We start from the raw sequence: 119239 nt of genomic DNA, 5'->3' as shown, positions 1-119239 counted from the left end.
CAGACACACCTGCACACAGGATCACACACAGAGGCTGTGATGGACACATGGAAAGTGGCCCCCAAGGACACAGACACCCATGGCCCAGAGACAATCCCATCCCCACACAGGTGATCCTGAGCTCTGTAGGCACAGATGCCAACTCAGAGAGACACAAGCTGTCCCCAGGCACATGTGACAGACAGCCACAACAGTGTCCCCGTCTCCCTTCCACACCCCACGTTCAGTGAGGGTCAGCTGCAAACATTCCTGTGGCTGCAGCTCCAGTGACCCCTCCACGCTGCTGCACGCTGCCCAGCTGACACAGCGACCTCTGACCCGGACCTGCCATCTCCTTCTTACCCAGGATTGGGCCTGGGGCACCCTTGGGACTGAGGACTCTTTAGGCCATGCCCACCCACTGCGTCCTGCAGGAAGTGGGAGGTATTTTTAGTTACAATTAACCTTCGCCCAATCTCCCGCCTCCTTAATGGCACATCCAATTGGATTAATTGGAGAGAATTAAGTGGGAGCCACTTCCAGTCACCAGGAGAAGGAGGGAGGTGCCCCTCCCAGCTCACCTGTGTCCCAGTTTCCCCTCTGCCAGCCAGGGGACCCTTCTCCGTGCCAGGCGAGGGCTGTACGGGTGCAACTTTCTCTCTTGCAGCAGACCTCTCCCCCATAACCCTTCCACCTCCTGCCCTCAAAGGTGGGAGTGTTGGAAGTTCTTCCTGCTGTCTATCTATCCCTCATCCATCCCACTGTGGTCCTGGGGAGCTTGGGGAGAAGTAAACAGTTATCACAGTCACAAAAACAATATCGCACCCACAAAATAGTTCAGGTTAGAGTTAGAAAGTCACAGGCTCTTAAACGGGGCGTGGTGGCGCACACCTGTAATCCTGGAGGCCGAGGCAGGAGGATGGCAAATCCAAGGCCAGCCTGGGCAACTCAGTGAGACCCTATTTCAAAATAAGATCCACAGGGCTGGGACGTGGCTCAGTGTCAGTATGCCTGGGTTCAATCCCAGCCCCTGAGTACCAGGGTTTCAGAGATTCTGTTTAAACGCCATCCTGTAATCAGAGAGCCTGGAGCACAAGCCGCAGACAGGGTCGGGCCTCTCGGGTCCCAGCGGGCTCTCCACACCCCAGCCATGTGACCCTGGGCCACCAACCTCACCCCTCTGGGCTTCAGAGTCCTTGCCTGGGAGTGGAAACCTGGTGGCACCCCTCCTGGGGCTGCCCTGGGGTTTAGCAGGCTGATAGGGTCAGGGCTCCTGCAGCCCAGCACTTGCGACGAAGGGTCAATGAATTCACAGAGTGACAGCCCACAAGCCCATCCATACCCTGCTCTGCTTTTTGTGACACATTTGTCACCTTCCAAGAGACTAAATGAGGTACAGCAGGTTCTCCACCCATGGATTCTGCCAATGACGATGGAAAATAATGGAAAAATTGTAATGGCGCTTGTACTGAGCATGTGGACGTTTTTCTTGTCGTTTCCCCCTAGACGATGCAGCGTCACAACTACCTGCCCAGCACCGCAGGCTTCGGGAAGTATGAGGCACGCGGGGTGATTTAAAGTATGGGGGTGAATGTGCCAGGTACAATTGGGAGGCTGAGGCAGGCAGGAGGATTGCGAGTTCGAAGCCAGCCTCAGCCCTTTAGCAAGGTCCTTGGCGACTCATCAAGACCCTGATTCTAAATAAAAAACAGAAAGGGGCTGGGGATGTGGCTCAGTGGTTCAGTGCCTCTGAGTTCCATCCCCGGTATCAAAACAAAACAAAACAAAACAACTGTTTTGGAGAATGTGCTGGAGTCCTATCAAATCTTGAACACCTGGAAGCTTGGTTCCCTGGTCTGGAACCAGTTCCCTGCAGACTGAGGGCTACTTTTTTTTTTTTTTTTTTTTTTTTGGTTCATTGTCAATCAGCTCCTGGGGGCAGGGTTTTGCCCAAAGTATGTGGACTTTTGTCCACTGGTGTTGCAGGGTGGGGATAGACAGGGACCGGACCTCAGGAGACACTTTGTGCAAGAATAGTGAATGGCGAGAAGACCTTCTGAGCGGATGAGCGGCTGGACAGCATCTCAGGACTCTAGAAAGTGGGTCTCCCAGGCAGGTGGAAATGGGTTCTAGCCTCAGGGCCCCTGTGTGCGCCTCGGGGCTTTCAGGGTGCAACTTCTTGAAGGACAGCTGTGTCAATGGTGCTTCCATGCCTGAGAGCAGGTGAGGTCGCAGCTTGTGAGGCCCAGCAAGGATCTGGCCCTGTCCCCTGTCCTGCTGCACACAACATCCGTGAGTGGCCCTCTTGGGTGCAAGCATGAATGTGTGAGAGATCCAAAGACAGAGCTGAGGAAGAGACAGAGGCCCTGAGTGGCCCAAGTGAGGTGAGACAGGCAGGAGGGAGACAGCTCACCTGAGACTCCGAGATGAGGGTGGATGGGGACGGGGAGACAGAGACTGGAAAAGATGGAGCAGAGGGAGATGGAGGGAAAGAAATGGAGCCTAGAGAGAAATAGACTCCACACTGAGCCTGGCCGGTGTCTCGCTGAGCAGGTAGAGGACTGGTGAGCTCAGAGCCCAGTGGATGGTCAGCCCAACCTCTGAGCCTCAGAGTCGAACCCAGGACCTCACACCTGCTAGGCAAGCACCCTGCACTGAGCCCCAACCCCAGCACCAACCCTTGCCTTGGACCCAGTCTTACCCCGCGCCAGGCCCAGCCTGCACAGTTTCTCTGCAACATCTTCATTAATCCGCACGACAATCCTGTGAGGCAGACAGTCTGCAGCCCCATCTCCCAGATACGGAGATGGAGGCCCATGGGAGCGAAGCCGCTTGCTCCAGATCCATAGCAAATGCATCGCAGGGGAAGGATCAGCACCCACGTCCACGCACAGGTGGGCACCCTTCTCAAGCCCCTGGCAAGGACAGGCTGCCCGGGGCCCCCATCAGGACGAGTCCGTGAGCCCCCATGGGAAAGGCTGATGGAAAAGTGGCCACGATTCTTTATCCTTCCGGTGTCCACGTCTCGTGATGTGAATTTGGGGCACCCTGTCACCCACAAGAGGTGAGTCCGTTTCTCTTCCCTGGGTTCTGGGTGGGTGGCCTTGAAACTTTAAAGTGGCCAAGAGGATGCAGTTTGCAGAACAAACTAATCGTGGGGCCCCTTGGAGCCCGGCCACCTCTGTGGGAACAAACCAGACAGCCTCCTGCTTGACGAGAGCCGTGGTCCCTCACTCCTGCGGCCCCTGCAGCCAGCCAGCCCCCAGGAGCAGAGCCCCGACTGGTCCCTACTGACAGTAGATGAGCACGTGGGCCCTGGAAGCCACCAGAACTTCTGTGTCTAGTGTAATCCACCAACCACCGCATGATGGGCACAAGTTCCAGGCAGTTTGACACCCGCGGTAGCTAACGGAGGTACGTTAGGCGCCCCCACAGAGAGCAGGATAAAGACCGCCTGTCATTGCATCATCAGGATTCTGGAACCTCAGAGTTCTGAGGTTTGGAATCTCGAAGAGACACAAGGATTCGAATTGGTGGCTTTGTTTTTAAGACTTTATCTTTAAAAAAAAAAAAAAAGTAGAAGACATCAGAGAAGGGGGAGGGGGAGGCGGAGGGGGGATGGGGTGGGAGGGTGAAGGAATCGCCCCCAAATGTCGGATCCGGGTGACCCCCTTCCCCGATGGCCCCAGCCCACTCCCAGTCCCTTCTCTGTCCTGGAGGTGGGCCCTGGCCACCATCTTCTGCGGACCATGCCCAGGCTCTCAGGTCCCAGGCAAAAGTGAAGGCAGAAGCAGGTGCAGGGCCTGGAGGTCTTGTCTGTGTCCTTGAGAGACCCTCAAGTGGACGCTCAGGTCCCCCATGTCCCGGTGGGGCCCCAGGGAGGTAGGCATTAAGTGGAGGGGCCTTTGGAGCTGGAGTCCTGAAGCAGAGGGCCTGGCAGGGACCAAGTGGGCACAGGCTGTGGTCGCCTCTGGAGGCTGGAGTCTGTGGGAGGTGAGGAAAGGCCATTCAGGAGGCCGGGAGGGCTGGTCACGTCCGTCCCTCTGTGCACAGCCCTGAAGTGAGGCAGGGAGATGCAGGGAGAGGGACCGAGGGACAAGGGTGAGGAGGGGACCCCAGAGCAGGGGGTTGCGGGAGATGGAGGGGAGTGTGGGAACAGAGGGGACGGACAGAGGCAGCTGAGGAGAGGCGGAGAAGGACACCCAGAGAGAGTGGGACAGGGGGAGGGACGTGGGAGGGACTGGGCGAGTGTAGGGGTGTGTCCAGGGACAGAGAGGACTGAAGAGGGGGCAGAGAGGGACGAGGGCGAGAAAGTGGCTGGGGAGCTGGGGACACAGGACGAGGACCCCCATCACCAAGCTGCCACTCAGCCAGGGCCACCCCTGCCATGCAGAGCTGAGCCCTTCAGCCCACCAGGCCTGGGCAAACCCACCCACCTCTCCTTCCCAGCTCAGGCCCCAGGACCCTGGGACCCCATGCCCCAGGCCCCCATGGTCCTTACCCACCTGCCTGCGCCCCCACCCGAGCCTCCCTCCGTGTTGTGTGGGGTGGGCGCCATCTCAACGCCCAGAGACCTCTAGGGCTCCGGTACTTCACATAGGGGTTCTCTGCTGGAAATCCACCCTTGGGTCAGCAAGAGTCGTCTCCTCCAGGGAGCCCTCCATGAATGCTCTGGTCTGGGTCAAACACCACCCCCAACCCCTACCTCCTGGGACTGATGGCCCCTCCTGGCTCCTCCCACTCCTAGGGCTCCACATCAAGTGGCCCATCCTGGGTCATCGCCCTCTGGGGTGGGCCTGTCTCCCCACTGGGACTATGTGTCCTGGAGGGCAGGGCTGCGTTTTCATGGCCACTGTTGTGTCCCTAGCACCTCCCAGCACAGGATGGGCACAGAGGGGCACAGGGCATGTGCACTGGATGGACGGATGGATACTTAAGAGTTCCGACTGTCCAGTGACCCCCGAGAGCCACAGAGGGATTTAACCCTGGAGAGTCGGGGTGGTTTAGAAGGCCACGTGGAAGCCCTTCTACACCCTGGGCCTTTGCACAGGCTGTTCTGCGTTTCTGTGGCGGGTGGCAGGTGAGTGGATGGACAATTGGTGAGACAGTGGGCGGGTCTTGTGGCGGCCACTGGGTGGCTGGGTAGGTGGTAGACGGTGAGTGGGTGTGTGAGGGCAGTTAGCGGGATTGAGAGTGGGCAGGGAGTGGGGGCGGGGTGGATGGGTGGTGGGTGGATGACTGACGGATGATATATGGCAGGGTGAGTGGCCGGGTGGATGGGGGCAGGTGTTGACTGAGGAGTCATCTTTCCACTGAGCCCTGGAGGAGCCTCAGTTCAGGCACCCAGGCAGACCCTGCCATGGAGGGATGGACCCACTGCTGGAGCCGGGAGTTCTCATGAAGATTTGAGAGCTGTGCACCCCAGAAATAGGTCACTCACACTCCTGAACTCCGTCTCTATAGGTAATGCCACTCTCCTTCCAAGTTCAGACTCATGCCCACTGAGCCTGGAAGGGGAAAGGGGAAAGTTAGTGGGTCTTCCCACCCCTGATGCCCCTCTGTGCCTCCCACCCTTCCTTCACCCCTGGCTGCTCTACCAGGACAGGCTGAGTCATGTTTTAAGAGGGTGCTGGCCCTTTAAGAAAAAGTGACTCCTTTCCCTGTGACAGCTGAGCCTGGAGAAGGTGGGACCAGGACATCTGCACTGGCGTCTGCTGTTCCCCTCTGCAAACAAGAAGGAGTGGGGTCCAGGTGGGGTTGGCCTTACCGGGCGGCCTGACAGTCAGATGCGGCTGAGTCTCAGCGTAGCCTGCCACGGGCTGGCCCTCGGGGCTGAAGACGGCGCCTGGCCCTAGGAAGGGGTCGGGTGAGGGGGGGCCAGGGGGGTTCCCTCCTTAACGTGCTCAGAGCCGTGTCCCCCGCCCCGACCCGTACCTGTGCGGTTGGATTGGTCGATCATGGGTTGCACGATGCGTTCCGGGCGTTAATGAACCTGGAGCCAGTCACGGGACCCAAGGGCGTCAGGAGGGGCAGGCGGGGGCGGACGGGGCGGGGAGAGGGGACAGCGGGTGCAGGGGCTGCGGCCCAGGCCTCCTTCAGCACCGCGGACAGTGCCGGCCTCCCACCCGCTGCCCAGCGACCTGGCGCTACTCACCAGTTGTTGACTTGCAGGATGGTGAGCCCCGTGTCCTGTGCCAGCTGTTTCTTCTGCTCCTCTGAGGGGTACGGGTGCTGCAGCCACGGGCAAGAGTCACTCTGCCTGCCCAGGCGCCCCCTGGCCCCCAGTGCCTGGCCTGGCCCTCAGGGACAAGGGATGGTGGCACAAGTTGGGCAGGACAGCCACCCGGGAAGGCGAAGCCCAGCGGGCACCCAGCGATCACCCCACAGCCGGGCCCTTTCCAGCAACTCGAGGCTGGTTGGCCAACTTGCTTTAGGGGGCTCCACCACAAGGGGGGCTCTGTGGGGCAGGGGCTGGCCCTGCTCCCCCTCTCCGTCAGGGTCCCAGCGTGTGCCTCTCCCTACCCCTGTTCCCACCCCACATGGCCCTGGCTTGGGACTCCCTACATCGCGACTCAGTCCCCTGCCTCTGTCCCTCTGTCCCTCAGTCCCTCCCTGACTATTCTTCTGCCTGTCTCCATGAGGGTGCGGGGTGGGTGGTGAAGGCCAGATCACCTGCATTTGAAACCACTTCCCGCTGTGCCACCTGGAGCAAGCCCTAACCCTCTGGGTCTCAGTCTCCTCATCTGTACAGCCCAGGGCTGTGTCTGATGGAGGGGGGTGACTGAGGGATGGTGATGGGCTGTCGCACACACCTGAGAACTGCTCCTGTCCTCCCCATCTGAGTGAGTCTCCTCCGTGGCCCCCTCCCCTGTTGAGTCTCATCTCCAGGTTCCTCTAGGGGCTTGGTCACCCGCATCTTTCTCCAGGCCCACCCCGCACCTGGGCAGCAGGGCTCTCACCGAGAGGTGCTGGAACAACCAGGCTCGCATGATGTTGGTGGCCACCTTGGGGAAGATCCCTCTCTTCTTATTCCGCCGCCGCTCCTGGTCCAGCTCCTCGTCCTCTCCCCCAGAGCTGGGAGAGGCCACGCTTGTGTCCAGCCCATCTCCTGAGGGGACACAGGCAGGCTGCACTGGTGAACAGTGAAGAGCAGGGGACTGAGGACCCCAGAACCCTCGCCCTAGACACCAGACCTCAGTTCTCTGGGCCCCTCTGAAAGTCCTCCATGTGGTCTAGTCAATCCTTGGACCAACCCCCATGCTTCTTCTCCACCTCCCAAGTTCCTCACCTTGGTCGCTGGAGTTGTCCCCACTGTGAGAGGCCAGGCCCCCGCTGGATGGACCCGGAGTCCCCAAATGGACAGACCCACTGTCCTCATGGTCTCTGATCCATGTGTTATTCTAGAAAACAGGAGTTGGGCGTCAATGCCAAGACTCGGGGCACCGAAAAGCACAGGGAGCACGTGCTCCGTAGCTGGGACTTCTTGAGGGGAAGTTTGTTTCTGCCTCTTCCCTTTCCTGGCTGTGTGATCTTGGGCAAGTCACTTCACCTCTCTGTGCCTCAGTTTCTCTACTGGGAAATGGGGGACAGTAACAGTTCTCACTTCAGGGTGTGTTCGGTGAGCTGATCTATGTAAAGGCACACAGCAATTACCCGGGAAAGATGAGCAGACACAGGTCTACAGCACCATATCTGGAATCCTTGGGACAAGGGGCAATTCAGTTCAGAACTCCTCACACTTCAAACAGGAAATCAGCGCATTCACGGTGTATTTCCTTAATCGCCCCCAGCAGGGTCTGGGACATAACCTCATCATCAAACTCATTAACATTTCTGTAGCAAAACGGATGGATATTTAACTAAGTGGAATAAATAAAGGCTATAAATAGTCTCCCATTAGTTCAGGTCAGATTTTTGCTGCCAAATGAGTTGGCGCTGGACTTATGGGGCAGGGGAGCCCAAATCGGAGATTTCAGATACTTTAAGGTCTTAAAATTGCAGATCAGGGATTTGGGGATTGTGTTTTATTTTTTCTTCCTCCCTCACCCCCAGCAGTAGGGACTGAATCCAGGGCCTTCCATATGCTAGGAGTGAGCTCTAGCACGGAACATTTTTTTTGAGCCAGGGTCTTCCTAAGTTGTTGAGGCTGGCCTCCTATGATCCTCCTGCCTCAGGGGTTACAGGTGTGAGTCACTGTGTCTGCCAGGGCTGTATTTTCTTTACCCAAACTCTGACACACTTTGAGGAACTTGGCAATGTGTTCGATTCACCCTATGCCCCAGCTGTGACCCAGGAGGCCGGCCCACCTATAGGCACCATGTGAGGATTTCTTTTGTCATTTGGTTTAAGATTGGGTTGGTTTCTGCCAGACTCGCTGTGTCCTTCCACCAAAGTCTCAGCAACATCCTGTTCATCTCTCTAGTCCTGGCAACCACTGGAAACAGCTGCCTGCAGCTGCCAAACTGGGGTACCCCCCTGCACTCAAGCCCGCCCACCATGTGTACAGCCCCTCCCACCTCCCACACCCTGCTGGATGTGCTCTGCTTCCCACTGGGGCTCAGGGATTTTCCCAGACTCCATATGTCTATATGGAATCATGCAACTGGGCGTGCTATAGGGTGAGTTGTGTTCAATTTCAGAATCGCTCAGGTCCGGGAGCTTGTGACCATGTCGGTGGCTGTGACTTGAAGCTCTTCTGTTTCCAGATCTGACTGGGTGCTGCCCGTGAGTATATCCAAGCCGATGAGTTTGAAGCTTCCTGAGACCTTCATGTGGCCTGTAAGTGAACATGCCCTGTCTGAATGTGAGTGTGTACCTGAGGACCCCAAGAGGCCCTGGCTGACCCCAGACAGGCTGTGGCTGCGGCATGTGCCAGCACTGGTGGTTGTGCCTTGCCCGTGTGGCTGGATCTGACTTGGATGATTCTAAGTTCTGTTTTTCTCTGTTTTTCTCCCAGTGCTGAGGCTGGAACCTGGGCCTTCCTGACGCTAGGCCTGTGCTCTAGCGCTGAGCTCCATCCCCAGCCTGTTTCTCTTTGGTGTGAGACAGGGTCTTGCTAAGTTGTCCAGGCTGACCTGCAACTTGTGATCCTCCTGCCTCAGCCTCCCGAGTCCCTGGCATTGCAGATGCCGTTGAGATCACAGGTGGGTACCATCCTGTCCCCTGAGGCTGTGTACGTGGCAGCTGTGATTTCTGCACAAGTGGGTACACACCTGTGAGAACATCTGGGCGGGTGTGACTATGGCTGAGTGTCCTTCAAGAGCATCCAGGCTGTGTGAGGTCTGAATAAGAGCCTCCCGAAGAGCCGAGTCCCATCTTCACCCGCAGGGCTGCTCCCTGGGTGTATGTACTACAGGGCAAGGTCAGGTCTTGAGGCTGTTTGGTGGCAGCTGTGAGCCCCAGGCCCAAAGCTGTGTCGTGTGCCATCATGTGACTGTGTGTCAGTGGTGTAGATGTCTGGGCGTGGTCCTTTCGTGACTTTACTCCACAAAGTTTCACTGTTCTCTGTCAGAGCTGCTACGCGGTTCATGAACTGTGCCACCACTGTAACGGAGCCAGTGCTACTTTATCTTGTTGCTTCGCTGGGTCTGACCCTGTGCAGCTATATCCAAGTCTGGGAGCTATTTTCAAATCCGGGTGGAAGAGTCTGGCTGGAGTCTTGTAGCTATTGAGGGGGTCAGCGCGTGTGCACATGCGCATCCGTGGGACAGGGCTGGAGTTGTGTGCATGCACAGGCACCATGGTTAGTCCGACTCCCAGAGTGTCTGGACCTGAGCGCGTGTGGCATCACAGGGGACTGTTTGGCTCTCGCTCCACCCAGGAGCCTGTTGTGACCAAGTGTGGTGTGCACGCTGCATCCACACTTGCTCTAGAAGGCGGTGCTGGAGCGGCCCTAGGGCCCATGCTGCTGCGTGGACAGGGTGCTTCAGGGCGTGATTTCACTGTGGCCTGCAGAGTGGGCGCCACTTCACCTGTTTGGGTATCTGTGTGGGAACCTGCATGGGTGCAGCGGAGCCAGTAGGTGGTGTCCACAGCTGTTAACGTGTGTGGTGTGTGTGTGTCCGTGTGCACAGGCGCGCCTATCTGTGGTCCAGCTGTTTCCGAGTCTGTGCAGCTGCTGTGTAGACGGCGGGTGGCCATGTGCAATGCTGCCCCGTAACCAACACCCCATGTCTGGGGTGTGGTGGTGTGGTATGCCCTCCCGCTGTGTTTAAGCCTGCCTGGCTGTGGTTGCTGGGTGACACCTGGCACTGCGTCCTGGGCCTACCTGGTCTGGGAGGCTGGGGCAGGAGGCTGGATAGTCCTCGAGATCCTCCCTGCAGCCGCCATCCCGATCCTCGATGACCAGGTCGATGGGCATCTTTCCCTTGAGGCAGGTGATGTAGCGGTGACAGAAGTTGTCGCACAGGTCGTGGACCTGGGGGGGCACCGGGGTACTGGGGGCGCCACCCGGGGGCCAGGACTGGGGTGCACAGGGGTGGGGGCATCTTGTGCTTCAACTCCAGTGGGGCAGAGACTGCTGGGGGCAAGTGAGGGCGTGGCAGGTGGGGAGCACTCACCTTCTCCAGCTCCAGCAGGTGGAACCGGAGCACCTGAATGGCCTGGATCATCTGAGGGCGGGGTGGGGAACACAGACAGAAAGAGTGACAGAGGATGATCAAGACAATGTCAGAGCGAGAGGAAGGCAGTGGGAAGAAGAGAGTGAGGCAGAGATGGAGACCCCGGGAGTTGGGTGGAGAGGACACAGAAGCAGGGGCACCAGGCGGGCACGCCCATCCCCTGCCGTTTGCCCTTGACTTTCCCACCCTTCTGGGCAAACCACATTTCCCAGAGCCCTTTGCCAAAGGGTTTGGCCAGTAGAAAGCCCTGGCTGGAGCTCAGGGCGTTTCTCTCTTCTCCCCCTTCTCTCTCCCTTCCTCCTCTCCTCTCTCCCCTCCTTTACCCACCAGGACATGAGGCCCAGAGAGCTGGCACCACTTGCCCTGGCTCACAGAGCTGGGCTCCAAACTCAGGCCACCAGTCTGTTCTCAAACTCTAGGCTCTGCACTGTTGCAAACGGGTGACACTGATCCTGTTGCCAAACAGGGTGGGGGTTTGCAGGCCCCTCAAGCCAGGGATATGAAGGGCGGGGGAGCCCATGGAGGGGGCCACAGGGTGGGTACCAGCTGTCCGCTTGGCTCACCAGGTTGTCCAGCTCTGGGTTGGAGGAGAAGAGAGGTCTCTCGGAGCGGATCTTGGAGGGAAAAGAGAGGCCGTAAGGGACAGCGGTCCCACCCTGCTGGCCCTCTGGGTGCTCCCTGGCTGGGGCTGCCCACCTGTTTGGCAAAGGCCGCAATGTCCTCGTTGAAGGAGTCAGAGGAGCAGACGTCGCTGCTGGGGGGTGTGCCCAGCCCAGCGCTGGCCCCATCTCTGGGTGAGCAGGTGGCCAGTTCACATTTCTCAAAGACCAAGGCCAGCAGTGGGAAGAGCGGGTGTCTGAGGGAGGCAGGAGGGCGGAGCTCATGAGGGGGGTGTGGAGCCACTAGACGGGGACAGGAACCCACACAGTGACCCGCAGAGAGATACCAGCGTGAGACAGAGATGAGCCCGGAGCCCCCCCACTCACCCGTAGATCTCATCCTTCTCCCTCTTCAGGCCGTCGCTGTCCAAGCCTGGGGCCGGGGGCTGGGGAGGCCGGTGGGGGCCGTAGGGCCCAGGGCCCCGGGGTGCAGAGGGCACTGTCTCAGAGAAGCCTGCCAGGGCTGCTGTTCCGTCCACGATGCCTGAGTAGTGGGGTAGCTCATCGTACTGGGGGAAGTTGAAAGAGAGCCCCAGGAGTTGTCAGAGGCCCCAAGACTCAGTTACCAGCCAGACAGCCTCCCTACCCTAGGACCCAGGAGGTGTGCCCTCTGTCCCCAGGTGTCCCCTGCTCGCTTAACACCCCCTCCAATGTCCTATGGAGCTGTCTGTGGAACTGAGAGCCAGGCCTCCTCTTGTGCCCTGGACTGTAAAAAATGTCCCATCAGGGGTCCTGGTGTGTGGGCAAGAGGACCTGGAGGAAGAGCTGGAGCAGTTGGGTGGGGGTCCCAGGTGGTCTGGCAGGTGACTGCCAAGGGAAGGAAGAGGGCAGGGAGGTTCAGAGACACAGAGAGAGCAGGAGAGATAGGGGGAGAATGAATGCAGGAAGGGGAGGGTGCGGACAGGAGAGGCTCTGGTGGGGACACCTCCCATAGAACCAGGGCACTGTGTGTACACAAGCAGGTAGACACGCTCAGCCTTCTGCCACTTCCATTTCGTTTCAGTTGTCAAATGTGCATGTCTGAATGTGTTAACCACTTGTCACAGCCCACCCCATCACGTGACACACACATAGCCATGCACACCAACCCACGTGCACTCTTGTGTGTCAGTCACACCCAAACGACCTCCCTCCAGATACACTTTAGTGCACATCCCCTATAACCTGCAGGTTTCGAGTGCCATCCCCCCAAATACCCAAGAGGCCCCTACAAACGCACAGAGAGGCACAGGAACCAGGCCCAGGAACGAATAAATGGGTGACACATGAAGGAGGCGCTCAGGACAGCCCCAGCCTCCCACCAACACACACTGCAAACAGCCCCAAAGAGAGTCCCGAGCATTCAGGGCACACTTCTGAGTTGGGTCATCAAGGAATCAAGCGCCCGCCCACGGCCTGGGAAGTGGAGGGATCTTTCTATCACCGGGTCAAGCCCTGTCCTTGGCGATGAAGACACTGAGGCTCCAAGATGCAAAAGGACAGGCAAGGGCGGAGCACAGGAGTGTTCCAATCCGGCTCCGCCTCCCACCCTGGACACACTTAGTGGCCCAGGCTCTGCGTCTGTCTCATCCCTGACGCTCTTTGACTTCCTCTTCAAACTTCTCCAGAGCCCTTAAGTTGGATCCAACTGCTCCTGCTGTTCATCACCCTCTATTAAGAGGGTCCTCACCTCCTGCCATGTTCCTGTCCCCACCCTCCCAAGCCGGTGCTCAGCTCCTCTCCTGTCTCATTCTATCTCTCAAAAAGACAATCGCTTGTCCAGCAGCCTGGAGAGCCCGACCTCTCCCAGCACGGTCTCCAGCACGGTCCCCACCCCTAGCCTGGGAATAGAGGGCTCCAACAAAAGTAGATCGGAGTCGGGGAGAGGAGAGGGGAGAGCAGAAAAGGAAGAGGACGGGGCTCGGGGTAGGGATAAAGGGCCCGAGATAGAGAGGACCCAGAAGCAGAAAGAGGGACGCCGAGGGCCAGGGGGAGGGTGAGACGCTGTGGCAAAGGAGGGGGGCAGAGGGGCACTGAGAAGGAAAGACACAGGGGCAGAGGGTGAGGGGAGGAGCCGGTGGAGAGGGCGAGGTGGGCCCAGAACCGGAGCCCCGGAGACGGGGGCTGCAGGGCTGGGGACGCGAAGAGCGGCTGGGGCGCGGGGGTCCCCGCCCCCGTTCCTACCCTCCGGGCCATGGGCTGATGCCGGCGGCAGCTCCAGGGTCCTTCCAGGGCCTGGCGGGTGGGGAGGGCGCAGCCCCGGGGCGGCGGGAGGTGGGTGCCGGGCCCCCCACCCGCCGCCGTCAGCGGCAGGCGCCGGGCGGGGCGGCGGCGCGGAGCATGGACCCGGCCCGCCCCCGCGGGGTCACAGCCGGGGACTCATCGCGGCTTGGGCAGCAGCCGCTAGGGTCGCCCGAGGCCTCCGCCCGGGGCCCGGGGCCGCGCTGGTGGCGGAGGGAGGACTCGGCCGAGCCGAGCTGCCCGGGGCCGGGCGGCGGCGGGGGCGGCTCCCAGCGGCGGGTCCGGCGCGTTGCGGGCGCTCGCTCCCCGCTCCCCGCGCCCGCGCCCCGCTCCGGGTCTCTCCCTCTCTGTGGTCACATCCGGAAGTTCCACCGCGGAGATGCTTAACCCACTGTCCGCCGGTGGCTGGGGCGCGGGCGGGGCGGGCGCCGGAGCCCCCTCCCCCTCCCCTCCACTATCCCCCTCCCCTCTCCTCCCCTCGTCCCCTCCCCTCCCTCCTCGCCCCTCCCCTCGCCCCGCCCTCCCGCGGCCTTTGTATCCGAGGCTCGGGGGTCCGCGTCGGGTCCGCGGGTCCCACCCTCCCACCCTCTCCCGGGGTCGCCCTTCCCCCTCGACCGCCAGGGTCTCCGACGGGTTCTCTCCTCTGGTCTTCTGGCCACCCTTCCTTCCTCTCGCCGTGACTTCCCTAGTCTCTCTAGTCTGGCAACTGAGACCCGAGCAGATCAGGAGGCGGGGAGGCACCAAACTCCGATATGATATTTTAGTTTCTTTTCTGGCCCCCTCCCGCCCTCCCCTGGGAGACTGGGACGCGCTGGGCCTGCGTGCCTGGCCGGGTGCGTGTGTGCGTGTGTGCGCCTGTGTCCCAGCGGTGTCTGGGCGCATGTCTGCTTGTTGGCCCATTCCTGGGGGCAAGTGTGTGTGTGTGTGTGTGTGTGTCTCGCGCGCCCCTCCGTGCTTCTGCCCGGCTCTGACTCCTGCCTTTTCCAAGGTCCTTAGCCTCAAGTCCCCTCGGCTCTCAGCCAGGCTGTGAATCTCCAGAATGGAGGCCACCCAGCGCCTCTGGTGACATGCATGTCGGCGAGAAGGGCCACGGCTCCTATCTGATTCCTAAGACAAGCTTCGAAATGGATGTTCTAGTGAGATAAAGAAAGATTTGTACCTGGTGTGTGCCGGGGTGGGGGGGTGCCCTGGGGATGGGGTAGGGACAAAAGACAGACAAACTTATCCTGCCCACAGTCACTTGGATGGGAGGAGGAGGAGAGAGAAGGCAGTGAATAAATGTGTCGTGGAAAGGGTGCCTGAAGCGCTGGAACTCCGGAACAAAGCAGAGTGTGTATAGGGCGATTTACAGGGGGAGCCCTCAGCAGAGGTGGCCTGTGAGCAGAGACCCAAGGAGATGAGGGAGGGAGCCTAGAGGAGGAGGAGCTCCCCAGGGGCGGCAGGTGCCTCTGAGTCAGGGCAGAAGGGTTGGTCCCTAGTCTCTGCAGTAGCTGGCTTCTTTCTTTCTTTCTTTCTTTCATCTTTATTTTCTGTTGTTGCTTGGTGGGGTTTTTGTTTGGGTTTGGGTTTGGGGTTTTTTTGGGGGGTACTGGGCATAGAACCCAGGGGTGCTCTACCTCTGAGCCACATCCCCAGCCCTTTTATTTTCATTTTGCGACAGGGTCTTGCTGAGTTGCCTAGGCTGGCCTGGAACTCGTGGTTCTCAGGCGAGTGACACACATCTGCTGTGCAGGCTTTCCCTACATGAGGGGATCCTGAGACTCCTGCAGGGGAGTACAGTCAGGTGTCAGGAGACCTGAGAACCCCTGAAATGGCGTGGAAATCCTGTTTTCCCTGGAGGTGCCCGTGGCCCATACTCCTTCCAGTAAGAGAGACCTGACCCCCACGAGTCACAGACCATTCCTTCAGAGGAACAGCAGCAGAGCAAGGAGATGAGATCAGGAGTGCCCCCCTCCGAGATGGGCAGATGGAGACCCAGAGAAAGGGGCAAAGACCTGAAGCGGGGACAGGGACCCAGAGAAGGGGCAGAGTCCCATAGAGAGCAGAAACAGAGGCTCAGGAAAAGGAAACAGGAGGCAGAGCTAGGAGGCAGCTGGAGGCTGTGGCACCCCTGCCAGGCTCTGGCAGGTGCCTTTTATGAGTGTCATAAACAGCCCACCCTGCGCCATCATCATGGAAACGACCCCCCATCCCCACCGCCACCCCCGGGCCCAGGGCAGGGGTGAGGCCAGGGGAGTGGAGCCAGTGGAGCCTAGCAACCTGGGGTTAGGCACAGCAGCACTTCCTGATGGAGAAGGTGAACAGGGCTGGGGGGGGGGTGATGACCATGACCTCTGGAGGAAGGACAAGGAGAGACGGTGGCCTGATCCTCCTCAGGCCCCTGAAAGCCCCTTTCCCCCACCAGGGGCTCAGCTCTGTCTGTCCGTCTCCCCCCACCTGCCTCTCTCTGTCTTCCTCTCTCTCCTGTACTTTCTCTCCCCATTCTCTGTCACCTGACACCCTGTCACATCTGCTCCCATAGCCATCTCCAGGGGTCTCCCTGGGAACTGGAGTCTGGACCCACCTCAGCCCGGTCCTCCTTTCCTGAGCCTGTCTCCCCACCCTGCAACAGGCTTGGGGCTGATAGTGGAGAAAATGTTAAGCCAGTGTGGGCCAAGCCTCCAGGGGCCTTGGCTGAGTCCCAGGTACCCGCAAGGTAGCCCTTCCAGCCCCCAGCTCTTGATCACCACTGACTGTCCTGCTGGTGACACTGGCCCTTTAAGGCAGGCAGAGAAGGGGTCTGGAGAGCCCTTAATCACTGCTGTGCACACCGCCCCCCAGATTGGGGTTTTGGAGCAGAAAATTAATTTAAATCACTTTTTAATTAAAGATGCAAAGCTTCTGTCGGCCCCACCCCCTCCGCACCCTCTGCTGAGACTCAGGGTGAGGGATGGGGGTCCCAGTCTTGATTAGTGCCCTGGGGTGGGGGGAGGGGAATGTCACCTTTGCCCTTCAGCCGGTGCTGAAGGAAGTGTCCAGTGTCCTCGCTGGACAGTCCTGGGGGCGAGTGGGGGAGGGCGAGAGCGCAGACAGGCAGGTTCGTAGAGGGCTGGGTGGATGGGGACCCTGCACCCCCAGGAGGCCCCCCAAGGAGGAGCTGGGGCTCCTGGTGAATCTTTCTAGTTGATGAAACAGGGACAGGGAGGAGGACGACAGGGACAGGGAGGAGGGAGAGGAGAGAGCGTCTGCGGAGAAACTGATGCGGGAGGCTTCGGGATGGGGGGGTCCGTCCCGCTTTCCCAGGTCCCCCCAGTTTCTCACGCACAGCCACACACACGTGCTCAGGGCACACTCACATGCGCACGCAGGCCTCATCCCCTGAGCTCAGGCCTCCTCTCCGACCCACCATGTCCCTCGCCCTCCCTGGACCCTTCTCTTCCGAGAGGCGCCAGCTCACCCCCCCGAGGCCTGCTTGGGCCTCCACGCGGATGCCTGGGGGTGACCCCATCGGAGCTGCTCCCTTGCCCCTGGCTGGAGAGGTGGGGCCCTGGGCCGGTGTCACAGCCCGAAGACCCCAGGCCACGCCCACCCGGGAGCCGCTGGGGGCCTGCCCGGCATCCCCAGCACAGGTCCCCCTCGGCCTACCACTGCTCAGACCCCCGCCAGGATCTGCACTCAGAGGCTGTGGGAACAGATGGAGAGAGCAGGACAGGCCCAGGCCCCTCCTGTCTCTCTGTCCTGCCAGCTCAGCCTCAGTGTCCCCTCTCTGTCATCAGCTGTTTGTCTCTCTCCCTTTGGGGCCAAGTCTCTGTCCCAGTCCCTTCCTCCTGGACTCTGGGGCCTGTGTCTGCTCAGGGCGTGGGAAGAGGAGGCCCCTCTCTCTCCCTGCCAGGGTGTGTGACCTGCTGTCTGTCTGTCTGTCTGTCCTTCTCCTCCTCTGGTCTCTTTGTCTAGACAGTTTCTCTCTCTCTCTCTCTCTCTCTCTCTCTCTCTCTCTCTCTCTCTCTCTCTCTCTCTCTCTCTCTCTCTCGGCCACCACTCCCCCCATATCCTCCCGGCTTCAGCCTCCCCTTCCTCCCCACCCGGCTCTTGGTGAGGACACGGCCCTGCGGCCCCTCCCCCTCCGGCTGCAGGAGAAGGAAACATTTATCTTGGAGGGTCCCCTGCCCCAGCACCCCTTGCCCGCCAGGCCATCCATCACTGCAGCAGTGACTCCAGCGGCTCATTTGTCACCGCCGCCAGCCGCCCCTTCCCTCCCGCCCCACCAAGCAATCATACCATTAGCCATGGCTCAGCAGAGGCCACCAGGGGACCCGCCTGGCCCAGGGCGGGGTAGGCTGAACTCAGGCCACAGGGTCCCCCTCAAGGCGCGCCCCCAGCTCTTCCTCTCCCCCGACCCCGTGTCGTGTCTCTCTTCTCTCCCAGTCTTTCTGTCCGTATTGTCTGAGTCTACTTTTTTTGTCCCCAGTTGCTCTCTGGGCCTCCTCTCCTGGTCTCCTCCTCCTCCTCTTCCCTGAGCCCCTCCTTTCTCTGTGCCTCCCTGTCTCTGTCGTATCTGCCTCACCCGGCAGGTGAGTCCCCCTCTCCCTCCTATCCACCCTCTGTGGTCCCTGGTGTCCCTGTGCTGAGGCCTCAGGCCCTGGCCAAGGATGAGAGCTGGGCTTGTACCTGGACCTCCACCTCTGCCTCTCTCCTGCTGCCCCATGGGTTGCAGTCGGTGGGCTTCCAGGCTTACACTCTCTTGTGTCCTTTTGTCCCTGTCCCTGCAGCCTCCCCGGCCCCCCTGTCCCCTTCTGTGGCTCTGCTCCCCCCTCCCCTTGCCTCTTCCCCTCCAGTCCTGCAGCCTCCTCTGCTGACCCCAGCTGCCCTTTTCAATCCATCATCCTCCACCTCCCCAGCAGGGGACTGCAGTGAGACAGCCCGGGACAGGGAGGACAGGGGACAGGGAGGGCGGGGGACAGGGAGAGGAGACAGCCAAGGTGTCTTGGGAGGCACTGAAGACCAAGCTCCGATCAGGCTGGGAACCCTTCCCTCCTCTCCCCAGCTCTGCATGTCCCAAGTCCTCCCTTGAGTCTGACTTTAGTCCTTCAGGCAATCCTGAGGGGACACAGGCGGGCCATGGAGGAGGAGCCAGGAACCAGTCCTTCCTGGTGCCAGGACAGGAGGCGGCCCTGGGGGTCGCTGGTGTCCACACATCCTCCCCCTGGAAGAGGAGGCAGGGGCAAGTTCTGCACAGTCCCCTGGAGGTCCCAGGGGGAAGCTGCCATCCACAGGACCTTTAATGTTTCCACCCTTGCCCGGCCCACTCCAGTGCCCCTGGGTCACCTCCCAGGTCGGTCACTGGCCTGCCATCCTTACTTCTGTGGAGCTCAGGAGACAGTGACTGGGCAGTGACTGCTGGGTGGTCAGAGCGGGGAAGGGGAGAGAGACCTCAGGGGTGGCTAGTTGTGTTCACTTTGCGAGGCTACGATGCCCGGATACTTGATCAAACACGAGACTCCATGATGCTGTGAAAAGTATTTTTAAACGAGATTAACATTTAAATCAGCTGAATTGGAGAAAAGCAGATTTTTCTGGGTGGCTGTAGCCAATCAGTTGAAGGCCTTAAGAGAAAGACACTGGGGTCCTGGTGGAAGAGGGAATTCCGCTTCCAGATGGTCTTTGGACTTGACCTGCAGCACCAGTTTCTTCTGGGTCTCCAGCCTGCCGGGTGGACTGACAGGATTGAACTTGGCCCCCATGATTGCACAGAGCACCAGCTCCCCCACCCCATGCTCACACACTGACCCTCTTTCTCTGGGGACCTGCGACCAGTGCACCTCCAACCACCATCCTGAGAGCCTGTGAGCCCTGGCAAAGAAACTCCAGGAACTTGGAGTCCGGGACTGGAGAACCGGGAAACCAAGTGCTCCAGCCACACAGCGGGGACCATCTGTCCACCCCACGCTGCTCTGTGGACAAAGCCAGGCACCAAAGGCCACCTAAGCCAGATGTCCCCAAGGGCGAGACCCTGGGGCAGAAGGCAGTGACGGCCACCAGGCTGGGGCAGGGAGGACAGGAGTGACCGCTGAGGAGTGTGGGGTGTCCTTCTGGAGTGATGACCAAGTTCTAGAGGAAGGAGGTGGCGGTGGCTGCAGAGGCCTCGGGCCACACGTTAGCATAGCTCCAGGGGCTGCTATGGTGGGTTTCATCACGACTTAAGAACAGATGTGGAGGTACAGAGGGGCCAGGAGGCCAGAGCCCCTGCAGCAAATTAGCATGGACTTCAGGGTCAAAGCAAGACGCAGTCAGTCCCGCCCCTCAGACACCAGAACGCCCAACAGTCCCGCCTGGCCCAAACTGAGCTGGGGACAGGCCACCTTTCTTCTACTGGCTCTGGGAAGATCAGTCCTAGGCCTCTTCCAGCTCCCGGAAACTTCTGGAAGTTGGCACTGCTTGGCTCCCGTTGCTTCTCACCAGTCTTCAAGGCCAGCCTCGGCCAGCCTCCTGGGCTCCACCTGCAGATCCCCTTCTCTGTGCACAGCAGAACCTCCCTCTGCCGCCTTCTCAGGATGCAGCACAGAGGAACAGCCTGGACACTTCAGGACAAGTGTCTGCCCCACGACCCTTAGTGACACCCGCAAAATCCTTCCAGTCACATAAGGCAACACCCTCGTCCTGGTGGCCAGGAGTGGATGCCTCCTGGGGAGCTCTATTTGGCTGACCACAAACAGCCACCAACTCCCTCCTTCCCCTGCCCCCCCCCCCCCCGCACATGCTCCTCGTCACCAGGGGACGTCTGTCTTCCCTCCCCTGGAATCTGTGACTTGTTTTGACCATCAGGAATGACATGAGCCTGAGCCTGGCGCAGTGGCACACGTGACTTAGGAGGCTGAGGCAGGAGGACCTCAAGTTCAAAGCCAGCCTCAGCAATTTAGTGAGGCCCTAAACAACTTAGCGAGACCCTGTCTCTAAATAAAAAATATAAAGGGCTGGGGGAGGCTCAGTGATTCAGTGCCGCTGCTTTCAATTCCAGTACCAAAAAAAAAAAAAAGAAGAAGAAGTGATGAACTTTGAAGGTGGCACGGTGGCACGGTGGCACCTCACCCTGTGCCAGATGGAAGTCAGCACAACCTAAAGGAGGAAGGGGCTGTGCGGGGGACAGACAGCTCCAGCTGCCACCCAGGGGAGTATGTCTTGTACCTTCTAGCCCCAGCCCAGCTCCAGAATGCACAGGAGTGACCTCAGGGGCACCGCATGGCACGGGAGAACCAATGGCCAACACCAAGACTCCTGAGAGACCATATGCAGCTGCCTCCAGCCTCCAAGCCCCAGGGGAGGGGCTGTTTGTTACTCAACAGCAGATAACGGATACACACAGGCCGGAAGACTTTGGGAACACAGAGGGAGGAAGGGAAGGTCCCGATGGAGAAGGCAAAGGAGGGAGGGGGAGAGAGACCCACTGTGGGCCGAGGGGAGACTGTTCCCAGGACCTAGGAGAGGAGCATCCTGGGGAAGTTGCCTGACCACTGTCACTACAGGCCTTGATCATCTGGAGCCATCGAGAATCTGCAGTTTATCTGCCACCACAGATGACGTTGGATAATGCAGATGAGGACCAGCGGAGGAGAGGATGGGGTGGAGGCCCTGTGGGTGCTGGTGCTGGTGCCCTCACCGGGCTCCGGGGCAGGTGTGCAGATGGCTCACCTCCCTGATCATCTCAGTACACCAGCATGGTGGGTTCTGTCTACAGATGAAGTCAAGGAGGTTAACTTCCCCAAGTTGGCACAGAGAGGTTAAGGAACTTGCCCACAGCAGCACAGCTGGTGAATGGTGAAGCTGGGATTTGAACCCAGACAGTCTGACTCCAGAATCAACATCCTGGGATATTTTAAGTCACTGATCAATTTGAAGTACAGTGAATGTTACAGACTCTCTCCTCGGGGAGTTCCTGGGACTTGTCCACGGACCTTTTTGGTGCTGTGGGCTCTGGCTCGGACTCCTCATTAGTCTATTCCCTTGGCATCTGTGCAGGTTCTTGAGTTCGCACAGAGGAGCTGACTGACAGATTGCACGGAAGTAGATGTGTCAGTCAGCATAGGCTGTGCTGCGCTACAGTAACAAACAGCCCCAACATCTCAGTTAAAGGGAAGAAAGGTGCATATCTTGATTGCCTTACGAGGTTGTTACCATCACTGTGGGGCCTCTGGCTATTAGAGCATGTGACTATGGACCCATCATGGATCCTCATGGCCAAGGGGGAAGAGACACAGACCACGTTCTGACTTTAAAGCTTCCACCCAGGTCACACCTCACTTCTGCCCTCTTACCTGGGCTGAGGCAAGCTGCATGGCCACTCCTGAATGGAGGGCAGGCATGGGGAAGGGAAGTAGAATTTAGGACCAGTAACAAAACTTGTGGTGTGGAGTGTAGCAGAGGCTCAGAAGGCACTGAGTGGCCCAGGGGATCGGTGAGAGGCTGGCTCAGAAGGAGGGCCCCTGTCTCGCTCAGAGCAACAGACAGAGACTGCCCCCTGGGATGACAGTTGCAGGGGGGTGTGAGACACAGAGAGGGAGAGACAGACAAGGGAACACGCATGTGGGACCACTGGAAAGGATCACTGTTCCTGTTTATTGGGTGCAGAAACTTCTCTATTATCCGCTCATTTAATCCTGTGAAGCAGTGACCATCGGCAGCAGGATCACCCTATTTCCCAGGTTCAGGAACCAAGGCACAGAGAAGTCAAGTCATTATGCTGTGCTGCCTCCCAGGGCTGTTTAAGTCATTCCTGAGCTGACCCCTGCATTCTGCATCCGAGTGGGAGTTGTAACGTCTGGGCTGGGACAAGACGTTCCTGGTATTGCCAAGTTCCAGGCTCGCCACTCTTTGAAGCCAAGACCTTGCTCGCATTCCCACCCTAGACTGGAACTTTCCTGGTCTCTAGGTCCACCCCCCTTGTTAAGGTGGAAGTGTCCCTGTCCCTCTGCACCCCAGGCCTCTCGTCTCCCACCTCTGACCTTCCTTGCTGTGACACCCTGGTCAGGCTGCTCCACCTCTCTGAGCCCCTGGGGAGTGGGGTGGTTCACGCCACCGAGGTGGATTTCATGACATTCAACTGTGCCCAGGCGGAGCCCGCACAGGGCTTGGCACTGGCCGTCACTGCCAGCTCTGGCACTGTTCCCACAACCTCCATTCCTCCATTTCTCTTCTGCCCCTGGAGCCAATGCCTCCTGCTGGATGGCCCCTCCCACCCTGGGGACAAGCCCCCTCCCACCCCGAATCTTCCTCTGTCCTCCACATCAAGATTCCTCAAAGAGCTGTCCACGGCCTCAATGTCCCCAACTCTCTGTCCCCACACCCTCCAACAAACTGTCCTAATCAAGGCAGAAATCCAAAGGTCCTTCCTAGTTCTCATGTCCCTGAATCCTTCACCAAGTTCCACCAGTCTCGACTTGGTCCCCCCGGCCACGTCCCCATCCTGGGCACGTGCCTTGGGGGTCCCTGTCACCTGGTTTATTTCTTCCCTCTCTGCTCTCTCCTCTGCCTACAGCTCTCTGGTCTGGCATGGGCCCCTTACAGGTGGGGCGTCTCAAGGTCCCGCTGATGTCACAGATCTCCTAGGCAGCCCGCCCCAGGGCTTGCTGACAAATCCCCAAACTCAAATCCCCCTCTCCTGAACTGCAGGTGTCCCTGCTCTGTCCCCTCCTGTTCCCTCTGCATGAACCACCTGTTCCCCAAGCCTGTTCACCTGCGCTGGGGATTCTCCTGCAGGCCACCCCTCCCACTTCGACCCGCTTCCACTCTCTGGCTCCATGCAGCGCCCCAGCCTGGCGCCTGCATGCCCCACACCTGGGGGGCCCTCCACCTGGGCGGGGGCTGGGCTCACCAGAGGGAGGCGGCAGCAGGGGACCCGTGGGAGGGGGCAAGGTAAGGCCCGGGTGCTGCCTGTCCCGGGCCCTCCCCGCTGGGCGTGGGCTGGCGACGCCTGCGCTCCTGTCCTTGGCCAAAGCCACAGCCACGCGTCTCCTCAGCCGCGAGGACAGCTCCCTGCGCCCCACGCCCGGGCGGCAGCGGCGCCCCCTGCTGGCGGCCCTGGGTACGGCGCCGCCCCGCCCCGTCCCCTGCCAGCAGGTCCTTCTCCCAGCGGCTTTCCGGCCACCTGCCTTGGAAGTGCCACCTTTCCCCGTCGGGATGCTCTGTCCGAATCCCTTCGCCGGCCTGGTCCCTTTTCCCGCTTCTCACCTCGCACTCCCGCCACCCAACCCAGCCTCCCCGCTTCCAGCGCCAACCTGGTTTCCAACTTGGGCCTCGCGGGAAGCAGGAGGAGCGTCCAACTGCCACGGCCCGCCTCTCCCCCTTGGCGTCCCCCTCGCCCTTCGATTGCAAGACCTGCTGGAACGTCACCTAGGACGCGTCCTCTTCACGGGCCCGCCCACCCGGTTTATTTCCTACTGTCCCGAATGTGCAGGACTCTGGAGGAGCCACCACCCGCAGCTCTGCACACCTTTGCACCGGCGGGGCCTCTGCCCGCGCGCACCCTCCTGACCCCAGGACGCTGAGAGCTGCTTTAATCAGGAAGCCCCCACCCGGCCCTCGGCTCAAGTCGGGATCCCTCTCCCAACGGTTCCCAGGACTGAAGAGTTTGGGGCTGATGAACAGGGCGTGGCTAATGAGGCCGCGGGTTGGCGGACGGGGCGTGGCCAGTGGGAGCCCCAGCCGAGGGCGTGGCTAGGGGACGCAGCCCTCCTGCGTGGCGGGTAGTGTCTCCCCCAGAGGACTGGGGACCCTAAAGGCCCAGATTACCGGGTCTGCATCAGAATGGCCCACATCTCAAACACCTCATCCGCCCCCTCCTCTTGAATCCCAACCTCAAGACGTTTTCAGGCAGAATTTCAAAATTTTATGGCAACTTTTACGGAATCACAGAGAACGGTGAGGGGTGCTGATGAGCTGAGGGCGAGGAGGGGTGGGTGAGTCTGGGTGTGGAGACCAGCACAAGTGGACGACAGAAGGCGAAGAACTCGTGGGGAGCACGAGGTTATGGGGTGGCAGGGTCATCCTAGGGGCGTAAGGAGTGGGCCACACTCCCCATATCCCAGGTCTGCCCTTTAGGCCGGAAACAGGGACAGTAAGAAAATGCAGGAGGCTACCAACAGATGGGTGACCTCCAAAGTTAAAAATGCCCACCCAGACCCTGGGCCCCACCCTCCCACCCACACCAACCCCCGCCCCCCAACAGGCAGAGATGTGGCAGCATTTGCTGGCTTGTAGCATTGGTCCTCTGGGACCCTTGGTCCTCTTCGAGGGTCCTGCCCAAATTGGCTGGCACTGAGGGCAAAATGAACCTTCTAGATTGTCAGGGGAGATGGGCTGGAACCCCTTTGACCCCCAGTCTCCTCCCCAAAGCCGGATCTCAAGGCTGAGGGAGTCTGCTGCCCTCTCAAACGGAAAGCCTGTCACCCCCTTTCCCAAGACATGCACCCTCCCGAGTCCCCCCTCCCCCAAACACACTATATACACACACAGGCCCCTCCCTCCAAGGCGTGGCTGGGCTCCCAGAGGTAGTGGAGGCAAGTAGGGCGCTGGAATGTGAGAAGTTGCGGGTTCGAGACGTGCCTCCTCCAGCCGGAGCCTTGGGAGGAAACCAGGCTTCTCCCTCCCTCCCGGGCTCGGGGTCAGGGTCCTCCCACAGCCCCGGGAGAAGTGCGTGAGGAGCCCCCTGGCACACCCACCCACCTGCCCGCCCTGGGCCGGCTGGGCTCCCTGAGGGCTGGGAAGGGCTGCGCTCTGGCCTCCTGGGATGGACCCGCACCGCCGAGGCTTCCCGGGAAGGGCAAGTTCTGGGCACAGAAGGGGGGTGTCGTCGGGGGAAGGGAGACTATGGGACAGTTAGGCTGGGCGTCTGGGAGAAAGAGACGCTGGGCTCTCTGGAGGAATGGTCACTGGGGTGGTTCTATGGGAGGGGCCTCGAGGTGGACGTTTCCCCGGGACGTATGTAACCAGGGGGGCTGGAGTCAGGGTAACCACAGAGGTTTTCCTCAGAGGAGGCAGGGGAACTCGGGGGGTGGGGGGCCTGAGTCACTGGGGACAAAGGACAGGGGGCAATGGGATCCCAGGAAAAGGGAGGCTGAATCCCTGGAGGCGGCGGCCCTGTCTTTGCGGAGGAAGGAGCCGAGTCCCAGCTTTCAAGGCTGAGTCTGGAGAACGAGACCGAGGGTCCGAGAGCAGGTGCAGCCGAGTCCCGCGGAGGCAGGGCCCTAGAAACCCCGGATGTGGCAGTAAGCCTCGAGGCTGGCGAAGAGGATGTAGAGGAACCAGAGGCCCAGGAAGAGCGCGGTGGTGGCGAGCTTGGGTCCGCGCGGGCCGCCCAGCTCGCCGCCGATGTGCGGCCGGCGCCGGTAGAGCAGCACGGCGATGCCCACGAAGGCGAAAACGGTGAAGAGCGTGACGGAGAAGGCCAGCGTGCCCGTGCGCACCTCGAAGGGGCGGCCCTGCACCGCCCAGTACACGGCGGCCACCGACCAGGCCACGCCCAGGCCCAGGAAGACGTTCACGGCGTTGGAGCCCGTCACGTTGCCGATGGACGCGTCCGCACACTGGTCCTGCAGCGCCGCCACCTTGCTGGCGAAGGTGTCTGCGGGGCAGAGACCGCGGTCGGAGGGGCCCAGCGCGCTGCCCCCCCCCCCCCCCGCCGCCTGCTTTCCAGCAGACCCCCCTACCCTGGGCCCTCGGCGGGCGCAGCTGGAAGCCGACCAGGACCCGGAGGCAAAGTCCCTGGAGGCTCCCTCCCCAGGGCGCAGCCGCCTCGCCAGGGCGCCCCTGCCTGCTCTCATCATCCAGCTGCCCTGGGGACTGAACCCGGGCCCTGGACCCCCGGCCACAGCCCAGCCCGCGTTATTTTACGTCTAACTTGCTGAGGCTGGCCTTGAACTTGAGATCCTCCTGCCTCAGCCTCCCAAGTGGCTGGGATTGCAGGGTGCGGTGACCAGCTTCCCTGCTTACTTTGAATGGAACCCCTGGTCATTCCCTGGGAACTGTTTGCATTCAGTGGGCTCCTCTTCCTGTCTCGCAGGGCCGCGGGCTGCCTTCCCTGGCCTCCCATCAGTGGGTGCCCTGCGCACCTTCCACTGGATCACTGCCCGCTCCGTGGGGCCTGTCTGCACTCATTAGGCACCGCTGCCAGCTTCGGGGACACAGCGCCTCCCATATGACTTGCTACATTCAGTGTGCTCCGCAAGTCCCACAGAAAGAGGCCATGATTCTCTTACCAGCAGGCCGCGGAGCCTACTAAGTGCAGACAAACCGAGGGGGAGGCAGGAGTCTGAAGGCTGCAGGGACTCCGCTGAACCTGACGCAGCCGGTCCCGGGGAAAGCGGGCTGGGCAGGCCGCGCATGCTCCCCACAGCCCGCTGGCATGGCGGTTGTGAGGTCCTGGGTCCCCTCCTCTCCCCCGGATTTAAAACAAGGCGTGGCATGGAGCCCGCCAAACACGAGCCTCGTATGAAGAGCAGTGAGGCCCCTCGGGGGGCAGGGAGCCCGCTGCCACCATCCTTTACCATAAAAGGAGGCAGCGAGTCCCCAGGACAGATGCTCATGGAGGCCACTGAATGAGCCCCATGGAAGACACGTGGCCCAGAGACCTGCAGAGTCCACGAGAGGAGGCAGAGACTCCACTGGAAGTGGGCCTCCTGCTGCGGTTTCTGTGTGTCGCCTGCACTTGGAGACAGAGCCGTCTATGTGGCCTGTCTGCATTCAGTGGGCACCACTGCACACTTGCATGGCATTTTGTGGGGATGATGAGCACTGGCAGACATGCCCTGCTTGTGGGGACTCACGGGTCCCACTACCTCCACTCCACGAGGCTCACTACTTCTTTTTTTGGGGACGTGTCTGCATTCAGTGGCCTCCACTGCATACATCTCTGGGATTGTTTACATTTAGTGGGAGTCAATGCATACTTTATGTAATGTCCATTCCCTTTCTCTCTAGGACTCATCTGCATTCAATTGGCTCCACTGTATATTCTGATACTTACTGCCTATTCCCCTGGGACTACCTGCTTCTATGAGACTTGTCTTTATTGAGTGGGCTCCACTGCAAACTTCCTATCAAATTTGTTGTCTGCTTCTGTGGGAGTAGGCTGCACTGAGTGGGCTCCACTGCATACTCTATGGGAATCCCTCCATCTTCCTGTGGAGTTGCTGCCCGGTGTGCGGCATGCCTGGTTTCTAGGGCTCCCGGCCCCTTTCTCTGGGGCTGCCTGGCTCAAGGGGCTCCAGGGCCTGCTTCCTAGGAGACCCACTGCCTGCTCTCTCTGGCACCCGCTGGTCACTCGCTGGGCCTTCAGGGACATGGACGACAAAGGCATGAGGTCCCTGCCCCCGGTGTTCCTGCTCTCAGGAGAGTTTCAGTCTTGTCACCTTGTTTCTGAGGGGAAGGGGATGTGGCTCCTGCGGGGACCTCGCCCCCTGGTCTCTGGCCCTCGCCCCTCCGGCCCTCTGCTCCTCTGCTCTGATCCACCCTGGGCCGGCTGGTTGCCTTCAGGCCCACAGCCCCCAGGCCACCTTCTGCCTGGCTCCCTGAAGGAGGGGACACTGAACTGCTTCCAGGGAGCCTCTGTGGAGACCAGGGACCCCTCAGCCCCCAGCTCCGCCTCCTTTCTGTGGAATCCACGCCAGCTCCTGCCCTTGCCCATGCCCAGCTCTGCGGGACGTCCTGCCGGCTTGCTTTGGGGAGGACGCCATTCCCACATCACCAGGGAGCCTGCCTGGCTGCCATCATTCCCGAATCCGTTTCTCAGGGACTGAGGGTGGGCTCTCCTCCTCATCTCTGCAGGGCCCCTCTGGGTGGCCCTGCCCCAGGGGCTCTTTTGGGAGTTACCAGGGATGGAGGTGCCCAGGGCCACGAATACCACGGCGTTGACAGAGTCCTTGAGGCCCACAGTGCAGCCAAAGTGTGAGGCCAGGTCGCCGATGAGCGCGGTGAGCAGGCCGATGACCAGGATGCAGACGCCGAAGCAGGCCCAGCCGTGGCAGTACTCGGTGGGGGGCACGCAGGCGAAGAGCACCTTCCAGAACACCGTCAGGAAGTGCATGACGTAGTCGAAGCAGGACGGCAGCCGCTCCTCCCGGGACCCGTCCTCCTCCTCCTCCTCGTCCCCTGTGAGCACAGACCCCGCTGGGCACACTCGCCTCCCCCGGCCTCGCCCCTCCACACAGTGAGCCTCACCAAACTCACTGCTTCCCCGGGCCCCGCGGCCAGGGCGGCCAGGTCAGTAGCTGAAAAGCTACTTTCCCAGAATCCCTTGCCCTCAGAGAGCACATGAGCCTGGGCAAAAACATTCACTTCTCAGGATCCCACATGGACCCTGCCCCAAATACCCAGCTTCCCAGGACCCCTGCTCTAGGGTGGCCCTATCTCTAGCTAAAAATATCCACTCCTCAGAATCACTGCAGCTAAGTGACCACATTCTCAGCTACAGGTACTCACTTTCCCAGAATCTCCTGCAGCAGAAGAGACACACACCAGCTAAAATTAGTCACCTTCCCAGAATCCCCTGAGGCTAGCAAAAACCGTGACCTCGGACAAAAATATTCTGTTTCCCAGAATTCCTTGCAGCTAGCAATGTAAAGACATGCTTTCCCAGAATCCCTTGCAACAGTTGCCATCTTGCCTTGCCTGGCAGTGAGACATGAACAGGGTTTCCAGAAAGCTTTTCCGATGTGAGCGCAGTGCGTGGCTGTATTTTTAGCTTTGTAAAGGAAGCCTCGTTTTTATAGTATGTCACCTAGCGTGACCTAATTTGAACTGCTTGTGGCCTGCAGTGACTTGCGTGATGTAAAAGTACAAAGGAAATGTCTGGGTGACCTCATCCTAAGATGAGAAGCAATGGTGACGCGCCTGTGCATCCCAGGAGGGACACCTGGAAGACACAGACACTATCGCAAGCCCGGAGTGGACACTCAGAGCGGGCCAGCCAAGAGGGAGCTGGGTCAGCTGTGACAGAGCCCCTCCCAGGTTCAGGCTGCGGGCTCCTCTACATCTGCTTCCAAGAAATGTCAAAGTGTAGTGAGCAGACGCCTGGTGAGAGGGGCAGAGAGAAGCTGACCGTGCTGGGGTCCCAGGTCCTTTCCCTACTGTCCTGTCTTCTCAGCTGCTTGGCCTGTCAAAGAAACCAACGATTGAATTCGTAAGAGCTTGACTAAGTGCTCTGTGCAGTCTTCCTGCACACTGTCTCGGGGAGTGAGGTTTTGCTGCAACCTCAAGTAAAATGGAAACCCAGACTCCCTGCCCCTTCCTGCTTCCTCTCTCTTCCTGCTTGGAATAGGAACTTGACATCTGGTGGCACAGCAGCCATTTTACAACCACAAGGAAAATCTGAAAACGGGAAGGAAAGCAAAGAAGCCAGATGTTCAGCAACGCCACTGAGCTGCTACACCAATTCATTGCCTGCTACAGGTTTTTTCATGAGAAAAGTAATCTTCAGTGGCCTTACACCACCTGTGGTTGAGTTTTCGGTTTGCTGCTGAATTTATCTGTAAACAAACCACAGGGAGACACAGCTGAGGCCAGAGCAGGGGGCCACGCTCTGGGAACAGGGTGTTGCCTCACTTTGGGCTTTTCCCTGCCCTGTTCCAAAATCTGCCATGGCTCCCTAGTGCCCTCCAACCCAGACTCAACCACCTCTAGCTGCATCCCCTATCTGCCTTATGCCCTGCACCAGGTACTCTCCCCACCCGCCATCGCCTGCCACGTCTAGGCCTCTGCACGTGGCTGTGCCTTGCCTGGGGAGCTGCGCTGTGGGCTCTCTCCCATCTGAACACAGCCTGGTGCCGCCTCCTCTGGGAGGGATTCTCCGACCTCCAGGGGCAGGGCCCCCTGTGTCTCACGTCCGTCTCCTTCACTGGACTGTGAGTTCCATGAGGACAGGGCCAAGGCTGCCTTGGTCCCTTCTGTGTCCCCAGCAATGTCCCAGAGGACCCTCGGAAACATGTTGAAAGAAGCCTACTCCAGAGGGAGAGGCCATGGTCTTGCAGGTCTGCAGCCTGCGGCGTCTCTAGGCCTGGGTGGGGGCCTTCCCCTTCCCAAAGCCTGGCTCCTCTGCATCAGGCCCCACCAGCTGGGGTCTCCCTGAAGGAAACCTGAAGCTGTGTAAAGGACAGAGCCCTGAGCTCTGGCCCTGGCCCCTGTCTGGACACCCTGTGGGACTCAGGCCAGTTCTTCTTCCAGCTGCCAGACTCTGCATGGCAGAGTGGACCTCTCTGTGGACCCACATGCTGTTCTGTCCACGGCCACACGGGGGCGCTGCAGGTCCATGTGAGGCTTGAGGAGGGTGGGCGGGTGCAGGTGGGAGAGATGGGAGCCTAGTGACTGTCTCCATAGCAACGGGGAGCCCAGGCTCTGTCTGGGGGGGGCCACACCATTTCTCCTGTCCCTACCACCCGGCTGCCTGATGCTCACCACCAGGAGAAAGCGCAGGCCGTCATGAGTCCCCTAGGCCCAAAGCCAAACCCTGACCAGCCAGCCTCTGCCACAGCCTTCTCCACCTCTGTCCTGTTTGTGTCTCCCCCTGGGACTCCAGGGCCCTCTGTCTCACGCTTCCGTCTCCCACCTTCTCTGGCTTCCGGTGAGCGTCTGTGTCTGTCTCTCCTACCTGTTTCTGTTCTGTCTCTCTGTACCTCTCTGATTTTCTCTCTGTCTGCCTCTCTGGGGCCAATTCCTGTCATGTCCCTCTGTCCCTGTCCCTCTCTCCATCGGCTATTTCTCCCCCCCCCCGTCTCTGCACCCCCTTCCTCCCTTCCTCTCCACTTACCTGCGCTCACTGTGACCGCCTCCAAAAACTGCTCCCTCCAGGAGTGGGTCCCAATCACCAAGGCCAGGTTTGTCTTCTTGATGAGTTTATCCACTGTGTTCTGGGGACGAGAAGGCGGAGAGCCATCACTGCCCAGGAGCACTGGGTGGCTCTGGGAGGGCAGAGGGACTGGCGACTCCCCCATGCTCCCAGTCCTGTCCTCCACGGCCCCCCACAGCCCCACTGGACTAGCAAGCGGGGTGCTGTCCATGGTGCTGACACTGCCCTGGAGCACGGCTGTGGCTCCTCCCTCTCTGGACCTTCCCCAAGGAAGTGACCCAGGCCAGACTCCAGGAAGGTGAGGCCCCAGCAGTCACCTTGAAGTCGTAGGACTCCTCGATGATGACCTCCAGCCGGCAGTTCTCCCCCAGCACTGGCTTGCCCATCTCTGCTATCCTCCGGGCCTCCTCCTCCTCGGCTGTCAGCTTCCTGTCCCCATCCCCTGCAGCATGAGGGACTGGGATAAGACTCCCAGGAGGCCTGCCTAAGTGGCCTTCGATGCTTTGACTACCTGTTCCCTTCAGTAGAGAAAAGCTCTCTGCTCTCTGGGAAGCCTCTTTGGCGATCCCTCCCAGTTCCCTCCATGAATTCCCTTGGTGCTAAAACCCATGAGGTTCAGCTGCTAGGCTCTGGGGTTCATAGCATAGAGGCTGTGTGAGGTTGGGCAGTGCCTCAGCCTCTCTGTGCCTCAGTTTTCATATCTGTAAAATAGATATGAATACCTACCTGATAGGATGGTTGTGAGAATTAAGCGATTTAATTCATGTGTAGGGCTTGCACAGTGCCTGACGTGCAAAAGCTACTCAATAAGTGGCATTTTCTTTCCTATCATCACCAACATCGCCGTCCTCACCACCCCTGGGGAGGCAACCTGGTCTCTGCAGCCAGGCTCTGAGGACACCCTAGAGAGTGTCTTAGGTGGGAGGAAACAGGAAGATGCCTGATTCTGGTAAAATCTTGGGTCCAAACTCACCCTAAGCCCTGGGTCTGAGGCCCTTTACCACAAGCCCACACCAAGCCAACCCCAGCTCTGGTCCCCAACTGCAAGTCTGATTCTAACTGTGGTCCCACATGTGAGTCTTTTGTCCCAACCCTGACTTTAAACCCCAACCCACAACCCCAGATCTGACCTCAACCCAACCCTCTCCCTAACCCCATCCCAACTCCAACATTGCCCGTCACCTGGCCCATTGGTACCCCCCAGCAAAATCCCAAATCCAACCCCTGACCTCACTCCAGCACCACATGTGACCCCAAACCACTAATAAAGAATGTGACCACGTGGCAGAGACAGTTCTCCACTGAAGAAAGAGCTGAACTACATTTCCCAGCCTTCCTTGCAGCTAGGTATAGTCATGTGGCTGAGGGGCAGCCAATAGGATGAGGGCATAAGCAATGGACAGTTGGCCCTTGAAAACCTCCCAGTTAGGCCTCCAAACTCTCCTGCCCTGTCCTCCAGCAGGAAGCAGAGGGCCCCAGTGTGGCAAAGCCACAGGATGGAAGGAGATGGTCACCCGTCAATCAGGCACACTCACAAAACTGCCTGGGCAAGACACAGTGACGTGGGGTCGAGTTCTGGGATGAGCGTTCCCTTACAGAGACTCCTGTTACCCACTCTGCCGTCTACCCACGGGCCCAACTCTGGTCCTCACTCCAAGGCGACTACTGCTATTCCAGGCCACTGACCCTAGCCCAACTCTCAGCCCGTCTCTGACGCTGACCCGTGTGTAACCCCAACCCCTCAACCTTGAGGACTCACGTGGGACTTGGGCTGCAGCTTGGTGGAAGTTGGACCCAGCTCTAATCTAACCCCAACACGGGCCCTGGGAGCCGCCTCTGGCTGGCCTCTCACCTTGACCCAGCTGGACACTGCTCTCAGGTCTCCACTCCACCCGGTCCTGGCCATCCCAAACCTGACTCCCCCTACCCCAGCAGGGCCAGATCGGGTTCTATGCCTTCTGCCCAACCTGACCACGAATACAAATCTGACCTCCACACCCCGCCGCTAACCCCAGCTGAGGGGGGCCCAGTGTGTGGCCCCAGCCCTCACCCAGCCCCACTCCAACCCCAGCTCACCTGCAGCCACCCTGGACCCCACCTTGGGTCCCCACCCCTCCCGCAGGCCCCCCAGCGGCCCCTCCCCGCTCAGGCCCGGGGCGCCCGACTCACCTTGGTTGAGTAGCAGAGCTGGGGAGAGACAGAGACAGGGAGACAGTGAGACCACGTCCCCACGGAGCTTGGGTTCACAGCTGAAGGGCGCCCGCAGGTGAGCCCAAGGACCCCCCAGCCCTGGACCCTGCTTCTCCCACGGCCCGCGCATTCCTCTCACCTGAAATCCCTCGCTTAAGCCACTGGGGCTGGCCCAGCTCGATGAAGAAGTTGTCCTTCTTCTCATACTCTTCGTCGTCCACGATCTTCACCTGCAGGGTCTTCCTGGCAGCACGAGGCAGGACACCAGCGTCAAGCCCTCCCAGGCCCCGCAGCCTCCTCCCAGCCCACCGCTTGCCTGGGCAGCTCCTGCATCCCAGGCCACCGCCTCCTTTAGCCCTCACCCGCCCAGGAGGGGACTTGCTGTTGTGCCCATTTGCTGGAGTCACACCCAGGCACCGAGGGGGAAGTCAAGCCAGACAATCTCAGACAATCTGAGTTGCTGAGGAGACCAACTTGAGCTTTTCTCCCTCAAAACCTTGAGTCCCAGCCCCTCCCTGAGGCTTGGGTGGCCCTCTCCTCCACTGCTGCCCAGCCGCCATCGCTGCCCACCTGGACGCTGCGCTCCCCCCCTTACACAAGCCTGTGCCTCGGCGCCACCGCCCACAGACCAAGTGCTCAACACAGCCACAGGGATCCCAGCAAAACCCTGGTCAGATGGGGTCCCTCCTCTGCTCAAACGTGTGCCTGGCCCCCGACTCACTCAGAATAAAACCAAAGTCTCGAATATCCACTCGACTCCATGAGTCCGACTGCCTCCTCTCCGCCTCCTCTCCCACTCCACCTCCATGGCAGGCTGCTCCTGGCCTGGCTCTGGCTCCCCAGCCAGAACGAGCTTCCCAGGTCACGCCTCCTCCCTGCAGCGTTCTGCTCAGACTTCACCCTCTCCATGAAGCCCCCTCCCACCACCCTAGTGCTGACATCCCTCGCTGTCCCTGCCCAGGGCCCCAGCCCCTCACAGAGCTCTGCCCTGGTCTCCATGTCACTTCCTAAGACACCCTGCAACACACTGATTTTGTTTGCTTGCTGTCTGTCTCATTGCTTTAAAATGGAAGCTCCACCAGGTGACCTGCCTCGGTCTCTGCTGCACCCGGCACCTGCACGGGCACGTCCTCCATGGATACCTGCTAACTCAGTCCCTCCGTGCAGACCAGCCTCAGCTTCCTGCTCCCCACCTGGCCACCCCCGAGGGTCAGCCAAGGGCTACTCGGTTGGCTCTGCCTCTGCTCCCATGGGAACCAGGTGAGGCTGGGGACAGCCAGACGTTACCGTTCCCTTCAGGGTACACAACTCACCTCTTCCCCCCACAATCACAAGGACCCCCAATCCCAGAATTCCGCAGCTTGGCCATTACAACTCTCTCAGCTGTGGAACCTGTAGCCCCACAAGGCCTGGCCCAGCACCCAGCAACACAAACACCCAGCCCCCGCCGTCCCCAGAGAGGAAGCACAGCCAGTCACACCGCCCACGCCCCGCCAGCACCCCCTGCCATTCCCTATGTGTGGCGAGATCCACAGGCCAGCTGCCTGTTAGTTAGCAGGACACCCCCGCGGCCGGGTGACAGCGCCAACCTGAGGCCTCGCTGTGATACCACCGAGGCTCCCGAGGTCCCGTGTCTCTGCACTCTGGTCTCCACCCCCTTCCTGCTCCAATCCTGTCGGCTCCCCCCCATCTTCCCATCTTCCCTTCTCTGCATCTGCTTGTGTGGAGTGCTGGGGATGAACCTGGGGGTGCCCCACCACGGGGCTACTCCCCAGCCCTCTCTGAGATAGGCTCTTGTTATGTAACCCATGCTGGCCTCGAACCTGGGATCCTCCTTCCTCAGTCTCCCAAGTTGCTGGGGTTACAGTCACAGGGGACACATGCCAGGGTCCACCTTCCTGGTTTGGGGAGATATAAATTTTCCTATGGGTCAGAAGAAAGGGCAACCCTGGGACCTTGGGAGTGGGCCAGGTGCTGTCCGTGGTGCTGAAACACGGATCTCCCAGGAAAACGTCCTCACTCTTAACAGGTTGTCACCCGTGACAATCACTGACATGGTGACACACACACATATCTCCATCACGCACTCTCACAGACACACTGTGATCCACTGACACACAATGACTGACGCCCAGTGACATGCACATCAACTGGTGCTCTAGCAGGCACGCCATAAGGGGACTCAGAAGCTGTTAAAGGACAGCAAGAGAGACTCTAGCTAAGCAAGGGAATGACTTCCTGAGATCCAAGGAGGCAGCCTTCCTCCCCACCCTGACCCCTTTGCTTCCCAGAAATCCCCCCCTCACTGGTCCCCCTCATCCTGGCCCCTCCCCTCTTGTTGACTCCAGTGCTCTCTTTTCTCTAGAACATGGGCATCTCTCCCTCCCTGGATCACAGTCTCCATGTTGTCTTTATCTCCCTGCATCTCTCCGTTTGCTCTGCCTCAGTGTCTGCCTGCCTCCTCACTCCCCAGCCTTTGCCATCACTTAGTTCCTCCTCCCTGGTCTCTGACTCTCCCCGGCATGCGGCATGCTGCCTCTGTCCTCCCTGTTTCCTCCTCAGGGTCTCCTCTGTCTGCCTCAGTCTCTTCCTGCCTCCCGCTCTGTTGATCCTGCCTGGGCCTCCCCTCCAGCCTGCTGCTTCAAAGTGCTTCTAATTAGCGCCTGCCCATCAGAGGGAGCATGTGTTTCCCTAAACGCTAATTAGCCTCCTGTTCTCTGTTTCTTGAAGCCACAGCTGGAAACTTGGGCGGGGGTGGGGGACACAGGGTGTCCCAGCCTGGGGAAGCCTGTAGGGGAGGAAAGGGCCCATAGAGGAGGAAAGCAGGTTAGACTTCAGGAAGGACCAGAACAGCAGAAACAACTCCCCCCATTTCCTTTCCCACTGGGATGTGAGATGGGGCTGAAACGACGCTCCCAGAAACCCGCAACCCAAGTTCCCAGCAAGACAGAAACGAGCCAGAGACAGCGAAGAGGTATGGAGAGTCTGTGTCGGAGACAGGGAACCAGATACTCCCGACAAAGCCAGGGATTAACTAAGCCCAGAGAACCAGAGAGGGCGAGCGCTCCTGGGAAGCCCGATATGCAGAGATGCAAAGGGAGAGACGAGAGACCAGCGCAGTCCGAGGCGGAGGCACGGAGGCCGGGAGGAGGAGGGAGAGGCGCGGTGGGGGCTCCGCGGGGCGGAGGCGCGTGGGCGGCGTGCAGGAGGGAGACAGCCGGGCGTGCGGGGGCGGACGCGCGGCTGCTCCCGGCAGGCGGGTGGGGGAGGTAAGGCTGCAGGACCTCAGGGGAGACCCCTCAATGTGAGGGGGCGTGGCCAGGGGCCTGGGCACGACAAGGCAGCCGCTGCTCTCTGGCGTGCGTCTGTCTGTCTACAGGGCTCTGCATCAATGCGTGTCCTGCTTCTACCGCGGTCCGTCTCCGCCCCCAGCCGCCTCCCAGACCCAGCCTCCCGGCCCTTCCTCCAGGGCCCCCACTCCTGCCCGTAGGCCTCTCACTTCCCCAGGTTCCTTCTCACGCCCAGGAGCCCCGCCTCCCCGGGCCTCGGGTCTCTTGGGGCCACCTTTTCCGCAGCCCACAACTATTTCCTCTAGTCCCCACGGGGTCCTCACATCCTCCTCAGCCCCCGCTCCGTCTCCACCGACAGCGACCCGGCTCCACAGGGCCCTGCCTTCATCCCCTGGATGGCCACACTGCGTCTCCTCCAGCTACCACCACCTTCGCCACACCCTCTCCGGCTCTCCAGTTTCTCCTCACCTGTCCACCCTTGTCACTCTACCACCCCTGGTCCCTGTTGTCGCTGGTGGGCCAAACGCTGTCCTGCATCTCAGTCACGCCCCGCCGGTCAGGCAGACCCCACCTCATCTCCGCAGCCCCGCCCCTTCCCCAGGCCCCACCCCTCCCGAGGTCCTGCCCAAGCCCAAGGTCCCCTCCTGCCTCCACAACCAGGCCCGCCCCTTCCCCAAGTCCATCTCCCAGGCCCCGCCCACCCAAGCCCCGCCCTGCCATCACAGCCACGCCCCTCTCCCAAGTTCATCTCCCAGGCCCCGCCCCACCCCGGCCCCGCCCCCACAGCCACGCCCTTCCCCCAGCCAAGTCATTTCTCCCGCCATTTCCCCACCCACCCCCGCCTGGCCTGGGGTACCTGCCAGGAGCCAACACACTCACATGGTCTCGTCGTCGCCGAACTCCAGTTCGCCGCAGGCGTCCTCATAGTGCACGCCGCCGCCACGCGCCGTGCCGTCCACCGTGCGGTAGGGGAGGCGCACAGTGCCACGCGCGCCAGAGCTGCGCACAACGCGCACGTCCACGGTGCCCATGCACTCGCTCACGTGCAGCAGGCGGTCCTGGAAGGAGAAGATGCCCGCGTGGTCGTCGTCCAGGATGGTGACGGTGGCCAGCAGCGGCGACACTAGTCGCCCCTTGGGCCGCCCCCCACCGTCAGGCTCGAACATGCCCTGCGCGTCGCCCACGCGCAGGTTCAGCAGCCGCACGAAGAAGTGTTCGTCCTCCTCGAAGATGTCGTCGTCGATGATGCCGATGCGCAGCTCCTTCTGCGTCTCGCCTGGCTTGAACACCAGCGTGCCCTCGCTGCGGCCGGGAGGGGCGAGAGGGAAGAGCTCGGTCAACAGCGTGTTGTAGGGGGTTTCGGGTGGGCTTCCTGCAGGAAGGACTGCGGAGCAGGGGAGCAAGACCGAGTGCGTCTCTCCCACCTGGAGGTCTTGAGGGACAGATCAGGGCAGGCTTCCGGGGAGACGACCTAACCCAGAAGGAGGTGTTCTGGGCAAGCTGCGGGCAACATGGGAAATCCCAGAGCTGAGACAGGGGGTGCTCTCCAGCTGCTTCCTGAACCTCGGGGTGCATGTGGGTGCCCTGGTCTCCTAAACTGTAATTCTGGTTCAGAAGCTCCTGCCTGGGCTTTTGGGTTCTGAATCTCTCAGGAGCTTCAGGGGGTGTGGATGGTCTGGTACTGGGGCCACACTCTGAGAAGCAGGGATTTAGGGACCGTGGGACCGCCTTGTCACTCCTCTGACATAAACAAAACAAAATCTTATTGTGTTTCCAGGTGTCCCCAAGAGAAAGTCTACATTCCTTAACTCAGCACCATCAATTTGTCCCACAGATACTCCCCAAGCTGCTGTGCCCTGTGCTGAGTGGCACTGGGGACACAGCCATGACCAGGTCCTGTCCTCACGGGGCTCCCAGCCCCACAGGAGAGTTGCACCGCAGCGACAAGTACACACTCAGTGGCAATTACACACTTGTTCTTTTACTCACCACACACTAACTGAGCACCTGCTGTGTGCCAGGCCCTGGTCTCAGCGTGGGCAAGAGCAGCTAAAGCAGATCAGACACCCTGCCTGGCTTAGCTGCCTCAGGGCAGCCTGGAGAGTGAGGCCTGGGGGACAGGGTGCCGCTGAGCAGAGGGTGAGTAGCGGGAGGGGAGAGGGAGGTGTCCTGGGGGTGGGGGGGGGCCTTCTGAGAAGCCCCTGTGAGCAGAGCTGGAGGCGATGGGGGAGCTGTGGGGGATTCAGGCCAGGACTCCTGGGAAGGCGAGCAGGGGGCCGCGTGTCCTGAGGCAGGAGCTGAGCTGGGTTTCAAGGAACAGCGAGAGGGGCTGCAGCAGAGAGGGGACGGGATGGATTCGTGGGGCCTTGGTGAGGACGCCAGGTTTGAGTGAGGCAAAGCCATGGGAGTCTTCTGACTGGGGAGGGACGGGAGCTGGCCTGGGTTCTGGTGGTGGGCAGGCAGTGATAGCCTGAGGATTGGGCTCCTCCTGGTGGAACTGCAGACATGGACATGACTCTGAGACGGTAATGAACCTCAAAACCTGTCATTTCCCCGGAGTCCCTTCCAGCCTGCCACTAGGGGCTCCGTGTCACACTGGAAGGCGCTGTGAGCCTGGTGAGGGGTCTTGTTGCATCACCACCTTAGTGATAAAGGGCCTCTGGGCTCCAGTTCTTCAAGAGAAGCTCAGTTCTGTGGGAAGGACCAAGGGACCTCAAGGTCCTGGCAAAGAGACGGGGGTGCAGAAGCAGGTGGGAAGACCTGCGTTGGAGGGACAGGAGCTTCCTGCTGTGGAAGCAGCAGGCTTCGCTGTCCACGGTGGCTCCATGCTGGGTGGGCTGACCTGCTGCCAGCTGCCCACTGTGTGATGGTCACAGCCACTGATCTGCAGCCCTCAGCCTCAGTTTTCTCATCTATAAAATGGAGCTAATCACAGTGTCTACTTGCTGGCCTTGTGCCGAAGACAGAGTTAACCCCAGGGAGGCCCCTGCAGGCCCTGTGGAAGCACTCGAAGAAGTTAGCAAGTGACAGATGCATATTAATTAATGCTTGAATCTTAAGACTCTAAATCCCCAGAATGTTAGAAATTTAAATAGCAGAATGTGGCGAATTTAGCATCAGCTTTGCCAAACAGTTAAACTGGAGAACCCCAGTGAAGGACAAGCAGGTGACATGTGCCTCCTGAGACAGTGTACCGGGGAGGACACGGCACCCTTCTATGCACTTCCGCCAGGGGTGCCCAGCTGAGTCTAACCGTGAGCAGACATGGGATAGACTCAACCAAGGGCTGTTCTAGCAACTGCCGATCATCTTCAGAAGGGCCAGGGACACAAAAGTCACAGAAGCCCATCCAGACTGGAGGAGACCAGCCAGACGTGACGGCCGAATGCCACGGTGGTTATGGACAGAGTGGGAAGACGGAAGAACACAGCCGTGGGATGGCATGGGGACGCTGGTAAATGCAGTCACGGGCTGGAGGCTGGACCACGTCCATTCAGCAGTTAAGTTTCCCGAGTGTGATCATCAGGAGGCGCTCACGCAGGGGAACGCGTTCATTCTTCATCTCTCTCAGCGCTGGGGATCGAACCCAGGCGAGCACTCTACTAGCAGCCACACCTCCTGGCCTGCCTTATTCTGAGGCTGTAGGATTCAGGGGTAAAGGGTCTGCAGCTCGCTCTCGTAGAGTGCCACATCATTATTTCACGTCAAGGCTGGCGTGGTGGTGCACACCTGTGATCCCAGTGACCCAGGAGGCTGCAGCAGAAGGATCATGAGTTCTAGGCCAGCCTCAGCCACTTAGTGAGGCCCTAAGCAATTTTAGTGAGATCCTGGCTCAAATAAAAATAAAAAGGGCTGGGGATGTGGCTCAGCGGTAAAAAGAAGGAAAATAACACAGAAGCCAGGTATCAGAATCACAGAAAGCTAGATGTATAGGGATCCTATCCCGCCACTGGTCCCAGAACCCAAGAAGGCAAAAACCCTAGAGCTGCCAAACCAGACAGTTGGGGTGTGGTTTAGAATGCCAAAATGTCAGAATCCTAGAATCTCAGAGCTTTGGACATTTCGTGTCTTAGGGTCATAGAGCCTTAAATCTGTTATAATAGTCATGTTATCTGGGGGTTTCAGAGATCAGGTTTCATTTGGAGAAACTGAGGCCCATAGGCCACCCCTTCCCCATGTGGTACCTGTGTGAAAGTTGGAAAAAGGCTCTCTTTTTGATGACACTTATTTCTATGACTCAGGAAATTGTTCAAGTAGACATACACATCTACAATGTCCACCACAAATACAGCATCCTCAGATACAGTGTCCTTGCACAGGGTACAACCTCAACAACTGAATTCAGTAGCCCTATTTCCCCAAACGGAGGCAGAGCTTTGCCCAAGGAACTTCACTCTGTGCAGTGCTGGAGATGGAACCCAGGCCTCGAGCACTCTACTCGTACTCTGTCACTGAGCCACATCCTCAACCCTTTGCTCTCTTACAACATGTTGGAGATAAAATCCTTTGCAGGTGAGAAGGTGGCCTCTGCTTCCTGCAAGGAACACCTGGACTCACTTCCTTCCACCAAGACTCAGGGCTTTACCTGGGGGCAGTGCAGACCCGGGTGTGGACAGCAGCAGAAGAGTGGAGGGAGAGACCAAAGCAAGTCCCATCGCAGTGAATGCAGTTTCCCCAACTGGGGGTCAGTGGGGAGGCTGGAGGAGGAGGTCACAGGTGGCAAAGGGATCCCCTGCCACGGATGTTGGAACAAAGGCCTGTGAGGAGTCGGCCTGCTCAGGCAGGGGCTGGGGGAGGGAAATGGGTGGACGTGGGACCCTGGCTGGCTGAGCAGAGGGCAAGACCTACAAGTGTTCACAGCACCGTGAAGGTGGGACGTGACAGCCAGAAGGGGACTGGGTGGCTGAAGGTCCTGCTGAGGCCCAGTGGTGGACCTAGAAACCCGTCGAGAAGAGAACCCAGCATCGGGGAGAGGAGGGCAGAGGGGTCGGGAGTGCAGCCCAGGGAGGCCCCCGCACCGTGACGGACAGGTGCATCCCCTGTGGGAAGCCCTGAGCCAGCCCCTGTGCACCCTGCGGACTGGCACCGCTCTTTCCACTCCTGGCACTTTTACATCAGCAGTGCTGGCCTCCCAGGGTCTCCCAGGAGCGCCGGGCTCCACCTGGACGGGGCGTCCTGGGTTTTTCACTGTGATGGTGACCACCAGTGGCAGAGTAGACACACGGCAAAGGCTCGACCTGGACCAACAAAGCCCTTCGCGAAGCCCTGAGTCTCGAGAGGGCACAGCCGCGGGAGAACCAGACACAGGAAGGATCTGCCGCCGCGTGAGGGAGCTGGGACCTTGGCACCTGATGTGGGGTCCCCACAAATGCACCAAGCACACAGCAGGTGCTCAGCAGGAGCTCTTGGATGAGGGGCTGTCCCAGGCCCACAGGAAGAGGGCTAAGGAGAGGGACCGAGGCAGTGACTATGGAGACCAAGGACGGGTCGTGCCAGCCATCTCCCTCGGCTCCCCCTAGTCACCCTGCAGCGCAACATTTACTACAGGGCACCTTCTGACGTGTGGGGTCACGGACGTCATTTTTGCAACTGGAGTGCAAGGACTCTACCGCCCTGTTCACAGTGGTGTGCCCACTGGTACACAGTAGGTGCTCGGTGAGCACCTGCATTCAGGCGGGTGCCATGGGCTGCTCGCTCTACCTGTGCTGGAGCCACAGGGTTAAAATGGAGCCACATGAATGCCATACCAGAGAGCTGCAGAACAGGGGCAGAGCGAGGCCCAAGCCTGTCCCTCCAAGCTACCATGCGAGCTGAAAGCCTGGGGCGGTGCCTGGCACATGGCAAGTGCCCACTAAAAGGTAATCCTGTCAGACTGTGGGGACAGCCGAGCACCAGGCTGTGATAAGACTGAAGGCTGTGGATGAGTTACGACCGTGGGAGGGGGGCTGGGGTGAGAGATTCCCCACCACGTTCAAGCACCGTGACAGGTGCACCGAGGATTGCCTCTGCCGCAGACCAGCTGAGGGTCACTGTACATGGCAGGGCCGGGGGGACTAGATCAGCCAAGTTGTGAAACAGATACCAAAGCCACAACAGCTGAAATCGCACAGTTCTGACACAGGAAGCAGTGAACGACACAGGGGACCCGTGAGAGGAGAGGGCTGCTCCGCATGTGCACAGGCACTTACCCTCCTAGATACAAGACAGACAGTGAAACTACAGAAATTCAAACAGCCGGGCCCTCACACAGGAGGTGCAGGTGTCGGGAGCCTTGCCCTGTGCACTGTTCTGTATAAATGCCTGGAACAGGTCTGGCACACAGTAGGCTCCCTATAAATGTGACTTATTACTAGAATACGGGAGGAGGTCTCCCCATAGGAGACAGAGCAGGTGACAGAGCTGCCATGGTTCAAAGGTCAAGGCCTACAGCAAGAGCCTTGCACAACTCTTGTGTGTGGGAGTGACAGCCGGGCATGGCCCCGTCGGCTGGGGCACTGCCTTCAGCATGGCATCCAGAACAGTGGCTGGCACAGGGGGTTACCCCACTCGCAAATCAGTTACTCCAAGCAACTGGGAGGGTTGGCTCCTCTGACAGAACATTCATCAGCGCTGCAACAACGACACAGCAGGTGTCAGGCCCAGAGCCCACAGGGGCAGAGCGAGGCCCAAGCCTGTCCCTCCAAGCTACCATGCGAGCTGAAAGCCTGGGGCGGTGTGTCTGCCCACACAGTCCAGCGCTGTGTGCCACGTGCCTGGCCCAGTATCTGACACAAGGAATGTTCTCAAGGACCAGTGGGTGAGAGCCGGAAGCCACGGCATACGCCTGTAACCCCAGCAACTTGGGAGGTTGAGACAGGACTGCAAGTCTCAGGCCAGCCTGGGCAACCGGGGCCTATCCCAAAATTAAAAAAAAAAAAAAAAAAGAGTAAATGAGCCAGGCACGGTGGCACATGCCTGCACTCCCAGCAGCTCAGGAGGATTGCAAAGCCAGCCTCAGAACCTTAGCAAGACCCTGAGCAACAGAGCAAGACTCAGTCTCTAAAAAATAAAGGATGTGGCTCAGTGGTTATGTGCCCCTGGGTTCAGTCCCTGGTACCAAAAAAAAAAAAAAAAAAGAAACAAATGAACCAACACCACAGGTCACCCATAGCAAGGGATGGGTCCTGAGGCCAGAGCTGGGGCAGAGATCGGCCCTGTGGACAGCTGCCCGTGCGGCAGCAAGGGGTGGCGGCCTGGCCGGGGACCCACCTGTACTCGTAGTCGGAGCCCGCCTTGGCCGAGCCGTCCTCCGTGCGGTAGTCCACGTAGAAGGTGCTGTTGCCCTCACCGCCCTGGCAGGTGACCGACAGCAGCACGGAGCCGCAATTCTCCAGGCAGTGGTACAGGCTGGGCTCGAAGAAGATGCGGCTGGCGCCGTCGTCCTCATCCTCTCCGGGGCCGTCAGCGGGGGTGGCTCTGCGAGAGGCGTCGGCCGCGTGTCGCCGCAGCACGTTGCCCGCGCCGGTCATCAGTCGTGTGGCCTGGATGCGGTAGAAGGCGCGGCTCTTCTGCTGGTGCAGTAGCGCATAGTAGTTGGCGATGCCCACCAGCTGCTCCAGGTCCTTGTCCGGGTGCTTCTGCTTGAGGTCCTTGAGGATCTGGATGACCTCGCGGCGGCTGGCGTCCAGCTCGCGGGCCTCGGCAGGGCCCGGGCCCAGGCCGCCCAGCTCACCTGGTGCCTCGCCGCCCACAAACGTGCCATCTAGCTCGATGCTCTTGGGCGGGTCGCCCTCAGCGCCAATGATGATGCCGCTGCGCGGGTCGGTGCGGTAGCGCTTGTACACGTACTTGTAGAACAGCAGCCGCTTGTCGGCCATCCAGGCGAACACCACGCACACCGGGAAGAAGATCAGGGTCAGCAGTGCCTCCCACACCTGCGGGCAGCCGGGTGTCAGGACGCGCGACCTCCGCACTGGCAGGGGGACGCACTGCACGGGAGCCCATGAGTCTCCAAGCTGCAGCTCACGTCGCTGTGCGCCCCACCTCTCCGCCCCTCCCCTCCCATCCACCCAGCCACCCATCCATCCACCCATCCACCACCCACCCATCCATCTACCTACTCAGCCACCTAGCCACTCATCCATCTACCCACTCAGCCATTCACCCACCCATCCATCCACCTACTTACTCATCCGCCACCATCCATCCACCCACCCATCCATCCACCCATCCACCATCCATCTACCCCCCCATCCATCAATCCACCCACCCACCCATCTACCCATCTATCCACCCATCCACCATCTATCCACCCATTCACCCATCCAACCACCTACCCATCTACCCACCAACCCACCCATCCACCCATCCATCTACCCATCCACCATTCCACCCACTCATCCATCTACCCACTCAGCCAGCCATCCACCCATCCATCCACCTACCTACTCATCCATCCACCCACCCACCATCCACCCACCCACTATCCATCCATCCACCCCATCTACCCACCCATCCATCAATCCATCCACCCATCCACCCACCCATCCATCCATCCATCCATCCATCCCCTGTTACCCACTGGTGACCATGCCTGGCTGCTCAGGTGCCAGAAACCCACACATTCTCATCCACCACCAAGAGACACACATCCCCACCCTGTGGTTGGTTCCAGCCCCTGTGAAGGGGCAGAGTAGTCTCCTCCTGTCCCTCTCACCCTCCACCAGCGCTGGCTCCACTGTTCCAGACCCTGCCCACCCTTGGGGCCTGCTCCCTGCTCAGTGAGTTCCCTCTGGGCCTGCTCCACCAGCAACTCGCCCTTGCAGGCCTCCTCCTGGGAAGCTCGCAGCCCTCAGGCAGGACCCTGACTCCAGGAGACGCCCAAGGCTGGACCACCATCCCGAAGCCGCCTCAGATGAGTTTCCAGTACAGACAAGGATGACCGGAGCTGAGAGCTGGGATCTAAGGAGGAGGGTGGCCCAGCCTGTCTGTCAGTAAAATGGGGACATTCCAAGATGGAATGAGCACATGCATGAGCAGCACTTGGCATGACCAGTTCCCAGCACCTGGAGACGCTCAATAAAGGCAGTCACACTGTCACCATTGCCTCTAGTCTGGTTATCCCAGGCCCAGCTGGCCGAAGCCCGGGCACATTCCGAAAACACCAGCTGGGGCTTGCTAGTTTGCCCCTTGTGTCTGTAATCCCAGGGACTTGGGAGGCTGAAGCGGGAGGATCACAGGTTTGAGACCAGCCTTGGCAATTTAGCAAGGTTCTAAGCAACTTAGCTACAGCCTGTCTCAAAATAAAAAATAAAAAAGGCTTGGGGGTAGCTCAGTGGTAGAGCACTTGCCTAGCATGATGAAGCCTGGGTTGCTACCCAGCACGGAGGTCTGTAATCACAGTTACGCAGGAGGCTGAGGTAGGAGGATCACAGACTGCAATTTAGTAGGATCCTGAATACTAAAAAATAATTTAAAAGAAGTAGCTTGGTGGTAAAGTGCCTCATTTTTAATTAATTAAAAATTAAATTTAAAAATGCCCAACTCAAATGCTGCCTTTCTTATTGAAGATAAAGGAAAGATGGAGGGTGGTTCCCTCCAAGGGCCCAGAGGCCAGGCCCCCCTCCCACATTCTGACTGTTTACCGAGGGCTAGAGGAAGGGCAAGGCTTGAAGGAACACAAGCCTGCCCGCTCTGTGCACAGAAGCCGCGCGACCCTCTCCCGCGGCCCAACTGAGCCACCTGCAGCTGCGGAGTATGTTCCCCCCCCCCCAAGGAAGCCCCGCCTCCAGGGCCCGCCCCGCAGGTGAGTGACTGACAGGTGATTCTACGGGGTTCACTGGAGTTTCGGGGTTCTCGTGCTGCCTGACGCACATCCCGTAAAGCATTTTTACACCGCTAGCTTTAGATCCTTCCTGGAAGAAACTATTAACTGGCGAAGTGTGACAGGCGGGAACAATCACCCACAAGTGTGAAGGAGCCTGGGCCACCGCGGATAAATTATGCATGTGCGTGAGCGAATCAGGCCAGGCCATAAATAAATTATGCAAATGGGGTGGCAGCCAGGGAGCTGTGGGAGGTGCGTTAAGCAAACGTTGTCAGGGAGACTGGGGGGGCCAGGTTATCACACAAATGTGAGGCAAATAGCCACGATCGCAGGTGTCCGTTATGCAGCCCAGGTCGAACCGGTCATCGGTCATCGTAGGAAGGAATCATGCCAAGGGGCGACGGGCTAGTATCTAGGGTGCACTGGACGGGTACACACGACACTGAAGCCGCATAAATTATCTCGACATCAGAAACCAATTATGAATAATGAATGGATTATGCAAACGAGGGCTGCGCAGCAAGCATGGCGCTGGGCTAGCAGATGAGGCCGGCCTCTACGCAAGCCCCGGGTACACCCTGTAAATCCGGGCAAGTCACCCAAACCAATTAGCGCTGTCAGAAAACAAGGGGCTGGCGACGCAACCAAGTGCGGCATGAATTATGCAAACGTAGGACGTCTTATTGCAGCGGCAGGAATAAATTACGCCACCAGCAGCGAGTCAGGGTGAAGTGGCGGACAGAGCTGGGCGCACCACACAGACCACAGGGGCTCGTGAAGACTGAAAGGAACCCTCTGGTGGGTGCAGTGCAAATGGCCCTCCCTGGCTCCCATTGCGGTGCCGGTGCCTCTGCAGACTCAGCTTGGCAGCTGCGGAGGACTCCAGCCCGGTCTCCCCTCTTCGGCTCGAGCTCCTTGTGCAGTGTATGTACCTGAGTATGCACAACTGTACCGGCGCCCGCTCCCAGCGAGCACAAGTCAACCCGCCAGGCCAAGAGTCACCCCTCGGGCTCTGCCCCACAGGAGCACCAGGGGGTGTCCCTGCTCACCTGGACCACACCCGGGGAGAAGACGGCGAGGATGAGGTAGAGCCAGACGTAAGCGAAGATGCTCCAGGAGGCGGTGACGAAGAAGACCCGCAGGTGCTTGATCCTGCGGCTCTCCCCGGCCGGGATGACGTAGACGCACACGGCGATGACCACGAACATGTTGAAGGCTGCGCTGCCCACGATGGTGCCCGGGCCCAGCTCGCCGGCCTGGAAGTTGTGGCCACAGACCTCGATGACGGACAGCAGGATCTCGGGCGCCGAGGAGCCCAGGGCCATGAGCGTCAGGTTGGACACCGTCTCGTTCCAGATGCGCACGGTGCCCACGCTGGTCTCCCCGTTGGCCTTGGTGATGGTGATCTCCTTCTCCTTGGATGTGATGACCTCGATGGATGCCATGAAGCGGTCAGCGATGATGGACACGCCCAGGAACATGTAGACCATGGCCACGAAATAGACCACCGCCCGCGCGGCCTTGTCACCCAGCGAGGGGTCATCTGGCTCCCACACCGGCAGCAGCACCCCCGGCTGGCAGCGGTTGGAGCCCTGGCAGCCCGCGGGGCTGGGGTCGCTGTCATTGGCCGGGGGAGGCGGCAGGGAGGGGGTCGGGGTGGCCGCCCCTGAGCACGGGGGAGCCCCCAGGAGGAGCGCGACCCCCACCAAGGCCAGGGGAGCCATGGGGGGCCGCGGGGCCCTAGGGAAGGAGGAGTCTGGTGAGGGGAGCAGCCCCTCCTGTCATGGCACAGCCAAAGCCCACGGGGTCACCTGGGGAGCTGAGGACGACATGGGAGCCAAAGGAGACACAGGGGACACAGAGACCCGAGGGGGAGGCCCGGAAGACCCCTGAGCGAGCGTGGGCAGGAAGCTGGCCTGAGCCCTGGGGCCTGCACCATGCACCCTGAGCCTCAGCGACTCCATTCCTGGGAACCTACCCAAGAGAGAGAGGCCCGTGTGTCCACCAAGAGGCACCTGCGGGAGTCTTCATGGCAGCTCGTCTACAGCAGCACAGTCCTGAAACAGCCCAGGCGCCAGTCAGCAGCTGACAGAAGCCCCTCGAGAAGGCCCGTGGAATAGTATACAGCACCAGAAAGGAGGGGACGTGGGTAGGGGTGACAACACCACAAAGCCCTTGAGGAAGCGACAGATGGCGGGAGCTGGGCACGGAAGGAGCCCTGTGGGCCTGTTGGTCTCAGGTGGGGCTGGGCAGGGGCTGTGGAGCCTCCCTCCTGTGACACGGTCCCTGGGTGTCGGTGCTGCGCCTCTCCCCAAGCTCTGTAGGCCGCCCAGCTCCTCAGCAGTGGAGGCACCGGGACCTGAGCTGGTTTGTGCCATTCGTGGGCACGGGGTCCTTCTGACCGCCTCCCTGGCCTGGTCTGTGCTTTGGGAAGCCATTTCTTTTTTTTTTTTTTTTTTTTTTAGAATTTTTTTAATATTTATTTTTTATTTTCAGCAGACACAACATCTTTGTTTGTATGTGGTGCTGAGGATCGAACCCGGGCCGCACGCATGCCAGGCGAGCAGGCTACCGCTTGAGCCACATCCCCAGCCCCATTGGGAAGCCATTTCTGCGTCATGTGCGGGTCTCCTAGAGACACCTGTTAGATTAGGTCCTCTGCTCAGGACCCTCCGGGGCTTCCTCTGGCCTCTCAGGTCCTGCACGTCCTGCCTCCCCTGGCCTCGCCCTCTTGCCCAGAGTGCACCAGCCACACTGCCCCTCCCCACTGTTCCTGGGATACACCAGACCAGTCTGCTCCCCAGGGCCTTTGCACCTGCTCTCCCCTTTCCCGGGACACTCTTCTCCACTCATCACAAGCCTTGCACCCTCTTCCTTCAGGTATCCACTCTGACGTCACCTAACTGGACACTCAATCCAGAATGACACCACCCCCTTGGGGGACTCCCCATCCATTTCACAGATGAGAAGCTCAAGGCTCAGAGGTTAAATAACCTGCCCAAAGTCACCCAGCACCAACTCTGTGGCTCCCAGGCTCTCTCTCCAAGAGGGGCTCCGAGCCTGAGTGCCTCTGCCCCACCCTCATGTTGCCATGGTAACCCAGTGCCTATAAATGGAGGAGGGAGGGAGGGAGGGAGGGAGAGAGGGAGGGAGGGAGAGAGGGAGGGAGGGAGGGAGGGAGGTGTCATCTGAGCCTCCACCCTCTCAGACCCCTCTCTCTGCCATCAGCCTTAAGTCTCCCAGTAACTTCCAATTCTGTCTAAAAAGTTCCTCTGGGAGTCTAACCCACAGCCTGCCCCCAACTCACACCCACATACCATGGGCTGGGAGCTGGCTCCTGTGGGGGAGGGAGGCAGAATGTTGGCAGAACTTCTCCAAAGGAGGGGGGGTTTAGGCAGGGGCGGGGAGAGGGGTGATCCTTAAAGGGCCACCACACAATTAGTCCCCTCAACAAGGCCCCTAATGATACATCTAATTAGCAGCCCCCTAATTAGCAACGACTTAGGCATAATTACAGGCCCACCAGGATCCAGAGCAAACACTTAAGCTTGTTCCTTCCTCCCTCCACTTTGCCTTCCAGGAGAAACGGGCCACCTGAGAGTGAGAATCCTCTAACACATTAACTCCCTTTCTCTGGGAGGGAGCTGCGGCCTGGGAAGTCTTCCCCCAAGTCTAACCACCAGTCTCTGTTGCTGCAGCCCTCAAGGGAGACCAGGGTCAGAGCAGGATGCCAGGATGCGTGCTCAAGCCCCCTCCTTTCAGGGCTGGCAAGGCAGCCTCCCCAAGGCTTTCCTGCTGCCCGGTTCCCTCTCACTGGGGCCTGGGGAGGAGACTGGAAGAGAAAGCACTAGATAAATATTTGTGAAATGATGACCCCTGCAGCTGGGGCTCCCGCCTCCTCCAGCAGCGGCCCTGGAACCTGATCTGCTGCGACGGGCGCAGGGCAACAGGATCGCCTGGGCCAGAGGGGGTGGGGCAGGTAGCAGGCACCTTCTCTGGGCCCCAGGGAGGGGGCAGCATCTCCCGGTCACCTCTTCCTGGCCTCGGCCTCCTGGGCCTGTGGCCAGCTGGGTCAGTGGTGAGCGCCCCAGTTCCTGCTCATCCGCCTGGAGGGGTGCTGGGTGAGTGCAGGCCTAGGGGCAGGTGGGCCTGGTGACCGGTGGGACCTCTGGGGTCCCTCACCTGCCCAGAGAGTGGGCGGGGCCAGGCAGGGTTCCTCCAGCTGGCCCTGGGAGGACTGTGCGGATTCTACCTGAGCTCCTCACTGCCCCCAGGGCCCAGGCTCTCCTGCACACCGCATCCCAGCTGGGGACCACACACACCAGCTCCACACACCAAGGGCTCGGCCAAGCCGGGGGCAGAGCAGAGATGGAGAGTCCTAGCCCGGTGACCTCTCAAGCCATCTGGAGTCCCCACACGGCACTGTCACGATGGCCGGGGACTTCACTTGCAGCCAGGAAGGAGGTGGACACACGGGCACATATGGTTCCATGCCAGCTCCAGCCATGGGCTCAGACCTCCCCGTGGTCACCCACTCTCGCCCACCTTCACCAGAGTCCCGTCCCTCCAAGAAGGAAGAGGACGTCTGGGCCTCTGGACTCAGAGGGATCCTCTCAAAGTCCCCAGGAGGTGTCCGGAAAGCCCTTGCAATCCAGCCTACTGACCAGTCTGAGACAGGCATGCCACAAGAGGGATGGGGTGAGACTATAGGAAGGACTGGCATGACCTGAGCCAACACGGAGTGCTATGCCTGGAATAAGAAAGTCACTCAGCAGTTGGCAAAAGAATGAATAAGTCCAGAACTGGACAAACAGCAAGAGGCATGGAAGTTAGACTGGAAGGACTGGTCCAGTTTATTCGAAGAGGAAAGGAAAGGTTTGAAAAAGAAAGAACTACTCCGTCCAATCTCTACTACAAAGGTTGCAGGTTAGACTGCAGGAAGGACCAGCCTCTGAGTGCCAGCAACAAGGCAGGGGAGGGGCTTTGCTTGGGGAGAGATGGGGCGGATGCCGCTAGGAGGATGGGAAGGAGCTCCGCTGGAGAAGGGCGTGGAGTTGGGGGGCTCCAGGCCTGCTGGGGGCCACTCTGCGGGGGACCGTCTTCCCCCAGGTCCCCTGCCAGGGGCGGAGGCAAAGGTGTGTAGGAGGAGTAACCGGCTCCCAGGGCGAGAAGGAACAGAGACAGGGAGACAGGGAGACAGGGAGACAGAGCGGCAGGCAGGCGGGAGACAGATGACGAACAGACCTACAGACAGACGGACAGAGCCCGGGACCGCCGGACCCGAGAGGCTGAGGCAGAGATGGCGCAAGAGGTGGCGGCGAACCCGAGGACTTGAAGTCGTCGCGGGGAGCCCGCGGACCCGCCGGGGGACGGAGTGCGCGGCAGACGGGGACGCCGGGAGAGGCGCGGGGACCCCGGGGGCGCGCCAGGCACGGGAAGGCGGCGACTGCGGCCGGGGGCCCCGGGGCCCCTGCCCACCCCCGTCCCCGCCCGGCGCGCAGCCCGGCCCCGGGAGCCCCAGGGAACTCCCCCGCGTCCCCACCGCGCACCTGGGGGCCGCGTCTGCTCCCACGCCCCGCGCTCGGTCGCTTACCTGCGCCCACGGCCTGGGCAGGTGCCCCGGGCTGGGCTGGCCGCGGTGGGCGACTCCGCCAGCGGGAGAGGAGCGAGAGGCGCCGCGACTGGCGAGGGACCGAGCAGGCAGCAGGGGAGGGGGCGGGGGCGGGGAGGGGGCCGGAGGGAGGAGCCGGCGAGGGCGGGGCGGGGCGGGGCCGGGCGGGGAGGGGGGAGGCCGGGAGCGGAGGCAGCCCGAGCCTCCGACCCAGACTCCGGGTTCAGCACCAGAGGCCAGGGACAGCAGCGGAGGGCGCTGTCTGCGCGTCTGAGAGGCGACCCGTCCTCTCCAGCGCGCGCAGTCTCCGGCCCATACATGGGCCCAGATGCAAAGCAGCTACAAATAGTCACGGGCCTCGAGGGGGGGCAAGAATGTTGGGCCAGTCGGTCTAAATTTGCACAGGGCGCCTGCGCAGTAACCCCAACAAAGAAGGCCAGAAACAACCACAAAGGCACTCATTAATAATAATAACAGGGCGGCAATTCACACAGCCCTACCACGTGCCGGGCACTGCGAGGACATGTTTATGAGGCCTGCCACTCGTCCACACTGCCGCCGCCGCCGCCGAGTCTGGAGCAGATGCTACCATCGGCTCCATCTCCCAGGCAGGGAAACTGAGGCGGGGGGCGGTGAAATGCAGCTCTGGGCTCCGTGTCCTCAAGCCACGCGCTGCACCGCTGAGGCTGGGGCAAGAGATCAGGAAACTATTTGTTTAAAAAATGAAAAAGAAATCAGGAAGCAAACCGCCAAGGCCCAGGAGGTGGCCCTGGCTCCTGGGATGTCAGTGCTCCGGCCCTGGAGTGGACACACAGGCACACGCCCTGCCGCACGTGCACAGACCCAGCCACCACTGCTCACGGCTGCCTCTCCCCACGGCCCTCTCCGAACCTCCCAGAGCAGGAGGTGATGGCTGTGCACCAGGCCCCGGTGCTGGGTCTCTGCAGGTGGCGGCAGGGGAGGAAGCCGCTCATGCCAGTGCCCGTGTCCACTGCCTGTCCTGGCGAGCCAGCCTTGGGCCTTCTGCCAGGAGGAGAGAATCCAGCTCCCTGCAACTCCCCACGCTGGGCCTGGCTTCTGGGAGACCCGTCAGGGGATGGAGTTTGCCGGGATGAAGGCAGGGAGGCTCCTATCTCCCACAATGTAGAGACTGGAGGCTGGGCCTGGTCCCTCCGGCTGGTGGTCAGATTTATGGGAGGATTTCCATGGCCAGAGGCAGAGACAGATGGTTTACATGACCATGATGCTGCACCCCCACCACACACAGGAGCAGGCGTCCCACCCAAGTCCAAGTCCAAGTCCCAGTCTGGAGCCTGCTCAGGAACCACCCCACCCCCACCCCGCTGACCCGGATTCTATTCCTGGCCTGTGGTGGGGGAGGGCAGGCCTGCTTCCTCACTCATCTCCTGCCTTCTGCCTTCCATGGTCCTTGGGAGGCAGACTCTGGTTCCTTCTCCTGGGTGCCTGTGCGCACCTCCAAGTCCTGGGCTTCTCATACTAGGTCTGACCTCAGCCTCTACAGTACGGTGCACCCTGGGTTCTGTCTGTTTTTCACCTCAGTATTCTCCACTGGGATCTAAACTCTATTACTGCCAGCCACAGTGATGCACAACTGCAAACCCAGGGGCTGGGGAGGCTGGGGCAGGAGGACTCAGTTTGAGTCCAGCCTCAGAAACTTAGCAAGACCATGTCTCAAAAGAAAAAATAAAAAGGGCTGGGATGTAGCTCAGTGGTAGTGCCACAAACAAAACGAAAACCAAACCGCAGTTTCGTTCTGCTGGGCCCTAACCCAGGCCCTTTGCACATTTTTTTGAGGGGTCCAACCCCAGTATGATTCACAGGGGCCTAGTCTCACACCCTCTGCGGCAACTTGACAACGTTCTCCCCCAAGAATTCCTCCCACCACAGTCTCTCCATGGAGTCTCACCCCAGATCTAGACCCTACCACTGGGGTCCTCAGTCATCCTGACTGAGAGCTAAACTGTTCAACCTCAGACCAGTCCACAAGGGCAAACCTCCGCCACTTGCAGGGTCTAACCTCAGACCCCTCATCTTACCCAGTGCTCCACAGTGGCTTGGTTCCCACTTTCTTGCTGGGGTCTAGCCTCAGTTTTCTCCTTTATGGTCTACACTGGGATCTAATCTCTGTCCTGTTTCTGAGTCTAAACTTGGATTCTCTTGTCCTTAAAACCTCCTCCCTTGATTTTTCTAGGTGACTCCAGCATCCACAGAGCCTGGCATACAGTAGGTGCTTAAAAAATGCTTGCCATACAAAAGAATGAAGTCGACTGTGAAAGCTTTGTTTCTCTGGACACATGACCAGTGCTCAGTGCAGTGGAGATGGCGGGTGGGATCGCCCATTTCCCGCTGGGGATGCCGAGGCACAGACAGAGGGGCTAGCCTGGGTCACAGGGCTCGTGGGGAAAAGCCAGAGCAGAGACTCAGGGCTGTCCCACCAGGGGACCTGGGGAGACCACACTCTTCTTGGGACACCTCCTCCCATCAATGGCTGGAGATGTGTCTCATGAACTGCTCCAGGTGTAAGAAGAATGAACCGACAGGTAGGTGCTCAGGAGGCCGGGGGCTCTGCAGGCCCTGGGCCCGACCTGTCCCCAAGCCCCCGTGGCCGCTGTCTCCTCTGTTCTACTTGACGCCGAAGCCGGGTCAGGACCAGCTCAGAGGCCTGGATGAGGCTGTGCTGTGGGGAGAGGAGGAGGAGGAGGGCCAGCTGAGACAAAGCAGGGAATGCACCTAGACCACCGCTGGGCAGTGTGGACTGGACACCCAAGAGCCAGCAGGGCACAGAGCGCAGACTTCAGGGTGTGGGGAAGAAGGAATTTCTGAGACAGGATGAAGGCTAGACCCAGAGAGAAGGCCTCAAGTGCATTCCAGTGGGAAGGACAGGCCGAGACCCAAAAGTAGGGGAGCAGGCCAGAAATCAGTGGAAGGGTCAGAGATGGGTCAAAATAAAAGCAGACAACACTACAAAGGGAGTGAGTCCGATTACTAGAGGCTCAATGACCCTGGAGAGGCGAAGGTGAAACCCTAACAGCAAAAGACAGGTCAACAAGGCAAAGCAGCCACAGATCCAAGGGGAAGAGAGAGGCTCTATTAACACACGAGGGCCAGGGTTAGACCTCAGCAGCTGGGAGAGAGGAGCAGACAGCTGGAGTCAAATGCTTAAGTAGACTGTGATGAGGGTGACTGGCAGCGAGGTCACAGTAAAAGGATGTCCTTTCACCCACAATCAGACCACAGTCTTTTCCACTGGGGTCTAACCTCAGACCTCTCTAGTGGGGTTTATGTCCTTGGCATTCGGGTCTAACCGCAGCCTCTCTCCTGGCTCTGAGTCTCCATGGTGGTCTAACCTCAGGACCCATCTGCTAATATCAAGCATCTCCACTGGAGCCTAACCATCTAAACCCCATTTTCCTGAGACCTCACTTTGTCCTGCCCAAGGTGGTCCAACCTCAGATTTCCCACCGGAAGCTCACTCTATCTTCTCCTGGGGCTTAATCTAGAACATTCTGGAAGGATTAGCCTGTGGGAAAAGGCCCAAGGAAGACTCCAGCAGCAGAGGGGAGAGCCAGAGGAGAACCCAGGCTAGACCTGGGTCAGACGGGAGGGAAGGAGAGAGCACGGGTAAGGTGGGCAAGGTAGGGCACAGCCTCAAAGGTGGGGTGATGGTCAGCAGAAGGTCAAGGCTAGACCAGAGCAGGGGAAGCTACATTGCAATGGAGGGTCCAAGGCTGGACCACGGGCCTTTTCCATGGGTGGATGGTGGACCAGGACAGGTGGAAAGGCACTAGGCTGCTGTGCGAGGGTCAGAGATCAGAGGTCAGTGGGAGGTCAGAGCACAGTGGCTGCGTGCCCGGAGCTGCTGCAGCAGGCAGATGGAGGTCACGCTGCAGGGCAGGGTAAGAAGTCGGACGTGGAAGTCGATGCCACCAGCAATTGGCAGTTAGCCACAGCCAGTGCCGCGGGGACCAGTGGAGGAGAAAGGGCTGCCTAGGTGAGGCAGGTGAGTCCCGCAGACACAGGGGCAGAGGCTCTGGTGCAGGGGAAGACTCAGGTTGGCCCACGGTGGGCAGCGCTGAGGCTCACCACAGAGAAGGGCAGCGAGGCAGAGCTCAAGGAGGGACTGTGGGGGTGGGGAGGCCCCTGGAGGCTGAGGGGAGCTGGGGCGGGCGGGTAACCTCCTCCCCCAGGAGGGGCCCACCCAGCTGCTGTGAGTGTCCTCCTGGCCAACAGGGACGCCTCTCCCCGGAGGTGGCCTCAGCAGTGAACCCCACGGGAAGGGGAGAAACCAGCACTCATGCTCCCCCCGGGCCAGGCTGAGGCCTGACCCCTCCCCAGCGTCCCGTCCTGCCTCCCTGATGCCTGCGAGGACCCTGTGGGAACAGGCCTGGTCCCACAGGTGTGCGGACCCTCCGTGGGCCCCGTGCCCAGCCCTGGCCTGCGAGTTACCTGCAGGATGTGCATGCCTTTCAAGGAGACCACGGCCAGCTCCTGCAGCCCGTCGCCTGTCAGGTCCACGTGAGCCATGGCCAGCAGGGGGCTCGAGAAGCTCCGCCGCCATAGCAGCTGGAAGCCAGGGGTGGCCCCCGGCAGCCCCGACTCAGGGCCGCGGTACTTATAGCAGAGCAGCTCCTGTGGCGGGAGGCAAGGTCACAGGCTGAGGGGGGCGCAGGGACATGGGGGCACAGCAGTCCCAGTCCGCATGTCCCACCTGTCCATAGGTGGCCACCAGGACTTCCGGTTGTCCATCTAGATCCACATCAGTGACCAGGCCACAGAGGACGCTGTCAAACTGGTCACTGCCAGGCAGGAGAAGCTGGTCTTCAAGGCCCCGGTTCAGCAGGTCCCTGAGGACCAGCCCAGCATCAGCTGGTCACTGACCTGTGCCCCTCAGGGTGTCTGCCTCCCAACTCTGCAGGCCAGGCCACCTCACACCCAAGAGGAGGCCCCGTGCTCCTCCTGGGGATTCACACGCCCCGTCCCCAGTCTGGACACCCACGCTCTCCCCACAGAGCCTGGATGGCTTGGCCCTGGCTCGGGTACTTCCCATCCATCGTGGTGTGCCAGAGCTGGCTGTGTTGGCCCATGGGGGTGGACGGGGCTTTCAGATGCTCTGGTCTCCTGCTGGGGTGCCTGCCCCACTCCACGGTGGGGGCACTGACCCCATGGAAACTGGCAGGTGTCACAGATGCAGCCTGCCCAGGTGTGTGGGAAAACACTTGCTGGAACACTCCCTGGCCCACCCTCTCCAGGGCTGGGCATCTCTGCCCACCCGAGGCCTCTGTCACTCTCTACAGGACGTACACACTCACAGTGCCCTTCCTGGGTCACCAACAGCTTCACCTGCCCAGCCCTGACCAGCCTCACCCAGAGGGTCCTCCTGCTGAGGAAGACAAAGGTGGGTCGCGGGGTCAGGCCACCCCTGCCCAGGCCCTCACCGGTACACCACTGCCGGCTCCAGCATGCTGACCACGAGCACGCTGCACGCCTCCTGCCGCGGCTGGTCCGGGGCCTCTGCAGAAGGAACGGGAGTGGTGGGGGGTCTGTGGGGACAGGTTCCTCCCCACACCCCGTCCCCCTCGGTGAGAGGAACACCAGTTAGGTCTCAAAGAAGACAGGAGGTTAGAGGCTGGACCATAAGAGAAATGACGGAGGTCGGTACTACAGGGAAGAGCGGGTGTTAGATGGCCACGTGAGGGGCCTGAGGTTCGACCCAGCAGAGAGACCGGTCCCTGAGGGTCGTGGAGAACACCAGGTGGCGGGGGGCGAGTAAGGGCCAACCCCAAACGGCACAGGGGCCAAAGAAACGCCATCAAGGCCAGATGGGTCAAGGAACAGGAAGAGACCAACGCACGGGGGTTGACGGTTCCATCCTGAGTGGTGGGACAGCAGTCGGTTCGCAGACGTAGAAAGGACAGAACGGGGGATGCGAGTACGTCACCAAGGGAAGAGTGAGGGTCAGACCACAGAGGGAATGGTGCAGCTCAACCCCAGGGCAAAAGTCTAGGTCAGACCAAAGCACGGAGAGCAGAGGTGCCCAGCGGAGAAGACCTGCGCTAGGCTACGTGGGCAGGAGGGGAGGGGAGGGGCACGCCATTGGGAGGGCTGGACAGGGTGCGGAGGGAGGGATGGGGTCTGACACCCCGGATGGGGGAACCAACTCGGGTGGGGGAGCTGAACCTGCGGAGTTGCCTCCCCTGGTCCCTGTGCCCTGAGCTCACCCTCGGGGGCCGTGAGGCTGAACACGATCACTCGGGAGATGGGGCCGTCCTGCAGGACTGTCCACATGTGCAGCACCTCTGCATGGAGAGCAAGGACTCAGGGCTCTGCCCCAGTTCCCAGCCCTGGCGCACGGCCTGGCCCTCACCTTGACTCCGCTGGTCCACGTGGGCGACACGGACATAGCCACTCTGACAGCCGAGAGCTGAGAGGCGCCGGGATGTGCCAGGGAGGTTGTGGACATCAAGCCAGAGGACACTGGTTGGCGGGTGGATGGACAGACAGATGGACAGCACAGAGGGACCATCAGTGGCTCCCAGCACCCACCCCTCCCTGCAGCACCCGGATAGCAATCTAATTTGCAAGTCGTGATCCCCACTGCCCAATGCTCCGGGGCCAATCCCCATCATCTGATTACAGGGTCCACCTCCTGTTCTCTCTGGGGTCACCACTGTTGGTCAGTTTCCCTGGGGGCCACACCTTGCCTTTTCTGAGCTTTGCCTGCTGCTCAGTTTCTCTAGGATCCCCTGTTGTCCTTAAAGGCAATTCCCACCACTGTCTTCTCTGAGGTTCCAGCCGAGGTCCCTACTGGCTTTTCTGGGGCCCATCCTACCTACTGGTCAGGTTCGTGAGCTCTGGGAAGAGGTTCTCCACGGGCTGTTCTTCAAACTGATGCAGACCTTCATTCTGGGGGAACACGATCCACCCAGGTTCCTGGAGTCAGCCACCAGCCTCCGGCATCCCCCACCCAGAGCCAGCCCACGGGGAACCCTGGCAGGGTGTGTTGGTGCCTCACCTCCTTGTAGAGATGGATGGCTGGGTCATTCCCGCTCAGGAGAAACACAGTCTCCAGCTGATCCCCAACCTGGACCCTGCAAGCAGACAAATCGAGAAAATAGAAGGACCTGAGTGTGGCTGAGTCCAGACGTTTTGGATCCTCTTGGCAGAAATCCTTGCTTGTAAGAACCCTCACATTCAGATGGCAGACCCAGACTAGAATCTCAGACTTCAGCTCTTAGTACCTGTCTCTGTGAAGTGCAGACCTGCAGGAGCCAGCCCTCTCAGAAGCTCAGAGCCACCCAACTGTGGTGCTGCCCCATCTCAGCACCACAGAAACTCACGCCAGCACCTCCCATTCCTGGGGCCCTCCCCGGCTGGAATTTTCTCTCTGGAATGGAACTGCAGAACCTTAAAACACTGAGGTTCTTCAATCTGGAAGCCCAGGATTCCAGAAGTTGTTTATTGTTTTCTCTGAAAGACTAGGGCTTTTAGAAATTGTCATGGTGGGTATCTAGTCTCGTGGAACGTGTGGATCATCCAAACCCTAGCATCTAGAACATGGCTGAGTTTGAATCTTCAGTTTTAGAACTTTTATCTGCTAGACACAGGTTTGCAAACCAGGACCTGCAGACCAAAACCAACCCACTTCCTGTTTTTGCAAATAAAGTTTTATTGGAACACAGTCGTGCTCATTCATTTGCACAGTTATCAACAGCTACTCTCCTGCAACAATGGCAGAACTGAGTAGTTGTGACAGGAACTTGTCCGCAAAACCTAATATTTTACTATATGGGTCTTCACAGAAGTTTGCAAAAATACAGTTTTCCAACCCTTATGTTAGAACACCGGTATTCTACAAGCCCCAGAGTGGAATCCACATAGTTGCGAACACTAGAACTTTGAGATTCTACATGGTCTATGTTTCATCTGCTTGTAACATGAGAATGTTAGAAACCTTATACAGAATCTCAGAAGATGCTGGCATCCATAAAACTGTAGAACTTTCACACCTTGGAATCTTTGAGCTTACAACTCTATAAAACTTAGCATCTTTGATCCTGGGGATGTCAGAATCTAGAACCTCAGAACCTGCTAATTCCTGATGTTTACAGCATAGGTGCTCAATGAGCTCTCTCAGGTAATCTTCTTCAGGGTTGAGAAAGTGGTGGCCCCTGGCTGTCTGGTCCACATTCACCTTAGAAGCATACTGTCCATGGGCAGGTGTGTGGTCTCCAGCTGGCTACTGCCCCTACCACACCCCATGCCCTCCCTCCCCGCTGTGCTGAACCTCTCTGGCCTCAATGGCACTTTGGTTTCCAGTCCTTGATTGACTATAACCCTTTTGTTTTCCAGATGGGGAAACAGACTCCCACTGACACGGGTCTGAGACCCCAAGTGCCCAGGGACACTCACTCTGTGTGACACAGCTGGAAAGGTGTGAACTGAAGCTCCAGGTTCAGGCAGCTCTCTGTAGGAAGACACAGGCAGATGGGCACCCCACACTTGCCAGGCCCCCCTCCCACCCTCCAGTTCCCAGCCTCACTCACGCGCAATGGAGTCGAGGTTGAATTCAGAGCCAGGCTCATAGTCGCAATAAATGTTAAGAAAGGGGCAGCCCTTGTCCCCTGAATCCTGGGGAAGGAAACTGGCTTCAGGGGTAGCAGGAGGGATTTTGGGAAGGCACGATGGCTGGTGTGTAAGGAGGGTGTGGGTAGGTGGAGGGTGCTCTGGGTACCTTGATGAAAGTGATTCCTACAACCAGGCCCTGTTTCGGGGGTGACTTGTTGAAGGTGTCGATGGAGACAATCTCTGCATCCACTGGAAGGGGACAGTGAAAATGTCACTGTTGGACAGACTTGAGACTCCTGGTACCACCAATCACAGCGACTTCTGACCACCGCAATTATAGGTCTGAGAGAGTCCTGACCATCACTATCTGACTACTAGGTACCAGTATCTTGACCTTTGCTTTAGGAATCCTGAACCCTACCCACTTTCAAGCCCCTATTATCCCTGCCCCTGACCCCAGTGATAATCAACCTCGACTCCGTTCAGTCACCCAGTCTCCCATCGTGGTGACCCGGCTCCAACAGAGCCTCAGAAGCCTCAACACCACGTTCCACGCCCCCAAGCTCCATGGCGCCACGCACCGGGGATGTAGTTGAACTGCAGCTCCTTGGCCACCGGCCGGATTTTCTGTCGGAGGTCTTGGTAGCGGAAGCCGAGCACCTTGCCTTTAAGGGTGGCGGCGAGGAGCTCCCCGCGTCCACCCGCGCCGCCGGCCAGCCCGTACACATTGCTCTGCGACGAGAAACGCGTGAAGCTGTCCTCGCGCAGCGGGCAGGGTCCCGCGGCCACGGCCGCCTCCCCCATCACGCCCCTCCGCAGCCTCTGCCGCGGACCACTGTTCTCTACCTAATCCATCGGACGCCTGCCAGTCGCGCAGACGGATGACGTAAACAAACTGCGGACGTTGCCCTGTATCAAGATGGCGCCCACACCACTTTGTCCTATTGCGCTTGCGCGCTCTTCCTTTCCATTTCACCTGCAGGAAAGGGGCTGCAGGAGTGTAACCAAAGATGGTAGGTGGTGACCCTCGGCCCTTCCTTGTAGGCTGTGTGGAAGGTAGAATGAGAATCATCATAAAACTTAACATTGCCCTTCTGTGCCAGGAACAGTTACTCTGAGGGCATTCAACCTAACAATCTATTCAAAACTCACCAGCAGGCCGAGGTAGATACATCCACTCATATCTATTTTACAGATGGAGTTGAGGTACAGAGAGGTCAAGTAACTTGCTTATGACCACATAGCTATAAAGAACCAGTTAGGCCGAATGCAGTGGTGAGCGCCTGTAATCCCAGGGACTCAGGAGAATCGCAAGGCAAGAAGTTCAAGGTCAGCCTGGGCAATTTATTGAGGCCCTGTCTCAAAGTAGAAACTGAAAAGGGTTAGGGAAACAACTCAGTGGTAAAGCGCCCCTGGGTTGAATCCCCAGTATATATATCCCCCAAAAGCAGCAGCAGCACTGGAGCCCAAACAAGTTGGTGCTTTAATTCATTATTTTAACTATCATGTTCTTACCCTAAAACAGATCTATCAGGGTGGCACATAACCACCTCCTTTCTTGAATGCCACCCCGCTGACAGTCCGGTTGGCCATTCTTATGGGTGCCACACAACTATTCAGTGGGGCCAGTGGGTACCTTCCCCCTTTCATTCACTAAGCTTTCCCCCTGTGCCAGAATACCCTTTACAGATTTTACCCAGAAATTCCTTGCAAGAACCCTACGAAGAGATTTACATCCCAATTTACAAATAATGAAATTGAGGCTTGGGGACAGTACGTCGTTGGCTGATGGCCAGGGAATGGTGGTGACAGGATGTAAAATAGGTGTTTGAGGCCTCCAGGGGTTCTTGTTCACACTTTCTTGTCCCTAGGACAAGGTTTGGGGACCCTGTGTGCATCCATGTGTCATTTCCAGGAGACATGAGTTGGTCAGCTGTCCTGGCCACTTTGAGTGGCCTGTCATTCTCCCTGCAGAAAAGCTCCAGGAAGGTGGAGACTGCGTTTCCCTAGGCTCAGCCAAATTGCCAGCACCTGGAACACTAGGCCTGACTGAACAGGCAGCAGTACCTGTTCAGAACCACAGAGTGCATGCCAGGCCCTTCACCAAGTCCTGGGCGATTAGTACCTGAAGGACAGCACGTGGAAGTCCTCAAGGCAGGTGGACATGGAAATGGGGAAAAGAAAGCGGGTGGGCAACTCCAGACATTGGTAAGAGGTCCTAGGCGCAGCCCTGGGTGTGCACAGAGTGTGCCTTCTGCCTGGTACAGAGATGAGAAGCCTGAGTGAATGGGACACAGGGGCCAGTGTCCCCTTCCCATATGGCAGCCTGTGAACCTAGTTGTTGAGTGAATGAAAAACACATGAAGTTATGATGGCAAGTCAAAAACTGCCCCCTTCAAGTTTCCCCCCTGCTGCTCATTTGAACCACCCGTGGGGCTTCCCTAAGACCAACCCAGAGCAGGAGCCTCACTCAAACCCCGACTTAGTGTAGGCTGTGGCCCGAGGTGGAAGACGTTCAATGGCTTGAGAGTTAGACCTAGGTCATGGGTGCAGAAACAGCTTCCCACCCTTCCCTGTCAGCAGCGCCTGGAGCAGACCCGGCCACCTTCCCAGGTCCACTGTAGAGCTGTGTGGAGCTGCAGGGTGGCGGGCAGGGCTGGTGTGGGCCTGGCCACTCCTTCAACTCCGGAGCCTCACCAGAACTTCCTGCGGGGTCAGTGCTGGAGCCTCTCCCAGGCAGCCCTTCCTCATCACTGTCCCTGCTGCTTTGTGACCATCCCACATGCTGTGACACTCTGCCTCCCTGCAGTCTCCAGCCAGTGCCCCACCACAGGGAGGGGCCACCCTGGGGAAGCATAGGCAGACCAGGTAATCTGTCTGGCTCACAGGGGACCCAACTCTGGAGTGTGGCAAAGCTGGCCAGTTCCCACCCACCTCTGTCAGGCAAAGGGACCTGTCACCTGTCCCACCCCCAGACCCACACAGGACTCACACTCTGCCCACCAAAGTCTGTTCTTCTCCATCCTGTGACAGATGGAACAACTGTCACTGGGCATCCAGCCTGCCTCCCAGGGGAACCTGGACGTGGGTGAGGGTGGGATAGTTCAGGTTCCCTTCCTCTCCGCCCTCCAGCCAGCTCTGAGGCTCCCCAGTGGGTGAAACCAAGGCCCAGAGACCCCAAAGCCCAGGAAGGTGGGACCAAGCCCTGCAGCTCCTCTGACCCCACATCCCTGGCCTCCACCCAGGTCCTGCCCAGCCCAAGTCCCTGTCAAGCTGCTTGGGGGAGCATGTCCCACTACCCACAGGACACACCATGGCCAGGCGGGGACGATGTGGGCTGAGGAGGGCAGCAGAGGTGAGGAGGAAGAGACTCATGCAAAAGTGGCAATTTTTATTTTCCTTCTTGGGCAGCCGCAGCTTCCAACCAACCGACAAAACCTTGAAGCACTGGGGAAGGAGCAGGCGCAAGGGTAGGTCTGGGGGACACCCTCTGGGCTCCAGGGCCCAGAGCTGACCTGAGAGGTAGGGGCTGCAGAATGCTGGGGCAAAGCGCACCCCGAGCAGTGAGAGCAAATCTCAGTGGCCGTGTGTACTCAGGGCTCATCTGGGGACAAGGTGGGTGAGAAGCCGCCGGCCTTGCGGCTCAGCTGCTCAGGATCCAGGACCAGACGCTGATCCCAGACTCTGGCAGGACCCAGAGCAAACAGGTCTCTATTAAGGATTCTGTACACCTGGTTTCTTGGGTGGAGGACACCTTTAAGGGCTTAAATAAATGGGCAGGGGTGAGGGATGTAGCGAGAACAGAGGGTGACTGTCCAGCCAGCAGGCCCTGGCCTCTGGCGCCCTGAAGTGGTGCTGAGCCCACACTGCCACCCATGTGGCCTGCAAGACTCCCCAGGTGGGGAAGGGGAGGGAAGGTCTCAAGGCCAGCTAGTCTCAGGCCCCGCCTCTCTGAGCAGACAGACAGAAGACAGGTGGGAGACAGGGCCTAGCGCAGGTCCTCCTCGTCGCCCTGGATGGTCTTCTTGATGCGCAGCAGCATCGTGGTGAGCCACTGGTCCAGCCGTGAGATGGAGTCGTACTCCTTCACCTGCAGGGGCCGCAGGTGAGACAACCACTGCCCCCACTCCAGCAGGGCAGCCGAGCTCCAGGCCCAAGCTTTTCAAGATGTGCTCCTGTCACTTTGGTCCCGAGAAAGAGCACAGGGGACTAGCCCTGTCTGCCCTCCCACTTCCCTGGGGCAGATGGGATCGGCTGGGGTTGGCTTAAATTCCTGGGAGCACCAGGGAAAAGTTGGGTGGCAACACCACCCGGAAACCAAAGCAGGCCAAGTCTGGGGTGGATACAACTGAGTTCCAGAATATCCAGGGCAGAGTGAGGAAAAGGCAGGAGACCCCCAGTGGGCAGGTCCACTGGGGAGGGGGGAGCTGGCCCTCTCGGGTCCCTTCCCACTCTCCTCTTCCCTCCCTAGAGGCTCCTCCTCCTGGGTCACCTAAAGTGCCTGATGTGAGACAGCTTCCACTGCTCATCCTGGGGGACTCCCAGTGGTGCAAAGACCTTGGCCTTTGTGAGCAGACAGATGGGGGTCTGCACCCTAAGGGTCCAAGGCCAAGTCCCTTCCTTCCTCAGCCTCAGGGCTGCCCCTTACAAAGCTACCCACACCCTGGGAGTTACTTGTAAGGATTTTGGGGCGACTGACTTGGAGGAAAGGAAATTCTAGTCAGGGCCTAGGGACCAGAGACCAAAAAAGCTGAGATTTTGTGGGACAGCGTGTTGGAGAAGGCAGTCTGCTCTGGGGGTCACCCCCTTGGAGGGATCTGGCCACCCACACTGATCACTTACCGACTCTGTGTAGCTGTCCACATTCTGTTCCTCATGAGCTTCTAACAACTTCTGCAAACAAATGGCAAGCCGGGGTCAGGGAGGAGGCTAGCTGGGGCCTGGCCTGGGCCAGATCCAAGCACAGGCTGGGAAGGGGTCTGAAAGCGAGGTGGTGGTGTCCCGCGCCACCAAGAGGGAGAAAGGAACGTGTCTCAATCCTGCCCACCTACTCATCAGAAATGACTCCCTCCCAGGGCAGCTCCTGGCAGAATACCACAGGGTATGTAAGTGTGCCTGTGTCAACGTCCAGCACCCAGCCCTGCCCCTGGCCTGTCCCTGGCTCTTCTCATCTAGAGACTGGAGAGCCAACTGGTAGAAGGAAGAAAACAAAACAAACCCTTTGAAAAGCACTGGGCATAGAAAAGCATTGGTAGTTATCCTACCTGGAGCCCAAACAGCCAGGTCCTGTCCTCAGGAGCCCCTCGCCCTGACAACCCAACCACCTTGCTCCACTGTGGGCCGGGGATGGGTCCTGAGCCCAGCACTCACCTTCATCAGCTTGCACTCCCGGGAATCCGAGAAGGCCGGGAACAGCTCCTCGTACCTCTGGACAGCGAGCTGGGCAGTGGGGGAGGGAGGGAGAGGGAAGAACAGGGCAAGCCAATGAAGGGAGGGTCCGCTGGACACTGGCCTGGTGGGAGAGGGACCTGGCTGCTGCTCTCTGCCCTTCTCTCCCAGCCTCCAGTGTCACCTGGCTCAGTGCCAGCCTGGTTGCAGAGACGGTAGCAGGGAGTGGTTGGGCTTCCTGGACAGGTGCCCAGGACCCTCCTTTCTGTGCCTGGGAAGGGGCAAATGACCTGTATGGTAGACCTATGTGGTTAGACCTATGTGGTATGCCTGGGGCTGGCTGCTCCCCACGCTGACCTTCATGAGGACCCCAGGAAGGCCAAATGATGGCGAGCCCATTTTAAAAATGGGAAAACACCCAGAGATGGCACAGGGGAGTGGGGCAGGGCTGTGACCACAGGCCAACAGGACCCCAGCTCACAGGCTGGAGTGCGCTCAGTGGTGGAATGCCTGCTGCACAGGCTCAAGGCCCTGGGTTCCAACCCCAGCACCACAAAAGAATCCTGAGCTGACAGCCACCTTGCTGGGCCCACAGAGGAGCAGGGCTCACAGGGAGGAGGCCAAACACAAACAACACAGCCAGAGACAGCAGGACGCCCCAGACCTGGCAGAGGCCCCAGGATCTGCCTGGGCTCCAGCTGACCAGAACCGAGTGCCCACTCCTAGCTCCTTCCCATGGCCAGCCCCTCTCCCCCAGCACTGACTCCTCTTGCCAAGAAGCCTTGCAAACAGCAAGGAGGACAGGGGCTGTGGCTACAGTCACGCCATCGGGAAGTGCGTGCTCGGCAGAGCAGGGCCGCAGCTCACTAGCCTCGAGGTCTCGATGAGGAACTCTCAGCCCAGCTCCTTCCTCAGCAAAAGGAGGTGACAGCACGGCCTTAAATGGGTGCAGTGAGGATCTGGGAAGTACATCCACAAAAGAAAGGACCTAGTACTGGGTGAACCAGAAGGTAGGAGCTCAAAGCCTCTAGGGCCAGGCAGGTTACAGCAGGATGGGTTGGCCTCAGTACAGCTAGTGTCTCCCGTGCAAAGGCCAACAGGCAGGGACAGATAGAATAAGAGCGCACTCCTCTCCCTCTGGCAGCAAGGGGCGACCTGGTGACGACACTGGGGTCCTGCGGCCACGGCCTGGCTGGAAGGAGGAACTCCCAGCAGGCCCAGGTCTGGCTCACCTTGGCATTCAGCATGTCGATGCAGAAGTGGCAGAGAGCCGCCTTGAAGAAATAGTCCTTGGCGCTGTACTTGAGAAGGGGGCTATCCATAGCGTTGGTTCCTACCTGTGGTCATGTGGAGGAGCCCAGTGAGCTCAGGATGGGCAACTGGAGGGCAGACTCACGGCTAGGCACTGGGGCTGGCTGAGAGCCAGGTCCAGTCCTGAGTGAGGTCCTGTGACCTGAGGACCCCAAGGCTAGTGATCCAAGGACGGCCCAAGGTAGTCAGGAACTGGAACTGAGTGACCAGGACCTCCTGATGTGATAGGGCAGGGCTTGGGACAGGCAGAAATCAGGTGTCTGTGGCCTCCCAGGGGCCCAGGACAGCGCGGAGGCGACACCCTTCCGTTAGGCCCACAGAAGACTGGCACTCAGTAGGCAGAGGGGTGGCAGCTGCTCAAACACAAGAGGCAGTGCCTGCCCCTCTCCCCAGAGGCCAGCTGCTTGCCTTTCTCTTGGCCACAGCCCAGCCCTCCCCATACAGCAGAGGGGAACCATGTGACATTCCCTGCCTCCCACTACAGAGAGGGACCCTGATCTGCCACCCATGGCCATTCCCCTCCCGCCTCACTGGTTGTGTGGAGGCTGCCTTTCTCTGGAGCCTGCAGGCAGCTCCTGGGTGGGGGTGGCAGAGCACACTCCAGGGAGGGTGGTGACACCACATGAGGGCCCGTGTGGGTGGGGAAAGCCATTAGCTGGGGTGAGCGCTAGGTGAAGGCCACAGAGGCAGGCAGATGGAGACGGGGAGAAGCAGGGAAGAGAACAGATGAGAGCAGGACGCGGCTTTGGCACTTCTGAGCAGACGGTAAGGCCCGTCCCGTCCCTACCTGTTCATAGATGTCAATTGCCTTCTGATATTGCTCCAGCTGGGCGGCGTAGCCAGCCACCTTTAGCAGACACTTGTTGGCTGAGCTATGGGGAGGAGAGGGATGAGCAAAGGTGGTGGCGAGTCCCCCATCACCGAGACATGGGCAGGTGGGAGGACTACCTGTTAGACTCCTCGCCTTTGTAGTAGTCTGCAGACTGCTCGTAGTGGGCGATGGCCTGGGGAGACACGAGTGGGCATGGGCTGAAGGGAGGGCAGGCCTGGGGTCGCACCCTTTACCCAAGCTCTGGCAGCACTAGGATTCTCCTGGGTGGAGGGAGAAGCTGTGGTCCTGGCAGGTGGCCCAGCAAGGCCTTGGCACCCACTCACCTTCTCAATGTCCACTAGCTCTGTCTCATAGATCTCAGCAATGGAAATGTGGTGCTTGGCTGCGATTGTGAATCGGCCCTGCAAGGACAAGGGAAAGGGCCACTGTGACCGAGACTTCGTATGTGACCTACCCCACCGTCAGCCATGGTCCCTCAGCTCCTGTCCCTTGGCCATGCCATCATGAAGCACGTAAGAGGGCAGAGAAGGCCGACGTCTAGTGGCCCAGGGGAAATGCTGTGCTGCCAGTGGCCTGGGCCTGGGCAAGTGCCCCCGTGTCCTGGCCTGTATCCATCCTGTCTGCAAGGCACAGGTGGATGGCAATGCCCCAAAGGTGATGTGAGTGGGCAGAACCTGGTCCAGAGGGGAAGAAAGATAAAGAATCACCAGGTGGAATGCTTTGGAGAAACCAGCACCAACGGCTATAGAGTCCTGCTGCCCAGGGGCCCTTCCCCGTGTGGCCATGGAGCCAGCCCTTCCCACAGGCAGGTACCTTGCCCTTCCGCCTCCTCTGGGCATGCTCAGAGCTCCTCAAAGTACCCCCATGTCCCTGGGCAAGGTGCCACTCTTGCCTTCCCACATTCCTCGACTATCAAATGGAAATCAGGGACAGCCAACCTCCAGGGCTGCTGCTGACCACCTGCAGTGTCTATGTCAACAAATGGCCACTGCTGTGACCCTTTAACTACAAGGATTGCTGCAGCCTTGCCCAGCAACTGTGTTCTTGCCTGGGGGAGAGTCTGATCAGACAGGGGTGGCCTGTGACGGACGGGGTAAGCAGCTGACAGGAGCCAGGGCAAATCTGTGTTCATCACCTGGCTCCTTGCCATGGCCTGCCAGCTACCTCTCTGGCTGCATCCCTGGGGTAGGGCAGGGGCTAAGTCTTCTCTGGGCTCTGCCTCTCCCTCTGGGATGCCAGGAGTTGCTCCTCACATGGGACCCTGGGCAACACCAGGCAAGGGGAAGGTGCTGGATCCACAGATGCCAATAACCAGAATTCCTGACACCAAACCCAGACCACCCAGAGGGTGGAGGCAGGAAATAGGAGGGGCTGCCGGGCTCCTGGCAAGCTGGGCGAGGATCCCGTCAGTCCAGTCCAGCTCAGGTGACCAGATTCTCCAGGGCTCCTGCTTCCCCGCTGGTCTTGGCAGTGGAGCAAGAAACACTGCTGGGTGCTAAGGCAGGGGAGGCGAGGCTGGGAGGCTGGGAGGGAGCGTGACAACCAGTGGCCTTACCATGTCTGTGTAGATCTCGATGGCTCTCATCAAACAGTTAATGGCCTCTGGGGAAGAAAGAGGAAGTGGAGAGAAGAAATGAGAGCTGAAGTCAGGGCAGCATATCCCAAGGAAAGCGGGATGGCTGGTGAGAGCAGCAGGCGCTCAGGGCTGGGAGGAAAGGGGAAGGAGCTGATGGTCTCTGCACACTGTGGCAGCTGGGCATCTTTACAGGGAGACCTTCTCCCTTGGGCTGCTAAGAGTCTACCAGCTTCCTGGCAGCTCTAGGACAGGGCACAGCTGGAAAAGACAACCAGACTCCCAGGGGTGTGCTGAGCTAGACATGCCAAGGCCCTGCTCTCAGAGACAGAGCTGCTGGCGGCAGGCGGGGCAGGGCTGGAGGCGCTGAGCCCAACATCTGAGGTCAACTAGAAGTAGCAGGGAAACCTGGATCCCACCTGGGTTCTGCTAGCCCTGGGTTTTGCAGGAGCCTAAGCAGAATTTGTCCCCTATACCAGTCTCGCCTGGATCTCTGGCACAGGAGGCCAGATGCTGGGAATATCAGGACCCCTCAACATGGACTTGCCAACACCCTTCTTCCCCACACCTTGGGAAGCAGTCGGCACAGCCCTCTAATCCTGGCCCATCACCACAGGCTCCTCAAGCTGCAGGTTTCACCAAAAAAAAAAACAAAAACAAGCACAGCAAAGTGGCACTGAGGAGGAACTCAGCCACCTTTGTTGTACTATCTCTTGCAAGATTTTAAATTTGGGAAAGGCTTTTTCTTCTTCTTTTTGAAAAGTTATTTGGAGAAGAGAGAAGCATGAGTAGGAGGCATCTTCTAGCAGATAGAAATGAGCTCTCGGTGGGTATTTTTTTAAACATCAGTTTAAAGTATCTCAGGAGCGGATGCTGGGGGAGGGAGGTCAGGGGAGGCAGAGGGCCTGGGCAGACCACAGGCCAATCACAGGTCCTGGTCCCCACCCAGTTGGCTGGGCAAGTGGCCTGAGCTCACCTGGGATGAGGATGCTACAGGAACGCAGCAGACCTGATGCCTGCTTCTGTGGGGCTCCTGGCCTGGCCAAGGCACCAACTTCCTCAGGGAACCACCTGAACAGAGCTGAGCTCTCAGAGGTTTACACACTCTCAGGGTGTCTGTGTACTACTCTGGGAGTCTGCAAGTTCTGTCCAACTCTGAAAGGCCTCAGGGGACCCAAAAAAGATTCAGAGAATGTGCACCATTCAGTAAGGTTTGGAGACTGACGCTGGAAGAGGGAGGCAGTAGGGAGAGGAGAGAAAGGGGGCAGAGGAGATGGAAACGAGAACTGACAACAAATCAGTGGCTTGAAAAGTGTTAATTCACATCCACTCACAATTTTGTAACACAGCAGGTCTGGAAGCAATAGCTGAGCTAGCAGCTGGCAGAGTGGCCTCCACCCTGGCCCGGCTACGAGCTGGCTCCCTCTGCTGGTCAAAGGCCAGGAGCTCTACCTGGCCTCCTGCAGGCAAAGGATGCTCCTCAGTGAGAACAGCAGCTGTCCCCCCCAGCCTGCTGGCATGGGCTCTAGTCAGCAGACAGTGGCCCCTGCAGTAGCAGCAGGGGAAGAACATGGACTCATGGAGCTAAGTCCCCTTTGTGCCAACTCCTTGATCTGGGAACAGCTATCCTGGAAAGTGGCAGGCTGCCAGATGACACCTGCCTCCTCCTGGAGGAGCTTCTGACGTGCCTTCCAACACTGGGCTTATCTCAGGTCATTAGGCCTCTTCATGTTCCTGGACAGACAGAGCAGGCCCGGTTCCCTGGCCAGCCCCACCCCTCTGCCCACTCGCAGGGACTGGCATGGGCTCTAGGAGATTCAGCCTAATAGGGAGAGCGAGGCCCAGGCCACCCCACCCCACTCCTGTTGCAGCTGCTCCCCCAGGACTAGAGCCAGCACACTCTGCCTCTCCTCGAAGCCCTCCCTGATCACATCCAGGCCTCAGCCCACCTCCCCTCCTCAACAGCACAGGCACAAGTTCCAAAGCGAACAAGGAAGTGGATGGGTTAAAAGATGCCAGGGTTCTAGTATACAGTAGGCACTCACTAAATGGCAGGAGATGTGGGGGAAGGGGAAGACAAATGAGGGCTGGGGCACTTCCCTGCCCCGGGGACACATGCACTGTGTACACTCTGCTCGGCATTGAGCAGGCCAAGGAAGGGGACTTCCCGGCCCTAGTCCACACAAAGCAGCAGCCAGTGGTCTGGAGGCTCTGAGGAACCATGGACAGCATGCGAGGCCTCTCTGGCGCCACCAAGGGGCAACTGCCCCCCTCTGCGGAGGGAAAGCACAAATCCCAAGTGCGGCCTCAGGCTCAGGGATCCTCCGGCAGAGACACTGGCCAGGCAGGGGAGGCCTTGGGGTGAGGGAAGGCCCTTGCTAGGGGAACCTAGGCAGGCAGGACCCCAAATGCACCCTCCAGCTGTTTCACAAAGAACTAGCCGAACTCAGAGCGCAGCCCAGGCAGGAATACCAGGCTGATGGGCACCAAGGGCTGCCCTTTTGGGGTCGTGTGTGGTTCAGGGCCCGGGGCCATGCCAGCACATCATCTCACAGGAGACCTGTGCTTTAACACAGGAGCAAATGGAGCAAACGGAGGCTCCGAAGAGTCAGTGACTTGCCTGAGGTCACCGGATCCTCCCAGAGATCATGTATCTCTTCCCCTGCAGAGCCACATACAGCTGCCGAACCTGTGTCCCTATGGGCCGACTGCCCAGACGCAAAGCAGCCGTCACCCCCATGCAAATGTGCCCCTTTCCCCTCGCTTCCGGCTGGCCACAGCCCCAACTGGAGCTGTGACTAGGGAGGGCATCTGGAGGTGGGGGCTGCTGCCGCCATCCCTGCCAGCACAAACCCTCTTGCAGCAGTGCCCTCCTTCCTCCGTGAAGGGTCCCCTCCAAGCCTGTGTCCCCACCCCGCTCTCCAGCTGCACCCTCAGCATGTTTTCCCACTGGTCTGGCCTCCTCAGCGGCCACCTTCTGTGCTTTCTGTGGCCAAGGATGCGCCACATCTGGGCAAGGCCCACAGCTTGCATGCTCAGATCAGAAACAGGGAAGGCTGTGACCACACTCCAGCCAGCCCAGGCTGTGGGAACAGCACGAGGCACATGCACACATCAGGCAGCCTGGCAGCGGCCACCCCAGAAACAAGTCCTTCCAGTCACTCCGGATGGGGCAGCAGCTGAGCGTCACAGATGCTAAGGCAGCATCTCCAGGCCAACCAGTTCCCCAGGGAGCAGGAGGGCCAGATGGAGGAGTGCTCTGCAGAGGATGCTGAGACTCCCAGGCTGATTCAAGCTGAAAACAAACCCAGGGTCACCCTGGGTCACTGAGTCACCCACAAGTTCTGCTGTGGCCCGGTGCTCCCAGCCAGGAACCCCTCTCCTGTCCTTGTCAAGCTGAAACCCCATATGTAACCACTTGGGCCAACCTCTGCGAGACACCAGCTAGACAGGAGTGACTGGTCAGTATGGGAACAGAAATGCTTCCTGCCTGCACGACCAAGGAGAGAGTGTGCCCAGGAACTGTGCCCCACAATGCTGCCAGGTGCGGCAGCAACCCCCAGCGGTGGTGTGTAAGGCAGCATTTGAGGAGCCCTGGTGACACCAACGAGCCCTGCTGAGCACCAACCTCTCCTGCTAAGGGCAGGCCTTCATGCCAAAATTACATGTTCACCTATTTTCCATTCTCCTGAGAAGATCCTGACACTAGATGGTCACTTTTTAAAAAAATTTCTTTGCTTGCTAAAATTAGTCAGCAACCTCTGTCTGGCACAAAGGTTAAGAGGAAAACAAAACTCCTGGGAGTGGGGAGACAGGGCTCTGTGGTGGAGCACACGCTCACCACGTGCGAGCTCTGGCTGAATCCTGTACACATACACACACCCCCCAAAACAGCAGTATCCCAGCCCCACAAAACCCCAAAGCCTGGGACCCATGGGCTGTGCCTAGGCTTCACCACAAACCCAAACCCAGTGGGACAATAACTGTTCTCTCCAAGTCAGCCCCACGGAGGCTTCGTCCCCACTCGCTCTCCTGTGGAGGAGCCTGTTCTCTGGCAACTGGATGAGAGGCTCTGTTCTCTCAGACTTTCCCCAGGTGCAGGGAAGCCAGGTAGGAGAATTTCCGCTCCTTTTTCGGCAGCGACTCCTACCTGGCTGGTCTTGGCGCCCCGGCTCCCTTCTGCATGTTAATTCTGACAACAGAACAGCTTTGCTTCTCTCCCTGGCAGGCGGAGGGTCTGAAATCTAACTCCCACTCCCAAATGCTCGCAGGCTAGGGGAGGGGAGTGACAGGCGGCACATCACAGGGTAGGGGGAGGCGGGGACCTGGAGCAGGACGCCGTGCCAGTGGAAGCACGGCCAATTCTGAAGTTAAGGCTGGCTTCGCCTCAGCCTATCACATGTCAGTCACTGGAAAAAAGAGCGGCTGGGACACCTGAGGACATGGAGGAGGGTGGCCGGCCGTGTGGCCCACAGAGGCCCTCACCTTGGGGGTCGGCTTTCTTGAAGGCGTTGCCAGCGTCCACAAAGCAGGTGGCCGCGTCGTGCTTGCTCTGGAGCTGCAGGTGCAGCCGGGCGGCCTGGCAGAAGGCGCTCCCAGCAGCTGCAACAGACAGGAAGGGTACCGGCCTCAGTGGCCGCACAGACACTACCCTAGAAGTTCGGGGACGCTAGAAGGCACAGAGAGTCCCACGTGGGCCAGGGCTGGCTGGAGCAAGCCCAGCTGAGGCCCAGGCTGCAGGTCTCCTGAGCTCTGGGCTGAGGCTCCTGGTGGTCCCTCTGTAGTCTCTGAGGGAGACAGGAAGCTGCCTCAAGGTACAACACTGAGCCCCAGACACTTTGCAAGAGGACCAGGGTTAGCTCAGCTCAAATCCCATGTTCCTTATCCTAGTCTCTGTGACATCTCCAGGGCCACCACTTCTAAAGTTCCAAGCCGCAACAGGCCCTGGAAGGCACGGTGGAGCTGAGTGGCAGAGCGGCCTGGAGGGGCAGTTCGGGGAACAGGAGGCAAGTGCAACTAGGATGAGTGACCCTCCCACTTGCTCCCCTTTCCCATCCTGCTCCTTGCCCCCCAGCTCCCTGAAGCTCCTTCTAGTTCCCGTGCCCTGGGTCTCTGCCCACACTCTCTGGCCTCATGCAGAGGCTGCAAGCTCCTGTGGACAAGGTACCACACTCGTTGCAAGGCAAGTGGCAGGGGACCCAGGGTCCACCCACTCCAGGGGCTCCACATACAGAAAGGGAGATGGGACATGGGTGGCAAGGGCTCAAATAGAAATAGAAAAGTGCCCATCCCAAGACCTCGTCCTCCAGGGCTTGAGCCACGGTTCACATGGCTCCTGACTGACTTTTGGGAGGCATCATGGTCTCTCCCACTGCTCGAGGGCTCCTGGCTCAGTGCCAAGGCTTCTCCAGTGGGCTCCAGACTCTCAGAATTCCTGAGGCCGAGGTGGCCAGGCCCAGCCTCCAAATGGGACACACAGCCTTCGTGAGCTTCACTCTGTGGTTTTGTTTACTGTTATCACTGTTCTTTTTCCCAGTTGAACCCAGGGGCACTTCACCGCTGAGCCACGTCTCTAGCCCTTTTCATACTTTATTTGGACAGGGTCTCTCTAAGTTGCTTAGGGCCTCGCTAAGTTGCTGAGGCTAGCCTTTAACTTGTAATCCTCCTGCTTTGACCTCCTGATGACTGGGATTATAGGTGTGTCCTACTGTGCCCCGCTCGTTTATTATTTTCATTTTGGGTAACTGAGATGGAACTTGGGGGTAATTAACCACTAAGCCATTATCCCGGCCCTTTTTGTTTTTTTTATTTTTAGACAGAGTCTCATTGAGTTGCTTAGGTCCCTTGCTAAGTTGCTAAGGCTGGCTCTGAACTTGCGATGCTCCTGCCTCAGCCTCCCCAAGGTGCTGGGATTACAGGAATATGCCACCATGTCTTTCTTCATTATTATCATCATTATTATTTTTGTTTTTTAAATTTTCTTAGTTGTAGTTGGACACAATATCTTGGTGCTGAGGATCGAACCCAGAGCCACGCATGTGCTAGGTGAGCGCTCTACTGCTGGCCCAGCCCCAGCCCCTTCATTATTATTTTTAAGAGCTCTAAATCTGAGTCCTAAATTTCAATATAAAAGGGCTAACAGCAGGGAGAAGGGACTGGGACTTCTGTTTGAATCACTGGGGAGGTGGTAACCAATTTTAGGAGAAAAGTAACATGTATGTGAGTAAAAAATAGGCCTTCCTTCTCTTAGGGCCCTTTATGAGTCTGGGAGGATAAACACACGCAGCACCAGCTTCATAAACAAGGCATCTTGTGAAAGTTCAGAAAAAAACTCTTCCAATTTTTGGGAAACCAGGGAATGGCACTCTCAGGACCTAGTGACAATCAACTCCGCCCTGCACCCTGGCAACCTACCTCCATAGCTCATCCATGGGTTGACTTCCTCCTTGTCTAGAAAATTCCTCTCTGGGTTCCAAAACTATCTCTGGCTTGATCTCCTTGATCTGATCTAACACTAGAAGTACCAAGGCCTCTGGGCCTCTCCTCCAGGGACACGCAACCCCCAAATACACCCTCACCTCAGTGCCCTCAAGGACCACCCCTGGCTTCTGCCTGCCTTTTCTCCCTAGGAAAGCTCTGCACCAGTGGGTGAAGCACCTGGGCTACACCCTCAGGAGCCCTGGCTTCAGGACCCTGGTCCTGCTGGTTAGCAGTCATGGCACCATGATGAGGGGTGAGCCAAGCCTTAGTCTGAATCTCTAAAACAGGGATATTAATGGAACCCTTGTGGGTCACTGGGATGATTTTCTTAAGCTGTGTGCGATGGCTACTTCACAGCACTCTCAATAAATGGTAGCTGTGATTAATGTTATTCTGGAGTCACCAGGACACACCCTTAGCCCAGAATCATGAGTCTGATGGATGCAAAAGGGAATAGTTTCCAGGAAACCTGAAGTTCTGGGAGAAATCCTTCAAAGAACTCATCCAAGTTGGTCTACCAGATTCGGCCATCTATTCATCTCCATGCTTTCCATCCTTCTCTATCTCTGTCCTCCCACCTTGACCTAAGGTGCAAAATATCTCACTGGACTCAGGCCAGTGGGTTCCTGACACTGGAGAGGGAGCCGCAAGTTGACCTCCCACCCAGGACAGCAGGACTGGGAGCTGAGCTCAGCAAAGAGCACGTACCACTCCAGTTTTTGGCCATTTTGAACAAGTTTGCTGCTCTGGCGTAGATTTCACATGCTTCCTCTATTTTGGATGAGCCTCTGGGGAAGAAGAAAAAGGAAAAAAGATAAGAAGACCGTCTAGTTTGTTATCAAAAAGAAAGCAGACATTCTGCCTCAGCGACAGTGGACATGTGTTCCCACCCTCAGTCCGATTTCCCTGTTAAGCCACCTCCCCCTGTCCTCCAGAGTCTGTGGTTCCCACCCCTGCACACAAAGGCACAATCTGCACAGGAAGAATGGCTACTGGCATGCTTCCTGGAGGGGACTGGGTGGGTGCTCTCGGGGAGAGTGGGGCTTCCTGACCTCCCCGTGCACCCAGCCTGACAGCCTCTTTCACTTCCCGCCTGGGTGTGGGGGGTGATCAACGGGTCCCAGGCATCTGCAGATGCCTTTTCCCCAGAGACTGCAAAGCATTCTGGGGGACTGCCCCACTGGAGGTGCCCACTGCTTCCTGGGTGCCTTGATCCTGTGCCTAGCACATGACCACTCTTCCATCAAGACCTCGCCACCCTAGGGGTGTATCACACCAATTCAGAACTGGCTAGATGCAGCACACAGAGCATACATAAAATGTTCCCATTTGGGGAAAAAAAAAAAACAACAGGGTGAGAAGAATAGAAACATACATGTTTATACAAACAGAATATCTCTAGACAAATACACAAGGCCTAGTGACAGCATCTCTACTGCAGAGTCGCAGCACGGCCAGCTGTTGGGCAGCTTCTTCACCACGCACCCTCATTTATACTAACTGTTTTAATCATCTGCACATTTTATCTATTCAAAAAAAAAAGATATTTAATATTAGGATTTAATTTGACCCTGTAGTCAAGAAACTTCTTACATTTTTAGCAATTTTCCCCAAGAAAGGAATTAGAAAAGTTACAAGAATATTCAGCATAGAGTTATTTAAAACACAAAACAATCCTCAAAAACTAAACTGTGCAATAGAACAGGCCTGGGAGATATAGAGGGTTGCTTCTTTCTTTTTTGCTGGTGCTGGGGATGGACCCTGGGCCTTGCACACACCAGGCAAATGCCCCATCACTGAGTTACACTCTAGCACCAGGTTTAGGTTTTTAAAAAATAAAAACAGAGGCTGGGGTTGTGGCTCAGCAGTAGAGCACTCGCTTAGCATGAGCGAGCCCTGGGTTTGATCCTCAGAACCATATAAAAATAAATAATAAAATAAAGGTATTGTGTCTAACTACAACTAAGTGTGTGTGTGTGTGTGTGTGTGTGTATGTGTATGTGTAAATAAAACAAAGGGCTTCTTTGGGCAGCTTTACTCTGGCTTCTTTTATTTATTTATTTATTTTTTAGTTTTCAGCGGACACAACATCTTTGTTTGTATGTGGTGCTGAGGATCGAACACGGGCCGCACGCATGCCAGGCGAGAGCGCTACCGCTTGAGCCACATCCCCAGCCCTACTCTGGCTTCTTGACCTTCATGTGGCACACATGAATTTTCCTGAGCTTGGGGTCCTTCACCAGTAGCTCAAACCCTAAGTCCCTACCTTTGTTCTCCGTTCTTCTACCCCCCATATCCAACCAGGACTAGCCCATGAGGGCCGTGGTCTCCTAACTGTTCAGACTCCAATCGCCAACAGAACCAGAATAAAACCTGCACCCTTAGGAGTTCCACCAAACAGATTTCAAACTCTTCCCACACTTGACACAGCAGTGTTTAAAAGCCACACAAGTCACCCTCCCTATCCCACCCTCCACCGGTGCCCAGCAGCCCAATACTGTCCCCACAGCTTCAAGCTGTAATGCAGGCGCAGAATGCAACCTGCTTGCAGCTCTGAACCGCTGAGGTCAGACCCACAGCCACACTCCTAGGCCCTACACAGCAGGTCCAGGGCCTTCAGTGGATCCGGAATTCTGGTGTTCAGATGAATGGGCAAGTCTGGAAGGGAAAAGTGAGGCTGACTCCTGCGCCAGCCTATAAACTCCCGAGAGGGAATGGGCTGGCAGGGACCAGGCCCCCTGAATTCAAAACACACCAGGAAAGGTTCCTCCTCAGGTAAAATCTACCCTCAGCTGTCCCCAGGAGGCAGCCTGAAGCACCAGGCTCCTCCCACATGCACAAATGACACCAGGCCTCTCTGCGTCCCCCAAGCCGTGCCTTGGCAGGCCAGTAGATTTCTTTAGAGCCCACTATTGGCTGTGCAGAGTGAGCTTTCCCAAGCTTCCAGTAGTAGAGAATTCAGAGGGTCTCTCAGACCTGGCTGCAAAACACCACCGGAGGACCTTCTCAGGAATGGCTTTTTTTACCCTGGGGATGGCCCAGTGCCTTGCACATGCTAGTTAAGTGCTCTTACTTTTCTTTTTTCTTTCTTTTTTTTTTTTTAAAGAGAGAGTGAGAGAGGGAGAGAGAGAGAGAATTTTAATATTTATTTTTTAGTTATTGGCGGACACAACATCTTTGCTTTGTATGTGGTGCTGAGGATCGAACCCGGGCCGCACGCATGCCAGGCAAGCGCACTACCACTTGAGCCACATCCCCAGCCCAAGTGCTCTTACTTTTGAGGACCCCCCCCCCACAATGTTTTCTTACATATTAACAAATTTTAATCACAGTCTGCCACCCCACAGACCCCCAGCTCATCCTTCCTTCTTTGTGGGTACAACCAAGACCTAGGAAATCCAGATGCTGTCAAAAGACCTTGGCCTCCTGGCAGAGCAGAAATGGGCCATTCTACTGGGAGGCCCAATGCTGGTGAGCAACAATAAGCAGAGTCATCCCAGCTGGGCTTGCTCGGCTCAAAGGGACAGAGCGGATCCCAGGCACAAAGCCGTCAGCTGCCTGGACTGAACCTCTCTGACCCCAGACTAAGCTGAGCCACCCGTGTGCTGGGTCGGCAACTCTGACCGTGGGGTGGAGGAGCCCGCACAGGGATTAATGCCCACACAGGCCCCAGGCCTGCCCTCTCCTTCTCTTGAACACCCTGGGCCTGGCCACTGGTAAATTCCGAAGAAGCCATTCATGTAGAAATTTCTCTACATGGGGGACAAATATCTGGCACTTTGTTATGTGCCAGGCATCGAAGATGAAAGCAACAAAGAAGGGCCTGTCCCTTGATAGCAGGGACCCTCAAGCTGCCTCACAGTGACTGTGCACTCCAGGAGCTGGGACCTCAGGGATTCAGGAGCCATCCATGGGAAGGGACAAGCACTCAAAAAAGCCCTGAGGCAGAGACACAGGCAAGCTGGAGGAAGAGAAGAGGGCCAGGATGGCTGTAGCACAGGGAGTGGCAGGAAGGAGCCAGGTGAGGCAGGCAGGGGACTTTGTGCTGGAGGCCAGGGCAAGATTCCAGCCCTGTTCTAACAGGGCAGAGAAAGACTGACAAGGCAGGAGTCCTGGTCCCAAGCTCATGCAAGCTGTCCCTCTGCATGGCTCACTCCAGGCTTTCTACTCCATGTTGGGAGGGCTCATGTCACCTGTCTAAGGGTGGCCTCTTGACTGAAACTGCAAGCTCCTCTGCCTCTTGCATGAGATCCAGAAAAGCTCGCTGGGCCTCCTCCTGAAGGGTCTAGGTGGCAGCACAAGTGACAGCTGACAGCCCCTCCCCCACTGGCCTCCTCCAAGCTGCCTCTGCTGCACTCTCCCATCCCACGGCTCTGAGCCACTGGGAATACAGGGAACTGGTTTGGGCCCGCCTGGTGCAAGGCTGTCTATAATTACCACTCAGCCTCTCTCCCCACCCTCCCGAAAGCGGAGGAAGCAGTCTCAGGTCTCCCAGGCACAGCCACCAACCTCCAGCAACTGCCATATGGAGGGGTGAGCACTGCCAGGAAAGCACAGATGCCTGGCAGGACCCTGGCCAGGGGGTTCTGCAGGGTGATTTCAGTCTCCCTCCCTCCTTCCTCCATCCCCGGGCACTTCCTGGCTCCCTGAAACAGGCCACCCCTACCCCTACCTCCAGTTCCCCAAGGACCTTGAAATGCTGGGCAGATGGATGAATTCCTCCTCCCCTCTGCAGCACCACAGACCCCCGTCCACTGCCTTGGTTATCAAGTCAATACCCTTAGGAAGAAGGGACCTGAGGACCTGTCACCACCCTTACATGCCTTATAGCCTGGCTCTCAATTTGCTGCTTGTTTTCACAGTGACCATCAGTGGGCACTAACCTCCTGAGGCCACCACCTGAAGGGGTGCATCCAAAGCTGTGAGCCCTGCTTCATAGAGGAGGGTAAGGTGTTAGAGTCTGTAAACAAGTCTGGATGGCACCTGGCAAAATGCCAGAGGGAGTGGTTTGTAAAGTAACAAAAGCGAGCCATTAAGTGTGGAGATTCCTGATTGGTTGACTGCTGTATCTAGTTTATGCTAATTAAGATAAGCTGTGCAAAATGTATAAATACCTCTGTTATCCTACAATAAAGGGCTTCCATTCCTGCTGCATCAACGTACACAAGTTATTCGTCACCCCCACCCCCCCCGGATATTTTACCCAGCCAAGCGGACACTGTAGGGACTGGCAGGGCTGGGAGAGGGGCCTTGGGGCCCTGGGGATCTTGTCCTGCCCTCAGCTTGCCCTCACTCACATAGAAGAGTCCTCGAGAAAACGAGGAGGGTGGACCAAGGCCTTGCTGCCTCCTAGATGAGGCAGCCTCACCACCTCAGCTTCCCTCTTCTGACACGTGGACCCTGCTCTCTCTGGAGCTGCACCTAGTCTCCACTAGGCTAGGAGGATCAATGAAGCCAGACCCCCACAGAGCCCCCAGCATAGTCCAACAGGAGAGGGGATGTGAGCAAAAGAGGCACAGGCACTCCCTCTGGTCCTGCTCCTCGGCTGGCTGCCCTCAGGCCCCTGCCTCCCCCACCTATATTGACCAGCCACTGCCTCCAGGCTCTGCCGGGCGCCCTCCCAGATGGCTCTGGGCTCCAGCAGCTCTGCCTCCTACCCTCCCCACTGCTTGGCCAGGCAGGGGGAGCAGTGATGGCAGACTAAGGCCCCATGTGCTGACCTTCTCACAGTACGCCTACAATGCAAGGGCAAGGGGCAGAGAGAGAATGACTCTGGGCATAGTGACCTGGGTAGGGATGTTTCAGGTACTTTTACTAAGTGTGTGGCCCTGGAGCCTCTGTCTCTTTAGCTGTAAAGTGGAGACAATAAACCTGACCTGGGAGGAGTCTCTAAGGAGTGTGCAGCAGGAAGCAGGGGCCTGAGTGGCTGCCACTGGAGGAGGAGGAGAGAGGCACTCCAAGGGGTGCCAGTTCCAATGGGAACTCCGGAGTCACCTGTGGTGCTGGAAGAAGTGCTGAGGGCAGTCAGACAGGTTTGGGCTCAAATGCCAGCTCACCGCTTGCAGCCTTGGTTTCCTCATTTGTCACTGGGATGGGTCTAACGCCCCGCAGGCTGCTGGAAGCCTGAGCAATCTCACAGAGCACCAGCTGAGCGCCCAACAGGGGCCACTGAGAGCACACTGAAGTTACCGACTCAGCGTGGGCTGCATCTCCTCCGCTCTGGGCAGCTAAGTGTTGCCCCCCTTCTGTTTCCGGAGTCCTGGGTCTCCCACCAGCCTGCCCCTGCCTCATGATGCTGACATGGTCAGTCCTGCACCCACTGATTCAACTATCAGTGGATCAATATTTTTTAAAAAGCTGCATCGTACTGAACATATAAAGACTTGTCCTTTGTCATTATTCCCAAAGCACATGGCATAACAAGTACTTCTGCAGGACTTACATTGTATCAGGTATCCTAAACAACCTGTAGGTCACAAATATCAGACATTCTACACGAGGGACTGGAGCCTGGGCAGACTTCAGTATCTGCTGGGGGATGGGGAGTGTTCTTAGAACCAATCCCCTGGGATGCTGAAGGATCACTGTGTTTATCTGAGGGCCCATAGCCCTCTAGTTGGCTCAGAGGCAGGGACTGTGGCTGCCGCCTGACCTGGCAAGAGGCCCATGTTTCTTATTCTTAAAGTGCTGCCCTCTGCTCCCAGCAGGACTACCCTGCACCACAGCCCCAGGGTGAATGTTTCATTTCCTCAAAGGATATGCAGAAAGCTCCTCAACTCTCAGCAGCCTGGTTCTAAGCAGGAGGAGCACAAAAACCTCTATATAACCAGGCAGCAAAATCCAATCTGCTGAGAAAGCCAGGAACGCTCAGATTCCCCAGAAACCCCGCCTGCCCTTAGGAAAGACACCATGTTGGGACTGGGCAAGAAAAGCCAACTTTTCAGATGTGGAACAGCCAGCACAGTGATTCACCATGGCACCCACTGGAAAGGACAGCAGGGGCTACTCTAGGTTGTATGGGATCATGAAGCAAAGCTGGAGACTCATGCCTAGACCAGCTCAGCAGAGACCCCTGCAGGCCCTGCTCAGGGACACCCACCCTGACCCTGGGGCAGCAATTCTTCGCTCACAAAAGCCAGCCCTCCAGAGCTTTTGATGTCCTCAGGAGATACAAACAGGAACTGACTTGTCAACATCTGAGCTTTAGGAACATGCTGTTTGTTTACAGAACACTCTGACACCTCTCTTTCAACTCTATTTCTCCAGCACCTCCAGTTCAACTTCCAGGACACTCTCTAGTAAGAACAGCCCTCCTGAAGCACTGCGGGGGGGGGGGGGGGGGGGCAGCAGGGTCTCAATGTGCTCCTTGGGACAACCCTAGGAAGTAGGCATCATTCTGGTTTCCACTTCACAGGTGAGAAAACTCCTGTACATGTCAATGTTCAAGAGGAAAGGAGTCTTTATTTGAGATTTGGGATGGGGAGACCTTAGGGCTGAGGAGGAGCAACAGGGCACAGAACTACTATTCAGAACCTGTATAATCCCACAGGGGCTCCGCAGGGAAGTCCCTGGACCCACTGGGAGACCAGAGCAGGAGGAAGGGAAGGGAAACTTGCTTCTCCCTTGCCCTTTTCCACCATCTTACTGGGCTTCCAGAGCACAGGTATTTGCTTTTCCTTCACCCCCTATTGCCCCCTACTGCCCAGGGAAGGTACAGAAACATCTCTAACTGCTACTGCTGTGGCCCTCAATGGCTGCTGGTACATCAAAGCCCCTAGAGTCTGGCAGCCTGAAAATAAGGAAGAGCAAAGGCACCAAAGCAACCCACAAGCATCCCAGGGGAGGGCTACTGTACCTGGCCTGCTTGACATTGAGCAGAGGCTTCTTCATCAGGGAAGTTGTCATCAAAGAGGTTCCCAAAAGGGGTGGGAGAAGCACCAGAGATGAGCTGAGCCCCAGCACGCCCTTCTCAAAGCCTTGAGTGAAGGCCAGCTGGGAAATGTTTAACCAGGGTGAGCCCAGCTCCAGGGGAGGAGGCACTAAGAGTGGATCCTGCCCCTAAAGTAGGTTCTCTTGAACTGACCTCTGGACACGCTCCCAGGTCCCAGACTCGGGCTCCAGGTGGGCCTTGCTCACTCTCTGGTCAGCACATCCTCAACTCCTCATGGAGTTGCAAGGGACCAGAGGAACCCACCTGCTTTCTTTCAAATATTTGGAGAAAACTGCCATGGGGAGGTAATGAGAGGGTGGCAGAAAACCAAACCACAGACTTTGTAAGCATCCTTCCTAAATGTGTGCCCAGAAATGGATGTGAGCCTCCAGGAGAAACTATGTTTGTAGCACAGCAAAGTGGCTAAGCAAGAGGGCTGTGGAATCAGGCAGGCCTGGGTCTGAGCACTGCCTCTCCCACTTATTGTCGCTCTGTGCAAATAAATTGACTTCTCTAAGCTCCCTTTATCCACCTCCACAGGGATTCTGTGAGGACTAAATAAGGGTAAGTGCCAGGTCCAGGCCTGACTCAGAGGCAGAGGGAGCACTTCACAAATAGTATCTTCTAGTTCCACTGTCACTGCTACAGCCTCCAGCCATCATTCTCCCCCACACCAGCTGCAGCCCCTTTGAAAGGGCAAATGGGAAGCCTCCAGAACTGGCCCCACTAAATTTCTGTGCTCCCCAGCACTTCCTCACACCCAAGTCCTTGCTTACAGGTCGCATCTGTCCAGTCCTGCCTCACTTCCCCCACCTGCCCATTCTAACATGATGCTCTCACGTGGCTCTCCCCGCACTAACCCTTTGTAACACAAGCTTTGCTCCTCTGGGCCTTTCCTCAAGCTGTCTCCACTACCTGGAGTGCTGCTCTCTCTCAGAGTGCACTCCCAGAACTGTTCAGCCCCACCCAGATGGAGACCTCTCCTCTAGGAAACCCTTCCTGGTCCCTCTGGATCTTGGTACCCACTGTCATTCTGGGTAGATCATCCCCTCACACTAGACCTTTGCTTACATTATCCCTGTGGAGTTGCTAAGGCTGGCCTCAAACTTGTGAGCCTCCTCCTCTTGAGTAACTGGGATTACAGGTGTGTATCACTGCACCCAGTTAAATTGCACTATCTCTGCCACCTATAACACCCTCCAGGTACCTGCTCCCTTGCATGTCACAGTTCCTTAGAACCCAGCTCACTCCTGAGGGACACCCTCCAATTCACACAGCATCCTCTCAGTTCAGGAACTTCACATAAAGGTCATAACCTGGTCCTTCCTTACATATGACAATTTGGCTTTACTAATACTTGGCTAGTATTAACCTTGCCTTGCCCACTATATGGCAAGTGTCTCAGGGGTTCAGGGGCTCCCCACAAACATGGATCAATGGTACACTAATCTTTGGGCCAAAAGAACCAGACATTAAAAACCACCAGGAAAACTACCGCTGAAAACTGAAATCGGGGCCCACCCCAAACACTGAACTCCTCCATTCACGAGGAAGGAAGACACATACACCCTCTCAGTTGCAGCCTCTAAAATACAACATTCCTCACTTCACCAACACAACCCATCTGACCCGGATGTTTCTCTACGTCAGGCAATTCATCCACATTCTTCAAGTTCTTTTGCTAAACATTATCCAACCTCAAATAATGAGGACTGGCTCCATCTCCTCTCCTGGAAAGATGCCTCCCTTTCCTTTCTTAGCAGCCATGGCCAGGCTCCTAACACAGTCTCTTCCAACCCCCAGGGCCTCCTGCTGAGCCCCTTCCCCAGTCTTCTGGCAGCCTGTCCCCAGGCTCTGCCTCTCTGGGGTTCCTGACTCTGTGTCCCACCCCACCACAGTCCTCCCTCTCACCAGCCCACCCGGCACCTTTCCCAGTCCTCCTCCATCTCAACAACTCCCACAGCCCCGTTCAGGACCCCCAGCCTGCTCCTCCCCTCTCCTCCCAGCTCCCCTCAATCTCCTCTGCCAGAGCCTCAGCTTCTTCTCCAGACCCATCCTGAGGCCTCCCCAGGGAAGGCCTCGGGGCTCAGCGCCCTCTCCCAATTCCTCTCCAGGTCCTTTCTCTACTTCCTAGGCCTGCCCTCCTCTCACCCCTTCCAGGCCTCTCCCACCTTGGTCCCCTTCAGCCCCTCACGTGCTCCAAACCTGTTGCCATCTGGCTAGTGACATTTACAGGGCTTTCACCAAACACCAGGTTCAGTTCTAAACACTTCACACAAATTTGATACTTATAACAAACTTCTGGAATTGATTTTACCAGCGATCCCTTTATCGGGGAAATCAGCTCATCCAAGGCCATGAAGGAAATGGCAGAGCCACATTTCACACCTGGGCTTTTGATGCTCCTAAGCTACCAAGAGTCCTCAAAGGGTGGTTGGCTTTTATGAGCTGACAGGAACCTTATGTACCCCTCTGCCACCTCCCAGGCGTTAGCTCTGCTCCCAGACCTAGAGGCCTTAGTGGAAGGCATGCCACGGTCACCTCTCCTGACTTCCCAGGCTTAGGACCCATACAGCAGGCCTCTGACCCCACCCCCTTCTCCCTGTCCCCCTCTACTCCTCCCCCAGGTGGCTGTCATCTCCCCCAGCTGCAGTCCCCAGCTCTCATCCCAGGCTGCCTCATTCTTAACTCCACCATCTGGGTCCTCTGCTCAGGTCTCCTTTAGTCACTTTTTACCAGGGCCACACTCACCCAGCCTCTAGGGCACACCCATTTCACTCCCAGGATAACCTACTCCTGACCCCTCTGCCGGGTGTCAGATATCTCGAGCCCTCACGCCCATCACCCAGGATCCACACAAACCCACTGCCACCGGCTGCGGAAAGGTCGGTCCCTCTGGCAGGTGTCCCGGGTCCCAGGACCCTTCAGACAGACTCCCCAGGAGCTCTAAAGGCTGCGGAAGCCGGCTGCTCTACGGCTCTGGGGCAGGTGCCCCCCAAGGCCTCAGGCCGTATTTCCCTTGCCCAGTTCTCCTCTGGCCCTCGGCCAGTCTTCAGCCCGAGTCCCCTTCCCCAACTCAAGATGACGTCGCTTCGGCCTGTGCGACCTCATTCCAGGTCTCTTCCACCATCTCAGACTTTTTCTCCTCGAACCGTGTAGCCACGGCCCGGGTCCCTCGGCCCGGGTCCCCTGTAACTTCGGACCACGTCACCACGCGGAATCCCCTCTGACCCTGGGGATCTACACCGCCACCTCAGACCACGACCCTTCGCCTTCTCGGCCTAGGTCCAGGCCCACCCCTCGCCCTCAGGGTTCTTACCCAAAGAGACCGGAGAAGAAGGACTGCGAGTTCTTCACTTTGCGCTCCGCCTCGGCCAACAGCGCCATGGCCTCCGCTTCCTTCCCGGAGTTATCCATGACGGCCACAAAGATTCTCAGCAAAACTCCGGACCCGGGACCTGGAAGGACTCCACCACAGCTGAGCCCCAGTACACCGGCCGAGGGAGCTTAGCGGGCTGCGTTGACGTCGCACCGGCGCCTGCCGCCTGAGGCCCGGAGCCATGTGATTCGCGCCCGCCAATCAGCACTCTCGCAGAGCGGCGCCAGCCCCACCGGCCACGCCCCCGTCAGTCTCCGCACGACTTCCCGTGACTCACGACATCCAATCGGCGCCCTGAAACCTCAAAGCAAGCGCATATACCCGCGTAGGTAGTCCCCACTGCTTAAGACCCGCCCCCAAGGTACTAGTGTTCATCCTCCTCCACCAATCAGCGGCAGCCCTCAGTGCGACGCTCCCCTCCCTGCGGAACCTGTGTGCTAGTCAGCTGACTGCTAAAAGCCCACGTGATGCATTTTGGCCCACACCCGGCATGACAGTTCCTTTGCGCAGTGTAGTCATTTCTCCGCGCTTTATATCACGTCATTCTTTACTTGGAGAGGCCTTTTGTCATAAAAAGGAAACTGTTTACTTCTTGCGCCCTCTGTCGACCGGTGCTGTAACTGGCACCAGAGAAGTGCTTGACAAACAGGAAAGAGAAAAACAACAAAAACACAGAGGTTCTCAAACCCTAGTTTCATTAAAAAACAGCTGAAGAGAGCGTGTTAAGAATTCAGTTCCAGTACACATAGTGCCCAGATTTTAGGTTTTTAAAACTCTCCATAAAAGAAACCAGGGTACCTAGGAGAAATGGCTGGTTCTAGGACTGAGCAGGAAATTTTACAGGATGAACCAAGTACATTTCACAATGCCAGAAAGGAAGTACACAAACACACCAGATAATGTGTTTGTCTAGGAGAACCAGGAGTCATGAAAAGAGATGCCAGTGTTCAACCTGGAACAATTTGAGTAACAAAGTAGTATTGGATTATAACTCAAAAGCTAAAATATTCATGAGCCCACGCTAATATAAATGAAGAACTATATACTGTGAAAATAAATGGGGAGAAGAGACATGCAGCCTGTTCAGAATAATTCCAAATATTTTTTGTAGATACCCTGCCCTCAAGAAGTTGGAGCATGATTCCCCAACCTTAATTCCCCAACATTGGAATGTGGACGTGCCTATGACGTCTTTCCAGACAAAACAGCATGGGAAGTGGGTTCGAGCAGGAAGGCTTAAGTTCACAATGGAGAAACCTGACATTGTCCACTGGGCAGTTGAGATTAACATAAAAAAATGATGACGTATTGATAATATGGACCCTTAGTAACGTGATTAAAACACCATTTCTGTGGTCTTCCTCCGGGTCCAATCATGAGGAAAACCACGTAAATACCAATCAAGGCACATTTTCCAGAAATTCTTGACCCCTACTCCTCCAAACTGTCATCAAAACAAGGGAAATCTGAGAAACTGTTACAGCCAATAGGAGCCTGAGGACATGACTGTTAAATGTAACATGGTAAACTGACTGAAATCTTTGCCTAGGACGACATTGATAAAAACAAAGAAAATTGAAATAATGGACTGTTGTTAATAATATTGGATTGGTATTGGTTCATTGATTGTAATAAGTGAACCATACTAATTTAAGATGTTAAAAATAGGGGAAACCAGGTGTGGTATATCTCTTTGGTACTATATTTGCCAATTTTTCATACATTTTAAACTATTCTAAATTTTTTTTTTGTAGTGCTGGGGATTGAACCCAGGGTCTTGCACATGCTAGGCAAGTGTTGTACCATGGAAACAACAGCCTCCTCTAAAAGCCTTCTTTATATAAAATCAGGTTCCAGGCACCTACCCTCAATTCCAGTTCTGAAAGTGCAGAGCACAGGAATCTGTATTTTTTTCCCCTTTATAGAACCCCAGCAGATTAGGAGGCAGATAATTCAGGCCCCAAATTTAAGCAAACACTGTTGTCTGGGTGGGGTGTTGGCTGGGTAGGGTAGCAAAAGAAACTTCGGTCCTGCTCCCTTCCTCCTTAGGCTCCCCTGAACCACTCCCTTATGTGGTCACCACTGTGTTCTGACCACAGAGCAGGCGCGGCCAGTCTGGATTACCACACGCAGTTTCAGTTCTTCCCCTATCAAGGCAACACTGACATCAAAGCTTCCATTTGCTTTAAACTGCTAAATTTCAGGGTAATTTGTTCAGCAGCAAAAGATAATGAACTCATTCTAACCCTTTAAGCCAGTCTTTCTTTTCCAGAGTCATTGAATTTAGTCATTTGTTAGACCCAAACATTATCAGAATAGAATGCACATTAAACAGTAGAAGATAGAGGTCATAGGTGCATCTTCCAGGGACTTAATTTATTTTTTCTCACTTAACTGATACATGGTGGGAGGCACTCTCCACACCCATCATCATCATTATTATTGTAATACTGGGGATTGAACTAAGGGCACTTTACCACTAAGCTATATCCCTAGTCACTTTTTTTTTTTTTTTTTTTTTTTTTTGAGTCAGGGCCTCACTTAAGTTTGGAGGCTCTTGCTAGGTCAGAGAGGCTGGCCTTGAATTTATAATCCTCCTGCCTCAACTTACTGAGCTGCTGGGATTACAGGCCCGCACCATGGTGCCTGACTCTTCCTCCCATTTTACAAATAGAGAAAACTGAGGCTAAAGCAGGAAAGGGACTTGCCCTAGGTCACAATGACAGAATAGGAGCCAGGGTGCAAATTCAGGTTCATTGGAGGCCTGAACTCTTTCCTTTAACAAAAGTATTCCAACTGCTTCAAAAAGTCCCCTCTGTGAGACCGTCTGACACTACCCCTACTATGCTTGCCCTGTCATTACTCAGGACACAGAAGACACTAGTGCAAACATCTTCCTGCCAGGATTCAATCAATCCTCTCCCCTTACTCTTTCCCATTGGAGTTAACTGCATTGCCTCAGCTGCTCACCCCAAACCTACCATGCTGACCTTGATCTTTTCCTTACCCTTCCCCCTGTTGTATGTCAAAATAACAAGCCCATGGACTCCACTTCTAAAATGTATGCCTCATCCCCAAGCCTCTGGCCCTCTTTGCCAGCCCAGGCCACCATCATCTTACCTTTGAGCCTTCCGTCTACTCTGGGAGCTTCCGGTCTCACCCTCTACAATCACCACACAAAAACACCTTTTTGTTGGTGTTCTTTTTTCTATTTTTTGTTTCTGGGGTTGTACTGGGGTGCTTTACCATTGAGCTACACCCCAGTTACTTATTTTTTGAGATAGGGCCCCTCTAAGTTACTCAAACTGGCCTCAAATTTGCAATCCTTTGGTGTCAGCCTCCCAGGTCACTGGTATTACAATGTGCCACCACGCTCAGCTATGCAGTTGTTTGTAGTGGCATCTGAGATGCCATTTCCTGGCCTAACACCCTCTGCTAGTTTCTCATGGCAGAGTCTATGCTTGGTCTCCCGTCTATGCTATGGCCTGGGATCCAGATCTCAACCTCCCCATGTGCCCACTTAACATCTGCCGTGTCCTCTGCACCATCATTTTCTTCATGTTATTTTGTAGCTGACACAGTGGTCTGCTCTGCCCAGTGGCCACTTGTTTTGTCTTCTTTTCTTGGCTAACAGGATTCAAGTTTTGTTCAGGTGGCAACAAGCTTCAGGGAACAGTTTTCCCCTGTCCTGGAGACAGATCTTGAATGTTCAAGACGACTGTGGTCATTTTCCTTCCCTCTGTCAGGGACCAGTTTAGAACTCAGCACAGGCCACAGTCCTGACCAATGAGGTGCAAGGGGTAGTCTGCTGGAAAGCACTGCAGGTTTCCCTTGGGAAACACAGGAAAGGAGGCCCTGCTCTTTCCTGCCCCTCTGGCCTCTGCTACAGGTGAGGTACTGCCACCACCTGCCGACAGGGGTCCTTCATTTCACAGCTGAGCCACTAGAGCCACCAGTGTCCTGATGCTTAAATCATTCTGTTACTATGGGCAAAGAATGTCCCCTCCCTGTCTTATCTAAAATCACCTTGTTTGCTTATTTATTGCTTCTACCTTCCTGCTCCTAAAATGGAATCTCCCTGAAGAAAAGGGCTTTGTCACTCTTGTTCACCACATCCCCATGCAAGGACTGGGAACTGTCTGGCATGTCCTACTGCAAAGTCTTAATAAATGCATACTGGACTGACACACAGATGGACACATCCAACTTCACCAGGCCCTCCCGGAAGGTACCAGCAGCCTCGCCTCTCCGTCCTAACAGGTGGCCATGGCCCAGAAGCCTCTGTGGGATCCATGGCTGGAAGTCAGAAGACAGCTACTCAAGAACCCAATTTAATAAGATTTACAAGTAGACACGTACAAAAACACACTAAACAATGTACAAGTCACACGAGACAAGGGACTCTGGAATGCAGAAAGGCCCTGCTCCGGAGGGGGACCCAAAACGTTGGAGATCTTAAAGTGTTTCCCCACTGATTCTCTCCACCTTGGCCTTATCTAAGCATATAACAAACCCCAACACTGAGGCTAAGATTTAAGAGCTATCCAGATCTGACCTTTTGCCCCTACAAGCCTCCCTGCTCTCTAGGCAACCTGGGACTGAAAGAAGGGGAGATGATCAACCTAAAGAGAACAGAGCCCCTGTCCCGTCGACGAGACTTCAGAGCTGTCCAATCATGGCTTCTCTGCCTGTTTATGGTCAGATGCCCACCAAGTTTCCTAGCGAAGCTGGCCAATGGGAGGCAGAAAGGGTGGGAGAAGGCAGAGGGGTGCCCCAAACACCCCAGAGAGGCCAGGAAGGTGAACAGGGCTGAAGACCCCATGCAGACTAGCTGCCAGCAGGAAGTCACCACTGCAGGGGGCCAATGTCTGTCCCCAGCTCCTCCTCTTCTTCCTCTTCTTCCTCCTTTAGTGGGAATGGCTTCACAGGCCACTTCACTCTGACAACAGGCTCCACATGCTCCTGAAGGCGGTGCCGCTTCATGTGGGCATTCCGACTCTTGATCTTGTCGAACACCCTGAGGAGTTACCAAAGGACAAGGAGTCAGAGGAGGGAGGGAGGCTGGTGACTCAAGGAAGGGACCATCTGTGAGCATCTCCAGGAAAAGGCCAGGTACCTCTCACACTCTCTGCATGGAAAAACACCCTGATTCTCCACGCTCCCTGGTGGCTCGGGGGTCCGTTTGGGGCCTGCACTTGGGCTGGAATTGAGGATGGACTCCCTCCTGTAGCTCTTGGTCTTTATCTTTAACTCAGGAGTTGGTCGGTGGCTGGGTCTCTCCCGAGGGCTGCAAGTGACCTGTAAAGGGGTTAAAAACAATGTAAGGCACTAACCTTGTCCCCCTGTAAGGGAGACACAGATTGGCAGGCAAATATGTTCTCTCCAGGGAGATCCCTCCCTAGGAGTCCCTCCCCCAGGCTCAGGCTGCAAAGGGAGTACGCCTGCAAACCAGACCTCTCCCTCCTGGGTCCTCTACCTTTTCTTCTGTCCTTTCTACTTCCTCCAGCTCTCTCTTGACCCTCTTTTCTAGCCCTGAGGCTCTGCCGCAGTCAAACTTGATCATTTTTTTCCATATATAATAATATTCAACACACTGTGCTACAGTCTTTGTCTGGACCTAGTGGAACAGAACAGAAATAGGCCGTGGGAGCACCCCACAGACCCAGGCATGATCCTGCCCTGTCAGCTGGCACTGGCAGACACTTTCCACACCAGCTCTCCCCCTTGGTTTGATGTGCCCCTTCACTGCAAGGTAGAGGGCCACAGCACCCTTCCAGGGTGATGAAGCAGTCCAAGGTGAAGCCACATAATAGTTACCAATATCTAAGTCCGGCACACATGAATCAGCAATGCCTGCCCAGGAATCCCTCCCTGTAGGAGGCAGCCCACAAAGACCCCCAGGTGAGGATGCTCACTGTGATGTCATGCCCACAGTCATGTGTTCACCACTGGCACCAGTTTCAACCAATGCCCTGGTTCTGTGGAATACCTCACAGACATTCTGGCCAGATACAGCCTTAGAAACCTCGTCATAAATGTGGTCCACAGAACAGGAGGCCCAAGTTTTCAGTTCATAGCTTGAGTGGAGGACACTGAATTAATTTCATCACTTGATCCTCCCTCTATTAAAATAGATTCCATTAAAAATAACTCTGATGTGGAAAAAAATTTTTAAAAACTGGGGCTGGGTTGCGGCCCAGTGGTACAGCGCTTGCCTCACACATGTGAGGTACTGGGTTTGATCCTCAGCACCATATAAGAATAAATCAAGATATTGTGTCCTCGGGCTGGGGATGTGGCTCAAGTGGTAGCGCACTCGCCTGGCATGCGTGCGGCCCGGGTTCGATCCTCAGCACCACATACAAACAAAGATGTTGTGTCCGCCAATAAATAAATATTAAAATTAAAAAAAGATATTGTGTCCATTTACAACTAAAAAATATTTAAAAATAATTTTAAAAACTTGTAAAAGCAGAATGGAGAACTGGGTGTATTTCAGTGACATAGTGTTGCTTAGCATGTGTGAGGCCCTGGGTTCAGTCCCTAGCACAAAAAAGAAAAAGAAAGAAAAATGTAATTGCTCTAGAAAGAGAATTGTCTCATGAAATTGAACTGGCTAGTGAGATCACTCCAGAAAATACTTTCTCCATGAGAATTTGTTTCAACTTTGTGTGTGTTCACAAAAGAGGAGTCAAACAGTATATCCTCTGCCTAAGAAACATCACCAAGTTACAAAAACAGAAGTTGGACTTCTGCTTCTGAACAAGATGGAAAAACAGGAACCAGATTTATCCTCCCACCCAAAACAATGAAACCAGTGAAAATATACAAACAACATGGGCAAGACACCTGGTACTAGTCAACAAAGATCAGCTCAGGGCTGGGACTGGGGCTCAGTGGCAGAGCGCTCACCTAGCACACGTGAGGCACTGGGTTTGATCCTCAGCACCACATAAAAATAACTAAAGATATTATACTCTCCTAAAACTAAAAAATAAATATTTTTTTAAAAAAAGGTCAATGAGCTCTCAGAGTAAACTTGTATATGAATATTCACCACAGGTTTTTGTACCCTAAACCCAGGAACACTTAACCACTGAGCCACATCCCAGCCCTTTTTGTATTTTATTTTGAGACAGGGTCTCACTAAGTTGCTGAGAACCTCCCTAAGTTGCTGAGCCTGGCTTTGAACTTGTGATCCTCCTGCCTCAGCCTCCCAAGCTGCTGGGATTACAGGTGTGTGTCACCGCATGTAGCTTCAACTGCTTTATTTATAACTGCCCCAAATGGGAAACCACACAAATATTTCATACAATGGAATACTATTAAGAAATAAAGAGGGGTAAACTATTAATATATGCAACAAAGAAGAAACTCAAAAAAATTATGCTGAGTATAAGAAGCTAGACAAAGCCGAGCACATACTAAATGAGTATTCCACTAATATAAAACTCTAGAAAGTGCAAGCATATTTATAGTAATAGAAAGCAGAGCAGGGGCTATCAAAGGCAGTGAGTGGCATGGGGGATGGACTGCTAGGGAGAGGAGGAAACTCTTGGGGGTCATGGATATGTTCATTATGTTGACTATGGTGATAGTTTCACAGGCATATAAATATGTCAAAACTTACAAATTGTTAGTATGTGCAGCTAACAAACTTATCAATCAGAAGTGGGGCAGTGGTCGGGGCGTGGAGATTTGTTTTAAGGACAGAACAGATTTCTGTACTGCTTGGCTTTCTGAGATGACAACCTTTTACAGTCTGAGAGCAGCGTCACCAAGGCAGCTGAGGGGCACGGCCCTAGCCTGCTGTGGCTGCATGCATAGGCCTGGTCTGCCCAGCCCTCACTTGCCTTACCATCTTATGTATCAGGTTAAAGTCCTTCTTGTGGGCACAGAATGCCTTCTTAAAGAGCCTCTTCTCCATGGGGGTCCATATGTCTGAACCTGTCATAGAAGACAACCAAGAGGGGAAGACATTTCTCTGTGTTACTCCATGGATGAAATGCAGACCATACTGCTCCTTAAATCCATTACCATGTACCAATTATGTACCAGTCTTATATCATCTTCACAAAAACCATACAAGGTGGTTCCATTACTCTCCCTGGTTTACAGATGTGGCAACGAGGCTTCAGAGGTTTGCCAAGAGCATGTGGCGACCAAGGCTGCCTGACACCAGGACTGTGTGTACTCAACCACTGAACCCAAGCTCATCTCCCTGCAGGAGCACCATCACCTCCTCAGGTGGGCAGGGTCCTCAGGGAACTACTGGAAAGGATGAACAAGCAGAAAGAAGTGCTATCAAAGGTACTCCAGAAGGACAGGCCCTGTCAGATAGGCAGGCGGAGGCCTGGGGAGAAGGCCAAGAGGCAGAGGCCGAGCTGCTCTCAGAGCTCACTTGCTGGCAGGGCTCTCAGCCAGGCCCCAGCATCCCAGCAGCCTTGCTCCAATCACCTGTGTAGCGATAGTCGGCCAGTGGGTGAGTCCGCGGCTTCTGTGGTCCTCTGAGTAGGAGAGTCTCCAGGGCAATCTAGAATGAGAGGAGGTGCAGGCCACACAGGACAGGGAGGTGAGGGACATATGGGAGGACCACTCCTATTCTTTCATTCATTTGAAAACACAGCCATCCTTAAAGTCTCTCCCAATCCCAGGGCTACTCAAAGCAGTCAGTGCTTGGATTGGTGGAGAGTCTGTGGGCACATGATGACATCAATCTGAGTGTAGCTGGCGTCACTGTTTTTTTCATACCACTGTGGCTTCCATAGTGAAGGACACTGTGCAGACTTACTGCCATCAATGATTGGTGTTTGAAGGAGCACTACCCTGGCACACTGCCTCCATTGTACTTTCTCCTAGTACTTACTGTTAGCGAAATAAAATTTTAAAACATTATTTCCCATTTTGACTCTTAAAAGTCCATGAGGGCAAGGATTTTGTCTAACCACCTGTGTAACACAAGTCAGGACCAGATCCATAGTTTTTGGGGTTCAGTGCAAAATAAAAGCAGGAACTTTTTTTCCAAAAGTGTGAAGAATTCCATGGCAGTGACGACAATCGCAGAGCACTAAAACATGGACAGAGCCCAGGGGCTGTACTGACCCCATGCCCACAACACTGCAGGCACCCAGAGGATACTCAATAAGTATGTACGAATCACTCTGCTGAGGATCCATCAGGAGTCAGGCATGGCTCTCCGCTTGACAGAAAGCAAGATTGGGGCACACTCATTGCCTGCATCTCCAACACAGGCAGTTCGACTCTTCTATTATGCTTTTAATTTATTCTCTTAACCCTCAGGGTTGGGAGAGGGTGCATGGAATGAGGTGCTCATGTTGCATCAAAGGCTTTTATACACCATGCAAAGGCTTTTATACACTATGCAAAGGTAAGCTCAGTAAATAATTCAGATTAATACAGTTCACTGGGCTCTCCCTCCCCAGGTCCCTGATTTGTCTCAGAGAATAACTAACTGATGGATTGAGCCCATGGCTAAGCATTCTCCTGGGTCAGTTCACAGGACCACATAAGGCCCCTGCAGAGGATGGGCTGCAGCATGCTCTCAGCCTTATTAACTGTGAGCCCCCAGACCCCTGGCCCACTCACCTGAACGCTGCCCTGGGCTTCATGCAGGCAGTGCAGAGCAAGCTCCAGGTTGGTGCCCCCTCCTGGCATCACGCTGGAGCAGGCCACATTGCAGAGCTCAGTCACTGTGGTTCCAAGTGAGAAAGGAACGAGTACAGGAGAGAGGAGACAAGAGGGAGTCAGCAGGTGCCAGGGAGGACACCTTCCTGGACAATGAGAGGGGCTCCCTGTCACCTTCCCTTCCTCACACATCTCCACCACGTACAGAATGAGAAAAGGGTGACAAGAGAGGAGGGCAGAAGCCCTGCCTGGAACTTTGTGTGACAGAAGTGGGAGAATGCTGCCTGAGAGAAGCAATATACGCTGAAGGCCAGTCCTCACCTCCCCACCCCAGGGGACACACTTCCTGATCAGGGAGAACTCAGGGGGAAACTCCCTAGAGTTGGGGGGAAGGGCTTTGAGAATATGACCCCAAAGCATTAGCCACCTCTGTCCTGTGTCTCTGGATTTGTCATCACATCTCCCCATGGCTTCCAGACTAGAGAGGCTACATGCTCATCAACTCCAGCCAGCAACCTCTCCTGCAGCTCCGGGATCTCAGCCTGAAACCGGCTTCCTATGTTGATGTGTCTGAAACGAGGCCACATGTACAGATGCATGGACATAAAGGTGACTAAGACAGGAAATAGAATAGAAATGCTTTGGGTGCCCTCTCAGCCACAGCCTGCCTTATGGAAACCTGTTGCCATCTCTTGGACACATGGCCTTTCATCACTGTGACAGACAAGTGCAGGCTCTCCAGGGATGCTGCCTCGTTCCTCTGTGCTCCTTTATGGCCAGATTTCTGGTATGGGGTGCCTCTCTAGGACATGGAAGTTACTTGCTGATACCTGGCCACATTTGTCTAGCCATACCCCACAGATACTCTCTAGCCTGGCACTGGGCCATTAGCAATTCTGCCTGAACCCCAAGGTCCCAGACATTTGCCTCTGTATGCTCAACTGTATTGGGAGAACTGCTACATAATCTGGAGAAACCCCCACTTCTCAGGGAGTTAGACCTGACCTTTCGGTGAAGAAGGAGTTCTGCAAAAATGTGACAGGGATAAAAGTATCCTTGGTGGGAAGGACCCTTAGGTTCTAAGTGTGTTGTAACTCACGGTTCAATGCTGATCTTAGTATCATCCTTCACCACACAGATGCCAAAAGAGCCATCCACTTGATCTAGAAAACACATAGAAAAAAGCCTCGAGACGACTGACCAGATGTAACCCACAGGGCCCTCGACCAGCATTTTTGGATACAGATGAAAATGGGCCTTTAAAATCCCACAGGAGGACTGTGGCTGTGGCTCAGTGGTAGAGCACTCGTCTAGCACATGTGAGGCACTGGGTTCGATCCCCAGTACCACATAAAAATAAATAAATAAAATGGAGGTATTGTGTCTATCTACAACTAAAAAAAATAAAATAAAAAAACTTAAAAAAAGAGATTCCACAGGAGTGGGAGGATTTCAAAAGAGAGGAGGGAACTTAGCAAACAACAAACTAATAGATGAAAATCACAAAAGATACCAAGACAGTAAGTTAAAGTCTCTGGAAATTGTCCTAAGGACATATAGTGTTCTGCAGAAATACTCATGACTGACTAAATATGGGTAAGAATGAAAGTCTGTGGCATCTGAGCCACAGCCAGCACCACGTGTGGAGAAGTGCTCCTCTAAGGGCTACACACCAGGCAGCTGTAGCCAAGATGGGGGCCACCTCACTCCCCAGCTCCCACACTTAAAAAAAGTAGAGGAAGGTAGAATGACAATTTCTCACCAAAGAATACCACTAAGAGATAGTTTTTTTTTATAATGTAAATGCTGGGGTTGAAAGGCACAATAGCCAAAATAGGCCTCAACAGGTCTGAAGTGGTTGAAGGATGTAATCAGCAAACTTGAACACAGATCCTCATGCAACTGAAGAACAAAGAAGAAACAACAAGAAAAAGTGAAAAGAAGGGTTGGAGATGTGGCTCAAGCCATAGCGCGCTCGCCTGGCATGCGTGCGGCCCGGATTCGATCCTCAGCACCACAAACAAAAAAAAGATGTTGGTCTGCCAAAAACTGAAAAATAAATATTAAAATTCTCTCTCTCTCTCTCTCTCTCTCTAAAAAAAAAAAAAGTGAAAAGAGCCTCAGAGAAATAAGAGACACAATTTAGTGCAGCAACAATGGCCAAAAACCTCCCAGTGTTGATGAAAAACAATATACATGTTGAAGAATCTCTATGAACTCAAAATAGATGAACAGAGAGGTCTACATTCAGGCAAAATGTTGCAAGTCAAGATAAAATATCGCAAGTGAAATGAGAAAAAAAAAATCCCATGGCATTCAAAGGAACACTGGCAAGACTAACAACTGACTTCTCACCAGAAACAAGGGTGGTGAGAAGGCAGTGGAAAAACATGCTCAATGTGCTAAAGATGATTGTCAACCAAGAGTCCTGTGTCCAGCAAGTTAACTTTTAAAAACAAAAACATGGGGCTGGGGATGTGGCTCAAGTGGTAGCGCGCTCGCCTGGCATGCGTGCGGCCCGGGTTCGATTCTCAGCACCACGTACAAACAAAGATGTTGTGTCTGCCGATAACTAAAAAATAAATATCAAAAAAATCTCTCTCTCTCTCTCTCTCCTCTCTCACTCTCTCTTTAAAAAAAAAATTACTAGATTTTAAAAATTAAGAAAATCTGTTGCTAGCAAACTTAGCTTAAAAGTTTACTGAGCGAAAGCAGCTAGACACAAAGAACCACATATTGCATGACTCCACCTCTATGAGCTATCCAGAATACCAGATTTATAGAGGCAGAAGGTGGATAAGTACTGGCCCAGGATAGGCAAGAGGCCAGGAAAGAAGTGACTGCTAAAGAATGCAGTTTCTCTCTAGAAATGTGTGTCTGAAAACTGATTATGGCGAGGTGGCACACCTCAGTATATATGCTAAGAACTACTGAAGAATGTGCTTTTTTTCAATAAAATATTTTTAATGCCTACAATTTTTTACATACATAAATTGCAAAACATTCACCTGTATATACAAAAATATGTTCTCTTGCAGGTCAACAGCACCAGAAAACAAGCTAAGATAAATAAAGGAATTTTTAAACTTGATTTGTCCATTAGGTAAAAGACCTGATGGATTTAACAACTTCAAGGAAATCTATATTCCACTCTTAAGCAAACACCAACTGAAGTATGTGCTTTAAAGGGATGAATCATATGTGAATTATATCTCACTGAAGTTATTGTTTTAAAAAATAAATACTAAAGATAAATCTTCAGGCTGAAAGTAGGTGACATCAGAAAGTAATTGGAATCCACACCAAAAAAAGGGGACTGGAAAAGGCAATCATGTAGGAAATTACAAAGGTAGTATAACTGCATTTTTAAAATTAACTTAAAGATCAACTACATAAAAAATACATATGAGGGCTGAGGTTGTGGCTCAGTGGTGGAGCACTTGCCTAGCATTCATGAGGCACTGGGTTTGATCCCCGACACCACATAAAAAATCTAAATAAACAAAATTGTCCATCTACAACTAAAAATATTTTTTAAAAATACATATGATGCTGGGCACAGTGGCACATCCCTGTAATTCCAGTTACTCCAGGAGAACTGAGGCAGGAGGACCACAAGTTTGAGGTCAGCTTAAGCAATTTACTGAGACCCTGTCTCAAAATATAATATTTTTAAAAACGTCTGGGATGTGGCTCACTGGTAGAGTGCTTGCCTAGCATGTGTGAACCCTGGGTTCAATCCATAGTATTGAAAAAACAAAAAAGGTATTATGGACCTAATAATAACATCTAGACATGTTAATCTATGTTGCAATAACAGCACAAAGGAACAGAACTGTAGTGGAGTAAAGAAATAGCACCTGCTCTCTCAGTGGTAGAGCACTTGCTTAGCACACATGAGGCCCTGGGTTCAATACTCAGCACCTCATAAATAAATAAATAGATAGATAGATAAATAAAATAGAGACTCTGGGTTCAATCCCGAGTATTGTAGAATAAATATATAAACGAACATATATACACCTCTAAAGAGAGCCCCAAAGTACAGGAAGCAAAAACTGACAGTATCAAAGGATTAAATAAAGAATTCAGAGGGCACAGTGCCACATGCCTGTAATCCCAGTGACTCAGGGGTGAGGCAGGAAGATTGCAGTTTTAAAAATTAACTTAAAGATCAACTACTAAAATTCAAACCAGCCTCAGCAACTTTTCTAAACCTTCAGTGACTTAGTGATACTCTGTTTCAAAATAAAAAAATAAAAAAAGGGCTAGTGATGTAGCTTGGTAAAGCACCCCTGGGTTCAATTCCCAAAACAAAAATAAGAAAAAACAAAAACGTAGAACTCAAAGAGTTGTTGATGCAGCACAGTACCTTACTTACTTAGCATATGTAAGGTACCTGAGCTCAATTCTCTATTGAAAAAAAAAAAGCTGTAGCTTTCAATACTTTTGATAATGGACAGGATAACTAGGGAGAAGATTAACAGGAAATATGAGACTTGAGCACCAACATAAACCCTAGACCATAGCATTCCATTGACATCTTCTCACATGTACATGAAACATTCTTCTCCAGGATAGTGCACATCCCAGCCCATAAAATACGGACCAATAAATTTGAATTCATACCAAGTATCTGTTATGACAACAACAGAATTAATTAAGAAATCATAGAAAAAGGTAATTTAGAAAATCCAGAAATACAGAAATATTCACAAATAGAAATTTAATAGCACACTCTAATAATAAATGCACCAAAGAAATCTCAAGATAAATTAGAAAATATTGGGCTGGGGTTGTGGCTCAGCATAGAGTGCTCACCTAGCACATGCGAGGCCCTGGGTTTGATCCTTAGCACCACATATAAATAAATAAATAAAGATATTGAGTCCAACTACAGCTAAAAATTAAATATTTTTTAAAAATTAGAAAATATTGACAGGAAAGAAAACAAATATACAACATTTTAAAACTTAAGAAATGTGGCTAAAAGCAGTGTGGAAAGGGAAATTTATGCTATGTCTATATTTTTAAAAAGGAAAATGTCAAATTACTAATCTAAAAAAAGGCTTGGGATATACCTTACTGGTGAAGCGCTCCTGCATCCAATCCAAAAAATCCTCCAAAACCCCACAACAATGAGATACCACTTTACGCCCACTAGGATGGTTACAATTAAAAAAAAAATCAGGCCAACCTGGGTACAGTGACACACACTTTCTTGGGAGGTTGAGACAGGAGAATAGCAAGTTCAAGACAGGAGGATTGCAAGTTCAGCAAATTAGGAAGTCCCTGTCTCAAAAAATAAAATAAAAAAGGGCTGTAGATGTAGCTCAGTGGTAGAGGCCTTAACAAGTGTTTGTAAGGAAGTGGAGATATCAGAACTCATACACTGCTGGTGGGAATCCAAAGTGGTACAAACATTTCAGAAAATAAGTCTTCGTAGTTCCTTAAACAGTTAAATAGCTACCATGTGATCCAGCATTGTACTCTAGGTATATACCCAAGAAAAACAGAAACATACATACACACAAAAGGTTGTACACAAAGTTCATAGCAGCATTATTCACAATAGCCAAAAAGTAAAACAAGTCAAAAGCCAATCAACTGATGGATAAGCAAAATGTGGTCCATTCATTCAATATTCTATTGATCAACCATAAAAAGGAATGAAGCACTAACAACATGGATGAACCCTGGAAGCATCATACTAAGTAAAATAAACTAGACACAAAGATCACATGACATCTGAATACTTGTATATGAAGTATTCACAACAGGTAAATCCATAGAGACAGGAAAGAGATGAGTGGTTGCCTAGGGCTAGGGGAAGGGCATGGGCTTACCAGGGTGTGAGCTGGGAAGAGGATATGACCACTAGTGGGCACAGGCTTCTTCTCTGGATAATTAATATGCCCTAATGTGAAACTGTATAATGAGTGCACAACCTTGTGACTGCCCTCAGAAACACTGCATGTTTGAAATGGGTGATCTGAATGGTACATGAATTATATCTCAATGAAACTATTTAACAAAAGACAAAGGTAGGCAGGCAGAAAGGTGGTGCCCTACAAGAAGGGACTCTGGCCTCACTCACCAAGCACAGAGCTGATGAGCTGGTGGGGACCAGCCTGTGACGTGGAACAGAGAGTGTTGAAGTAAAGTCCCGAGCCCTCCCGGATGGGGCTGAGCATTGGAGGCGGTGTGTAGGGGGAGCACTGGAATAAGCCCTTCAGGAGGTGGTCCACCAGGAACACAGGAGACCGCAGACAGCTCTGGTGGCATCCTCCAGGGCCCAGCTCCCCAAACGCAGAGGGTGGAGGAGGGATGAACAATGCCTTGGGCTGGGGGCGCTTCTTCCGCTTTCTATGTTGGCTGCTCTCCTTACTGTCTCTCTCTTCCCCATCTTTCTCTTGTCCCTGGAGAAGAGAATTCAGAACCACGAGAGGTCACTTGAGGCCACCTGTTGGAATATTCAGGGTGACACAAGAGTGGGAAAGGGAACTGTCCATGGAGACAGAGGGCAATAGAACTCCCATGCTCAGAATAGCCACACCCAACCCTAGAGCACTGGAAGCTGAAGCACTGCCCAGACATGCCTGAGCCAGAGCCCAGAGGCCAGGCCTGGTGACACCCCAAGGCTGCAGCTTCACATACCCATTTAGAGAGTGTCAATGGTTCAAATGCCTAGCACTTGAGAGAATGGAGGCCAGGGGCTAGGGATGTAGCTCAAGGTTAAGAGCACTTGCCTAGCATGGGTAAGACCTTAGGTTCCATCCCCAGTACCACAAAAAAATAAAATAAAAAAGTGGCCAGAGATGCAATGACGGTGTGACAAAAATGAAAAATTATTCCACTCAAATAACAGCAGGTCCTATGACACCAACAATGGATTGTCACTGATTGAAGGGACCTTGGGTCCAGTCACCCTATCCCTGAGTCCCACTTGAGCTTCTCCAGGTGCAGGCCTACAGTACAGGCTCAAGACCACTGCTCCAACTCACAATGCTCACCCTCACCTTCGGGAAATGCCCTCTTCCCTGCCAGCCCCACTCCTCTGCCTCCTCCAGGTCCTAGCTCCAACATCTCCCTTCCAGGAAACCTTCCCTGATCTCCCCAGGCTGGGTTAGGGGCCTCCTCTTAGTCCCCCAGCCCTGCAAACTCTGGGACGCCTATTCCTGTCTAGACTGGGAGCCCCATGAGACAGGGCCTATGTTGTTGTGGTCACTGCTGGGTACCCAGAACTGCCCAGCACTGGGACTGACATAGGGGCTCAGTGAATGCTCAATGACTGAATGAATGTGCAAACCAAGTACTTCTAGAGTCAGGACTCCTTGGAGCATTTGGTTTGTGTTTTTCCCACAGCTCCCACCAACAGGTGGGAAAAGCAGTGGGAAGAAGCAGATAGATAAGCACCCACCTTGGCCATGCTCCCCAGGGGGCAGGGTGCTGGAGCCACAGGGACCGACACGGGGATCACCAAAGGGGCTGTGGCCGTGTGGTCCAAGGGCTTCTTGGCTCCTGGGGAACTCTGCCCGTTCCTGTCTGGCCTCAGCGCCTGTCTTGGAGGCTTGCAAAACTCTGTGCCAAACACCTGAACATGGAGAGATGATGGCTCTTTAAGAGAAAGAGCAAGCAGGAGACTGAGAGCTGCTCCTGAGGACAGCTAGAAAGCTGCCACAGAATTCCAGGCAGTGAGGCTAGGGGTAAGGACCAGGCTGAGGAGACGTGCTGTCCTACTGTGATGGTGTGTCCAGAATGGCTGGACCTGACCCACATTTCCCAGAGGCAGCCTTCAACCTGAGAAAAACACACCCGAAGCCTGTCAGACCCTGAAATCACGGGTGCCTCTGATCATGCCTCTTCACCTGCTGCTCCTGCTTCCCCCGAGGTGAAGGCCACTGATCACTGTGGAAACACATGTGGCTGCTCAGCCCTTTCTCGGTATAAAACATCTGGCTGCAGTTCTTGCAGATGTAAGTGCTCCTTGGCTCTGTCCAGTCTGTGGGACCTCCATTTTGCTGGTTACTGTGGGTAGACAAGGCAGGAGGGAAGAACAGGGGAATGGGACTCCATTCTTGGTCACAGATTTTTTTGTTTGTTTTGTTTTGTTTTTAACTAATCCACTGACAACACTGGATAAACCCTAAAAAGGAGGTGATATTCATATTCTCCATGGGCTGAAGCATCCTTCTCAGGACAAAGGCATCCAGCTCATTCACCAGAGTCAGTACAGAAAACCACGGGGGACTCCCCCCAGGGGCGGCGCCAGGCAGGGCTGGAGGCTTGGCAACTTACCATCCACCTGCTGCGCTCTCTTCCTTCATGGGCTGGGGGAGCCTATAGATGTTTCCACCCTGAGAATGAAAATGCGTATGAGCCAACACAGCAGAGATAAGCAGGAATAGAAGAGTGGAAACTGTGAGACCCTCAGAGGACAATGCTGGTGTGAGTCTCTGTGACACTGGATTACGCAATGATTTTAGGTATGATACCAAAGTAAAACAAAAGACCAAACAGACAAACTGGACTTCACTAAAATTGAAAACTTCTGTCCTTCAAACAATGTCACACACACAAAAAAAGTTAATTTGCAAAATGGGGGCAAATATTTGCAACTCATGTATCTGATAAAGGGCTTACATCCAGAATACATAAATAACTCTTAGGATTTAATAATAAGATAGTAATTCAATTTTGAATGAGCAAAGAATCTGAGTAGATATTTCTTCTAAGAATATATACAAGCAGTCAATAAGCACGCGGAAGAATACCCAACACCATTAGCCATTGGGGAAATGCAAATCAAAACCATAAGATACCACTTCACACTCACAATGATGTTGGTGATCATCATCATAAAGGACAAAAGCAAATGTTGGTGAGCACATGGAAAAACTGCAATTCTCATGGACTGCAAGGAAGAAGGGGGCGTAAAATGTATAGCTGCTTTGGAAAACAGTCAAACACTAAACATGGAGTTGCCATGTGACCTGGCAATTCCACCAGTAGGTATTTACCCAAGAGAAATGAGAACACGTATCCACACACAAAGTTTTACATAGCAGCTTATTCACAAAAGTCAAAAAGTGCAAACAACCTACTGAGGAATAACTAAATAAAATCTAGTCAGTCTAGATAATGGGATACTGCTTAGTCATAAAAAGGAATGAAGCACTACAACATGCTACAACATGGATGAGCCTTGAAAACACAACTGAACAGCCTTGAAACACAAAGAAGACAGTTACAAAGGGCCACACATATAGTGCATGACTCCACTTATAGGAAATGTCCAGAATATGTAAGTCCATAGAGACAGAAAGTAGATTTGTGGTGTCGGGGCCTGGGGGCTGAAAAGATGAGGGGTGATGATTAAGGACTGCAGGATTTCTTTTCGGGGGGCGGGTCATGATTTCTTTTCAGGCAAATAGTGGTGATGGTTACATAACCTTACAAATGTACTAAAAACTACAAAATAACATGCTTTAAAATGGAAATTGAATGGTAGTTGGATAAATAAAGATGTAAAAAACAAGGGGCAGCTGTAGGATGATGGGATGGATGTTGGTGTCACTAAGAGAAGTGGCTGAGTGCTTCAGAGCAGGATCTCCTTGTTGCCATGCACAGAGGAGCTAGGCTTATGCTCATCAGCATGGGGGACACAAGAGGTTCTGCTTGTATTTGATGGAACCATGATTCACAGTCAGAAAATATACAACCATTCCAGAATAATTTTTGTGGTTTCTTTTTGGGGGTTTTGTTTTATTTTATTTTATTTTATTGGTGCTGGGGATGGACCCAGGGCCTCACGCATGCTGGGCAAGGATTCCAGCACTGAGCCACCCTAGCATTCCATGTGAAGTATTTAAGGCAAGGGGTCTCTACCTTTATCTCTCTGAAGAATTTAAGGAGGCAAATCCAAAAGAAAACGAGAGGCAGAAGAAAGGAAGCAAAAAAGGCTTAGTGAAATCACAAAATGACAAAAAGGACCTTGGACAAACTCTGCACTGTCCTCGTCTTGGTCTTCTTTTGTGGGTGAGCACAATTTCTCTGAACCTTAACGTCCTCACATCTAAGAATTTACTGTAAAATCACATCTAAGGATTCACTGAAATGAAATAAAATGGCTGGAACTAGCAAATGTTAAAGCACTCAACAAAACTCTGCCTGCACTGTGATCAGCACCCCCACCCAAAAGAGGCAACGCGTACCTGGATTCTGTTGAATATTGTCAGCTTGGACTTTGCATCCCTGGTGGGATCCACAGGAGGCCCAGTTGATGAGAAGGAGGCCATGGCCACCTGGCTTGGGGAAGCTGCACAGCACACATCCATCTTCACCTTCTCCTTTCGGAAGCCTGAGAAACGCTGGGCCCTGGGGTTGCCTGAGAAGAGCCTGTAGCCTCCGCCCCGGGAGCAGGCTGGGCCCTTCTCACCCCTCACAGTCCCTGAAGCCACGCCATTCTCAGCATGGGCCTGCTTCCCAGACAGCTGGACTCCAGACAGCTCCTCCCCACCTAAAGGGGTCTGCCGAGGGCCTGTGGTGGGAAAGATATCCCCCAGGTCCAAGGTCCCTTTGGAAGATCGTAATTGCTTGGAAGAGATGTCTGGATTCCGGGAAAGATCCAGAGACTGTGCTGTGAGGGATGGTGGAGCTGAGACCATTTTTGGTCCTCCCTTTGTGTCTCGTCTTGTGCTGCCAGGGGAGGCCTCTCTGGGTACTGAGGGCATGGTCTTTCGCCTGCGGGCTGGGGATCCTTCTGGCTCCAGGTTTCCAAGGCCCACCTGGAGAGAGTCCACAGTAGGTGCTGGTAGCGGGGGCTGCTGTGGCCATGGCCCCTGCAGTGATTTCAGGGCAGCCTGCTTGCCCTCAGGCCCTGGGTGCTGGGAGGAGGCTGCTGCCACCTGGGCATGGGAGAAGATCCGCTGGGACTTGGTGATCATCTGGAATACCTGCATCTGCTCATGGCTCACCAGAGACTCCTGTGACTTCAGGAACAGCTGCCGGAAGAGTGGTGTGGCATCTGACGGGAGCCCACCTGGGTTCTGCACATCCTGGAGAGCAGGCTCCCCGGGGCTTTGCCATGAGAAGGACTCACAGTCAATCTTGCTCTTCTTCGAAGCCCAGTTGTCCTCTTCACCTCCAAACCTGGGGTCACCTGGGGCCTCGCTGGGTGCCTTCAGGAGTGCAGGAGCAAAGGGTAGTGTGTCCTCTTGGCTGGTGCCCATGCTGGGGGTGGGTTCCACTGGGGTAGAGGTGCTACCAGGTCTGGGGCCAGACTCAGAACCTTCTCGGGATGGTGCTGCAGGGGGCTTATGGACCACAAACACATTGTTGTTTTTGCTCTTAGGGCAGCCAGGTAGGTTCCGGAGCCACTGGAAGTTGTGGCTTGATGACTGGGAACTGGCAGGGACAGGCTGGCCTCTGAAGAGAGGCAGGCAGGCAGGCAGGGTGCCGCCCTCAGGCCAGCCCTCCAGGGAAGATGGGAGCTGAAGCAGGGGTGACTCCAACTCCGGTGGATCAGGAGCACCATTTTCTGTAGCTCTTGAATGGATGGCTGTGAATATTTCAGGAGCTGACTCCTTTTGTGGGGGATGAGGCTCCTCGGGAACCTCGGTGCCCAGAGTCCCTGAGGCTGCTGAGGTGCTGGCTGGGGTACAGGAGGACCCGGATGAGGTGGGGCAGGGACAAGCTGAGTGCCTCCCTTCACCATCCAAAGGTCCCGCTGGGGCTGGGCCAGGAGAAGGGATCTTCTGGTGGACAATGCTGCTCACAATACAGCGTAGGAGGTCTCGGTTAGGCAAGACAGAGCCAGGGGATCTGGCTTCTGGGGGCCCCAGGGACCGCAGGCCACTGGGAGGAGGCTGGCTGGCCGTGTCATGGGCATGTGGGGAGTCCCCATAGGCTTCCTCTTCTGGGGGGGCCTCCTTCAGGATGCACAGGCCATGCTGGACCTCATAGTGTCGACGCAGGGAGCGGTAGTCACAGTAGCTCTTGCTACAGCCCTGCTCGATGCACACAAAGGGCTTGGTCTTCTGATGGGTAAGCATGTGCCCAGTCCTGGAGTCAGACATAAAAAGGGAGGTCAGTGGGTGCCTGGGATCCAGCCTACCTCTGCAGGACCCCAGTGGCCCTGAGTGTCCTTGGTGCATCTGCACCACAACTCAGAAAAGGTACTTAGCACTTGAGGAAAGACCACAAAGCCTCCCTGCTCTGTCAAAGCAATCTGGAAAGGGCCCACCTCACCCTCACCTTTAAGGAAGTCCCTTATCTGAGAAAAAAAAGTTCTTTGGAGCCAGATCAGACTTCCCCAAAGTGGGTTCTCAAGGAACATCAGTCCTTCAGAAATGACTCCTGAGGGCTTGGACACATTTGGCAATTTTGGGGTGGGGGAACAACTATTCATTCTTTGAAGGTTCATAGGCACAGGGCCAAATTTAAAGGGGGGCACTGTTTAACTTTCAGCATCTCTTAATTGCCCACAGAAACTTTGTTATTCAAATAGCCTATTAACACTCCTGAGAAGCAGAATTCCACAGAATACTTTTGAGGAGATGCCAAGGGATTATCCTTACTGCAACAAAGGAGTCTGCTCCTTACCATAAGATTTTCTGTAGAGACAGATACTTAGAATACCCCACAGCAAAGAAATCAATTTGCAGATACCCAATCAATAAAAATTCTCTAGTGCAAACCAACCAAATGTGCCGATAATGTCTCCAAGTGTGAATGCATACACATACGTATTATATTTACCTCATACCTACATCTCTATTAATATTTTACAAACAAATGAGTAGATCACCCTCTGGGGTCCCGACAGTGCTGCTCTAGACAGCCCTAGTGCACATGAACACGGGGTATGTCCAGTGACTAAACTTCTTCCCCAGAGGTTAGTTAGCCTTCTGAGGAAAGCAACAGAGAAGTAATCAGAAAACCTAAGTTGTAGCCCTGAAACCAACTTGTGGTATGATCAGATTACTTCCATTCCCTTGGGTGGGGCTGGGCCAGAGGACAAAATGGAAGTTAGATTCACCGAAGCCCCCTGCACTGTAAAAATGCAATGTGTTGTCCTCTCCCACTTGCAATCCTCTTAGTTTGAAAACAGTCTCTTTTCCTTCTTCATAGGCAAGAAAAGTTTATTATTCCTAAGATGTTAAAAACAGTGAATTCTGCTTCTAACTCTTAAGTTGTGTTTTCTTTTTTAAAACATTTTTTTTTTTCAAATCAAGAGTTTTTAAAAGTAAGAAAAACAGAGGCTAATGCTCCTTTATCATCTTCAGAATTGAACACTGTCCTCAGACACCTACCATGGAGTCGGGACATTTCTCTAGTAACTTAGCCAAACTCTTACAAGACACAATTGTTTTGGGAGGGAGCATTTTTAAACCACTAGGGTCCCATCTACAACTGAAGGCAATGATTTCCTCACTGGTGTAATCTGGAGGCTCAGAAAAGCAACCTGTCTGGGGCAGAGCCAGGCCTGCCCTGGGACACTGGAAGTGTGAGGAGGACGAGTCCATGCCCACCACAGCACAGGTGATACACATCTGGAGAATCAGGAAGTGGGAAAACCCAATAGAGGACTGGTAGGTTGATCTGGGAGGGAAGGAAAAAAAGCTAGGAGCACGCCCCCCCCCCCCCCCCCGCACCCCTGAACAGCATTTTCTGACCAGACTCCTACATACAGGTGGTCCTGACGCTTAAAGGCCTTGCTGCAGATTTTGCAAACGTGTTTCCTTTCCTGGCTGTGCGTCAGGTAGTGCTTGCTAAGAGAACTGGCGCTGCTGAACACCTTCCCACAGAGGCTGCAGTCCAGAAGCGGATTTTGAGGGGAACTGTGCTGTCGCTTTCCTTTCCTTGCACTCCCCGAGGTGGCCCTGCCTCCTTCGTCAGCCTCTCTGGGCACCTTAAGTGTGCCTAGCCCCAGGTCTAGACAGAGGGAGAAAGCACAGGTTATACACAGCTGGGGGAAATCAGAGAGCACCACTAAAGCACTCTAACACTCAGTCGTGCTGGCCTCGCAAGCCCCCTAAGATGCTCACTCCAATGTCATCAGCTTTGTATGTGCAGAAAACAAGGCTCAGGATCAGGCGAGGGGAGCAGAGCCCCTGGTCAGGCCACACTTGCAAGACTTGCCCAGATTTGGTGCACATGTGGAGGGACAGGGATAGTGACAGGATGAAACCCTCAGGGACAGTGTGACCAAGAAAGGCATGGCTTGAGGATTATATCATCACCTGGTATTCACAGAAGGGCAACCTAGAAACATGTGATCCCAAATCTTGGGAAAGTACAAAATTTTGCACTCAGCCAATTCTGCTTCTGGGTTTTTAATTTTCTCTTTGGAAGGACTAGGGATTGAACTCAAAGGTACTCTACCAGTGAACTACATCCCCAGCACTACGCCCTGTTTTTTTAGGAGACAGGGTCTCACTAAGTTGCTGATGCTAGCTGGGAACTCCCACCTCAGCCTCCTAAATCTCTGGAATTACAGGTGTGTGCCACCATGCACAGCTGGGTTTTTAACTTTAAACATAGCTTTCTGCAAAGATCTAGCTGTAAGGGAATTAACTGAACCACTGCTTTTCCTGGAAAACTGTTTAAAAATAAAAAACAAAAACGATAATTGACAAGAGGGCACATAGATGATTATTTTATGGTTTTAATGCTGTGTGAAAAAAGCTTTTCCAATAAAACTTAGAAAAATCTGATGGCAAGGTTGTTTGTGCTACACTACTAAAAAAAAGCATCCTACTGCAAAACAAAATTGCCCTGGCTGTTAAAACAAAAATAAATTTGAAGAGAAATAAGACAGAGAGAATAGACTAACTGTTAGGATGGGTCAGGGTTTTTTGTTTGTTTGTTGTGGTGCTAGGGATTGAAACCAGGGCCTTGTGCATGCAGCGCAAGCACCCTACCAACTGACCCAGCCCAGGATGGGTCAGTTCTATTTCCTCTGTTTGTGTGTCTGGGTTTCCCATGTTTTCTGTATCTTTGGAGTAAAATGAAAGAAGGTACTTTTATTAATCATGTCACCTAAAGAAAAGCTGAAGGAACTGGGAATACTCAAGTAGGAGAGGTGTCAAGTATAGGAAGGGCCAGTATATGGAGGAGGGAAGGAGGGAGCTTCTGTCTTGTTCTGAGGGACAGAACTAGGCTTAGTGAATGAAGATTAAAAGTAAGCTGATTATAGACCAGTACAAACAATGGGCCATGGATACAAGGACTGTCCAGATCATTGCTTTGTTCCCAGATCCTGGAATTAGCATCTTAGCACTAGCAAACACGCAATAAATGTTAGATGAATAGATAATGGAAGATGTTTCTATCCATTAGATTGTGCTACAAAATGGATTGATTACACCATCCTACAAGATGGAAAGTTTAGAAATATCCATTTATTTGGGAGGTTACAGAGACGAGATCCAAGAATCTCAGCAACTTCAGCACAGTGATTGGGGAAGGAAGACAGTTGCACTAAAGAATCCAAAATGCAGAATGTCTGTGGCTGGCAGACATGCAGAAAGGAAACTGGACTCTTGTTCCAGCTCTGCTTGTGGCCTTAGACCATTTGTCTCTTAATTTTCCTGGCCTTCATCTTCTTCATATGAGAAAATACTGTGTGAAGTCAGGCACAGTGGCACACACCTGTAATCCCAACAACTGGGGAGGCCAAGGTAGAAGGGTTGCAAATTTGAGACCAGCTTTGGCAACTTAGCAAGACCCTATCTCAGAATAAAATAAAGGCTGGGGATGTGGTTCAGTGGCTAAACACCCCTGAATTCAATTGCCAGTACCAAGAACAAAGAAATAAAGAAAAAGAAACAAAATTGTATTCAGTTACCTTCATTTCCTGACATTAAATAAAAGAAATAAAGAAATACTGTGCTGAGTAGCTGAATAATTCCACCAGTTTAAATAAGGACAAATCAGACTCCCTTTGGATATAGTCTTCATTCAGCCTTGGTGAGTTAGTTTAAATGCTCTTTAAAGTAAATGTTAAACAAAAAAAAACAAAATGTTGTAAAAAATTGGAAGATGTTGAAAATTAGGCAAACAGAGTCACTGGCCTGAGAAGTCACTTGAACTTTCTAGAAAGCAGTTATAAAGCTCAAAATCGTTCATATGCTCTATCAGAGAAAAATGTTCAAAGAACTAATCCAGCAGAAAATCCAATATGTACAAAGTTGTTCAAAGACTTTAACAGTGTAACAAGAATGTGGTCTAATAATTCAATGGAATAGTTACAATAAGTTGTACTGTCTACCTTCACATATGAAAACAAACACACTTGAGTTTGTTTGTTTTTTATGTCTAACTACAACTAAAATTTTTTTTTTAATATTTATTTATTTGTTCTAGTTCTCCGTGGACACAACATCTTCGTTTGTATGTGGTGCTGAGGATCGAACCCGGGCAGCATGAATGCCAGGCGAGCGCGCTACCGCTTGAGCCACATCCCCAGCCCACTAAAAAATATTTTAAAAAATATTTTTAATCATCTATTAACAACTTTTTAAATAAATTTATTTACTTATATTTTTATGTGGTGCTGAGGATCAAACCTTCACTTGTGCTAGGCCAAATACTCTACCACTGGGCTACAGCCCCAGCCCTTAAGTTTGTTTTAAAGCTTCAAACAAAACTACATGTTTTTTCAGCACTGGGAATGGAAACCAGGCACTAAGCACTCTCCTACTGAGCTTAATCCTCTTCCCTCTAGGAACTTAATATTAACACTGTAAAACTATGTATATAGGGTTGGGGTGTGGCTTAGTGGTAGAGTACTTGCCTAACACGTGTGAGGCCCTGGATTCCATCCCCAGTACTGCAAAAACCAGATAAACAACAACAACCACCACCACCACCACCACCAAAAACCCAAACCAAAAATCGATGTATGGTTGAGCAACTTCACCCGTGCACTTAAAGGGTTATGTATGGGAGCCAGGGTGGAGACTTCTTGCTCACTTCTTTTCTTTGTTTTCTAAGTCTTCTCTAATAAATACATATTATTTTTCTAATTAAAATAATTATTGTATTCTGGTCTCAATTAATATATTCTGGTTAATGCCTAGGAGGCTGAGACAGGAGTTTAAGGCCAACCTGGGCAACAAACATAGTGAAATTCCATCTCAAAAAAGAAAGAGAGAGGCCCATAACGGTGGTGCACACCTGTAATCCCAGTGGCTCAGGAAGCTGAGGCAGGAGGATCACAAGTTCAAAGTCAGCCTCCACACCCAAGGTGCTAAGCAACTCAGTGAGACCCTCTATCTAAATAAAATACAAAAAAATGGCTGGGGATGTGGTTTAGTGGGTAAAGTGCATTCAATCCCTGGTACCAAAAGAGAGTGCGAGAGTGAGAAGAAATTAAAATAAGTCTATGCATTTATAGGGACCTGAATTTATGGAAGAGAAGTATAAAGACTTGAAGTTTAATATTCAGTGGATTCCTTTTCTATAAAGTTAAAAAAAGTTCACATGTAAAGCAAATTCAGGGAAGGTTGAATTAGATTAATCATTTATATAGACCTTGTGAATATCTGACGAACGTTAGTATGTCTTCCCAGCAAAATACACACATATGCTATGCTCCAGCATTTTTCACGTAATGTCCAGGTGACCCGGGCTGAGAATCCTAACCACTGGCTCCTGCCAGGCCCAGTGCCTGCAGTTCTGCAGCTGCCCTGTCCTGTATGATACCTCATGACTCTGTCACTGTGCCCACAAAGTGGCAAGGGTATCATCTGTCTACTACATCTTCTGTGGAGGCAGAGCCCTCAGAAGCTTTCATTTCACAAGAGCACTTCTTGAGCTATTTATCCCAGTTAAGATTAACATTTGCTTTGCAGGACATTTCAGATACACAAGGTGTAATTATAAAAGTCCCAAAATTCTAGCTCAGTCAACTCATTTAAACAACTTACCCAGGAAATGATGAAGAGAGACAAAAACAAAAAAACAAAATGAATTTATCTTGTAAGGGAAGCCTAAAGGCAAACCAAGTTATTTAATTATTTCATTAGCTCTCCTTTTGTTCCTCCATTACTGAAGAGAAGGGTTTAGAACTAAATCAAGGGTCTATTTACAATTAAATATCACTATATTGGTGTGTACGTGTACATATGTACATGTGGACATGTGTATACACAGGTATGCATCTCCAGGCTTGGTGACACAGGAAGAGTCTCAGCTACTCAGGAGGCTGGGGCAGGAGTATTGCTTGAGTCTAGGAGTGTTGGGCAACACAGCAAGACTCTTTATCTTGGGGCTGGGGTTATGGCTCAGTGGTAGAGCGCTTACCTAGCATGTGTGAGGCACTGGCTTCAATTCTCAGCACCACATTAAAAAAAAAAAGATATTATGTCCATCTACAGCTAAAAGTAATTTTAAAAAGACTCCCTTAAAAAACAAAGTAAATGGGGACTGGGGCTGGGGCTCAGCAGTAGAGTGCTCGCCTAGCACGTGCTATGTCTAACTACAACTAAAAAATATTTTTAAAAAACCAAAATAAATGAAAAAACAAACAAAAAAAACAATCTCTGTCTAGTGCTATATGGTGAAAAAAGTACTTTTTACAACTGTTTCTTCTTTTGCTTCTTACTGTTCTTATTCTTCAGGGAAGCAAGGGGGATATTACTGTCCCCCTATTTTATGGATGAAGTCAGTGAAACCTAAGAAAGTTAGACAACCAAGAAGCAGAATGGACAGGACCCAAGTTCAATCTGGAAAAATGAAAAGAGCCCTTGAGATATGGTAATGATAGGAAAGTTGTAAACCTTAAGGTCTTCCCACATACCAGCAAAAGATTAGGGTATCTCCAAACATCTGTGTTCTCAATATTATTCCCTTGGATTAGTGTTCTGTTTCCTTTACTAGGAAGTTGATAACAATTCCAAAATAGGGGAAATAAAGAGACTTTTCCCTAAGTCACTTGTTAAGAGGAAATTTTTCTTGACCAATCCATGCAGATTCAATCCCTAGCTGGTTGCAGGAACTACCAACGATCCCGCCAGGCCCTTCCGCCCAAGTGGACAGCCTCACCTTGTAAGGAAGTCTGAGATTCCGGATCTGCATATTCCTCCAGAAGCTTCACAGAATCATTGTCCTTCCCTGAGTACAGGGACAGGGCATCTAAGTTGTCCTCCAGCACCTCACTGGGCATGTCGGGTGCTGGGAGACTGGGGTCCAGGTCTAAACCACTCAGGCCAGCATAGAGCAGGTCTCGTGTGCTGGGACCCAGATCCCGGTTGAGGGTATCACTGCAGTTGAGCCCTTGGCTCTCTGAAAATGAAGACAGGTGCATTTCTGATGGAAGGGCACCCTCATCCCCAAGGCTGTACTGGTCCATGGTTCTTCGCTCCCAGTTCTTGGCCAAGAATCACTCTTCAGAGGAGCAAGGCCGTGTAAAGAGAAAGGACAGAGTCCTTGATAGCAGCTAATTCCTGAAAATGAAGGAGGAACCAAAATTAAGAGGTGGCAATACAGCATGGTGGGTAGAGCACAAACTTGGAATTTAAACAGGAACAGGCGAAACAAGTCTGTTTTCAGTCACCTAATAGCCACCTGACTATTAGGTGACTGAAAACAGTCATGAAAAGGTTTCTACCACAAGGTGAACTGAATGGACCTCTTTCTCCAGCTATAAGCACGTAGAAATGTGACAAAAGACAATTTTTAAGGCATAGCCAAGCTCAAAAGACAGTTAAGTAAAACCCCAATGCCAACAAGAAGAAAACTCGAAGCCAGAGGTTAGCCCAAGGAGAACTCAGACCCAGGTAGGAGGCCCGGAGCTGCACTGTCTACTATAACAGCCACTAATCCTATGAGGCCAGGAGGCACCTGAATGTGACTGGTCCAATGGAGACATGGTATGAGGGTAAAATACAACTTGAACTGGTAAGACTGAACACAAAAACAATGTAAATTGAGTAGGTTTTTATATAGAATAAATGTTGAAATGACAATATTTTAGAGGCATGGGCTAAATATGTTACTAAATAAACTTTATCTGCTTCCTTTTGTAAAAAGAAAATTTTAGTTACAAATGGACACAATACCTATATCTATCTATCTATTTATTTATTTTTACATAGTGCTAAGGATCAAACCTAGTGCCTCACACATGCTAGGCAAGTGCTCCACCACTGCCCATTTCCTTTAATTTTTAATGTGCCTTATAGAATATTTTAAAATTATACATGACTCATATTTCTATTAAAGAATACTACCCTGGGAGCTGGAACTTGGGGTTGTAATAGATACATGGGAAAAGAAAACTTTGAGCCTTCAGCTCACAGAAAATGAAGCCCTGGGATTCTTGAAGAGCCTATAGGAAAACTAAGTAAACGAAAAGCTCTACTTACAAGCCTATAGATGCCCCCCAAGTACTAGAAAACTACAGAATAATGGGAGATGAAAAAACTGGGATAAGAAAAGAACATGTCACTATAGGACAAGAATAAACATTTTTTAAAAATAAACTTCTATAAATGAAAGACATTTAAATTAAAAACTCACTGGAAGTGTCAAACAACAGATTAAACCATGCTGATGAGAGAAACGATGAATAGGCAGGGCAATCTGAGAAAACCCTCCTAGAATTCAGTGCAGAAAAATGAAGAAACAAAAAATTGAGAAAATGTATGAAAGTAAAAGGGTAAAGTTTCTAAGCTGCAAAGCCTGAGTTAAAATGTAAAGGACCAGGTATTGTTAAGTTCCTATGCTACACCCAAAGCCTGAAATTCCTGTAGCTGTTAGGACAATTCCCGGGACTGCCCATTAGATAATTTCCCCTGACCACCTAGTTGTTTAACAACCTGGGACCCTGTGCAGCTTAGCACATAGGCATCTCAGGGCCTAAACCAATCAGTTTGAATGTGCACCCCGCTTTATGACTGACCTATCACCCCCGCCCGACCTGTTCCCACCAATGAATGTACTAATCATGTTTTAGAGTTGTTGTTTGATTTTCCCGCGCCTCATGATGATTTGCTCTGATGAATGCAAAGCCTCCACCCTCCCCAAAAAGTGTACTCAAACACTGCTCAACCCCTGCTCGGGGCTCTTGGCCGCTCTCCCTTGTTGAGTGAGCACGGAGCCCCAGCTAGCTGGATCTTCAATAAACCCCTTTTGCTATTGCATGAGATGGTCTCTTGGTGGTCTCTTCCTCCGTCGTTCGCCGGACCCTTACAAAAGGAGAAACACACTCAAAAGTCTTAACATAGACCTAATGGAGTCCCAAAAGGAAGGAAGAAAGTGAATGAAGGAGAAATTGAATCTTTCAAAAGACAGTAGTGGGAGAATTTTTAGAACTGCAGAAACACACAAAGGTTCATGGTAAGTAATGACCAAGTGTTTCAAGGTGATAGCAGGATAAACACAACTGGATCCACTCCACGATGTCACAGCAGCAGAACTGCAGAACACCAAAGACAAAGAGCAAGCCCTCAAGTCTACCACAAAAAAAAAAGAGGCTGGCAGCCTCTAAATGGATGACAATTAGCTGGATGGCAAGCTTGTTAAGAGCAATGCAGCTAGGCAAGAAGATGCCCTCCACAAAGCAAGACAACATGAGTCAGCACAGAGCTTGATACACAGGAAAGCCAGCACTCTTCAGGGAGGGAGCATTACAGACATTCACAGACATGGCCTGAGGGTGCACTAATAGACCTGAGTGAAGGGTTTGAATTATTTGGAAAAAAAAAAAGAAAGAGGTGTAGCTCAGGGTAGAGGTAGAAAAAAGGTAGAGGTGTAGCTCAGGGGGTAGGCATGTGCTTAGCATGCACAAGACCCTGGGTTCCATCCCCAGTACCAAAAGAGAAAAAGACAAAGAATTGATAGAAAAAAGAGATAATTACCATCATACTTTAAGTTTGCACACTAAAAGAATCTGAGTATAATTACTAAGAGGAAAGAAAAAAACTA

General features: G+C 54.9%; 5 protein-coding genes across 7 annotated transcripts; all 5 read right to left on the bottom strand.

The window, feature by feature from the left end:
* Nucleotides 1-3806: 3806 nt before the first annotated feature.
* Meis3 (Meis homeobox 3) lies at nt 3807-13701 on the bottom strand. The gene is given in 14 exon segments (XM_076837452.2): nt 3807-3963; nt 5420-5486; nt 5747-5830; nt 5914-5955; nt 5958-5971; nt 6134-6210; nt 6939-7087; nt 7268-7379; nt 10247-10396; nt 10539-10589; nt 11162-11212; nt 11295-11454; nt 11585-11766; nt 13421-13701. Coding segments are annotated over 13 exon segments (1134 nt in total). The 5' UTR covers nt 13433-13701; the 3' UTR covers nt 3807-3963; nt 5420-5436.
* An 11991-nt stretch (nt 13702-25692) lies between these two features.
* Nucleotides 25693-48295, bottom strand: Slc8a2 (solute carrier family 8 member A2). Of its 2 annotated transcripts, XM_076838250.1 has the most exons (9): nt 47621-48295; nt 44015-44679; nt 37646-38068; nt 33616-33719; nt 33456-33473; nt 31604-31728; nt 31248-31347; nt 28316-28594; nt 25693-26069 (listed from the first exon to the last, which is right to left on the bottom strand). In XM_076838250.1, exons 1-9 carry the CDS (start codon nt 48293-48295, stop codon nt 25693-25695), a joined length of 2766 nt encoding a protein of 921 aa, XP_076694365.1. The 2 variants fall into 2 exon arrangements, with proteins under 2 accessions (XP_076694365.1, XP_076694366.1); XM_076838251.1 differs by lacking the exon at nt 33456-33473.
* Nucleotides 48296-54461: 6166 nt separating this feature from the next.
* On the bottom strand, nt 54462-61644 carry Kptn (kaptin, actin binding protein). Its single transcript, XM_076838164.1, has 12 exons — nt 61350-61644; nt 60935-61017; nt 60747-60831; nt 60613-60667; nt 59216-59291; nt 59033-59106; nt 58568-58677; nt 58422-58499; nt 57639-57714; nt 56912-57047; nt 56650-56832; nt 54462-54880 (listed from the first exon to the last, which is right to left on the bottom strand). The coding sequence occupies exons 1-12, from the start codon at nt 61570-61572 to the stop codon at nt 54752-54754; spliced, it is 1308 nt and encodes a 435-aa protein (XP_076694279.1). The 5' UTR covers nt 61573-61644; the 3' UTR covers nt 54462-54751.
* Nucleotides 61645-64144: 2500 nt separating this feature from the next.
* Nucleotides 64145-87833, bottom strand: Napa (NSF attachment protein alpha). The gene is made up of 11 exons (XM_076838145.1): nt 87602-87833; nt 77061-77140; nt 74358-74474; nt 69855-69901; nt 68623-68700; nt 68416-68471; nt 68255-68339; nt 67389-67493; nt 66139-66207; nt 65611-65661; nt 64145-64858 (listed from the first exon to the last, which is right to left on the bottom strand). The coding sequence occupies exons 1-11, from the start codon at nt 87697-87699 to the stop codon at nt 64757-64759; spliced, it is 888 nt and encodes a 295-aa protein (XP_076694260.1). The 5' UTR covers nt 87700-87833; the 3' UTR covers nt 64145-64756.
* A 4673-nt stretch (nt 87834-92506) lies between these two features.
* Nucleotides 92507-116663, bottom strand: Znf541 (zinc finger protein 541). Of its 2 annotated transcripts, XM_076839358.1 has the most exons (15): nt 116357-116663; nt 110998-111241; nt 107521-109369; nt 105605-105663; nt 105175-105334; nt 104727-104900; nt 103404-103725; nt 98406-98469; nt 97734-97876; nt 97268-97371; nt 96119-96194; nt 95520-95608; nt 93138-93278; nt 92778-92959; nt 92507-92678 (listed from the first exon to the last, which is right to left on the bottom strand). In XM_076839358.1, the coding sequence occupies exons 1-15, from the start codon at nt 116661-116663 to the stop codon at nt 92507-92509; spliced, it is 4086 nt and encodes a 1361-aa protein (XP_076695473.1). The 2 variants fall into 2 exon arrangements, with proteins under 2 accessions (XP_076695473.1, XP_076695474.1); XM_076839359.1 differs by lacking the exon at nt 104727-104900.
* Nucleotides 116664-119239: the final 2576 nt, after the last annotated feature.

This window comes from Callospermophilus lateralis, chromosome 18, assembly GCF_048772815.1.
Source record: "Callospermophilus lateralis isolate mCalLat2 chromosome 18, mCalLat2.hap1, whole genome shotgun sequence".
Classification (NCBI taxonomy): Eukaryota; Metazoa; Chordata; class Mammalia; order Rodentia; family Sciuridae; genus Callospermophilus; species Callospermophilus lateralis.
Note: the sequence above shows the minus strand (reverse complement) of the source record. Positions and strands in the feature narration are given on the sequence as shown.

Excerpts from the sequence above, each read along its gene's own strand:
- Slc8a2 (XM_076838250.1), bottom strand. The coding sequence starts at position 48,295 with ATGGCTCCCCTGGCCTTGGTGGGGGTCGCGCTCCTCCTGGGGGCTCCC. Across the intron at positions 38,069-44,014 it reads GGCTCCGACTACGAGTACAG|CGAGGGCACGCTGGTGTTCA; the intron begins GTGGGTCCCCGG and ends TCCCGGCCGCAG. Across the intron at positions 33,720-37,645 it reads TTCGGCGACGACGAGACCAT|GAAGACCCTGCAGGTGAAGA; the intron begins GTGAGTGTGTTG and ends TCGTGCTGCCAG.
- Kptn (XM_076838164.1), bottom strand. The coding sequence starts at position 61,572 with ATGGGGGAGGCGGCCGTGGCCGCGGGACCCTGCCCGCTGCGCGAGGAC. Across the intron at positions 61,018-61,349 it reads GCAGTTCAACTACATCCCCG|TGGATGCAGAGATTGTCTCC; the intron begins GTGCGTGGCGCC and ends GTCCCCTTCCAG. Across the intron at positions 60,832-60,934 it reads TAGGAATCACTTTCATCAAG|GATTCAGGGGACAAGGGCTG; the intron begins GTACCCAGAGCA and ends TTCCTTCCCCAG.
- Napa (XM_076838145.1), bottom strand. The coding sequence starts at position 87,699 with ATGGATAACTCCGGGAAGGAAGCGGAGGCCATGGCGCTGTTGGCCGAG. Across the intron at positions 74,475-77,060 it reads AATGGCCAAAAACTGGAGTG|CTGCTGGGAGCGCCTTCTGC; the intron begins GTACGTGCTCTT and ends TGTCTGTTGCAG. Across the intron at positions 65,662-66,138 it reads GGGAGTGCAAGCTGATGAAG|AAGTTGTTAGAAGCTCATGA; the intron begins GTGAGTGCTGGG and ends ATTTGTTTGCAG.
- Znf541 (XM_076839358.1), bottom strand. The coding sequence starts at position 116,663 with ATGGACCAGTACAGCCTTGGGGATGAGGGTGCCCTTCCATCAGAAATG. Across the intron at positions 103,726-104,726 it reads CCCTGGGGAGCATGGCCAAG|GGACAAGAGAAAGATGGGGA; the intron begins GTGGGTGCTTAT and ends TCTCTTCTCCAG. Across the intron at positions 92,960-93,137 it reads TAGAAAGGACAGAAGAAAAG|GTCACTTGCAGCCCTCGGGA; the intron begins GTAGAGGACCCA and ends ACCCCTTTACAG.